At 42.8% G+C, this 123442-nt stretch overlaps 1 protein-coding gene, 3 long non-coding RNA genes and 1 other non-coding gene across 7 annotated transcripts, besides 3 other annotated features; 2 read left to right on the top strand and 3 right to left on the bottom strand.

Annotated features, from left to right (window-relative positions):
- Positions 1–7831: 7831 nt before the first annotated feature.
- BAALC (BAALC binder of MAP3K1 and KLF4) lies at positions 7832–97412 on the bottom strand. 3 transcript variants are annotated; one of them, NM_001364874.1, is made up of 4 exons: positions 97080–97412; positions 37375–37479; positions 25052–25218; positions 7832–10148 (listed from the first exon to the last, which is right to left on the bottom strand). In NM_001364874.1, exons 1-4 carry the CDS (start codon positions 97237–97239, stop codon positions 10038–10040), a joined length of 543 nt encoding a protein of 180 aa, NP_001351803.1. In that variant the 5' UTR covers positions 97240–97412; the 3' UTR covers positions 7832–10037. The 3 variants fall into 3 exon arrangements, with proteins under 3 accessions (NP_001351803.1, NP_079088.1, NP_001019543.1); NM_024812.3 differs by lacking the exon at positions 37375–37479; NM_001024372.2 differs by lacking the exons at positions 25052–25218; positions 37375–37479.
- Positions 28497–29302: an enhancer, noted in NCBI's record as "H3K27ac-H3K4me1 hESC enhancer chr8:104221063-104221868 (GRCh37/hg19 assembly coordinates)". NCBI's record gives its function as "activates a minimal SCP1, AML or CMV promoter by ChIP-STARR-seq in naive H9 embryonic stem cells {active_cell/tissue: H9 hESC(naive)}" and the evidence as "EXISTENCE:reporter gene assay evidence [ECO:0000049][PMID:30033119]".
- BAALC-AS1 (BAALC antisense RNA 1) lies at positions 65997–81147 on the top strand. Its single transcript, NR_109954.1, has 3 exons — positions 65997–66201; positions 71841–72312; positions 81099–81147. It is a non-coding gene; the product is annotated as a BAALC antisense RNA 1 (long non-coding RNA).
- Positions 83448–83523, bottom strand: MIR3151 (microRNA 3151). Its single transcript, NR_036106.1, has one exon. It is a non-coding gene; the product is annotated as a microRNA 3151 (primary transcript).
- Positions 96795–105174, top strand: BAALC-AS2 (BAALC antisense RNA 2). The gene is made up of 2 exons (NR_027071.1): positions 96795–96883; positions 104768–105174. It is a non-coding gene; the product is annotated as a BAALC antisense RNA 2 (long non-coding RNA).
- Positions 97187–97376: a silencer, noted in NCBI's record as "silent region_19454". NCBI's record gives its function as "represses an Ori minimal core promoter by ATAC-STARR-seq in GM12878 lymphoblastoid cells {active_cell/tissue: GM12878}" and the evidence as "EXISTENCE:reporter gene assay evidence [ECO:0000049][PMID:35858748]".
- LINC01181 (long intergenic non-protein coding RNA 1181) lies at positions 97782–117105 on the bottom strand. Its single transcript, NR_145429.1, has 6 exons — positions 116924–117105; positions 104780–105544; positions 102846–103740; positions 101599–101784; positions 98769–98931; positions 97782–98264 (listed from the first exon to the last, which is right to left on the bottom strand). It is a non-coding gene; the product is annotated as a long intergenic non-protein coding RNA 1181 (long non-coding RNA).
- Positions 115567–116068: an enhancer, noted in NCBI's record as "H3K4me1 hESC enhancer chr8:104134297-104134798 (GRCh37/hg19 assembly coordinates)". NCBI's record gives its function as "activates a minimal SCP1, AML or CMV promoter by ChIP-STARR-seq in primed H9 embryonic stem cells {active_cell/tissue: H9 hESC(primed)}" and the evidence as "EXISTENCE:reporter gene assay evidence [ECO:0000049][PMID:30033119]".
- Positions 117106–123442: the final 6337 nt, after the last annotated feature.

The raw sequence follows: 123442 nt of genomic DNA, 5'->3' as shown, positions 1-123442 counted from the left end.
GTGAAGTTACTTGCACAGTGACAAAAAGGAAATGAATATTTATGGAGCACTTACTCATGGTTTAACAGACAGAACATGGGTTTTCATAGACAGGCAGACATGGGTTCAAATCCCAACTCTGCAATTTACTAGCTGTGTTTGTTTTGGTTTTGTTTGTTTTTATTTTTTAAGACAGAGTCTCACTCTGTTGCCCAGGCTGATGAGCAGTTGCGCCATCTCAGCTCACCACAACTTCCGACTCCCGGGTTCAAGCGATTCTTGTGCCTCAGCCTCCCGAGTAGCTGAGATTACAGGCATGTGCCACCACGCCTGGCTAATTTTTGTATTTTTAGTAAAGACAGGGGTTTCACCATGTTGTCCAGGCTGGTCTTGAACTCCTGACATCAGGTGATCTGCCCTCCTGGGCCTCCCAAAGTGCTGGGATTACAGGCGTGAGCCACCATGCCTGGTCGGCCTTGGGCCTTTAAGTCTCCATTTCCTCATCTGTAAAGTGGGAGCTGAGAAGCCTTACCTGGCAGGACTGTATGATTGATGAGATAGTGTGCGAAGCATCTAGTATAGTATCGACGCATGGCGATAATTATGATCAGGTGGCAGACACCATGTTATCCACATTTGTTATCTCCCTTTATCTTCACAATACACCCTCAAAAATATGGTATTATTTTCATTGATGGAGGTAAGCCCTGAGAGACTCCACAATTTGCCCCAAGGCACAGAGCCATGAAACATCCAGTTAGGATTGGTCTTCTGTACCTGAAGCCTGTGAAGGCTGGCTGCCATACCTTGCTTCACAGGCCATCCCATAGCTGATGTATTTATTAGAACAGAGGGAGGGAGTCTCTGGATAATGGAATCAAATTTAAAAGGCAAACAAATTTTCAGCTATCTTCCAAGCACATGACAATGTTATGAAAAAGTCTATTTGGCTCAGAAAGGGCACTATCATTTACCCCTTTTCCTTTTAAGGTGGAGCTCTACCTGGAGAACACCCATCTAAGAAACTGAAATTGCAAAGCTCCCTCTGGCTTAAGTACTCCTAGCCTTAGCTCTATGCTGAGCTAAAAAAACAAAACAAAACAAAACAAAACAAAAACCTGGGTGAGCCATTGTCTAATCACATCACATGCACATTCCCAAGAGAATTAAGCATAAATTTTTTCTGCTGCTGGTTTTTATGGTCTCCCATGAGAGACCATAACAATTCAAATTGTGAGACATTTTGAAGTAATTTAAGAAGAATCAAATATTGCTGAAATAATTTGGGAGCTCACTGCAAGGGAACTTGGGAAATATAGCCAAGCTGGGTTCCTAGGAAGGAAGAGAATGGGCTTTAGGGAATAGGTACAAAATCCCTGCCACACAGGCCATCCAAGGGGAGGTGTGCAATGGTCATTTGGAAATATGGCATAGGAGCTTGGGATAGAGTGGAAATAGCATCTAAATTGTTGAGGCCATGGGATCAGATGAACTTGTTAAGGAAAACTGGGTAGAGTCTGAAGAGGAAAGGTTGAAAAGGGAACCTTGAGGAATACCAGAAATTAAGGGACAGGCAGAGGAAGAGGAATCAGCAAAGGAGACTGACAAAGAGTAGAATCAGAAAGACGGGGGTGACCAAAAGCAGGGTAGCATTTCCAAATGCAAAAGTTGACAAAACTTTGAGGAAACCCATCCTAGGGCTGCCCTAAGAAAATACCACAGAACAGTGGGCTTTAAAAATGAAAATTTATTTTAACAGATGCAGAGAGGTCCAGCAGGATGAGGACTTAGATGGTGTCATTGACTTTGGCAATTAGAGTATTCGTGACCCTAGAGTGTAGTTTCAGTTGGAGTAGTGGAATCAGAAGTGAGATGGTAGAGGCCTGAGAAGGAAATGCAAAGTGATGAAGTGGAGCTATGGAGCAGAGGGCTCACTGACAGTGGAAGACGTTTCTGGCATCCCAAGCAACTACTGATTATGAAATCTCAATTAGTCAGTAAATCTGTACTGGGCACCACATTTCCTGAAGTGCCATCTTAACAATTTTTAGTTGAGTCAGCTATTGCAAATATCTTTCTTCATCAGGGAGAGTGACAGGCTCACTGTGTGGTGCTCTTAAGTGTGTATGCATTTTCCTTCTCATCCCAGCTCCTACTACTCACAATGCCCTACAGCATCCCTTTATATCACCTGCCTGTCCCCTGAAAGCATGTAGTTTGTGACTTCTGTTAAGATATCTCTTGGGGCTCCTTTCCAAGTAACTTCTTATATCTGGGATAAATCAGAGATTCCCTCTGTAGCAAAACAGAACACTTATTTACTTATTTATTGGTCTTAACATCTTTTATTGTGGTACAATATACATAAACAGAACATTTATAGACCAGTGGCAGTGGGATGTATATCTCATGCTAGGGAGGAAGTGGAGGACTATCTACTGGTGGAAACCAAGTTGTGGAAAAGATGATGTTTGACTATGATAATAAAAAAGAAAGACAAGAGAGATGATGCTGTTTATATAGAAGCCTGCAACTACAACAATGACTCTACCCTGGAGATTGATCAAGGAAGCATCCAGTAAAGGAATGCATTATTAAACCAGCTACCTGCTGGGTAACTGGAACTTAATACACCTGGGAAAACTCTAGGAGCTTGCGTAAAATACGTATCTCAGCATTACCCCACCCAAGGTTGAAGGAGCTCTCATCAGTCATTGACTGATTGACAGGTGCTGGGATGAGGATAGGAATGAATAAGCATCAATAGCGCCAATGCCCTGGCAACTCCTGCCATGGGAGTGGTGAGATAAAGACTTCAGGCCACAGACAGCGGGTGCCTCAGTTAGAAGTCAGCATGGGTGCAGTAAAGGGGTTGAAGGGAAGGTAGAGCCAGTGGTGTCTGCTGTAGTCCTGTGCTCTTTTGTCCTCTGCCATTCTGATTCCTTTGAATCAAGTTCTACAAGTCTGAGTCCTGTCCCACAAATATCTGCCTCATAAAAACGTGCAGATATTTTTCTAGGGTATTGTATTAGATTGCTAGGATTGCCATAACAAAATATTGCAGGCCGGTGGGCTTGAAAAACAAAAATTTATTTTCTCATAGTCCTAGAGGCTAGAAGTCTGAGGCAAGGTTGGTTTCTTCTGAGGCCTCTCTCCTCGGTTTGTAGGTGATCATTTTCTCTTTTGTCTTCATATGGTCTTCCCTCTGTGTGTGCCTGTCCTAATCTTCTAATCTTATAAGAACACTGGTCATATTGAATTATGACCCATCCAAATGACCTTATTTTACCTTACTTACCTCTTGAAAGACACTATTTACAAATACAGTCAGTCACATTCTCAGGTATTGGGGGTTAGGACTTCAACATATGAATTTGAATTTGGCGGGGACACAGTTCAGTCCTTGACAGGTATATATTTAAAAATGGAATTGTTTGGCCAAAGAATATACACATTTTAAATTTGAATAAGTTGGCTAAGTTGACATTGAAGAGTGGCAGAATATGCTTTTCCAGAATATGCCATTTTGGCATAAGGGTTATTTTGAGCTAAAAGCACTTTTAAAAAGTGGGTGCGAACAGAACTTTTTTTTTTTTTGAGACAAAGTCTCACTCTGTCACCCAGGCTGGAGGGCAGTGGCACGACCTTGGCTCACTGCAGCCTTGATCTCCTGGGCTCAAGTGATACACCTGCCTCAGCCTCTCAAGTAGCTGGGACTACAGGTGCATACCACCATGCCTGGCTAATTTTCTTTCTTTCTTTCTTTCTTTTTTTTTTTTTTGTAGAGATGGTGTCTTGCTATGTTGCCCAAGCTGGTCTTAAATTCCTGGCATCAAGTGATCCTCCTGCCTCAGCCTCCCAAAGTACTGGGATTACAGGTATGAGCCAACGTGCTCAGTTCTTCAAGCAGAACTTTCTGACTTCCCTTTTTTTCCTGAAAGCATATAAAACTCCCATGTAAAAGATGCCCTCTCTGTACCAGGAGGAAAGAAATATCTTTATCACCAGAGACAGAGACAATTCTCTGTAAACAACCGAATTTTGTTAAAACAACTCTTATCTTTCTTTAGCTTTCCTGTATATTTTAATTACTTTTTCACAATTGCCTCACTTTGTCCAACATAGTAGGAAAGCATTGAGATTTTGCAACTTCTTTGGGCCGTCGTTTCTTTATAAAGTCTCTCAACTCACATAAAACTTAAAATTAAGTAAATCTGTATGTTCCTCTCCTGCTAGTCTGTTTTGTGTCAATCTAATTCTCAGGCCCTGCTGGGGTTCCTATGAAGGTAGAGGTAAAGCTTTGTCTGCCCTACACCATCCAACATAGTATCACTAATTCTATTTCAACCAGCAGTGTCTGACATTACTTCTTTCCCACACCCTTCCCAACACTGATATTATCACATTTTAAAAACTTTGCTAATCAGATAGGTTAAAAAGTGGCATCTCTTTTTTTAACCCAAATTTGCCTAATTACTGATGACACTGAGGATTTTTTGTATTTTTCTTGGCCATTCAACTTTCCTCCTGCCTGTTCATGTTATTTTCTCTTGGTCATTTGTCTTTTGCTTATGAAATTCTCATTTTTCTTAATGTATATCACTATACTAACTCTTTGATACATGGGCTGTAGATATCTTCTAATAGACTATTATTCATCTTTATGTGAATGTTTATCATACAGAGGTTTTAAATTTCAATGTGGTTACCTGCGCCCTGGATCTGTTCTCTTCTCACTTCCTCAAGGACTTTTTTACTCCGTGGATAATGCCCCTACCCTTCCAGCTTCAACCTCACCCTAAGGAATCCTTGCAATTGTTGAGAAACATACTCTAGTATGTCCCACGTTTTACAACTTCTTCTTGACCCGTCTCTTTCTCCAATTGCTGGCCTCTTTTTGCTTTGTTTCATAGCAACATTTCTCAAAAGACAGTTTTTTTCATTCCCTCCACTTCCTCACCACCCCTCCCGTCATCATCCTCTGTAGTCTGGCTCTATGACCACCTCTCTGCTGGAATTGTTCTTGTTAAGATCACCAGTCACCTTCATGGTGCTAGTTGGAGTCACATCTCTGTTCTCACGTGATTTAACCTTTTGGCAGCATTCACCGTGACTGACCATTTCTCCCTTCATGAAACATTTTTTTTTAGTGTTGGCTTCAGTAAGTGAGCTCCCTGTTTTCTTCCTAACTGCCTCAGCACTTCTCAGTACCCTCTGCTGACTCTTCCTCCACCACCAACTCCCTGAATGTTGGGGTGTCTCCCGGCACAGCCCTAGACTTTCCTCAGTAGCTTCTCATCAGGTGAACTAACTCCTGTGCCATTAAATATCTTCCATGTGTTGATGACCCCCAAATGCACAGCTCTACCCTTGACCAATTCCTTGAACTTTAGACTCGTACATCCAATTCCCTACTGGACACCTCCCCTTGGTTATTTCATACTTAATGGGTCCAAAATGGTTCTTTTTGATTTTCACTGCCTCCCCAAAAAAAACTTTTCCCACCCTGTTTTCCCCTATCTTGCCAAAAACCCTGTTGCTCAAACCAAAAAACTTAGGAATCACCCTGATTTCTCCCTTGACTTCACTTTCTACACCCAGTCCATCAGCAAGTCCCAATGTTTCCATTTCCAAAATGTTCTCAGCATCCACCTATTTTCATCCGTCTTTGCAACCATTACCCTATTCCTTGCACTGACATCTCTTCCCAGGACTATAGCTGTAGCCTCCTAAATGGTCTCCTGCTCCCTTCCTGCTTCCGTCCAGCTCATTCTCCTATTAACATTCTTTTCAGCATTTATCCCCATCTTAAGTTACTGTAATGACTTATTTCTTTATGTCGTTATTTTCTGTTTCCTCTACTATTTTGCCATCTCCGTGAGGGTAGGGACCAGATATGTTGTATCTCTCACCACATCCCAACTTCTGGCACATTGAAGAGTCTCAGTAAATACATTTGGATTAAATAAATGAGCAAGTGAATGCATGATTTTAAATATTAGGTAATATTCATAATTTGCTCAGAAAATTCTCCTGAGATTGGCCACTTCCCAGACTGGTGAAACAGGAGAAAAGGACCTTGTATATCTCAATGACTCCTGAAAAGAGTGTAAAAACAACATGTTTGGGAACATACAGTGGAGCAGGAGTTACAAGCTCAAATGTCTCTGGGTTCTGGCAGGTAACAGAAATGGGGAGGTTACCATGTGTAAGCCACAATGAGTGGTAGCGACCATCACAATCTGGAGACCCTCCCAGCTCCAGCTAATGCAGACTCATCAGCTCCAGCCAGATGTGGCCAAGCAGCCAAGGCCCCAAGGGTGAGCGATCTTCCAATTTTTTGAAAGATGGAAGTATATGCATACAAATTAGAATTAGTTTTGTTCAATTTCTCAGACTTGAAAAGAAAAAGAATCAGTTTTGGCTGTGAGTAATCATTTGAAACAGCAACTTAAATGAAGTAAAGTATATTTCTTTCCCACAAAAAGAGGTTTGTGGTATATAGTCCAAGACTCATGAAACTCTATGGAATTAGGGACCCATGCTTCTTCTAACTTGTTGCTCATCTTGGCATGGCTTTCATTCTCGAAGTTGCTTTATGGCCCAATGGACTGAGGTAACTCCAGCCATTACCTCCTCATTCTGCACACCAGGAAGCAAAAGGGGAAAGAAAGAGCCTGACTTCCTGGAAGCTTCTATGCCTCACTTTTATTTCATTTCATTATCTAGAACTTAATCATGCTGCAACTTCTAGCTGCAAGGGAGGCTGGAAAGTGTAATGTTTGTTCTAAGTGGACATGTGCTCAACTAAGAAAGAAGAGAAGGATGGATACTGGAGTTCTAAAGTAGGAGTCTATGCCAGAGCTGGCTATTTATGTGAAATTCCTAAGTAAGTTTTGACACCATGACGGCTAAACACAGCAGCTCTGTCACCTGATTTCAGCAGAGGAGCTTCCAGTGTTGTGAACCGTGCTTAGAGCAGTAAATGTGAATGGGATGCACTTCAGTGTCACATGGGGCAGCCCGCAAGTCTGGCTGGTGAGGATCAAAAACAGATGCAGGTTAGCAGGACTCAGACAGGCAGTGCAAACGGGGGTGTGTTCAGGTACCCTGGGAGGTGGGGGTGGGTTGTGGAAAGCACTGTGAAAGTGGGCCATGAATAAAGGGTGAGGGGCTACTGTCTCTTACCTGTACATCCAAGCTGTGCTCAGGACATTGGCAGCAACGTGGGAGGTCCCTGGCTTCCCTTACCTTTAGGTCTAAGCAGATATCCCAAGGGGTGCAATTTCTATTTTCTCTGAATTATAAAGTCCCTCTCAGTGTTCTGACCTCTCACACCAGGTCAAGGTCACTCTCTCTGGAGGGATAAGTGAGCCTGAACCAGAACCAAATTCCCTGAGAACTCACTGGCCCTTTCCAATCACTGTCTTCACTACCAGCCCTCTTCAATCCTCTCTCTCTAGCCCCCTCCAATCACCCAAATTATCCTTTTAGACTTGGACTCAGCCCAGCCTGAGGCTCCATGACAATTCCCCTCTAAATGGCCTCATCTCTCAGTTACACCAGACCTTCTTGCCATGGTGGCACCATGTGGTGGCAGGAAAAGAACTAAATTTGCAGACAGGCTTCCCCCACTTGAATTTCTGCACCAAAAGTTACTAGTTGACTGGACTATAAATATTTCCATAAGTGTAAATTGGTGCTAATAGCATTCTTCTTACCTACTTCACAAGGCTTTTTGGAGGATTCACAGGGTTCACTTATGTAAAAGGTCTTCATTTTTAAAAACTAGTCTAAATAGTTCTGCATACAAATTTAAGGTTTCAGTAAAGATTCTCTGTAACTGCCCATATATGTTTAAAATTAATGACTTTATTGACACAAACTTTGCAATGAAAAGTGGTATCCTAATAGGATAGTAAGGATTAGTTTCTGTCTCATACATACATGAAAAAGTAGCCAGATGCATTTTTAGTCACATGGTTTAACTTCTGGTTGCTGTCTCCGTGAAATCCAGATTGTTCTGGGGAGGGCCAGATCATGTGCCCTGCATTTCCTTCTCCCCTGTAAGTGAGAAAGTGTTTCTATATAAAACAGAGACACTTTCTTAAGGTGATAAATTCCAAACAACATGCAGCAGTGAACTGATGCAGAAACAAAGCTGTAAAGAGAAGCCACAAAGCACATCCCCAGGGAGAAAGAGCCCTTGAACTTGCAGGATCACTGCCAACCTTTGGCAGCTGGGGGCTCCTGCTGAGTAATGCCAGTGGGGACATATGAATCACAGGTTTTTCTTTTATCTTATTATTGTTAAAAACATTTTTTAGAACATAAAGTTCCTAAAAGCCCTTTCTCAAAGAATCACAAAATGATGAAGGTTTAGAAAAACTATAGTTGCGTGTATGGTAAAGTCTTGTACATTGATTAGAACACCTAGTTTAAGACACAAACCTACCCTGAATATAAAAGTTTCCATTGCAGAGTGATTTGCAACACACACTATACCTTAAGGGTCTAATTCAGTCTCCTAGTTATGAAGTCACTGTTAGATTCAGGATAGATAGTCACGACTAACCAGACCCCAAATCCCTCAACATCTGCATAGTACCTGGCACAGGATGGACATTTAATGTTTTGTGAATAAATATACAATCTGCCAATGGAAGGAAGGAAGGAAAAATGACACTACCCACTTGTGTTTGAAGAATAACAGAGTTAGCAGATAAGGAGGTTGCGTATCTGACTTTTGACCTGCATGTCAGTTCTCTGGACTATGTTACATAAACATAACACCAATAGGCTGCCTATTTCTGCTAAACATGGAATTTATTGATATAGTTTGGCACAACTTTAGTCCTATCTTTCCCAATCCCAGGCATGTTAACAATCCTTGAAAAATCATGCTACATTACTTTGGAGGAAAATACTTCCAGATGAACATGTTTCAAGACATACTAGAAAATTATTCCTATCAAAACATCCTTTTTCTGTGTCAGCTACCTCATTTCTAATGCAGTGCACATCAATCTAATGTCAGTATGAATACACATCAACCAGGTGCTGGCTTTCTAAAGTGATTCCTTTGCAGATGCCAAAATGACAGTCCTGGGGCAGTGTACAGAGAGGCCAAGGGGAAGCCATGCCTGCTGCCACATGTCTCTGGATCATCTCCCTCTCCTACGCAGTGTTCAATCTTTGATTAACAATTGCAAGTGACCCCGATAGAGAGGGAAGACAGTCAAGAAGACAAGCAAAGGGAACTGGAAAGCTATGCAAAATTGCAATGTCTAGCTGAGCCCTGAGGGGTATCCTTATTTGGATGCATTGGCCACAAGCATGGTGACATTAAGGACTGGAGGCCAACATGGACACTGGAATAGGAGGACTTTCCAGGCAGATGAGGAGCAGGTATGACTGCTTCACAGACACCTCCCAAAGACATGCCATGGGCAGTGGGTTGGTGCATGGGAAACTGGATCCGATCTGTCTCATACCAAGCTAAGGAAACAAGGATAACAAGGAGTTTTCCTGTACCTTGATTTTTTCAATATGTGGGTTTAGAGTTGGATGAAAGCCAGCTTTTAAGTGAACCTGGTAAGATTTGTAATGACAATATTTAAAATGAAAGAAGGAAAGAATAAGCTTGCCTGAAACAGAATACACTATCATGGGCAGGAGAGTTATAGCACTAAGGTGTGACTCTTTCACCCAGAAAATGCATTCCTACTTTTCTGTTTCATAAACTGACCTGTAGCTTTAACTCACTACTTTTACACCAGACCGTATTACAGGAGTTGCAAAGAGACAAACTGAACTGCACATTTGCAGTTTATTAACATATGTAAGCACTGTGCCAATACATTTACATGATAAGTAGAAGGCTCAGAAGGTCCCAACAAATCAGGCAGCAGTTTGCTGCCAGGTAAGACAGTCTTGCCAGGGACTCAGTAGAATTCAGGTCCAGCAAGGGGCAGCCACTTCTTCAAGGTTCTTTGATGGGATCCAGTGCCGTGAAGGACACTGAAGAAGTCCATCTGCCCTTCTGCTTGGACTCTCTGCTAGTTGACACAGTTCTTTGTGATTCTTCGACTTCTGTCCATCTGTTGGATGCTATCTGTTACATTAATGGTGACTTCTTTTGCAGGCATTCTCTTAGCATCTCTTTTAGCCTGTTAAGTTGAAAACAGTGAATTGAGTTACTAGGAAATGTAAACCAAAGAAAATGACCGAGGCAAGTCTCAATCAATTTAGAGGTTTATTGTGCCATAGTTGAGAATGTGCCTGGGAAAAAGGAACATAAATCACAGGAACATTTGTGATCTGTGCAAAAATTCCCAAAGAGGGTTTGAGGACTTCACTATTTAAGGGGGAAAGAGTGGGCAGTAAGGGAAAGAGGAAAGGAAAAGGGAGGGTAGAGAATAGGGGCAAACAGTTACATTCTTTTGAGGCTTTGATGAGCATTCACTGAATCCACATTTTATGTGTGAAAGGAGGGGATAGAGGAACAGTCAAATATGCATTTGTCTCATGCTCAATGAACTTGCATTTTTTACATAAGATAAAAGAAACATAGAATAGTTAATGAGTAAAATATGCATTTGTCTCAAGTGAGCAGAGGGATGACTCCTAGTCCTGTCTTTGTCCCATACCTGTGAAGATAAGCTGTTAATTTACATGGGGTGAAATCCAACAGAACTCTGTTTTAGGGTAAAGATCTTAGGGCCCACAAGGAATTTCTTTGTAAGAAATTGTGAGGGAGTCCCCCTGGAAGGTATGTGGCCTTCTATCTTTGCAGTTATCTGTTTAGGAACAAAATGGAAGGCAGTTTTGGGTGGCTTAGCTCCTAAGCTTAACTTTCCCTTTCCATAGTGAGTTTGGGGTCCTGAGATTTTTATTTTCCTTTCACAGAAATATACGAAGGTCCTCACAATTTGCATTAATCTCTTGAGATTATCACAAATACACACACACACATACACGCACACACACAGTCAGGAAGAATGACCCACAAGAACGCATGCACATATGCTTCCTATCAGAGGTTTCTTTGTTGAATCTTTAATACCAACACAGCACAGAGCCTGGAATAGGGCATGTTTATTAAAACACTGTTGAGTGAATGAGCTATGGTCCATCAAAGGGTAATGTGAAAGTTTTCATAGTTGGCTTTAGTAGAGTGGTTAAGTGTTTGAGCTTTGGAGTCAGAGAGACTTTGGTTCAAATACTGGCTATATGATTTCACTATGGGCAAGTTTTTCCAACTCTCTAACCCTTATCTGTAAAATGGGGAATAATAATATTATCTCTCTCATAAGGTTTTTATATGGATTAAATAAGGTAATGCATGTAAGGTACTTAGTACAATGACTGTCACTAAATGAAAATGGGAAAAAAATAAGCTTAAAAAGTAGGATAGACTATCTACTTCTAACTAAGGATAAACCAATGACAAAAGTTCTGAATTAATATTAAACATTAAAGCATTAATTAAATTGTAGGTTCTTTAAGTATATGTGTCCAGTCCCTGACTCTCCATCCCCTAAAAGAGAAAACAGCATTGGTGAGGGGCAGTGTTGTGCCTATTCTTGTGATTGTGTGCTGGGGGTGAACACGAGTGGGCTTGTGAGTCACCTCCACTAGTGGATGGACACAGTTATTTGCTGCCCAGCCCCATTCCAGAAATGACCTGCTGCCTCGCTGCAGGGAGAACAGTCAGCAAGTAGCCTCCAGCTGGGGACAGCATCAGCTGCAGAGAGCCACCTCACTCAAGTTTGTGCCCTTCCCAAGATGGGCCAATGTGCAGGTAAATGGAAGGGCATAAAGGTCTGACCATTTGGGCCCTAAACAGGTCAGCTCCCACAAGCCATTTAGCTGCATGGAGCAGGGGTCGCTGAAGCTGTTGTCAGCTTGCATTGTGGCTGGACTTCTCCCTTAACCCACTCCTGCTTCCATCATCCCTTTCCACAGGCGTTGGCCTCAAGGGCACTTCCTAACATCCTGTATAATGACATCTTGGTCTGCCTCCTGGGAACATAGTCTGCCTCAGATCCTGTGGGAACACCCCTCCAGGCATGAGCACCTCCTTGTGCTGGGTGTTGAGAGATGCACATTTTTCAAACAACATGGCCCCTGAACACAAACTACTTCCTCTGTAGTGCATCCAAATAAATGGTGAACTATTGCACTGATGGAGAAAAATCCATTGTTCTGTTGTATTTATTAGCAAACGATATGTATGTTTCTAATATGTCACATAAATCCTGTGTCCTTGTGTAGCTGATGGCGACACCCCTCTCTAGATCCCCTTTACTCTGCCAGAGCATCCCTCCCAGCTGCTGTGACTGTTGGCTGCTAACTGCTCACAGCACACCCTTCTTTTGAGAATTGCCCTCATCTGATTGGAGCCACCTCCTCCAGGAATGCCAAAGAGGCCCATATCCTGGATAGGCCCATATCCCATGCCTGATTGTTAGGATAAAAAAGGCTGCCCCTTAGCCTCTTGGGGGTACAAATCCATGGTGCTTTGCTTGCCCCAGGTCTCCTTGTGGGATCTGGCTGAGGCTAGACTACAGCTGTTCCGCTGACTGAACTCACACATTTGCTGAATCTGATCCCCTGCCCTGCCCTGCTTCCTCCATTACCATGCAGGTTTCACCTGAGTGTACTTTTTCAATTACTTGCATGAGAATTACTTGCATCCTTTCAATTACTTACATCCTTATCTCAGGTTCTGCGTTTAGGGAACCTAACCAAAGATCATACTTTATGGGTGATTTGAGGAACATTTAAGGATAATTTTGACTCTACATAATTTTAGTCTTATCTATTTATTTCATGAGATAGGATGTCATTGCTTTCCTCTGTGTGTTCCCAGTGCCTAGCACAGTTCTGAGACATCATAAGCTCTCAGTTTAACTTTGTTTGAATAAGTGAATGAATGAATGAATGAATGCACCACACTTGTCAGTGTACCCTTGCTTTAACAACCAGTAGGCAATACTATTTAGGGCTCAGTCTTACACTCAGGTTTTCTGAGCCTGAACTGGCACTAGGGCTAGCAAAGACTTTTATGGGCTTATTTTTCCCCAAAAGCAGAGAACTGATAAAATCACACGACCTTGAAACTAAGCATCTCTTGTTATTTGTCTTTAACTCCTCCTGTCCTTTAAAGCATTCTTTCTAAGAGTAGTGAGGACTAAGCTCTGATTTTTTTTAATCTTGCCCAACTCCTATCTAAGGGGTCTGGGGAGTCATGCCCTACAAACCATAAATTCTCATCAGATGGGTTTTATTTAACCCTGTATATCGTGACTTACTTTGCAATCTGACTCTGGCATAACAAGGAAGAAAATAAAAATATTTTACCCCAAAACATTTTTCTGCCATATTTTGAAATGGCCCTGCAAAGCCACCCCTTGTGGGAAAAATCCACATTCTATAGAGAATCCCCTTTCCCCTTCCTTTTTTTTCCTTCCTTCCTTTCCAGATCCAGGTGATAGTCAACTAAGAGCTAGGTGCCCTTTTAGGTCAGATAAGAAACATTTTACAACCTGCTCTCCCTGAAGTCGGCTGAGAGCTTCCTCTGCACAACAAAACTTGGTCTCCACAATCCTTTACCTTAACCTGAACATTTATTTTCTATTGATCCTAGGTCTTCAGATAAACGCAACCAATTGTCTACCAGAAAATATTTAAATTTACCTATAGCCTGGAAGCCCCTGCCCCCCCACCCGCCCACTCTGCTTTGAGTTGTCCTGCCTTTCTGAGCCAAACCAATGTATTTCTTAAATGTATTTGATTGATGTCTCATGCCTCCCTAAAATATATAAAACCAAGCGCTGTGCCCCGCTCACCTTGGGCACATGTTCTCGGGACCTCCTGAGGGTGTGTCACGGGCCATGGTCACTCATATTTGGCTCAGAATAAATCTCTTCAAATATTTTACAGAGTTTGACTCTTTTCATCAACAGTAGTTACTTCATTTTCTGAGTTCACATTGGACTGCCCCATGCCTGCTAAACACACACACACACACACACACAGACGCACGCAGAAGCACATGCACATATGCACACACGCACAAAGCGTTGTGAAGGAAAAGAAGGCAGTGATTCTGTTTCCTAAAGAAAACCGTGGTAATTATGAGACCAATTCCATCTGACTTCCATTCCGGGTGTCACTAAATAGCTTTGAGGACTGGGGCATGGAATAGAATGCAGAGGCCTTCTTTAAAGTGAGCTAAATTGACTGTAGCATTCCCCTCAAATTGGTGGGAGGTAAGAGGGCTTTCCAGAATGGAAATGGAAATGTTCCAAACTGCAGAAGTGCTTTTCTTTAGAAAAGACTGTTGGTAAGATTTCACAAAAGTTTATTAAAGATGATACACAGATGATACAAAGCTCTTTATTTCAGTCTGTACTTCTAAGCTTAAAAATCTAAGCAAAAAATCCAGTAGTTGGATTTCCAAGCCTATTTAAGAGGCTACAAAGTAGTCATTCCTATAACAGCCACAGATATATATATATAATTGTAATCCCAATTACAATAGGGTCATTTCTTAAATCTGTATATCATAAGCCTGCACAATAGAAATATTCAGAGCACAAACTTTGGGGCCAGATAGATCTGGACATGGAGCAAGCCTTTGCTACCAGTTAGCTGCAGCAAGACATGTTGCTTTGACATTTGACTCAGTTCTATTATCTGAAAAATGAAGGAAATAATGCCTGCTCTTTACTTTTCTTTGAGAGAATTAAGTATGTCACATAACATTGAGAGGGTTACCAACTTCTCCTAGTTTATCCTGGTTTATCCAGGGCCGATAAGTTTTGTTTGTTTGTTTTGTTTTGTTTTGAGACAGTCTCTCTCTGTCACAAGGCTGGAGTGCAGTGGCTCAATCTTTGCTCACTGCAACCTCTGCCTCCCAGGTTCAAGAGATTCTCCTGCCTCAGCCTCCCGAGTAGCTGGGACTACAGGCGTGCACCACACCTAGCTAATTTTTGTATTTTTAGTAGAGACGGGATTTCATCATGTTGGCCAGGCTGGTCTCGAACTCCTGACCTTGTGGTCCACCCGCATCAGCCTCCCAAAGTGCTGGAATTACAGGCGTGAGCCAGCCACCACGCCCGGCCCGCCAAAAAGTTTTAAAACTAAAAGTCCCACATCCCAGAAACCTACTCAGGCCCCAGCAAACCAGGACGGTTAGTCACCTCAATTATAGCTATTAACATTAATTTTATTTGTAAAAAGATGATGTCAGTCAAACAGCAAATTAAAATATAAAGCCTCATTATACTGAAACGATGACTACTGCTACTACTACTTCTAAATGGCAACAACAATAACTCTAAAAGTTGTGCTTCCAGATAAAGGACAAACTAAAGTTCTGTAACTCCCATGATATGGGCTCAAAAAGTTCCAAGCCGTAAACAAATCCACTTTCAAATAATGACACTGTATTTAAGTTAGCAAATTAAATAATTAGAACAACAATGCATTTTCTCAGAAATGTTTTATGAAAGAGAAGCTTTTGAATTTGAGACATTGCCGGAAAAGTACCCAACCAAAAGCAGTCGTGAGGATGTTTAAGAGGTTGGTAGTCGTTGCAATTGAGGACTAAACTCTGATTTTTTTATCTTGCCCAAATTCCTATCTAAGGGGCCTGGGGAGTCATAACCTACAAACCATAAATTCTCATCAGATAGGTTTTGTTTGACCCTGTATATTGTGTTTTACTTTCCAGTCTGACTCTGGCATAACAAGGAAGAAAATCAAAATGTTTTACCCCAAAATATATTTTCTTGACATATCTTGAAATTGCCCCACAGAGTCTCTTGTGGGAAAAATCCACATTCTATAGAGAATCCTTTTTCCTCTGTTTTCCTTCCTTCCTTCCCAGATCCAGGAGATAATCAACTAAGAGCCAGCCACCCCTATAAGTCTGTAAAAAATTTACAACCTGCTCTCTCTATAGTCTGCCATCTAAGAGCTTCCTCTACACAATAAAACTTGGTCTCCACAATCCTTTTTCTTAACCTGAACATTCCTTTCTGCAGATCCCAGGTCTTTAGACAAACTCAACCAGAAAATGTTTAAATTTACCTATAGCCTGGAAGCCCCCCACCCGCCACCTGCCCACTTTGCTTTGAGTTGTCCTGCCTTTTTAAACCAAACCAATGTGTTTCTTAAATGTATTTGACTGATGTCTCATGCCTCCCTAAAATATATAAAACCAAGCTGTGCCCCAACCACCTTGGGCACATACTCTCAGGATCTCCTGAGGGCTGTGTCATGGGCCATGGTCACTCATATTTGGTTCAGAATAAATCTCTTCAAATATTGTAGAGTTTGACTCTTTTCATCAACACAATCTAGTTACATCTCAAAAACCTTAGATTTCAAGCCCAAGCAAGAGAGAGAAAGAAGATGAGAAAAAGAATCACAATGCCAGATATTTTATCTAGAAGTTTGGAGAAGTGAGTTGTTTTGCCCTCCGCTGAGAAGAGCAATATAAACACAAGAAACAATCACACCATTTTGTCCCTCAGTGCCTGTGATGCTTTATACAACGTATTTTCCCCTCTGATGTAGTTTCCAGCCAGCCAAACCTTTTTTAACATCACCCCCCATACCTTTTTAATGACAGGAAAAGAAAATGTGTTTCTATTGCAATTACTGGCTTAAAAAAAAAAAAGTATGGCCCCCAATTCCATAATGAGAGGAGCCTAATTAGCACCTTTTTCTCATGCAGCTGTGCCAATCCTTCCTCTACTTCTAACATTCTTGTTTTGTGAGTTTTATCACCATTGACTCTTGTTAATGGGCCACCTCTGGCTTCTCACCTAGTTTTACAGCTTTTCAACTCTTTCCTTACCTCATTTTAATTTCTGCAGCTTTAGTACCCCATGAATCATAGATTTTAGTCTTCTTGATACTGCCTCTTTAATTAAAAGTAGCCTGCCATTTCTCAAGGGTAACCAGATTGACCGTGATAACCTCTTGGCAGTCTCTGACCCAGATGGACTTGTTTATCTTGGGGTTCAGATGTCAATAATCAGCCCATTTCCTGTGGAGGTTGGGACAGCTTGGCTGCTCCTGGAGACCTGGATTCAAGACTGCAGATACCTTTGTTCAGCCTTTTCTCACTTTCCCCCCAAATGGAAATAGAGATGTTCTCAGCTTTGCTTGAACTCCACAAATATATCTGTACCTAACATGGGATTATACAAACCTTTTCATAGTTCTTTGCAGACAACAAAGAAAAACATGGCTTCTGAGATTATGATGTGTGAGACACCAATTTTTCTGTATAAGTAGTATTTTTAATTATAAAAGGAAGACATAATTATGGCAAAAAGAAATTCAAAGAGTAGAGAAGGGCTTCTAGTGCCTTCCCCAGAGATAATTATGGCTAATATTTTCTTATGGAATGTTGCAGGGATTTTCTAGGCATATAGAAGCATAGGGCTCTGTTATTCTCTCTCCCTATGTTCTTTACTTCCTTCCTGGCCTTTAACCACAGTTTAAATTATGCATTTATTTTTTAACTTCTTTTTTGCTTCCTCCTCATATTGTAAACTTCAAGACAGTAGGAACCTAGTCTATTTCATTCATTTATAGTATTGCCCAGACTCTAATTTAGTGCCTGTCGCATAATAGACACTCAGTAAATAATTTGACCATGAACACATGTGTGAAGACAAATCTTCAGAAAGAAAAGAAAAGAAAAATCCCTGGGAACAGAAACTGTGTGCATTGCCCTGCCTCAGTGTCCCAGAACTTTCCTACAAGATTTCAGTTACATCCATGATTAATCATTCCTTGCCCCATCCCTGAGAGACAGGTGGGAATGTTATTGTATTCGCTTTCCCAATGAGGCAGCTGAAACCACTCAGGCAAATGCAATTAACTCAAGGCCAATGTCAATATGGGTGATGAGTCAAACTAAAGATGGTGGCCCCAGGTTTCATATCCCACCTCTCACAACTCTGCCAAAGCTCACTCTAAATTCTCCGCCATTAAGTTTCAGATAATGGGAAGGAAGAACTTGGGGCTTAGATGGAGACAGACCTGGGTTTGAATTTGAACACAGCCAAATCATGACTCCTTGGGCCATGTTGACCAGATATCTAGTTTCTGAGCCTCTGTTTTCCCAGGTAGGAAATGATGTTGCTTACCTTTTAGAGTTGTAAGGGTTAAAAATGATGTCATAGTGTGTCTGGCACGTTGTAGGCACGTCAAAATATTAGTTTTATCCTCTCTTCCTTCCCAAAAGATTAAAGACGAGAGCTTTGGCAGCTGCAACTCCAGATGTTTGACTTCTTTTCAGACAGGTCTCATGAAAGGAAGATACACAATAACACACCCTAATTGTTCTCAAATTCTGTGAATGTATTTGCTGCTGCTTTGTGAATTTGTACGGCATTAATGCAAGGTCAGTCAGGGGATATTTGATCTTAGCAACTCCACCAAGGGCCAGCTGCTAGCCTCAGAACGCAGGGGTCAGACTATGCTGCAGGTAAAACTCTTAAGATTCCTCCAAGCCTGGAGCACATTCTGTGCAGACCGCAGCCCCCTTCCCCATCTACACTTAGACTTACTCACCCTGGGAGTTTGTATCGAGTGCCAAAAGGAGTTGTTGCTTTTCAACTTGAACTTCAGATAGAAGATCAGACATTAGGAAGGCAGCAGAACCTGCTTTAGAAAAGCAACTGGGCAACCACAGAACAGTCATCACAGGATAGTGGTGCAGAGCTGGGATGGGTGGGGTTGAAGCTATGGGAACCTTTTCTAATCTGAGTGATGACTAGGCTGTCTCAGTTAATCAACACGTAGGTAGTGAGTACCTGTTAGGTTCATAACCCTAAAGTAGGCTCAGGAGTCAAGGGAAGAATATAAAGAAAAATAAGGCAGTGTCTGCCCTGAGAGCCTTCCAGTTGAACTGGTTTGACTGCAGACCCTTACATGAATACCGAGTCTTACAAATCTCTACAAGAGGTAGCAGCCAGTAGGTAGGTGCACATCTCTGTATTGCTAAATTCCTTCCTTTTTCCCCAGGCTTGCACTAGAAAGGACACCAAAGTGCCCTTCTAATAGCTTCCCCTCTCTGGTTTTCCCAGAGGTTTCTGTTGTTCGCTCCCTCCTTTTAATGTCCTGTTTTTGTTTTTCTGGGAGAGACTCATATTTACTTTCCAAACTCTCCCTTGATATGTCTCATATTAGTGTTATCCAGGAGAAATCCTGGGCTGGTCCTAACCTCCTGTCTTGATCAGGTCTCCTATCTCTGTGGACCTTCACCTGTCTTTCCCAGACTGGGCCAGGCCTTGCCAATGATGTTGACCAGACACTGGGGGAGGGGACAGGAGGAGGAGCGGGAGAAAACTCCTTAGCTGAGAATCAGTCCCCATGCTAGTTCCTTTAGCACGGTCCAGTCACTTTGTCAAGAATAATAAAGCAACTTGAAAATATGCAGCTTCTGAAGACAGGAGGGTTCCCTGGAAGGCCAGCCACATGTCAGAGCCTTTTCTACTTGAGCTATGGCCACATATACATTTTTACTGTAGCTGAATACTTGAGGAGGTATTTTAAGGGGTGGGGGGGAATAAGAGTCCTAAGCCTAAGGAAATGGCACATTCAGGTTAGAGAGTAAATGTTTGGAGGCAGCCCAAAGTTCCTGAACAACTAATTAGTGGGAGAAGACAAGCAACTACAGCGCTGCCTCTCGTGTTGTTTGTTGAGCTCAGGTAGGGAGTAGGATGAAGGAGACCAAGCCAATGATTTATCAGACACTCTGGAGTCAGTAAGGCCCCAAATGACTGGGGAAATCAAGGTGCAATAGAGAAAGAGAAAGAGCTCCCCACTGAGACAGTCAGTTCCAATTTATGAAAGATCATTTTTGCCACAATCTTCTTGCCAGTTAACACCTATTAACACCAGGCATAAGGCGGGGGGATTGGAGGGAATTGACAAAAAGGAAGATATGGTTTGTTTGATGGGACATGAAGTGGAGAAGGGCTCCAAACACAAGGTGCTGTTGCTCACAGCCATAAGCAACATTAGTTGCCCCATCACCCTTTGGAAAGCAGTTTAAACGTGAGGTGGCATCTGCATTAAATAGAGTAGCTGCTACCCCTGACTAGTGACCTTCTACTTCCTTCATAGCACCATTCAGAGTCTATAAATGCTTTATTTATTCTATATTATTTGGCTCCCAACCCACCTCCATTAAAACTAGCAGCTGCTTCAGAGCAAAAGCCATGTCTGTCTTTTCTACCCCTGGATCCTTGGCACTGGAACAGTGCCTGGCACCTAGACAGCACTCAATGAACATTTGATGAATGAATCTTAAGAGTAGTTATAGGAACTGATTAAAAAATTTTCCAGGCCTCGCAAGGATTGCCTTTCACATACAAATTTGTTTTGTAAATCTGAATGGCAGCACTGCAGTAGGCCTGTGGATGAGGACACATGCTTCATGAAAGGGATCTTCTAGAGAAGGAAAGCTTTAAAAAAAAATGCCGAAGAACCACCAACCAGGTGGCCTGATGGTGCCTAAGGGGAGCGTGGTGAAATGCTAGTAGCTCATATAGGGGTGCAATGGAAGACTGGAAGAGGCAAGTGGATACTGACTGAGCCAGATACTGAAAATGCACAAAGCTTAGGCCCAGAGTCTAAGAGACACACTAGGAAAAAAACAGTATATCAAAGGCCCAGGAGGGAATAGGAAGAAAAGTATTTTCTTTGGGCAAATAGTAGGCAGTTGAGAGCCTGCCTGAGTGTTGGTATGAGGTAGCTCTGCTGACAGAAGCATCAATCACAGGTAAACTTAGCTTCTAAACATCTTAGACAGAAAACCTTTGCGTTGGCCTTTGAGGGACTCAGAATGGCCAGTGACTGGTGAGGTCGCAGGATGTAAAGACCACTGATTATCTTTTAAATATAAACCGTTAAAACTAAAGTTATCAGCTCCCTGATCTTATTTTGAAAACAGTTACAACACAGCCATGTTCATTTAATTATGAAAACAAAAGCTGCACAGGCTGCTCATTGATATGCATCATCTGCCCAGGGGTGCTGCGTTGGGCAGGTGTGTGTGGTCATCACTCCTCTGTGACAGTTTCCACTGCTGCTGAAGCCCTACGGGGGCTGACTCTGCCCGCCCCATTTTAAAGCCCCATGAGCTCCCAAAGTGTGTGGGGTGTGTGTGTATGTGCGGCATGGGGGCATGCTTTCCCTAGCTATATCTGAGTCTCAATTCCCATCTGTAAATTGGAGACAACAATGTCAACATTATAGAGTTAGTGTGAGGATTAAGAGATAACATAACAAAGTGCTTTGCACCCTATGTCATACCTAGACCACATATGAATAAATACTTGGTAGTGGCCGGGTGCAATGGCTCACGCCTATAATCCTAGCACTTTGGTAGGGTGAGGCAGAAGGATTGCTTGAGCTCAGGAGTTTGAGACCAGCCTGGGCAACATAGTGAGATCTCCTCTCTGCAAATAATTAACAAATTGGCTGGGCATGGTGGTGCATGCCTATGGTCCCAGTTAGTTGGGAGGCTGTGCTTGAGCCCAGGCATTAGAGGCTGCAGAGGGCAGTGACCGAACCACTGCACTCCAGCCTGGGTGATAGAGTGAGACCCCATCTATAAATAAATAGATAAATACATAAATTAATTAATTAATTAATAAGTAGTTGCTACCACAAGGAAGACAGACTAAGCACAACTTACTGATTTTTAATTCTTTTGTTCCATAACTGGAACTCAACCACTGCTAGTTAGAGTATAAAGCAGCATAACCACTTTGGAAAACTATTTGTCAATGTCTATGAAAGTCAAATATACCCCTGTCCTGTGACCCAACAATTCCACTCCTAGGTATATTCCCAAAAGAAGTGCTGTCCACCAAACCATGCACACAAACATTAAAAGCTGTATTGTTCACAATAGCCCCAAACTGGAAACAACCCAAATGTTTATCAAGTAAAATGGGTAAATTGCAGTGTATTCATATAAGGAAATATACATAACGATGAAAATGAGAAAATTATTGCAACTCAGAACAATATGGGTGATTTTCACAAGGATAATGTTGAGCAAAAGAAGCCAGACATGAAAAAGCTCACACTTGTATGATTCTATTTATAAGTCTCAAACCAAACTGATCTATAATACTAGGAGTGAGAAGAATGGTGACATTGTGGATTTCTGGGCTGGTGATAATGTTCTATGTCTTCATCTGCATGATGGTTACATGGATGTGCCACCTTATAAGAATTCATTGAAGTTATGAGTTGCATTTCTTTGTGTATGTATGTGGTATGTGGTAGCCTGCATTATTGCTCCTAATTCTTTGCTCTCTCTCCACTTTGGACGGAGTATGTTTCCCTGCTTAAAGTTGGGCTTGTCCATTTGACTTGCTTTGGCCAATGGGATATTAGTCAGTATGATGTGAGCAGAGACACGAAATGCGTTCAAGTAGTTTGGTTTTGCCCCCTTGGGTTTCTGCCATAGTCATAAGAATATACCCCAGAAAGCTGCTGCTTTCTTGGCCTGGTTTCCAGAATAATATATATGGAACAGACTGAGCCAGCCCTGGAAAAGTCAGACTGAGCCTTTTTAAGTTACAGCTGACCATGGTGGCAGTGGTGGGGGTGGCGGGAGGGTGTTGTCTCAAGCAACTGAATGTTGCTGTGTTTTGTTATGCAGCATTATTGAGGCAACAACTGACTAATACACTATTCATTTTTAAAATGTACTTGAAGCTATGTTCTATCTTCTTAATAGAAACCTTTTCTGATTTAAAGCTACCAATATCCTTCTACAACACTTATATGGCCTTATTCATGTAACTCAATCAAATGAACCTCAGTTTCCTTGTCTATAAAATGGGGATAATGCTTACTTCACAATGCTCTTAGGGGAACTTAAGGAGCCAGTAGACTTAAAAGCACTTTGTAAACTGCAAAACATAATTTTAAAGTGATGGATGGGGGGGCAGGAAATGAGGTGGGGAAACAAGTGTATGGATCATGCCATCCACCAGGCAAAGCTGCTTCCTCTTGACCACGGCTTATCCTGGCTCAGAGGGTAAGGGCACAAGTGTGGGAAGGAGACTAGAAGACAAATATCTGGGCCTGTGGTAGAGCAGTCATCAAGCTTTTGAACGTAGTTCTGTGGGTCCAGACTGTCTTGAGAGATGGCAATGATGATTAGGTCTCTAGAAGGCCACCTAATGCACAGGCAAAGTAGACAATACAGAACTCTATTAAGGACACCACAACCCTGAAGTCTACACCCCTCATTACCTTCTCCAGTGTCTGCAGGGCCACCATTAGTGTTTCATTTAAGTGGATTATGGTGCTGTGTGCCTAACTATCCCCTGTTAATCCTTACTGCCATTCTTATCTATATCCTAGTTTATAAGAGGAGGCTCATCTGTTCACTCATTTTGTATTATTTCCATTGTGTGGATAATGAACGTGAGATTCTGAGAGATTAAGTCATTTCTGAAAGGCCTTTAGTTAGTGAGCTTTAGAGATGAATTTGCAACAGGTTTTCTGACCAAAACTTAGAGAGGCAACTCACTGATATGAGCAAGAATTCCATCATTAGATAATGAGTTGTACTCTCAGAAAACAGGTGGCATTGGCCCGAGGGGACAGGACCAGTAAGTTTTTGGAACTGGGGACTAACCTGATTAAGCCTATCAAACTTAACCTGCATTGCTTGCTTTTAATCACTCACTTCTAGTTAATCTTAAAACCCATATAGCTGAAAGTCCCATAGCTAACCAATCCACTAGCTTTGTTACAGACTACATATCTGACATATAGATCACCACTGTAACAGTTGCTTAAAGTTGTTTTTCAGGAACTTGGGCTTAGCTCTTGTCCAGTTAAAGCCAGTTGAGATCACTGACCCTTCAACTGGGTTTGTAGAAATGCCCAAGAGGTGACCTTTTGAAGTCAGAAGGCCAAAACTCTTCCTGAAGATCATGCAAACACAGCCATTTTCTGAACATGAATCCTGTGAAGAGCCATGAACCATGACTATGCAAGCACAGACCACTGATTATCTCACTTTCCCCCACTGCCAATCATCTTTCCTCATGCCTTAGATTACCCGGCTTCTTTATCTCATAGATAGCCCTAAACCCTATCTTTGTGGAGGCAGATTTGGGATCTGTTCTTCTGCCTCCTCACTTGGCTGCCTCATGAATAAACTTTCTCTTTTGCAAAACCCATTGTCACAGTGATTGGTTTGCTGTGCACAGACAGAATGAACCTGGTTCAGTATAATTTTGACAGAAGAGATAGGAGAAAATGGGTATGGAGCCTAGGGTAAGCAGTGGATTTTGAAGGGGGTGGGGCATAGGGAAGATAAGGAAGTCAGAAGGAGGAACTGGGTGGAAGAGGAAGAGACTGCAGATGCCTGAGCCCTGCCTACTAAGAGCGCTCATTCTGGGCTGCCCCTCCTGTACCCATAAGAGGATCTTCCCAACAATAGCTCTGGGAGAAAAGAAAGGATACCCGCCACGTCCTGGGACATCACTGACCTGCCTCTTCCAACAGTCTGGGGATGATGCTGTCACCACATTCTGCTATGAGAGCCACCCTTGGGGGCCCTTCCAATGTCCACCTGGTTGGAGGGCCTGAGTAAAATGCGAGGCTTGTTTCCAACCACTCTGGTCTTCTCTTTCCTTCCTCTGCCCACTCCCCACCCTGCCAACCCCTGAGACTGGCCAGCTGCCTGGCCTAAGACTGGTTCCTCTAACCAGCACAGTCCTCACCATCAACATGGTGACAGTGGCCACAGAAAACAAGATCCTTGAATAAAGCTGTACTTAAGCAAACATACACATGGAAACAAAAAGCAGCAACCCTCAAGGCAGGGTTTTGGGGTGGGGTTTGCAGCAATTTTTACATGGGTGGGGCAGAGACTTTTTTTTTCCAAGATGAGCCATCCCTGGTCCCTCCCTGGACATAGCGGCTGGGTGGCTCTGCCCTGAAGCAAGCCCTACCCCCATTCTCCAGTCCCCAGTTGATTCTGTGGCTGCAACCCTACCTCTGTGGTCTGAAGGCCATTCTGTTTCTGGGTCAGAGGGCCTGAGCTGAGGCTCTGGGGATTTGGGCACTGGGTCTCACAGTTCGTCTTCTTCTCTGGGTTGGGTATTCCACCTGGGGCTGTAGATCGGGGCACACCATTGGAGGGCAGTCCATCTTCCAGCATGCCTGGGGGAGGTAAGCAGAGGATGGAACCAGAAGCTTGCACATGGCAGATGTTGCAAACAATCCCAAAATGGTGGAGAAACAGATAGTCAAAATGAAAAAACAAAAGTTGCCAGAAATCCCACCATGCAGAGCTACCCTTTTCTATAAGAACATATATGCTTTTTACAAAAAGGAGATTTTAAAACAATTCTGTAACCTGAAATTTTTACTTAATGATACCTTGATGACTTTTTTCTATACCATTAAATATTCTGCCATGTTATTTTTCACATGTCTATGTCATCATTTATTTACCTAATCCCCTTTGCTTGGATATTTGTTTCCACATTTTCATAATAAATCCTACTGTGATGAAACACCTTGTGGTTAAAGTTTTATTTTAAATTACTTCCTTGGGATAAATTCCTAGAAGTGGGATTACTGGCTTGAAGGTTATATAAATGTTGGGTTTTTATTTTGTTTTGTTTTTTAGAGAGATGGTCTCACTCTGTTGCCTAGGCTGGAGTGTAGTGGCATGATCATAGTTTGCTGCAGTCTCAAACTCTTGGGCTCAAGCGATCCTCTCACCTCAGCTTTCCAAGTAGCTGGGACTAAAGGCACGTGTCACCATGCCCAGCTAATTTTTGTATATTTTTTTGTAGAGACAGGGTCTCACTATGTTGCCCAGGCTGGTCTTGAACTCCTGGCCTTGAGCAATCCTCCCACCTAAGTCTTCTAAAGTGCTGAGATTACAGGCATGAGATAACATGCTTGGCCAATACAGAGATTTTTTTTAATAGCTCCAGCTCAAAGTGTTGGACTGAGTATGTGTGCCTTTTACAACAAATGCCAAGAAATGATAGAAGTTTAAATAAATAGCCTCACTGAAAAGGGAGAGGACTACACTGAGGAGTTAATAAAGGATGAACAGAATCTTATTGGAAAGAGAAAAGGTGGCCCAGGAAGCATGACAGGGAATGCCAAGTATGATGTCAGAAGCTGACAGAGTTTCTGCCATAGTTACAGGGAGGCAAGAAGCAGCAAGGTAGCCCGGACTTTCTACTCTTCCACCTGCTGAGGCCAGTCAGCAACAATAGAGGAGTCTGTATGGGGCAGGGACTAGAGAGAAGGGCAGTGCTCTCAGGAGCTGGAGACACCTGCGAGAAAGAAAAACCCAGGTTAAGAAGACTGGTATTTTGAAAATAGTGCCAAGAGTTAGGCCAATAGTAGTTCCCATCCCTGCTCTCCAAGTGGCTCTCTCAAATAGATGCAGATGACATTCTAGCAGGAAACTTCAGTTACAAAAATCAGTACAAAAACAAGAATGAGCAAACATTTGAGGAAGGCCAACACCACAAAAAAGAGACAACTAACTCTGCAATGGAGATCCCCAAAAGAAATGGAGTTAATATGGTATTCAGAAAAGAATTTTCAATAAGTATAGTCAATCTGCTCAGAAAAATGGAGATAATATAACCACAAAATGAGGACGAGTTACCCAAAAATGTTCAATCAGAGATATTTGAAATAATAATCTTAAATGTTGAAAGAAAAAACCCTCAATAGAGAAGCTGAATAACACGATAGACAGAAAGAGCAGTTTCGTGAGCTGAAAGGGCAGGCCAAGGAATTCTCCATGGTAGCACAGAGGGCTGAACATTATTAGGAAATGCAGGATAGAAATCCAGTAAATTAAGCCTTGATCTAATAAGAGTTGTAGATGAGAGGCTAGAGAAGATTGAGGGGAAGCAATATTCACAGAAATAATAAAGATTTCTTAGAACCAAAGAAAGATGTGAAACCTCAATTTGAAGTAGGCTACCAAATACTTGGCAAGAGAAGCCCAACCTAAGACAGACCTTAGTGAAGTTTCAGAACATCAGTGATATCAAGAACAGCTTAAGAAGAGGAAAAAAAAATCAAGAGTGAGACAGACATCAACTTTTCATTCATCTTATGAAAACATTGTTTCATAAGAAGACTATGAAACAATGTTTTCAAGATTTCAAAGGATATACACATTTTTAAGTCTTCTGCAATATATTTTCAAATTTACCTCTACAAGTCTGTCTTCTGTTGACCATCTGCCAACAGTATATAAGACAGCAATATTCCCTAAATCCTGACAAATACTGAATATTTTCTTTTCTGGTTTTCATCTTTGTCAATTTAAGAGGAAAAATAAAGTATCTCATTGCTTGGATTAATGCTTCTTGATTTACTAAAGATGTTATATTATTTATATGCCTAATGACTAATTGTGTAGGTTTATATTTTAATTGTAAAGTCATTTGTTTCTCTTTCCTTTGGGGTATTTGCCTGGGCTTGCTTTTAATCAAACGTAAAGAAAAACAAACAAAATCCTTTCCCTGGGTGTTGAGAAATTATTTGCCATGGGGCAGGCATCAGAAGCGCAGTGTATTTTTGTATATCAAGGGCGGGAGGGTGTTGACTGGCAGAGTTGCTAAGACTGCAGTTCCCACACAGTGAGATGGCAGTGTCCACAGGACACCTATCTGTGTGTCACCCACTTGCTGTGCCAAATGCTAATGAGCTTTCAACTGTGACCATGGGATAGAAATCAGAATTCAAAACATTGAAAGTCACAGTGGAAAGTATCTGGTCCAGAGCTCCCTGACTGGCAGGCCTCAGCACATTGGGGTGCTGTGATGGATTCAAGGTGAACAGAGAAATGGATTCCTGCAGCTAGGCTTGTCCCAAATCCTTGTGGCTTCCTTCCTCCACCAATTACAGCCTGCCCCTGCTCTTCCCATTCCCACCTTTTCTCCATCCTGTACCTAAAGGGGCCTGAGATGCATGTGTATGAACACCACAGTACACATGTCTCATCTCTGCCCACTCCTCCCTGCAAACAGCCTGGGGCTAGGGCAGTGTACACCTGCAGAAGAGATCAGGAAAACAGGCCCATAAAGACTCTGGAAGCAGGCTTGGTGTGGATTTGGATTTGGTGTCATTCAGACTGGATTCCAGGGTCCCAGCACCCACAGAAGAGCCTAGAATAGTGCTACTCAGTGTCCTCCAGGGACCAAACTGTTGTTACTGTCTGCTGTGGGATACATATAAGAACTGATTGCAAGCATTTACAAATTTCTATAGCAATTTGACATTGCCAGAACATCCAAAGGCAGACTTGTCTAGTTGAACTTACTGATTGAGCAGGGTGCAAACTAAGTTGAGTGCTTTTAAACTCATGGGGTGAGTCACAAGTGGGGTGAGTTGTGTATTAATCACACAAAGTAAGACCATATATTTGTCTGTAATGGACTGGGGGAATAAAAGCAATGAATTCTGAAGGAGGGCTGAGGCTTTGGTAGATACGTCCCCTTGGCCTCTGGATAACTCAGCCTGTGGGAAGGGTGGGGCTCATGGGGTGAAAGGGGCAAGGGGTGTCTGAAGCACAAGACCAAGGTAGAGACTCCATTTCCTAAGCCTAGGGTAGAACTGCCTTCAGCCCTTGGGGCTGCTGAATGGGAGTCAAGGCTGGCCAGGGCTCCCTTTGCTTGCTGTCTCCCCCAGTGTGCCATACAGATGTTGCCTTGTTTTTTTTCAGATGGAGTCTCGCTCTGTTGCCCAGGGTGGAGTGCAGTGGCATGATCTCAACTCACTGCAGCCTCTGCCTCCTGGGTTCAAGCAACTGAACTGCCACAGCCTCCTGAGTAGCTGGGACTACAGGCATGCGCTACCACACCCAGCTAATTTTTGTATTTTAAATGGAGATGGAGTCTCACTGTGTTGGTTAGGCTGGTCTCAAACTCCTGGCCTCAAGTGATCCACCCGCCTTGGCCTCCCAAAGTGCTGGGATTACAGGTGTGAGCCCCCACACCCAGCCTCCAGATGTTGCCATTTTCTATGTGCGTCATGACTTGGTACCCGGGTCAAAGGTCTGTGAGAGGCCCCTACTGAGCCATCCACTGAATGCACCATGATGCTGCCAGCCTGGATGGGGATGGCCACTCCCTTGTCATACCTGAGACACTTCAAGGGGCACACCTGACCCCAATCCTCCCTATGCCTATGGCCAGGTCCTCCTGGGGGTTGAAGGACATGAAACACAGCTCCCTTCTCCCTTCTCCCAATGCAATCCAGTTGCTGATCCATGAGGAGGGCAGCAGGGAAGCAAGGAGAGGCCTTACGCACCAGGATCAAGAGCAGGCAGCAGGGAATATATCCCAGGGAGGCAGAAAGGCAACAGCAAGTGGGGCCAAGTATGATTTACAGCTCCAAGCCCGGGGACACGCTCCATTGTCCATTGGATTTACTTATAAAACACACATTAAAAGACAAAATTATGAAGGATTTCACGATGGTGCCTGCAGAGCATTAGGTCCTAAGCGCAGGGCCCCTTGTGAGCCCAGCAGGCCCCGTGAGGCTGCACTGGCTGCACATTCGTGAAGCTATCCCTGCCAACCCATAAAACAGACCAAGGCAGAGCTGCCATAACTGAGGTGCCGATGGCCAGTCCTTCCCTCTCAGCAGCTCCTCCTATCCCCGGCATCTTTGCTAAGCCTAAGCGCTGCTAGAAACACAGTTTAAAAATCCATCATTTGGTCTAGAGTTTTCATTTTTCACTGGTGGCCAAACAAAAATTACAACTTTGGTTTCTTAACCCCCCAGTCTAGACTTCCTCATCTATTAAATGGAGATAATACTGCCACCTTCATGGGGCGATTGTAAAGATTAAGTGAGACCATATCTAAAGGTTCTAACGATGCCTGCACACATATTGCACTGATTATTGGTGGCACAGCCTATCCCCGCCTCTTGCCCCTCTCCATTAGCCACACTGGTTGCATTCCTGATTTATGAGTCACACAACCAGCTAAGTGCTAAGCCACTGGCTTACTGAGTATGATGAAACAGAGAAGCTCTGTGACAACCAGGGCCAGCTTGGGGGATTGGCATTTGCCAAACAATGAGCAGGGGTCATCTGTCCAGTGTGGTCAAGAGGACACCCCAAGGGGTTAGGAATATAAGGTAATTTTCTGTTACTTCTATCTGTAACAAACCAGGTGATTTTGCTGCATGGATTTTATTTAACTCATATTTTCTAGTTATGAAAAATAGATTCAATGTTAGAAAACTTTTAGAATTCAGAAAAACACAAAGGAAAAATAATTTTTTTACCTCCTCACCCAGCGATATGTCCTGTGTAGGAGACCAGAATATGCCACCCCAAAATGTGCCACTTTGGCATAAGGATTATTTTAAGCTGAAGGCAATGGAGAAGTAGTTCTCTGTCACCGCCTCCCACCTGCCCCCTCCCCCTGCCATTTGCCTAAAAGTAGGGCATAAATTTACTTTTCACTGGTCACTAAACAAGAGGAAAGGCTTCTTCCCCTCTCTACCAGGAAAGACAAAGGTTGATCACTGAAGACAACTTCAGACCCTTATCAGCCTGGAGAGGGCACCAGAGGAATCTACATTAACAAGCTTTACTAACTAGCCTTTATCTACTGTCTATCTGCCTTCCCATAATTTTTTACCCCTAGAGACTCAAAGTCCTTTTCCTTTGTCTTGTCACTTCTCTAAAAATTTACTGGTTTTTGTTGAAGATGCTACATACGCTGGAATTCCAAGCCACTTCTTTGAGATTTAGTAATTGCCTAGATATCTCCCATGTATATGTAAAATATACGTGTTAATGAGCTTCTGTTTGCTTTTATCTTATTAATCTGTCTTTCATTACAGAATTAATCACAGCTAAGAACTAAGAGTGGAAAGAAAGTTATTTTTTCCTCCCCTGGACCTGTCAACAGAGCTGTATGTCCTTCCAACAGATGCTATTAGTGCCTGCCCAGATCCACACACCTGACCCTGCACCCATCCCCAGGTGTGGTGGATGTTGGTAGCTAACAGCTCACCCCTGGCTTCTTCTCCTAAGGCTTGCCCTTGACTGAAGGGAGCCCCCTTACCAGGAGAAGCCTTGCCGATTATATTAATATCAGTGGCAGTCCATGCTAATGACCAACTAAAAATACCTGTTGGTGGGGAGAGTGGGTACAATAGCCCAGCTCCTTTGCTTCTAAGCAATTTCTGTCCTTTCACTCCAAAGTGACCCATAGGATCAGGCTGAGGCTAGACTAATCCTGAAACCACATCTTTGCTCAGCTCCTTGTCCTGCCCCATCCTGCTTCTCTCCCTCCCTCCTTCACACTCTTCTCCCAGGAATGCCCCTAGGAGTCACTTGCACAAAATCTCCATCTCAGGCTCTGTTACTACCAGAGCCAAGACAATATACATACCCTGCTTGTTGGATGTATTTCTTCTGCCCCTCCAGTCTCACTCTCCCCTTCTCTCTACCCTGGTCTGTGTCCCAGGAGACGACTGACCTGAATGCACATGTCAACAGGCTCTCTTGTCCACCGGCTTCTAGTGGGGTTTGACCAATGGGAGGAATTAGCTTTAGAGGGGAAGGGTCTGCGGCGGCACATTGAGGTCAGGTTTTTATTTCCCTAGCTCCTTCCTCCTTGCAGGTTGTCTTGGGTGGACCATGACCTCTACATACTTCTCCAAGAAAATCTCTCAGCAAGAAAAGCCTGAGAGATTGTTCAATTAAGTCTCCCTGATGACTTCAGGGAGAGCTCAGGGAACTGAGGAGAATGGAAGACAGATGGTCAGTTGTTGAGTAGAGAGTTACAGATGCTGTATCAGTCAGGGTTCTCAGCTGTAAGCAACAGAAATTGATTAGAGAATTAAAGCTTTAAAAAAGGATTTATTAAAATAATCTGGGAGCTCACAGTGTTTCTGGGAAGGCTGGAGGTTGAGGCATGGAGGCTATCAAGGGACAACTTCCTAAATCTTTCCACCAACCCTAGACTCTGGAAACTGCCCTCAGCACTGCTGCCACACTTATATTCAAAACTTATTATTTTTCTGAGATAAAAGTTTAACTGGGTGTCTTCAATTTTATCTGGCAACCCTATTGGGGTTATGCAAAATGCTCATCAAGTGCCCCAGAGTGGGGACATTGTTGTGAAAGTTGCACTGTACTAAACCCTGGGCTCTATTTGCATGTCTACTCCACACCACTCCTCTCGTGCTGGGGAGACAGGAGAATTACCCTTATTTTACAGAAGAAGAAATTGAAGTTTAACCCAGGTTCCGTATGTTTCCAAAGCTTGTGGTATTAGCAAAAACTCCCAAGTAGGCAGTTCTCAAATTTTAATGCATGAAACTACATGAAACTCACCTGGGGTGTCTGTTAAAATGCAGATCTCTACATTCATTCCTCCAGAACTTCTGATTCAGTAGGGGCCCAGGAATATGCATCTTAACAAGTTCCCTGTATCCCACCCCCAGGGATTCTAAGGCAGGGGATTCTAAAGACTGCAGAGGCTCATCTATATTATAGATATATATAGATCTATCTATCTATCTATCATCTATCTATCTGACATAGAGATCAACACTCGTGTTAGTTTTGAGGGTCACAAAGTACTCATGTATATTTTTTCCATAGTGAAGTCTGTACCAGTAAATTAGGAGACATTTATGTGCCCCTAGAGTATTTCTTGTTTGACACCCTTCACAAAATTTTCATTCCATGCAGGAAACAAGTCAAATCACTGAACCTTGCCAAAAGATAGGAAATAGCTGTGTCCACAGCTTGCTGATAAATTGCAACCCCAGGGATTCCTTGCCAAGCCAAAGCTTCTTGCTATTTTGGAAATGGAGCTGGGCAGGAGGGAAGAGTACAGAAATTAAAAATGGTAGCTAGAAGCCATGTGGAGAGCAGGTCAAGGGGTAATTTCTCCTTAGCTTGAGCACCTGGCTTTCCTTGGTGAAGGTGGTCACAGAGAGTTGGTCCAAAATCATCAGAAACAACCTGCAAGTCATTCTCCTCAATGACAGAAAACCAAAGTATAAGACATTGGCAATCAATATGGAAAGAATCTCCTAAAATCACAGCCAGTGAAACTCTGGTTCATCAAACACTGTCTGGGCTCTCAGGTCCTGAACACATGGCAGATAATAATTTTGTCTAAACTGAGGTATAAGTAAAACAAGCTGTGATTGCTCAGCCACTTACTAAGAATTTGTTTCATCTTTAAAATGAACTAGAATGGGACAGTGTCATTTCTTCAATCTGATGAGAAATTGTTGGCCACATACTATGTATAATACTATAATATGTGACCTTTTGCATGGCTATTACAAACACATTCTTAGAAAATATTGAGCAACCCTTAAATTTATGGTCATTTTTTTCTGGACAATGGTGCCAAGACACTTCAATGGGTAAAGAATAGTTTTTCAACACATGTGCTATGACAACTGAATATCTACATGCAAAATAATGAAGTGCACCCCTACTTCACACCATATACAAAAACTAAGTCAAAAGGATCAAAGATCTAAATGTAAGGGCTAAAATCATAAAACACTGAAAGGAAAATATAGGTGTAAGTCTTCATGACCTTGGATTATCCAATTGTTTCTTAGAAATGACCCCAAAAGCACAAGCAACAACAATGAAAAATAGATATAATGAGCATTATCAAAACTGAAAACTTTTGTGATTCAAAGGACACCATGAAGAAAGTGAAAAGGCAATCCACAGAATAGGAGAAAAAGTTTACAAATTATATATTTGGTAAGGAACTAACTTTCAAAGAACTCCTACAACTCAATAATAAAAAAGATAAATAATCCAGATAAAACATCAGCAAAGGACCTGAGTAGACATTTCTTTATAGAAGATATGCAAATGGCCAATAAACACATGAAAAGATACTCAGCATCATTAGCTATCAAAGAAATGCATATCAAAAACCACAAGGATATACCACTTCACACCCACTAGGATGGGGCTATAATAAAAAAAAGATACAGAATAAGTGTTCTCAGAAATGTAGAGAATTTGGAAATCTCATACACTGCTGGTGGGAAGACTAAATGGTACAGCTGCTTTCAGTCTGCAATTCTGTAAAAGGTTGAACATAGTGGTACCATAACCCAGAAATTCCTGTAGGGTATACACCCAAGAGAAACGAAAGCCTGTATCCACACAAAAACTTGTTCATGAGTGTTCTTAGCAATCTTATTTATAAAAGCCAAAAAGTAGAAACAACCCGAATATCCATCAATTGATGAATAGATAAATAAAGTATTTTATGTATATACAATGGAATATTATTTGGCAGTTTGACAAGAAATGAAGTACTGATATATACTACGACATTGATGAACCTTGAAACCATTACGCTACGTGAAAGAAGCCAGTTACAGAAGGCCACATATTATATAATTCCATTTATATGAAATGTTCAGAAATAGGCAATTCTATAGATAGAAAAGTAGTGGTTATGTAGGGCTGGGGGTTTGGGAGGAAATGACAGTGACTGTTAATAAGTTCAGGGTTTCTTTTTGATGCAATGAAAATGTTCTAAAATTGATTGTGGGGGTGGTTGCACAACCCCAGGAATTTAAAAAATCATTTAATTGTATGCTTTAAATGGGTCAATTGTATGGTATGTGAATTATACCTCAACAAAGCTGTCATTTTTCAAATGGTGAGCAGTACATTTTGGAATGTTTATTGACTAAAGAAAATATAGAAGCACATTTGGATTTGAACAGCAATGATCAAGGAGAGAAACTGACTAGTGGACTCATATACTAGACAATGTAGCACTAGCAACAGCCCCCAAAGGACATGGGTCCTGACTAGGAAGATATTGAAAGACCACTGTTCCCTGTGATGAACCACCAGCCTGTAACATCTGCCGTTGGCCATAGGGTTTGGTAGGGGAAATGGCTTCCCCATGGTACCCAGCAGCATGTGAGGCAGGAGCCTGCTGACACCGACAACTGGAACTGACAGGACAGGAGGCAGAAGCAAGGAGAGTCCTATTTGTCTTTGGCGAAATGGGCCTGAATTCTTCTCTTCCCAAAAAGATGCCCAGGAGACAACAGACAAGCTAATGAACTGGAAGGCAGCCAAAAGGAAAAGTAAAAATCTCACTTGCCTTCTCTCTAGTGCTACCCTTTGGACCTGCCAGTCTTCTCTGAGGGCGTACTTACTTTCCTCTCTCCCTTTGCTCCTCTCAGAGGTGCCTCCCTTCCTTGAAACTTCTTCACCTTTGCTTCAAGAGCACCACAGAGCAGATTCTTCAAGGCAGGTACTGCCATATCTTTATGTTAATTACTGTGGGGTGTCCCAACTCGGTCATGAAATTCAGCTCTCTATCCCACCAAAGGTGTTTATATCTTACTATTCTAAGGTATGCAATATTGCTAGGATTGTAACAATACTCTATATTTTACCAGAGCCTTCCTCCCAAATTGCTCAAAACACTTCTCTTATGCTCTTCTCTTTCCTCTTTGTGTCTCCTTGAATCATTCTCTGACACTTTTAAAATGTGTACCTTCTGTATTAGTCTGCTCAGGCTGCCATAACAAAGTACCACAGACTGATGGCTTAACCAAGAGATATTTATTTTCTCATAGTCCTGTAGGCTGGAAGTCCAAGATCAAGGTGTCAACAGGTTGGTTTCTCCTGAGACCTCTCTCTTTGGCTTGTAGATAGATGTCTTCTCCCTCTGTCTTCACATGGTCTTCCCTCTGAGTGTGTCTGTGTCCTAATCTCTTCTTATGACACCAGTCATACTGGATTTGTGCCTACCCAAATAACCTCATCTTACCTTAATTACCTCTTTAAAGGCCCTATCTTCAATTATAATCACATTCTGAGGCGCTGGGGAAAGGCCTTCAAGCCATGAATTTTAGGGGTACACAGCTCAGGCCATATTACCTTGCATTTCTTTTTATAAAATAACATTTATGATCTCACATAAGAAATAGGTGTTTCATGTAGAAAACTGTACTATATTGGTAAGAAAAAAGTAAACAAAATTACTCATAATCTTATCTACCAGGAATAACTACTATTGACATTTTGCCTACTGTGTCCCAAAACTTCAGTGCATAGACATGTATAGATTCTAAAAATTGAGACTATACAATACGATTCCATTTTCCACCTTTATCTGCCAACATTTCTCCTGTTTCATTCTTCCTTCATCTGCTTCCTCCTCATCACAGATGATTTATTCTTTCCTTTGTCACTTGTCTTTCAATCAGCTAATTATTTGAAAACTATTTATTTGGTACCTACTATGTGCCAGGCTCTATGCTGGGTGCTGGGTTTACATCTGAGGCTTCTAGTTTAGCAGTAGGTTGCAGTCTCTCAGCTAAATCCTTTTTCCAACCACCTTCCTTTCCTTGCTGCTTCTCCCTGTCTCTGCCTAGTTCCTCAATTCTACACCAGAGAGGATACAGGGCATAGATGACAAAGACTGAATTCTCATTGGAGGGAGAAGAAAGAGAAGAATTTGAATGGGCATTAACCTAATTCTCCTTAAGAGAGGGAGAACAAGGCAAAGTGGAGAACATTTAGAAGGCAATATGTCTTATCCATCCACATGTCTAACTCCTCCTTCCTCTTCCGTGTGACACAGTGTAGATCTCACCTTCTTACTCAGGCTCAAATGGTCTCTTCAGGGAATTGTTTACCTGTACAATCCCAACAAGCAGCAACCTTACCATGGAATGCTCCCCTAGGGTGACCAACAGGTGCCTGGGAACAAAGTCCCAGGGGTTGCACATGAGGGGTGGTCCTCAGAATCATAATGCCCCTCTGGTGGCTGATTTACTCAGGAAGAGTTGCTGACTTTCCTTGGCCAAGGCCCTGCCCATCATGGCCTCCTTTCTGCTTGAATACGGAGACCTACTTTGATCTTTGATTCTTACTTCATTTCCTTACATATCCAGACAATTTTCCCTGCTTGTAGCCTGATCTCTTTCCACAAAGTCAGCAGATTTAATCAGTCAGAGATTTTAAAACGCCCTGGAGATGACTCCCTTAAACTGCTCCAAAGGTACCTAGTACGATAGGATGCTTGATGGCCTTCACTTTAGACTCTTTTTCTTAGTCACTGGAATTTTTCTTTAGGGAAAAAGTATTCTAATGCAATTTTCCTCCCTGCTATGGTCTGAATGTTGGTGTCCCCCCAAAATTCATATGTATAAATCTAACCCCCAATGCAATAGTATTAAGAGGCAGGACCTTTAGGAAGCAATTGCCATGACGGTTCTGTCTTCATGAACGATATTGGTGCCCTTATAAAAGAGGTTGAAGGGAGCTCATTGACCCACCATGTGAGAACACAGCAAGAGGTGCCATCTTTGAAGCAGAGAACAAGCCTTCATCAGACACTGAATCTGTTGGTGCCTTGATCTTGGACTTCTCAGCCTCCAGAACTGTGAGAAATAATTTTCTGTTACTTATAAATTATCCAGTATAGGTATTTCAGTCTAAGCCAGAACAGAGGAAGACAGTCCCTGTTGTCTTTTACTCTTTGGTTGAATTATTTTTGGGGGTGGTTAGCCTTTTAAAGAAGTGGCAGCTGTTTTCCTGGTTGTTTTTGTTTGTTTTTTACTCCTTGACATTTTCTGACCTTAGTACAACTAGCCTTTTCATTAGGCTATTTCCACATCAACTGTAGTTGGCACTAAATTTTTCTCTGAGGTGGATATTAGAAATTAGATGATATTCCTTTGGGTATATACCTAGTAATGGGATTGCTGGGTTGAAAGGTATTTTCATCTTTCAGTCTTTGAGGTTTTGCCACACTGTCTTCCAGAATGGCTGAACAAATTTACATTCCCACCAACAGTATATAAGTGTCCTTTTTCTCCACAACCTCACCAGCATCTGTTATTTTTTGACCCTTTAATAATAACCATTCTGACTGGTGTTAGATGGTATCTCATTGTATTATAAAAACACATACCCTTGCATGTTCATTGCAGCACTATTCACAATAGTAAAGACATGGAATCCACTTAAATGCCCCTTGGTGATAGACTAGATAAAGAAAATGTTGTATATATACACCATAGAATACTATGCAGCCATAAAAAAGAACAAGATCATGTCCTTTGCAGTAACATGGATGGAGATGGAGGCCATTATTCTTAGCAGACTAACACAGGAACAGAAAAACAAATGCCACATGTTCTCACTGATAAGTGGAGCTTAATGATGAGAACACATGGACACATAGGGGGAAACAACACACACTGAGGCCTATTGGAGGGTGGAGGGTGGGAGGGAGGAAAAATCAGGAAAAATAACTAATGGGTACTAGACTTAATACCTGGGTAATGAAATAATCTGTACAACAAACCCCCATGACACAAGTTTACCTGTGTAACAAACTTAATACTTGTACCCCTGAACTTAAAAGTTAAAAAAAAAAAGAAAGAAATTAGATGATACATCTTTATTAGATGTAAGAAATATATTTTGGCCAATCAAAATTTGAATTCAATCAACTGAATTGTTTTAATTCTTAAAATTTTAAAATCGCTCAAAGCAATCAATCAATTATCTAGTATCCCTTGGGTGCTTACCCTGTGCCTAGCACTGTGCTGTTAGAGGGGAATATAAAACACTTGCCTATCTGAACCCTTTATGTATCTGTAATTTAATTGGGAACTTATGGCTTATTGAAGAATTACTGAAAAATAGAGCTATGCAAAATTTAAATAATATATCATTTCTTACCCATCAGAATGGCAAAAGTTAAAAAGTCTGATAATATTACATGTTGAAAGGATGTGTGTTAACACATTCTCTCATATACTGCTGGTGGAAGTGCAGGTAAAACTGTCCATTTTGGAGGGCAATTGGCAGAGCCTATTCATGTTTAAAATGTGCACATCAAAATAACTCAGCAATTTCAGTCTTCAATATCTGCTTTAGAAAACCTCTTAACCATTGCACAAACGGGGTTGTTGAAGATGTTCTTTACACCACTGTAATAATGAAAAATATAATCAATGTAGCCATTCTTCAGGTGGATAATTACTAAATAAATTGTGGTTTATCTAGACTATGGAATTCTATATAGCAATTTAAAGCTAATAAAGTAGACTTATATAGATAGAAATACATAGTGATGAATGGAAAAGCAAGTAGAGCATAAATATGTGCAAATGACAGCTTTCAGAGTCTCACTCTGTTGCCTAGGCTGGAGTGCAGTGGCACAATTTCGGCTCACTGCAAGCTCCGTCTCCTGGGTTCAAGCAATTCTCCTGCCTCAGCCTCCTGAGTTGCTGGAACTACAGATGTGCACCACCACACCTGGCAATTTTTTTTTTTTTGTATTTTTAATACAGACAGGGTTTCACCATGTTGCCCCGGCTGGTCTGAAACTCCTGACCTCAGGTAATCTGCCTGTCTCAACCTCCCAAAGTGCTGGGATTACAGGTGTGAGCCATGGAGCCTGGCCAGCTTTTATGTTTAAAAAACTATATTATATCTATGTTATGCTATTTTTGTACAGGGATACATACACACACATATACACACAGAAAACAAACTAGAGAGATGCCCAACAAACTGATAACAATGTTTGTCTTTGGGGAAAAGGCAGGGGACCAGGATCACGGGATGATCAAAAGGGCATTATCTATAACATTTCTACCACCTTTTTTGATATATTACTCGTGAAATAAGAATGATTTTTAAGAAATAGAGCCATGTCACATTTTGTCTTTTCTAATTAGTAATAGCTTTAGACTCACCCAGAATATTAGGCTATTTATTTTTTAGTTATTATATCACATTTAATCATCAAATATGCTATCAAAAATAGTAGTCAAATATAATGATACATAAGAACAGAAACACCACATAGGAATCAATACATTGCAATGCCTATTTTACAAAAAAAAGTCCTACCTTTTTAAATCAATGGTTGGGATGCCCAACTTTCTGTAGGGCAGTCAGATGGTAATGTTCCTCAAGGCACCCTAACAGTACATGTAGATGGAAAAAAATTATAGTTGTTCGTAAGAAACTGTGGGATATTTAATGGCTCAAATCAGGCATGGTTAGTCCTCACAGAGCAGAGGATTCTTGAGCAATGTTTAAAAGGAAAGACTGGGCATCGTTGGGATGAAGGCTGATATAGTTTTGATACTTGTCTCCTCCAAATCTCGTCTTGAAATGTAATCCCGTGTTGGAGGTGGGGCTGGGTGGGAGGTATTTGGATCATGGGGCATATCCTTCATGAATGGCTTAGCACCATCCCTTTGATGATGAATGAGTTCATGCGACATCTGGCTGTTTAAAAGTGTGTGGCACCTCCCCCACCACTCTTTCTCCCGCTCTTGCCCTGTGACACGCTGGCTGCCCGTCACCTTCCACCATGATTGTAAACTTCTAAGGCCTCACCAGAAGCAGATGACAGTACCATGCTTTCTGTAAAGCCTGCAGAACCATGAGCCAATTAAGCCTCTTTTCTTTATAAATTACCCAGCCTCAAGTACTTCTTTATAGCAACACAAGAATGGCCTAATACAAAAGTTGAAAGTAGAAATGAAATGAAATATACATTTGTGGGTTTGTGCCAGCCTTATGTTCAGACCTAAGCATACAAAGATAGAAAGACTCGAAAAACAATTCATATCTAAGATCATGGAGTTGGAATTTGATTCCCAGCTCTACTTCATTGTCACAACAATGTTGTAGGTAGATGTTATGATCCCCACTCCCTGCCACCTCTTTTTTTTTTAAGAAGAGGAAACTCAGGGTCAGGCAATTTAAAGTGCCTGAGGTCCTGCTGCTGGTGCCAGAGCCAGGCTTCCGCCCAGATCTGCCAGACTCTAAAACCTTTCCTTTCACGTGCATTTGTGTTAACTTACATTATTAAAACAAAAAAATCTACAATGAATCATATTTTCCCTTTTCAGAGCTAGGCAATAATTAGTGGGTGTATGGTGTCATCAAAATAAATGAAAGCCTTTTGTTTGTTGCTTTAAAGGTAATCCATAGTTCAAATGTCTTACTCCTCTAGGGTGAAGCATATCTAAAATCCAAGTAACTTGCCTTCAGAATTAAGTAGGTCACACTGAAGTGCAGCCAGTGAGAAAATGAGTGTATTTAATTAAACTACCTTGGTGCATTTTCTTCTCCCCAGACCCATGAAATGTTCTCCTGCCAGGAGCTCAACCCTCTGGGTCACCCACTAAAGATTAGACACTGATTCCCTAATACTCAGAAGCCACCACGAGGCTCATTTTCTGCACTCAGCAGCTCCCATGTCAGGGATACAGCCAGCTGGTGTTGGTCAATCTCTGCTCCAGGGAGGATTGCTCTGAGGTGGGAAATAATACCAGGGAGGTTCACCAAGCCAGGGTGCTGCAGACCTTTGGTGATCCAATTAAGGGGGCTGAGAGAGGCTGCCAAACTAAGATGAGAAGGGATGGCGGCCTGTGGACTTCATTCTACAATGGGTAGCCAGTGCATTCTTTTAGAGCTAAAAATCTGGCCAGGTGTGGTGTCTCACACCTGTAATCCTAACACTTTGGGAGGTCAAGACAGGAAGATTGCTTGAGTCCAGGAGTTCAAGACCAGTGTGGGCAACATGGCAAAAACCCTTTTCTACAAAAAATAAAAAAATTAGCCAGGCATGGTGGTGCATGCCCGTAGTCCCAGCTATTTGGGAGGCTGAGGTGGGAGGATCACTTGAACCTGGGAGGTGGAGGTTGCAGTGAGCTGAGATTGCACCACTGCACTCCAGCCTGGGCAACAGAATGAGACCCTGTCTCAAAAAACGATAACAATAACAACAAAAACAAAAACTACAAATGTGATCATGGCCTACCTCTTCATAGACTTCTTAATGACCTAAGGGATAGACATACCGATCCCTATGTGCCCTGCAAGGCTCTTTGTGAGCTCTCCTGCTTCTTCTGGCCTGATGGGCTTATGCACTTCTCTCTGTCCTCTATGCTCCAGCCTTATAGGACATTGAAGGCACCTCACAGTCTTTATAACACTGTTCCTTCTACTCTGAAGGCTCTCCCAATTGGCCTAATTCTCCATCTTGACTTAAACATGAATTTTTGGGAAAGGGGCACCTTCCCAGACTCCTCCTCAAGACCGGGTTGGACTCCCCTGCACTCCTGCAGTAGTGCACTTCTCTTTGGTGCATTCATCACTGTTGGTATCATTTGTTCCATGTCTGCTTGCCCCATTGGTCTGGGAGCTCCATGCCTGGGTTGCTCAAACAATATTTGTTGAAAGAGTCTTGAACTGTTTAGCTGGTTGCCAGAGTAGGTATCATCACTGCAGGAAGAAGCTGCCATATGGATCTCTATGTGTTAAAGTATTTTTTCCCTTGATGTACCAAACATCTGAAATTCCAGAGAAAGCAAGTGCAAACATGAACCATGCTTGCTCTTCTAATTCCTATGGAAATATCAGGGAGTGAAAGGAACAGCTCGCATAAACAGTGAAGTCAGCCCTGACAGAGACTTGTCATAGGGTGCCAGCCACTCATCCCTCCCTCCTCGTAAGGGGTTGCTGTGGTTCCCAGGGACTCCCAATGAAAGCTGGTGTCTTTCCAGGGTTCAGGGCTGAGTGAAAACTTGAGGACAGTATGTTGAGCCTTCTCCAGATTCCTCATGAAGTTATGAGCGATTGCATTTGCCATTTAGGGGTTTGTGCTGCAGGAAGGAGAAATACCTTCTCCTCATGGACATCAAAGCCCTGTAGCAAAAGCAGTTCTCCAACCTCAGCTTGGTAAAGATCACGCTGAACTCAGCTTACAGGAAGAGCTTGGTGATGGGGCTGGGGATGCTGCACAGGGGCTGGTGAGGGTTCATGTAGACCAGAGTCATATAGGGCTTTCCTTCCCTCTTGCCACAGATGGCTACTTCGCTGCTGGGAAGGGGAGATTTGATGATGGGACTCCAGTAAGGTGCTGAGGGCCTGACTCCCAAACTTTTTGATTCTGGGACTAGAAGGTCTACAGGGCCAACTTTGTGCAGAACAGGAAGGGTCTCCAGCCTCAAAAATGCACCTCCTTTTCAATGATGCTTAAAATTCCTTGCCCAGGTGGTATGATTTGAATGTTTGTCTCCCCTCCAAAATTCATGTTGAAACTTACTCCCCAGCTGTGGTGGTATTAAAAGGTAGGGCATTTGGGAAAGCGATTAAGTCATAAGGGCAGAGTCTTATGAATCACTACTGTATAAATGGGCCGAAGGAAACTAGCGTAGGCCATTTTTTGCTCTTCCACCATGTGAGGACACAGCATTTGTGCCCTTTTTGCCCTTTGTCTCTTCTGCCATGTGAGGGCACTAGATGGCACCGTCTATGAGGAATGGGTCTTCCCCAAACACTGAACCTGCTGGCCCCTTGGTCTTGGACTTTCCAGCCTCTAGAACTGTGTGAAACAAATTTGTGTTTAATTTATAAATGACCCACCCTCAGATATTTTGTTATAACAACATGAATGAACTGACAGCTGAGAATCTGACCTTTTATTATACTATGATTCTCACTAAGCTTTAAATTTTAGTTACCTCCAGGGGAGGGAATATGGTAACTTTTACTCAGCTCTCCCAATCTTTTCAAGGCACAGGATTCTTATTTGTTACAATGACCTCACGGTTTGCTTCTAGGTTGAAGAAGGAGAGAGAAAATGATAAATTCACATCATTTTGTGACAGGAATTAAATTAAAGAAAAGACTACATTATATTGTGTGTATTTGCAATGTCTCTCTACTTTCCCTAATCCTTAAAGGCAAAAGATTCTTGTTTGCTAGAATGATCTGATGGCTTGCTTCAGGGTTAAGGAATCCCGGTAATTAGCCAGTGGAAAGCAAGTCAAAGAAAAGAGAAACATTAAGTTGATTTATTTAATAGGCTTTAGGTGGAAAAGGGATGGAGAAGCAGAAGAGTGGTATCAGGGAAAGAAGATTTGGGGAAAATCTCTCCCTGCTTCATAAGAAAGTCTGAGAGTAAGAGGATTTCAAAGAGGTTTTCTTTGCATCAAAAGAAAACGACTTGCTTTTTGATATTTTTTCTTGCGAGACAAAGCAGGATTTGAGCTGCTTTTTCTTTCTTCATTGGCATATCTCTGAATTTGACTCCATTTTGAAAGTGAACCTCTTGGGGCCTTAAGCATCTCTGCATTGATGACTTAAATTCATGTTCACCCAACAAGCGTCTTTGGTGGCTGGTTCACTGTGTACCAGGGAAGAATGTGCTATCATGGTGTGGGCACTGCTTTTGGAGTCAGGCAGGCCTGGGTTCAAATTCCAGCTCTGTCCCTTGTATGACCTTTCAGAAGAGGCTAAATAATAATATTGACCATGTGCCATATTTACTCCTGTAAGTGGGCATTGTTATTCTCATTTTACAGACTAGGAAACAGTGGCTCAGAGAGGCCAAATAACTTGCTAAAAGACAACCAACCAGTGATGGATCCAGGACTCAAAACCCAGATCTGTGTGACTCTAAAGATGTCTTGCTCCCATCTATTTGCTCCCATCAAAGAAGAAAGAGTAGGTGAGCTGACACACGGTCAGGGCTAATTTCACAGTTCCCCACTCCCAGGCACAACAATGTGCAAAAGGCTGATTTCAGGTCCTTTCTTGAGAGCAAGAGAGGGCACTGAATGGGTGAAAGAAAATGGAGAAAAGAGGCAGGGACAAGGGAATGTCACCAAAGATCAACTCTGCCAAGTTGGCCAGGATGTAGTGACTCCTAAAGGAACTAAAATCCAGATACTAAGGGGCCCCAGGAGGCCAACCAGGAGATCAGAGGTTGAGCTGAAGCAGGAGACCCAGATTTACAGAGCAGATTGCTGCTCTATCAGGGTCTGTTTACTGCATGCATATCAGAGGCCTGATAAGTGACGCCTGTGACAGGGGTAAGCCATAAAGCATAATGTTCACAAGCTCTTTCTATGCCTCACCTTCTTTAGAAGGACAGATAATTGGGGGCTTGGCTAGCTACTGAAACTTGGTTATGCTGAATAGAAGTGGACAGAGCCCTAGAAAAACAGACCAGGGGGTTGCAGATCGTGGAGTTCTACACCAAATACTCACTGCACCTCTCTGATGTGCTAGACTCTGCTCTAGGGCTGGGGGTGCAGAGGGGAGGGAGAGAAGCTCATTCCTTGTCCCTGGTGGTGATATCTGGGATGCTGGTAAGAGAGAAGTCTAAGAGGTGTTGCTGGTGGCAAAGCACAGAATGGGCCACAGAGAAGCACAGGCCAAGTCCTGCATGGCCATATGTATCTCGCTAAGGAGTGGATGCTGTCCCATGGCAATGGCAGCTCAGGAACTGTGTGGAGGATCCATTAGAAGGGCTCAAGCCTGGCGGTAGGGAGTCCAGCCAAGGGAGACTTGCCTTGGGGGTGCTGCCTCCTTTTAGAGTTTCCCTTGGCCATCTAAATGTATTATCTTCCCAGCTGGACTCACCGAATTGGAAATCTCTCTCAGAAGGCTGTAACTGGGAATTGTGCCACTTCAGAATGATGGCTTTTGCCAAAAAACTCACCTGATAAATGCAACTGACTATTTAGAAAGAAAGGGGGAAAAGCAAAACAATGGTGAATTAATAAGGATAATCCCGTATCTATAGCCACAATCTAAATGAGAAGGATTTCAGTAACAATTTAGAAAGGACACAGTCAGGATGAACAGGATTATGTTTGACAACCTACTCACTACATAGCTCACTATCAATAATTAAGTAGTTGGCCGGGTGCGGTGGCTCACGCCTGTAATCCCAGCACTTTGGGAGGCTGAGGCGGGTGGGTCACCTGAGGTCGAGAGTTCGAGACCAGCTTGACCAATATGATGAAACCCTGTCTCTACTAAAAGTACCAAAATTAGCCAGGGGTGGTGGCACATGCCTGTAATCCCAGCTACTCGGGAGGCTGAGACAGGAGAATCGCTTGAACCCGGGAGGCAGAGGTTGTGGTGAGCTGAGATCGCACCATTGCACTCCAGCCTGGGCAACAAGAGTGAAACTCCATCTCAAATAATAATAACAATAATAATAATAATTAAGTAGTTGTTGACACCCAGACTCTCTGTTGTGGCAGTCATATAAGACACTGATGCTGTGGGTTTTCTACTGAAAGTATAAAACAAAAACTCCAAGTGGGCTGATTTGATTTTGTATTTCTGAAATGCGGCAATTGACTCTTAAGCCCCCATTCCTGTCTCTGCAGCTTTCCCTGGGTAGCTTGGGAAACAAGTTTAAGCTTACTTTTTTCTTGTGAGAAATCTAATTTGAGCTCCCCCTTTTGACAAGTGCCTGCAAAGTTCTGGGTGTAGATGCAGTTGGCTTTGCCTTAAATCATATTCCTGTTCTTGATATTTATGGAGGGGGCTGGTTTTTCTGATGGAACAGTTTGAACATCATCATCCGTAAAGTCCGTAACCTGCTTGTGTGATCTGACCCCACTCTAAATGCATGGATTCCATTTTGAACCAGAAGTTCTGCTTGGTTTGGCACGCTAGAACCGGGGCATTTGAAGACAGAAAAATTGAAATCCTGTACGGTAGTTTTTCTTCAGTGTAAAACAACAGCAAAACTGATATTTCTTTGTTTCCATTTCTTTGTTTCCCATTCAAAATATCTGGATCACCCTGCAGAGATATACAAGAATCCCTGTGGAAAACCTCATGAACTCAAGGTCATGCAGAGACTTAGGGAAGAACTGGGACTGGCTTATCAAGACTCTACACTACTGACCCAGGGCTTGGCAGTTTCTGTCCTAGAAATCAGAACACGCAGCTCATGCATCACCGAGAAGGTGGTCAGCCTAAGAAGTGGTTCCCCACTCTTTGTTCTAAGATATTCCTCTCTCAGAAACCACGTCTGTTTTCAACTTTTTTTTTTTTTAGACAGTCTCACTCTTGTCACCCAGGCTGGAGTACAGTGGTGCAATCTTGGCTCACTGCAACCTCTGCCTCCCGGGTTCAAGCGATTCTTCTGCCTCAGCCTCCCAGGTAGCTGAGACTACAGGCGTGTGCCACCATGCCCAGCTAGTTTCTTGTATTTTATTAGTAGAGATGGGGTTTCACCATGTTGTCCAGTATGGTCTCAAACTGCTGAGCTCAGGCAGTCCCCCCGCCTCAGCCTTCCAAAGTGCTAGGATTACAGGTGTGAGCCACTGCGCCCAGCCTGTTTCCAACTAATTTAACTCACATCTGATACCCAACTCTCTGCTCCCATTCGTTCATCTCAACTGGGATTTGCCGACTCTCTATACACGCCAGCAATTTTACCAGGCTCTGGGGACTCACAGAGGCATAAACTGCCATCTTCACCCTGCAGACACTCAGATCTAGGGCAGGAGTTGAAAATGGAAATCAATGAAGTCCTTATAAATCATGTCATCCTTGTGGTCTAGTCCCGGAGTGCCATTAGACTAAAGGAAATAATGTTCAACACTCATAAGTTATTGGAAAGTAATCTAAATCCTTTACTTGCTTTTTTCAAAGAAAAGCAAAGAAAGTCCCATTCATATTCCATTGCAACACTTTATAATACCCCTAGATAATTGCTAAATAGTCAAGAAAACAGAAATATAGGCTTAATGAAAACATGAGAGAAAAGTTCAAAGACATGGAGGAGAATGGATGAAAGCGGGTGAGACTGGAGGAAGGAAAATTGGCTAGACCTATTACCATGGTAGTAATTGGAGGCAAGAGGTGATGAGAGCCTCAACTCAAACAATGGGATGGGGGCGGAGTGGAACAGGATGAATTCAAGAGATATTTAAGAGAGATGTGAGGGAGAGATTCAGGAAGTGATGTTGACAGCCCTGCAGAACAAGCTGAAAGTCTAACTTTCTCACATGGAGGTTTCTTGAGTCACTTTATACTCAATACATCCAAACTGCATTTACCATGTTACCTTCAAGCCAGTTCCCCTTCCTGACTCTGCCATTTCTGTCAGACATGCCACCAATTTTCTAATCTCTGGACTTAAAAACTGGTGGCCTATCATTTCCCTTCCCTTCTCCTTCATTCCCTATAATCACGTCTGACACGAATCCCTGCGTATCTCCTCAAATCACCCTTTGTTCTCTATTTATGCTTCCACTGGAAAGGTACAGTTCACCTCATCTAACCTCTAGATTACTGCAGTAACCTCCAGCTGGCCTCCTTGACTCCAGTCTCTTCCCCACTGTCTAGCACATCCTAATCACGACAGGAAGACGGATCTTCCCTCAGCATGTCTTTCTCCCTCACACCGTATTGCACCACTGCATCTGGTCCAAACACCTCTGTCTGGCTTGCAAGAGCTCCATCCTGTGGGCTCATGGTAATCACCAAGCTTGGTTCTGGTCAGGTGAGTATCCCTAGGCTCCTCAGAAAGGTCAGGCTCATGCCCACCTAGGTGTTATTTCTCCACATGATCCCCCACCTGGAATGCTCTTCCTCCCTCCTTCACCTTTCCAGTCTGGTGAGGGGGCAACCTCTGATCAGTGCCTTGCTTGCTGATGCCTGCCATCTGCAGTCAGTGTCACACAGCTTAACTCTAAATGATCCCTTGCTTATTCCAAGTGTCCAAGTTTTCTCCCCCCAGCTGGGCTGTCTATTCCCTTGGGAACAAAAATCTCTCACTTTGCTCAGCTGTCTCTGCTAATCCTGAAAGAAGAAAGATCTCAAGGGAGTTTTAGTATTTCAGTTTTTGATCGTATTTATGCTATGTTTTTATCCATATAAAGCATGAAAAATACAATAATGTTTGAAAATTCTCGCACAGTTTGATCTCTAATTCATGTTACACTGTTAAATTATAATTATTAAATTACATATTTTAAAACCAAAGATTTAAGGTGAAGCTATATCTTAGGTCATAACCTCTTAACAAACGTGAACATCTCCATGTCTACAAGTTGTAGTGGATGTATTCTGTTTCTTTTTTCTTCATGAGAATTTGTAAATGTTCCTAGACATAAACAGAAAGGAGTTTCTATTCATTGGGAACACACTACCTTCCAGGCACTGAATTAGTTGCTTTATTTTATTTAAGCCTCACTACTATCCTTGTTTCCTTAAAAATGAATTTTTATTTAACAGTTATATTTAAAAATAGTATTGCATATGTCAAAAAATGCACTTTGAAGTCTAATGGAACTAAAAGGTACTCCAATCTCCACTTTTAACGTTTCAAAGAAAATAATGAGACATTGTTTTAGAAAGTCATTGATTAAAATAAAGATGTGAGATTTTACAAGCAATTAGAGAAAATCTATAACATGAATAAAGATTTAAAAATATATGTACTCCTTTCTCACTGTTGAATACATCTTGGCATGTTATCGAGCAAAGATCAGTTTATAACTTCAAGATACTGAAAGGTTGAGGAAGGGGAGCATGTGCCTGATTACTGGGCTATGAAAACTGTAAGTAGAGGAACATGCAGGTGTATTTTATCTCGCAGAATTCCTTTAGAAATCTCTACATTTCTGAGCCCCTCTGCTCCACACACCCTGCATTCTGACTTCCTAAAACACAAAATTATCAACCCTTTCTTATTATTTTAAAAGGATACATTCTTCATTAGTGATTCCTTTCCTGACCTAATACCACAGCCTGTTATACAGAGCCTGAACTTCTAAGCCATGTGCAGCCGCCTGTCCCTCAACGTCCCTTATCCTTTTCCCAGTAACCCCATCCCCACTTTCAGACTGTGCGGGGTCAGAGTCCGTGACCAAGGGCAAAGCCAGTCACACTCAGCATTCTTGTAGACTATGTGGTTCAGGGGCATCGCATGGCCCGAGTTAGTAAATCTTAGGGCTTCTACAGGAGCTACTAGAAAAATGGCTCTATCCATTGGACTTGAATCTGGGAGCTGTGAGGTGGGGCTGTGGCAGTGGTCTGGCCATGGCAAAGGGAGGGCCTTTTTGAGAATGAAGCCAACAGAAGAAGGGGTTTGAGAGAGGGAGATGCTGGGTCCATGACATCAGGTGACTTGAACCCAGCCTTACTCCAAGCCAGCCCTATCCTAGGCCTTCCTGTTACCTGAGCCAATATAGACCTGTTTCTTTGCTAATTTATTAACAAATTAACAAATTCTTTGTTAATTTATTACTTGCCACTGAAAGAGTCCTAACTGACACACAGTGTAAACTTCAAGCTCTAATCTTTATTAGCACTCACCTAAGTTCAGCACTCCTTGGACACTAAGTCACAAAAGATTCTCTATCTTGTTTGCATGGAAGCTGGGATCTACACTGGGGTTCAGATGTGTCAGGACCAACTGGTGGGTGCCAGAAGCATATCTGCATTAGGGATTAAGGGGTCTCACGAAAATAACTCCCTCTAAGGGAAGAAGGACCCAGGCCCAGCAAGCCTTACCCAGTGTGAAGATAAGCCAAGCCCCAGAGGTCAGAGGGGAGGAGCATGTGTCCTGTCCACAACCTGACCCCAAAGAGATGAGGGACCATAAGCAAAAAGCAGAAAGCTGTTTGCCAAAATATTAACTAAGACATAGAGTACAGGCAACACTACCTGGGGGCCACTCTAAGCTTACGGCTTAACACAAAAAGGGATGAGAGTCTCCTCTCCTGCTTTACAATGCAACTCTGTTTGTTCTGCACACTCTGGCTCTGGAGCAGGGTTTCTCAGTCTCAGCAGTATTGACATTTGGGATGGGTAATTTCTTATTGTAGGGAACTGTCCTGAGTATTACAGGATGTTTAGCAGCACCCCTGGTCTCTACCCGACTGGATGCCAATAGCATCCCCACTCCCACCTTGTATTATAACAACCCAAAATGTCTCTAGACATTGAGAAGCCACCAGTTGAGAACCACTGCTCTCAAGCATTGGTGGCTGTGGCAATAATAAAGAGGGGACTTCGGTGCCCACTAGAAGTGGCAATCATGCCCAGCCACAAAAATAAATGTGCCTGGAAGATATGATAGTGCCCAGTGTGTGTGTATGGGATGGGAGGAAGAACATCGAGGGAGGGGGCACTTTCTAAAGCAGAAAATGAAAGAAGAAAAAGCAAAAATAGGACCCCCAATGGTAGCAGAACAGCACGTGGCCGATATTACCTGTAAGAGCCAGCTGAAATACTTTGGGAGACTTTGCAAAAGGGCTAAGGTCCTGAGAGAACAAGTAGTGGCATGAAACAGTGAAATAGCTCTCTGAGCTCACTGCTTTCCATGTCAGCTCATTTATATCCAAAGACCAGTGGGACCTGAGGACATTTGGATTAAACTTGGAAAATTGCATAACCTTGAACCATATGAAATAGCTCAGCTCAAGATTATCCATTATCATCTGCTTAGTCACAAGTTCATTTACTTATAGCCACAGGATAAGAAACTCCAGAAAGCACTGTTTAAACTCAGTGCTTTCTCTATTTCTGGGGCATGGACATTGCAGTGTGTGGTTTGGGAGGCTCATACTGAGAGAAAGCAGGAAGGGGTTTCCTGGGCAAATTTAATCAAGAGTCCCTGGGGTAGCAGGAAGATTAGCTTGAATGAAGAGGCCTTGAGACAGACAAAAAATCGTCTCTATTGGGGCAGGCATTGAGCTTGGTGGAAGAAGCAAGGCCCTTTGGAATTTTCAAAAGTAACCAGATCCATTTATTCACTGCATTTTATTGGCGCTTTTATGTCTAACGCTGAGGGGCTATAATGTCATGAGAATTGGCTTTGCCGTCAAACAGCACTGGGGTTCAGTCCCTTCATCACCACCTACTTGTTATGTGATCTTAGGCAAGTTCCTTCTGCAAGTCTCAATTTCCTTATCTAATAAAGCAGAGACCATAGTTGCCTCCTCGCAGGATGATTGTGAAGGCAGCATAAAGAAAGTGGCTAGAGCAGACCTGACACTTAGCAGGTGCCTTACTACATGCTGGGGAGCCCCCCATAAAGGGAAGCAACTCCTGGACATCCAGTAAGGGGATGAGTGTTCCTTGGATGCTGTTACCAGATGGGCCCTGAGGGAGACTCACAGATGAATGAGGCTGGGTCCCTTGCCCTGAAGAGGCTGGGCATCCCATTCTCCAGATCTACTCAACACTCACATTGTGCTCAGGTGTGGAAATGGGCAATGTGGGCCACAGTGAGAACTAACCCAAGACACCAGAACAAGCAGAGAAGACAAATAATGTTTCATATGAACAAGAGATGAAGACTGGGCTTGTGCTCCCTAGGCAATGTACTAAGCAGTTAAGGAGATGAACAAGTAACCCAAGGTCCCTACAAGGCCCATGGCCACAGTGACTTATATTTCAAGTTCAAAGTCCTTTGTACACTTGTGACTATTTCATTAATGATTTGGTTATGTTCATCCCCAGTGCTAGATGATAATCCTTTCTCAAATGAAAAATGGTACCATTTTGGGGAGGAAAGAAACACAGTATCACAGAGAATCCAGTTTACAATCCCAATCCCTCCAGTCTCCCCAGATCGCTCAGTGAGGTGTCATTGGTCTCAGTCTCTGGGGAGTCATTTAATTTTGAGGCCTGGGGCAGAGCCCCATATGTTACTCTGAAGCACTGATGTCTTTGTTATAGCAAGAAATTAAATTGACATAGAAATAGGGAATGATGTTGATATCTTTATACTTTGATAAATTATGTGTGTATAAACTTTAGGATAACCATTAGAATAGAAAGAGAATGCAAAGACTTCAAACTATTATAGGGATAAACATAAGATATGAGGAACAATCCAAAAGAAGATGAAAACACAGAGGAAAAAAATAGAAAAGTAGGAGGAGACAATTTGAAGAATTTTATGGGCCCATTTCTTTGCATGAGTAGAAAGTGTGGTGCTCCCTGGAGAGGGTGGGGCCGTGATGGGAGTCGGGAGAGTTCGGAATGGTTATAAGACAGGAATGAGCAGAGACCATCTAGATTGAGTCAAGTAATCATCTTGCAGCAACCAGGGCCTGGCTGAGGCTTCAAATTACGCTTTTGCAATAGAGGCAATCAGCTATAAAGATACCAAATCAAGCAGAAAGCTGCCTGGTACGTACAGAATCAGTGCACAGAGAATTAGGTGTTGAGGCTATTCTTCGGAGACTAGGGAGTGGTGAAGCCGGGGACAAGAACACCGCTCCACTGCCCATCATGTCACCGTGCCCAAGGACAGATCTCTCCTTTACAGAGGGCTGGAGAAACACTGAGACATTCTTATTACCCAGTTCCCACACTGATCAGACTCAGGCAAGTCATAAATCAACAGAATAAACGACAGCTCTCTGCGGTTTAGTCCACATGGTTCTCTTGAGCCTGCATCCTGGTCGTTAGCAGCTGAACAGTCACCAGTTCTGCCCTGGGTGAGTCACCACATCTGGTTGCCACGCTCATCTATTTTAAGTTGAACTTCTTTAGCTTCAAGTTCAGAAGATGACTTTTTACTATGTTTTTGTCCTCCCTCCCATATACACTCACATGTGCTCATGCACATTCTGAAGTCTCTGGAACTATCTGGGAGAGAGCAAAGGGTAACACAAGGCAGCATGGACTGGAGGACAGATGGACTGAGTTCTGTCGTCACCAGCTATGTGACTTTGGGCAAGTCACTAAGCCTCTCAGAGCCAGCATTGTCTCACTTGTAAATTAGGGATTGAATTTTGGGAGATGCAGTGAAATCATTTATAAAGTACCTAACACTGTCTGCCACACAGAAGGTGCTCAATGAATGGCAGATCTCATCCCCTGAAGCTCTCTGTGTATTAGCACAACTCTGGTGACATGGTAGGAAGGCAGAATAACCCTCGGTCCCAAAGATGTCCACTCCTAAGCACCAGAACCTGTGAATATATGAGGTTCCACAGCAAAAGGGAATTCAGGTTGTAAGTGGAATTAAGGTTGATAATCAGCTGGTCTTAAAATAGATTATCCTGAAATATCCTGGTGGGCCCAATGTAATCACCAAAGTCCTTAAAGGTAAAAGAGGGAACCAGAAGAGAGAGACTCAAAGGAGATATGACTGTTTTTAAAGGCACAGAGAGATGCAATGTTGCTAGTTTTGAAAATGAAGGAAGGGCCATGAACAAAGGCATGCAGGCTGCCTCTAGAAGCTGGAAAAGGAAAGGAAATGGATTCTCCCAAGGAGCCTCCAGTAGGGCATGCAGCTCTGATGACAACATATCAGGCTTCTAACCTATGGAGCTGGGAGATAATACATTTATATTGTTCAAGCCACTAAAGTTGTGGTAGCTTGTTGCAGTAGCAATGGAAACGAACACACTTCACATCATGGGAGTTTCCCATTCTGTTTTCAGGGACCATGCCCAGGAATTCAGTTAATACCTAATGGTACTCTGTAAACTTAGGTATTCCAGTGACACAACCATAACTTCTATGCCTGCAACCAGCTTCAATAATTATATGCCTAGGTTCATGAGCAGGTATGGAGCAGAGGTGGTGGGGCTGGATAGCTACTCACTGCAACTTTGTTGGAAAAGAACTGACCACTGCTAGCAATTCCACGGCAGTCATACTGAAGCCTGAGTGTCCACCCACTGCCGGAAAATATGCTTCATGACACCTGGGCCTGAGAGGCTCTCCCAAGCTATAGATTACCTGGTTTTGCAGAGTTGTCCCATACCCACCTCCCCAGATCTGGTCCCCCCATACCCTCTCTTACCTGTACATGGTGTGTGGCCATGCTACCTGCACAGTCCTTCTTGAACCAGCAGAGCCCCTAAACTGTTGTCTCTCCAGGCAAGTGCAAAGGCAAGAGGGTAATGGGCTAATGGGCAAAACCAGGAAAATAAGAACAGTGGAAGTGGTTAGGACTCAAAAGGGAAATAAGACATTCCATGTTTTTCTCCACTTCCCATCATCTTTGGGATTCTGACAAAGGACTCTTGGCCATCTTGCTGGTGTCCACCCAACAGCCATTTTCACTCTCCTTGGCAGACCTCATTTCCTATGACAAAGGCTGAAATGGCAATCCTGGCTCTCCCAGCTCCCCAGCAGCACTTCCCCCAGCCCCAGGAAATAAAACATGACTGGTTTGAGATAATAATGGTTAAATCCTCTCATTTTCCAGTGATGTGTTCTATGGTGAGAATGTGATTGAATTCTGTCCCATGATATGTCAAGGTCATCTTCTGTGGGGCTTCTGGGAAAAAGATAATGGAGGAAACTTCCTTTCCTGCCTCTGAATGGTGTTGCCTGAGAGTGAATGAAGACCTGTCCCCATGGGGAAGAAGTCCTGGAAGCCTGGCCTCCCTGTGCTATGGAGTTAGCTCACCCTGGAGCCTCCCTGCCTCTGAGTTTCTTGCTATGGAGATAACAAATTCCTTGCTACTTAGCAGCCTGGTAGGTCATTCTGTCACTTGCAGCTGGAAAAGCTTATCCGTGAAAGTTCTCTCACGGATAAGTATCTTGGGATTCATGCAGACCCCAGGAATTCCTGGTCAGTTAGCGCCTTCTTGATGGAGATGTATGGACCAAGTGGACAACACAATAATAATCAATAACATAGGGTCTCTACTATCAGGACTTCACAGTCAAACACTGTGAGGATGGAAACCTCTTCCTATCTGCTCCTACCTGTGGATTCCAGAAGTCATGAAGACAGTGTGAGTCTTGTTACTTACTTCATGTTAAATCTACATTTAAGTCTTACTAGAGATCATTGATTGTCAGATGGAAAATTTGTTCTCTTAAAAGCCCAGGTGTTCCGTATATAACCACATGTTACGTCTTTCTGTCCCTCTTCTCAACACTACAGAATGAGGCAGAAAGCAATAAAAGCCATTTGGGCAAAAGAGCAGCTGAATCAAGCACTTTGCAGAGTTCACATCAAAGGGGAGTAAATGTTCAAAAGCCCAAAGCCCTAGCCTTGTGCAGATCTAAACAGTAGGATACTGGGAAGGGAGCTGGCTGGAGCCTCAGAAAATGTAGAGTTGAGATGTTGCACACCTGCAGATGAAGAAATGGGGGTTCCTTGGAGGCTAATTAATTCTGTGGCAAACCAGGGTGGGATATGAAACAGCAAAGGAGGCAGAATGAGGAAGATAAAAGAAGAAAAGGCTCTGGATGAAGCAGAAAGGAAATTTCATGTCTCATGCCCGGCTAGGTGCTTCACCCAAAATCCTCATGGAGAGGGATCCGGAGTCAGCCCCAGAACGACACTGCAAAATCTATCCAGTATATAAAGTATGGTTATATATATGAATACATTTCTTATGTTCAGTGAACAGCATAAGGTATGTTCTATAACATGGATTTGGAGTTCTTAACTTTGGTTGCAAAATCCCAGGTTAAAAGAAGCCAACTTTTCACCTGCTACCTAAGTGGGTGCCACCACCAGTATGCAGCATGTTTGGCCCATAGAAACTGCTAATAAATATTAGTTTTAATATCAGCTACTATTAACCAAATTCTCATTTATTTTGTTATGGCTATTAGGTCCAAATCCCCTGTAGCTGTGGCCCTAGGTCCCGAGGAAATCAATGTACACTAAGACAGAAACTATTTAGCTACAGCACATGGAGAATTTTATTAGCGGCATGGGGTTACCTAAAGATATTCCTGGCCGGGCGAGGTGGCTCACACCTGTAATCCCAGCACTTTGGGAGGCCAAGGCGGGCAGATCACGAGGTCAGGAGATCGAGACCATCCTGGCTAACATGGTGAAACCCCCATCTCTACTAAAAATACAAAAAATTAGCCAGGCGTGGTGGTGGGAGACTGTAGTCCCAGCTACTCAGGAGGCGAGGCAGGAGAATGGTGTGAACCTGGGAGGTGGAGCTTGCAGTGAGCTGAGATTGCGCCACTGCACTCCAGCCTGGGCGACAGAGCGAGACTCTGTCTCAAAAACAACAACAAAAAAGATATTCCTACAACACCCTGCTCACAGCCTGACTCACCTAGGGAGCTTTTGCAAAGATGAACACTCCAAAATTGCTAATTCCCTCCCCTTCCACCTCCAGAGCACAACCACTCACCTCTGGGGAGTGGCAGGAAGGAACCGTTGTGGGATAGTCGGTTCCTACAGCACCTCCACCCTTTCCTGAGAATTCTCTCTCTTCCTTTTAATATTCTGAAAGGCCTCAAAACCTCATCACGAAACCTAAACTCTACATCTTATATCCCAGAGAAAGGAAAGCCAGCTCTCTTCAACTTTTCCCCTTTTGAGCTGTGTTTTCAGGGATGCTATAACTGAGGTTTACTAGAGTTTTCTAATCCAATTATCCAGAAAGGAAGGAACAAAAGAAAAGCCATTACATAGATATTTGGTCATCCAGAGTCACCTGAATTCAAGAAGTTGGGCAGATACAATTTTGTCTTGGTTCATTTTCAATCCTATCTATTTTCACACAATCATTGCTTTACATCTCAACTTGTTCTCCTCCTTGCCTGAAAGGGTTTCCCCAAGGAAGGCTTGCCTGCTGAATCCCAAAGAACTGGCGGGCAGCATCTCCACTTTGCATCTTGCTCTGGCCCTTATTTTGTCTAATCCTCTCCCTACATCCTTCTGGTCCCTGTTTTCCAGTTTCTCTCTCCCTGGTGAGTCACGAGGAACGAGGCAAGGGCTTGAAGGATGCTAAAGTTGGAAGCCTCCTTCCTGTAACTGCCACAACATGTGAGGTTGGTGCTTTGGATGTAAAATATCTTGGAAGCAGCTCCTGTGCCAGCCAGACCTGGATTCATGCTCTGCCAAATTTTTGTTCTGAGTCCTAGTTCCAGTCCCTTTCCTCTCTGAGGCCAAGCACGTGAGCCTTGCAGGGTGCAGCCAGCCAGGAAGTCCCAGATTCAGTTCCTGGGTGCCATTCATGCAGTTAGATTTCTGGAAACCATAGTGACCACTAACAGTAAACCACGGGCACCACCATGCTCTCAACACTGCTGTGATTTTACCCAGTTGTTCTCTTCTTCCTGGAACTCTAGTTGTCTTAATTTCTCCATCTCAGAATTGCATTCCTCCCACTCGCCCACCCTGTCCTATCTTTGGCCTGATCTCTTGGCTATAAATCTGCTCCTTTCTTCCACTTGTTCTTCACAGCTCCCCATTTCTGCACTCCCCCTGCTTATCATTGTCTTCTGGGCCTCCCAGTAATCCCAGAACCTGGCCCAGGCCTGCACTGTGGGCAGATTCACTTTTGGGCCTCACATTCCCTCTGCGCCAGGAACAACAACTTCCCTCTGCAATGAGTACAACCACCTCTCTTTGATCATGGAGCTGGGAACTCTGGTCCTCATCAGACTCCCTTAGGGCTTATCCCTGAGACTCTAAGGCCATCACAGCCTTCATCCTCAGCCTGCACTACTGAATATCCCTCCCACAGTAATTATTTGCCTACATCCTTATCTCCCCAGGAAGACCATCAGTGCCTCAAGAGCAGGACCTCGTGTTAGCCATCACCTGGCTGTGAGCCCAGCGCAGGGCCTGGCACATAATTGGTACCCACAAAGTTTTAAAGACTTCATAGTGACTGCTTCACATCCATTTGGAAGAAGACAGGATTGAATTGGACACACCCACATGAACTAGCTATGTGACTTTAGCCGAGCCATCTCCACTGGTATTCCTCAGCTGGGAAACAAGGAGGGTGAAGCAGGCCTAGAAAATCTCTAAGGATCCTGTTCTGCTAAAAGTCTGTGACTCCGCATAGAGCACATTGTGCTTCTATTCAGCACAGTGACCCTCCAAATGGTAGTTTTATTTGTGAAGAACAATTATCCAGAGATTGGGATAATGCAGAAAAGATGATTAACGTTATGCTAGGAGCACTTCCCAACAAGCTCACCTAAAGGTGTTCTGGGGCTCCTACCCAGCATGACTTTACCCCCAGTGGACATGTGGAGATGTTTCAGCTGTAGAGGCCACACATGCTACTAAACATCCTACAGTGCCCACGACAGCACCCCCAACAAAGAATTATTTGGGCCCAAAATTTCCATAGTGCTGGAGGCATTGAGAGATCCTGGCCTAGAGCGTGCAACTTGGTTTGCACATTTGATTAGGGCCAAACAGTTTACAATTCTGAGAACTGATCATGCATGATGAGTTTCTTTTCTGTCTGATAGAGAAGAGAACCCCAAAGACTATGGGTTTGGGTTTTGTGGAATTTTTTTGTTTTTGTTTTGTCCTTTAGGATGTAACTAGTTTTGTATTTAATTTAGCAATCTTATCTCAGCTTTCCTTCTTTCCACCAACTATTTTTAAAAGTTTCTCATATTCCCTTTTGTTCTGAGCCATTTATTTATTTTGTTTTTAAATTAACTTTTTTTTTTTTTTTGAGACAGAGTCTCACTCTGTATCCCAGGCTGGAGTGCAGTGGTGCAATCTTGGCTCACTGCAACCTCTGCCTCCTGGGTCCCAGTTCAAGCAATTCTCTTGCCTCAGCCTCCTGAGTAGCTGGGATTACAGGCACACGCCACCATACCCAGCTAATTTTTGTATTTTTAGTAGAGACAGGGTTTCACCATGTTGGCCAGGCTGGTCTTGAACTTCTGACCTTGTGATCCGCCCACCTCAGCCTCCCAAAGTGCTGGGATTACAGGCGTGAGTCACTGTGCCCAGCCTAAATTAAACTTTTTATTTCAAAATCATCTATAGATTGTTGTAAGAAATCGTACAGAGTGATCTGTGTGCTCTTTTCTAATTTCCCCCAATGGTAACATCTTACAGAATTGTAGTACAAGATCCTATCCAGGGTACTGACATTGGTACAATCCACCCGTCCTATTTAGATTTCCCCAGGTTTAATTTGTACTCATTTGTATATTTGTACTTAATCCTATATGATTTTATTACATGTGCACTTTTACTTATCCACCACTGCAACCAAGATACAGAACAGCTCCATCACCACAAGGATTCTTCATGTCGCCCTTCTGTTAATCACATTCTCATATTCTCTTTTGAGCTGACTTTATCATCCAGCTGTGACCCTCATCAATGAGTTAAAAAGATAGTGATACCTGCTCACTATTTATTTGTATGATAATTAAGTTTTTAACATTTTGAGAAATATACTTTGATATAGTCCTCTGCTTTTTAATGAAACTACCTATTAAGTAGCAACTTGATAGCTGAGCTCCAATGACAAGACCAGATGGTTCCTAATTTCCCCACCAGAGATTATATTAATGAAAACCATCACTCTACATGCTAGGAACACACAGTGATCTTGAGCAAGCAGCCTAACTTCTATGTGATTTAGTTCCTTCTTCTCTAAAATAATAGCTCTGATTTTAAGGAATTTGTGGAGGATTCAACTAGTTAATATACACAAAGCTCTTAGAATAGTGCATGGCACATATAAATTACAATAAATTTTACGGTATATTATTTTATTTAATGTCCACATCAATCCTATGAGGTAAGAACTCTTGTTACCCTAACACAACAGATAAGAAAACTAGGACTGAGAAAGTTCAAGTAATTTTCCCAAGGTCTCAGCCTAGTAAGAGGTAAAGCAACAATTAGAACTCTAGTCTCTGTGATTCCAAGCACCACCTTGCCCTATTTACTGTGAGAAACTGGAATTTTGTGAGAAATGGAAATGCTGTACTCAGAGTAAAAACCAGAAACTGCGGTCCTAGGGGAACACAGACTGCCAAGACGGTGGGGAATTTTGCATGGGATAGGTGGCTATCTAGAGAAGAAGAAGGCCGGGTACAGTGGCTTATGCCTATAAACTCCCAGTGCTTTGGGAGGCCAAGGTGGGAACATCACTCAAGGCCAGGAGTTTGAGACCAGCCTGGGCAACATAGTAAGACCCCGTCTCTACAAAAAATACAAAAATTAGTTGGGAGTGGTGGTGCACACCAGTAGTCTCAGCCACTTGGGAGACTGAAGTGGGAGGATCACTTGGGCCCAGGAGTGAAGCTACAGTGAGCCGAGATCATGTCACTGCACCCCACTGGGCAATAGAATGAGATCTTGTCTCAAAAAAAAAAAAACAAAACAACAACAACAACAACAACAAAAAACCCGCACACAGGAAGAGTGAGAAAAGGAGAAAAGGAAATTTTGAGATCCATATATGCTTTCCATCTTTATGAAGTTTGAGAAATATCCCTTTTAACAACTTCAACAAAAACCCAGAGGAAAACCTTCATAAAATGAGCACAAGCATACTTTGTCTAAATTTTCTTCCCACAACAGGCTAGAAACACATGGGGAGATGAAACAAGTACCCACCAGCTCAAACTAACTCAGCAAGTCCAGCAAAGGGGAGGTAGCACAGCAGGAAGGCATGCGAGGGCCCTGCAGCATTTGCCCTCAGAAAGCAGAAGTTTTCTATTCACAGTTCTTCCTTCGAACTATTGATTCACATTGGGGCAAAATGAAAAATTTCCCGGATCATGTCAGAGGCAAGATAAAACTTCAGCCAACCAAGCCTGAGAGGAAACGAACCAGAAGCAGAGTCTGAACCCTTCATGCAGGTCCCTCCCATTTCAACTTCTGTGGAGCTAGGACAGCACAGGGCAGAGGTTTCCAAAAGGCGGGTCACAGAGACAATTCCCCTGGCGCATGGTACAATGAGAAAAATTAGATAGCGTGGTGGGTTAGTGTGGGCGCTAGGATTGCTCACTCCCTTTCTTAGCAAGATCGGTGTGTTTCTGTCCCTTCTTCAGGAAGGGCTTCCTTATATATCTATCCCTCTCCTCTCTCTTTTTTTTTTCTTATGGCACTTAGTTCTAACATTAATACTATGTCCTTTCCTTCTTCTTTCTTTTAAATCTATTACCCTGCACCTAGGCTTTAAGCATGAGGGCAAGAATTTTTGGGTTTTTTTGTCACTATTATATTCTGCAATGACTAGAACAGTGCCTAGCACATCATAAGTGCCAGTACATACTTGCTGAATTAATTTAACAGTGCTTTCTGCAGCATGTGTGCATGTGTGTGTGTGCATGTATGCGTGAGAGAGCCTTTCTTGTGAAATAGTAGAAGTAATAAATGACAGGTCTTTTTCATGCCCCCCTAAATAAAAAGTTAGCACCTTGATCAGCGTGCACACACACTCACACCTTTTTTTCTTTTAAATCTTACACATATTTTTTTCCTTTTTGCTGGCCAGTGAATTCCAAAAGTCTGGGACTCAGTGGTCTCAAAAAAGGGTTTTAGAGTAAAGCAAAGCTTGGCTTGAGTCTGGCACTTTCAACTGTGTAACTTTGGGCAGCTTCTTTTATATCTCGAACCCTCAATTTCTTCACCTACAAAATGGGAATAGTGATGCTAAACTCATGAGACTGTTCTACAAATTAATTGAGAGGATACTATGTAAAGCAGGGACCTGGTCCAGAGTAGAATTAGTGGTATAAATAGACGATACCCCCAGTGTGGCTCTGCTGTGGGCAAGGCAGGACTTCTCCACCCAGCCCTTGTCTCAAAAGCCACCTTGGGGTTCGAGCTCTTTGCTCCAGTGAGACTGCCCACAACTGAGGTCATGCCCAGACAAATGCCACCCAAAGGCAGTTTCCTGGCATTCAGTGGAGTTATTCTTAATTCAATCCTGCTTCAAATTCAACTCCCTTGCTATAAATTTGAACATTGAAATCAAAGGTTTTAAGGTACCACTTCCAAATTGCTGAAGTAAAGCCTATTTGCTTGGGGGTGGTGACTTCCAAGATTCTCCCAAATTAATGGATTTACACATGAATTCCTTTCCCCATTTAACTAGGAAAGAGAGGAATCATGTCAGGAACCTCACAGAAGGATATCATTCAGAAATGATGATAAAACAGTTCTGAAATTACAACATAAGTAAATAAACACAAATCATTTCTGAGCTATTTGAATTGCACACATTTTCAATCGTTTATATTTTTGCTTTCATGAAAGCACACAATATTGCCTTTTGTTGTAGTTCACACTATTAGAGGATTGTGTTAATAAAGGAAAGTAAGTAAACTTGGGGTTGTGTAGAGAGAAAGAAAGTGAAGCAGAGATGAGGTCTCTGGTGCTTAGCCCTGAGAAAGACAGAGCTGAGTCAAAATGAGGAGGCCTGAGAAAAAGTTCTCTGGGCTTTCAACTGTTTAGGGCAGGGAGGGCAGAGAGGTGAGTAACTGCAGGGAGTGAGGAAGTTCCGCCACAGGCTGACAGGCTCTGTCCTGGAGTTATCCTGGGTGGAGATCAACTGGTATAATTCCATGCAATGAAAATGGAAGGAAAAAGCCCCCTTTAGCAGTGGTTACCATTTTTTCAAAATGATGCCCCAGAATTTGGGGGACTGTTGTCAGATTGCTGGCTGCCTTCCAATATGAGGCCTTTGCTTTTGCTATTGTAACAGAATCTTGGCTTTTAGATGGTCTGTTGCTGCTCAGCTAAAAGATGTTCCCCAGCTTCCCTTGCAGCTAGATGTGGCCATGTGACATAGTTCCAACCATTACTATGGGAATGTACACTGTGGCTCTCTAAGAGGAGTTCAGGGTATGGAGCATTTCCCAAGCTTATCGAACCATGAAGCATGGCCAAGGTGCCTTCTTGGAGTGAGTCTAAAAAAGTGGCTTTCTCTATCCTCAGGTGTCTTCCAGATCCAAACATCTATGAATTACCCTTTGCCTATGATCTATTTCCAAATGCATTCATCCAGGGTTTTCTCTGTTCCTTGCCTGCATCTTTGCAGTTCACAAGTTGAGCCCAGAAAATCGGCTAACTGGCATCCTTGCAGCAGAGTCCCAAGGTCATGGCTGGAAGAGTAGCAGGCCATGCTATGAGTCTGTGAAGGAAGCCCTTCCTGGGGCTTGGCATACAGTTTCCTTTGCCATCAGGCCCCTGGCTGTGCCCGATGTGCAAAGGTCCAGTCTCACCACAGTTGCTTCCCAGAAAACACACAAATGACTGTCCTTTATTCCCAGAACAGACTGGCACTTTTTTTTTTTTTTTTGGTGCTTTGCCAGAGGTTTCCCTGACAACCAAATTGGAATTTGTCCATTTGTCCTTTCCTGAGAGAACTCCATCTTGATGGGGGAGGCCGGCAGAATGGATTCAGGATCCCTTTCACAGTCTGAGCAGCTATCAGCTTCTGGGGTTTGAATCTTCCAAAAGCTGCTCTGTGTCCTGGCCCTGTAATTTTCACACTCTGGATCGTCTATGGGTGAAGGCCTCCAGTTTCTCTACAAGGACAACCTTTCTCATTGTGAGAATGGGTGTCCTTTCCATAGCCTCTTGCTCCTTAATGTGATAGGTTTTACAGTAATTTCTTCACGCCCTTTTGGTTCTTATGTAGACTACAAGTCTGTGGGCAAGGACCGTGACGAATTTTGCACTCTGCAGATAACTTTACTCACTTCTGGCACCAGTGTTGCTAGTTACTTAATATTCCAATTCAACTTTGTCAAGGTTTAAGTTGAGTAATATTTTCCCTAATGCTTTTTAATTTTTTTGAGACATAGAATCATTGAAGTCCAGTTGATGGAACTTTAAGTATAAAGTTTGGAAATCTCTGGCTTTACTGGATGGTTTTGGCATGAATTTCATAAAAAACTTTTCTTTACCAAGTACCTACTACATGCCAGACACTTTCCTACATTTTGGCCAATTTGCCTGAAAATGTGACAGTCAGCAAATTCCTGGGGGGATCTGAGGATATACTATCATTCTTCTGTTTCATGGTAATTGTGAAAAAAATCTATTATTAGCAAATTTAGAATCATCCAAATGATCTCAACTTATTAGGATTCCATGATTTGGTGATGACATATGTATTGTTTTAAAGGCTGAAATGGCATCAATTCCTTCAATAGTCTTGAAGTGTGAAAAAAGGAAGATATAAATGAGATCTCTATACTTCATGATGGCAAAATGGCATCACGGATGAAAGCTTCTGAGTCATTTAAATACAGAAGAGGGTGAGAGAATTGAATCATCACCCGTGCAGGAGCCCTGTGATGGAAACAGTGGCATCCTCATCTGTGTGGCCACACAGTTCCCATCCTTAGATGCACCAACTTGCAGTAAGTGCCGTGGATGGCTAAAGCTGGCGTCACCATTAAAATGAAAAATAACTGTGATAGTGTTAACAGTTCAAATGATGGCCCACCGTGCCTCAAAAATCAAAAGGATCCAGTGGGCAAAAGTGAAATGGAAAATAAGCAAATGTATCTTTCTACCACTAAAAGCAATGTTTGTGATTCAGTTTCCATAAAACAAAACTATTTGTTATATTAGATTAATGCTATTATTCAGAATGTCACTGGCCTGGTTTGCACCTCTCTCCTTTGTAAATCATTATTTTTTGTTTTATAATTGTTTATAAGCTATAAGGAGTAACTTTACCTGATTTAATATACACATTTTTAAGTAAATCATAATTTTTAAAAAAGCATTCAAGTTATCCCCAGGGTCATTTAATCCCTACATCTGTGAAGTTGGCAATATTATCTCCATTTTACAGGGAAACTGGAGCTTGGGGATATAGAGCTCTACCTCAGTGAGTGAAAAACAAGCCAGAGGCTGGGCATGGTGGCTCATGTCTGTAATCCCAGCACTTTGGGAGGCTGAGGCAGGGGGACCACCTGAAGTCAGGAGTTTGAGACCAGCCTGGCCAACATGGTAGAAACCACGTCTCTACCAAAAATTAGCCAGTCATGGTGGTGGGTGCCTGTAATCCCAGCTACTCGGGAGGCTGAGGCAGGAGAATTGGCTGAACCCGGGAGGCCGAGGATGCAGTGAGCTGAGATCATGTCACTGTACTGTACTCCAGCCTGGGCAATAGAGCGAGACTCTGTCTCAAAAAAAAAAAAAAAAAAAAAAAGCAAGCCAGAATAGAATTCAGTCTACCTAATCCTAATGACCTTCTATTGCCTTCCTAAAGCAAAAGATGCTTTCTTGGATAGGATATCTGGCCTCTGGATCATTTTATCAAGTTGTAATTCACCAACAACCATTTCACTGAAAGGCCAAAAATACTAGCCAAGAGCTAGTCAAATGTTCTTTTCATTGAAGAGGGGTAAAAAAAAAAGGACCCAAGGTTCCAATTTCCCAAACACTTCCCCATGGAAACAGAAGTAGATACAGGCAGGGGCAGGAACAGGAGCAGAGCAGAAGCCCAAAGAGACAGTTTAGGGGACATAAAACAGCAAAAATGGATTTAAAGGAAAGCCCAGTCATTCACACTTAGAAGAATTCCTGGACTAACAATTCTAAGCCAAGGCAGCTGCGGCAACGTTGAGGCAGAATCAAAACCTGGGGAAAGACCTTAGGTATTCAGGTAGGTTCACTAACTGGCAAATTTATTTTGGGAGAACTGGCTTTTGAACTGTGTGAAATCTAGTTTTGGGGCTATTTCTTCACCAATAGTGAACTCTACTGGGAAGCAGATTTTGCCTGGGTTTCCTGGATCCAGCTAGGTCCTCACTCTGACACGAGAGGTAAACAGATGCAAAGGAGACAGAAAATCTGCTAGTGAGGTCTTTCCTGGGGCTCTTATCATTGTTTCTCTTTGTTCTCCACAAGTCCTTGTGGTCACCTGCATTTATTAATGTGTCCTTTAGAACTAGTGTTTTCTAGCTCTTTGGGAAAAGCTATAGCCCCAGGGCAACTGCAAAAACAGAAAGTCCCTAGAGGAATCTGTGTGGAGGGACTAGAATCTGGATATTGGGTTCATATTGCTGGAAGATTTTCCAGAGTTCAGGTCAAAATGAATGAAGATATATTTGGACTCCCTCTTTCTTTCTTTTCTTTTCTTTCTTTCTTACTTTCTTTCTCTTTCTTTTTATTTTCATTCTCTCTCTTTTCTTTCTTTCCTTCCTTCCTTCCTCTCTTGCCTTTCTTTCTTTCTCCTTCCTTCCTTGCTCTTTCCTCCTTCCTTCTTTCTCTCTTTCTCTCACTGTTTCCTCCTCCCTCCCCCCTTCCTTCTCTCTTTCTTTCTTTTTCTCTTCTTTCCTTTCTTCCTTCCTTCCTTTCTTTCTTTCTGTCCTTCCTTGCTTCTTTCTCTCTCTCTTTCCTTCCTCCCTCCCTCTCTCCCTTCCTTTCCTTTCTTTCTCCCTTCCCTTCTCTTCCCTTCTCTCCTTCTCTCTCTCTCTCTTTTTTCCTTTCTTTTTCTCCCTTTCTTCTGATTAGATTTCTCAGTGTTCAGCTGGCTCTGTTTGGCTTGATAGCTTTCCAAATAAATCAGATTGGCATTTTAAAAGTTAGCCAGATATAAGAAGACACATCAGATGTGTTCTGTACCATGACAATTTTATAGTGTTGAAGAATAATTAAGACATTTACTCAATGAAACTGCCAGATAACAAATGATATAGAGAATAAATTGCTGCTTCAGGGAAAAATCACCTTCCATTTCTCAAAGCATCTTCCATTTCTAAGAATACTGAAAGTTTCTCAAAGGGCCCCCATTTCTAAGAACACTAAATCACGTAACTTAATACCTATCTGTATTAGTTTCATGGGACTGCTGTAACAAAGAACCAAAAACTGGGTGATTGAAAACAACAGAAATTTACTGTCTCACAGTTCTGGGAGCTAGAAGTCTGAAATTAAAGTGTTGGCAGGGTTGCTTCCTTCTGGAGGAACTGAGAATCAGTTCCACACCCTCTCCTAGCTTGCGGTGGCTGTGGACAGTCCGTAGTGTTCCTTGGTTTGTAGATGCATCACTTCAATCTCTGCCTTCACTGCACATGGCATTCTCCTCTCTGTGTGTCTGTGTCCAAATTTCCTTTTTCTTACAAGAACAACAGCCATTGGATTAAGGTTCACCTTAATATCATATAATCTCATCTTACCTTGATAACATCTGTAAAGACCCTATTTTCAAATAAGGCCACACTCACATGTACTGGGAGTTAGGACTTCAACATGTCTTTCTGGGGGATACAATTCTACTCTGTATACCATCCAATACAAAACCAACAGAACCATGAAGTCCATTTTCTACAATATAACCAAGCGGCTTTAAAAAAAAAAAAAGGCTCATTGAATTCCAGTTTTTAAATGGCAAATTTTGTCATTGCAAATGCAATGAGCTCTGTCCCACTCCCAAATACCACTAAAACAAACATAAGGGAACTTTTAGAGGCATAAACTCATAGGAAAAAGAGGAGAGAGAAAATGTACTACAAAATTTTGGAAGCTGGGAAGGAGATAAGCAAGTGCTTACTATCTTAGCAGTTCAAGAAATCTGAATCCTAAGGGGAAAAAAAGGAAACTTGAGTACAACGTGTTTTTTATCCCTCTGTCCCCAAGGAACTCAGGAATGGAAGCCACTAGATACCTTTGGAAGGGGGAGAGAAAGCATTTGTGGAAAACTGGCTTCAGAAGCAGTTAGAACCCAAGGACCTCTCCCCAAAATACCAAATCTGAATGAGTGCCCCTCCTTCACCCTGAAAGAAGTTGTTGTTTTGTTTTCTAATAAAAAACTTCCTGGTGAAACTTTCTGGACAGAGGATCACTTAGAACAATTGAGGTCGGGGCTATTGTGCTGAAAATATGAAGCACTGGGACTCCAGGCTTCTTCCCCTACTCAGTCAGGCATGTGCCCTCCAGGTAGGAAATTGGGAGAGTCTGCTCAGTGGAATCTGATCACTCCCTTTCCCTCAAAAAGGCCTGAAAATACAGACATCAAAAGTTCCTGAAAGGAATGATCCAGCCAGATACTCTATAGTGAAGATGACAGACCTTAAGCCCCAACGTCATAAATGGAGCTTCCAACCAACATCGGAGTGCCCTCTCCTTAAATACAAGCCAACAGTTCAGGACCAGCAGACATTAGAGGAAAGCCACGAAACAAGAGAAAGACCAACAAAATAGACGGGGTGGGGGACATAAACTTGAATAAACAAACTCTATAAGGGGAGAAAACCTAATTAATGTTATAATCAGAAAGATATTGCGTCTAAAAAACTAAGAATGAGATGCTATGAAAAGGAACATTCAGAGAACCAAAAGAGAGTTCTTAAAAATTAAAACTAAGGTAGAGGGAATGAAAAATTCAAAAGAAAAATTGGAAGACAATATGGAAGAAATCTCCAAAAAAGTAGGATGGAAGATAGGAGAGGAAAGATAAGAAAATTAGAGGACCAGGCTAGGGAGAAATATAATAATAATAATAACTTGAGAAAATGTTTTCATAATTGAAGGCTATGAGATTTTTTTAAAAGACACAGGGAGATGGGGGCAGGAGGAACGGACAAATCTCATACTAAGGATTGAGAATCAGAATGACTTCAGACTTGTCAACAACACCTTGAAAACCTTAAGGAAATGAGATTTTATACCCCGCCAAACTATCGATTAAATGTAGAAGGCATAAAAAATTTTTTGAAAAGTAAAGTTTCAAAAAAATGTCACCTCTTACATAGAAAGCTACTTGAGGATGTTCTTGGCCAAACAAGAGAACAAACCAAGGAAGAGAAAGACACAGAATACAGGAACTATGAGATCAATTCAACACAGGAGAGAGGCTAAGGAAATCCTCAGGTTAATGTCAAAGAAAGAGTCAAGGCCAAGAGGTATGCAGCCAGCCTGGACAGCAACCAGCCCAGACTGGAGCAGTTCAGAAAACTCCAAGGGCAATTAAAAGAAAAAATTGTGATAGAATTCCTAATTTACTTAAACATATTGAAAGGAGATTTACACAACCAGAGGAGGGTTTGATGTGAATTAGTGATGCATTCACATTAAAAAAAAAAAAACAAACACATATTTTTAATGCAGCAAACATAAAATATTGTCTGTGAAAGGAAAAGTAATCCTAATCTGGTTTAGCTGCGAAAAGTGTCAACAAAACACCAACAAAGAACACTGATCTAACCGAGTTATGCTACAATGTATTGGCAGTGGTGGGATGGAGGTGAAAGAGTGAAAACCTCACCTTTCATGAGGGTAATCAATAGATCAGGCCTTAGACCGAAACATCAAGAAAGAGTATGACTTGCCAATTATTTAGAGACAAGGAAATGAAACAAGAGAACGAGCTTAAATAGTTGACAGTAGTTACTCCAAGAGAACTGATAAAGTGGGATGCATAACAGGGTTGATTTTCATAGCAAGCCTTTTAGAACTATTTGTCTAAATTTTATTCATGTGGTATATAGCCCGGTAGAGCTGGTGGTTACCACATTGGACAACACAGGTAGAAGGAGAAATAAATAAAAAACTAGTTTACACAACTAGTTAATTATAAATGTAAGTGCTCTGAAAGAGAAGTCAGGAACTATGAAAAAATAAAACTGGGAAATGTCACCTAATCTAAGGGTCAGCTAAGACTTATCTGAGATATTGGCATCTGTGCTAAAAACAGAAGCTATATTTGATGAATATCTTTAAAAAAACTTTAATGTAATTGGATCAAGGGACTTTCCTGCTCAAAACCCATCCAAGGCTTCTCATTGCTGTTAGGATGAAGTCCAAGCTCCTCATTGTGGCCTACATGCTCCCATGTGATCCAGCCTTTCCTGCTCCCAGCACTGCCTCCCCTCACTCATGGCTTGCATGATGCTCCAATAACATTGCTGTCCTCCAATAGCTGGAAAATGCCAAACTCTTCCTGCCTCAAGGCCTTTGCACATGCTGTTCCTTTTGCTAGAAATGTTCCCCATACCAACTTTTCATCATATCTGACTTCTCTTTTGTAGCACTTGCAACAATAATAATTAATTGTATGAGTTCGTATGCTATCTACCTCTTCTGCCTGTGCTGTCCAATATGGTAGCCGCCAGCTCTACTGGGCTATGCTAATTTAAATTAACATTAAATCATGTGAAAAATTCAGTTCTTCAGCAGCACTAGCTCCATTTCCAGTGATCCATAGTCATAAGGCTGTATTGGACAATGCAAAGAACATTGAGTCTCTGGACAGCGCTGCTCTAGACTGCAAACTCCACAAGGACTCCTCCTAGATCTAGCCTGAGTGCCTAGGACTATGTCTAGCACTTTGAAAGCGCACCCTACATAATTGTTGAATAAATAAATTCATTCATTCATTTAGGGTAAGGCCACTGCCCTGTCTGAAAGGACATTTATATTTGGTCTATCTTAGTATCTGAAGCCTTTCAATAATGTCTATTTCTATATAATCCCAATGGCAAAATCCACATCAAAGAAAATTAAAATTTAGGTAGCAAAATAAATAAATACTCATGGGACCATTTAGGTCATAATAGTGGACTTAAGAGACTCATGAAGGCAAAGCGTTCCATTTCACCCCAGGTATCATTCTTAGAAATAGGTTCCCCATTTGTGTTACAAACCAATCATTAGAATTAACCTGGAAGATGTGTATTTTCAGAGTCCATTTAGATTTAAAGCATCTTAAAGTATCCTTTGACTGTGCCAAGTGAAGTCACTTTGGGCATTGTGGATTATAAATCCAGTTTAGATGCTGTATTTAGCATTATACACAAAGAAAGATATTAAATAGGTACAATTTTCTTTTAAGAGGATTATTACCAGGCTTTCAAAGGAGCACAAGCACCTCATTAATAGTGAATGTGTTCATTGGGTTTGAACAAATTCAACAACCCAGAGATGCATTCAAATATATTTATTTAAGCATTCTGGAGGTTTTCAAAAAAATAAAATCAGATCTTTCAAGACAACAGTAAAATCACTATCTTTCTTTCCCCAGCATGCTGACTGTGGGACAATCTCCTTGCCAGTGTCACTGTCCATTCCAAAAACAAAAAAACAAAACGGTTTCTGCCCTCAGGCCCGTTGTCTCCCATACCCTCCCACACATCTGCTCCACTTCAAGCCTGGATTCAAGGAGGTCCCTGGAAACAAAGAAAATATTCCTGAGGCTTAAAAAAAAGTGTGAGGAAACAGGGCTCTTTGGCTCTTTTTCAATGATGGAAATTTAGCTTCTCCTTCTCTTTATCTGTCTCTCTTCCCTCTTGGTTCTCTCTCTAGAACAAAACAATCAGCAGGCGGGTCTGCGGCATTCTAAGAACAGACACTGGCAGGAACAAAGGTTACAGAAGTGAATGACTCTAAGAATCAAGCAAGACATGGAGTGGCAGAAAATTAAATTCTGAATCCCTAAAAGACATGATGCAAAGATGACCTCCTCTCCCAAGGACATGTCCTCATCCTGCGCTGACCGTGTGTGGTCATTTCAGAAAAAGCGAACAATGGAGAACCTGCTTGAATGATACTTAGACCTGGGACAACTGAAAGGAGTTGCACTTATACAATTCGGTGCAGTGGAGTCCCCTGGGAGGAGCCCCAGTCACACGGGAAGAGACAGTCACAGCTGTAATAAATGATGGCTAGCATGTATCAAGCACTGGCCGAGTCCTCAGCATACATTACATTACAGAATTCAGTGTGCACCTCAACACTCTGGGGGTGTATTTTATAGGAGAACTGTGGCACAAAGAGGGTAAGTGTCTTACTAACAGTGTGGCTCATCTGCCAAGCAGGGGTAATCTGACCCCATGAGGTTGCCACAAGTATTCAATTAGTTTTATTTTACAGTTAGAACAGTGGCTGGCTGAAGAAGTAAAATATACAAGTATTTGTTATGCAAAAACAAATAAGTCATAAATCTCCATCTTATAGGTAAGAAAATGCATTCTGGTTTTTGTTCTGTTGCTGACAAACTATGGGACTTCAGGCAAGGCTGTGAAACTCTTGGGTCTTGATTGCCTCCTAAAAACCTCAGCGTTTGTACTCAATGATTATTTGGATCCTTTTTCAGCTCCAAGCTTCTTCCAATGAATGGAACATAATTTCTTTGTAGCTTTTCCTTCACCTTACTCCCCTTGTGCTCATAATCTAGGGATTTTAACAGAAGGGGAGTTTGTAAAGGAACAGGGGCATTTTGGGTTGTCTTGATGACAAGGGGACCATACTGCATTTGGTAGGAGCGTGAAGGGATGCTTAGTGTTTAGCAACGCTTGCTGCAGTCCCACCCAAGATGCCAATGGCTCTCCTGTAGAAAATACAGTCAGCTTCAGAACGCTGGTAGAAATCATGATGTAACACAGAAATGCAAAGGGAAGGTTTTCTGTCAAAGTTGTGGAGCCACCCAGCCATGAAACCATGCAAACTGTGGCCAGACTGCTATGCTTCCATATTATCATGCAGCTAAACAGTCACACAATTATGCAGCTATGCAACCACACAGCTGGATGTCCATGGAGCCATGCCCCAAATCCCACAGTTTTGAAACCAAGCAATAGCCTATCACATTCTTCAAATGCAAGACAGATACCAAAGTTAGTGTGTTCCTACTTGTCAGTCTCAGACAACAGTAATGGCAAGCCTTTTTAGGGGACAGGTAATGAGCAAGACCCAATTCCTGACTCCAAGAAACACTCATCTGGGGAAGGGCAGACCTGTGCACATGTGCACAAGGCTGACCATACAGCAGTGGAAATAGCAATGAGAAGAAAAGGCGTATGGGGAAAACAGAGATTCGTTCCACTTGGGGAGGGCCTAGGGAGGCTTTGCAGAGGGGTGGCTTTTGGGTTAGATTTGTACAATGAGTAAGGGTGAAGGTAAAATGTTCCATCGGAGGAAGTTGCAAGACTAAATACATAGAGAAGGAAGGAAAGGGCAGGCCTAGTGAGGACTCAATAGTGTGGTATTGGTAGGAATAGAAGACTCAGACCTGATGGCTGAAGGCCTGGAATGCCATGCCAAGAATTTCATCATTTGTCTAGTAGGAAATAGTGGTCATGAAATATTATTGGGCACAAGAGTGACACGATCACATCCATCCTCCAGAAAGACTCTTTGGCAGGAATGTGAGAAATGAACTGAAGAAAAGTCAGAAGTAAACGAGAGGTTTAGAGGTTCCAGTGCAGACACACAATCCTATCCCTGCTTCCGTTGACACTGGAATAAAGCCCAAACTCCTGCTCATCACTCACAAGGTCCTAAATAGTCTACCTCCTTACAGACATCCTCTCCTACCCCACATCCCTCTCCCAGTTTCCCCCAGTTACTTTCACCTCACTCTGTGCCTCAATCACATTAAGCCCATTCCTGTCTCAGGGCCTTTGCACTACTGGGGGCCCCTCCTGGAGCACTCTATCCCCTAATGCTCACAAAGCAGCTCCTGCTCTTCACTCACAAGTTAGCTCCTTCCTCAAAGACCCCTCGCCTTACCACCCAATCTGCTAGGCTTCCCCATCTCCAGTCACTCTCTATTTTATTATCTTGGTTTTCTTCACGGTGCTTACCAATGTCTGAAATTGCCTTGGTTATTTCTTTCTCTACCCATCACCATTAGCTCAAACCCAAATGTAAGCTCTGAGAGAAGAATCTTGGTCTTGTCCACTGCTCCAGCCCCAGCATCTAAAACAGCACTCACTCTAGGGTGGGTGCTGAAGAATATTTGTGGGAAGGAAGGAAGGAAGGATTTTCTGTGTGATAAATACACAAAATTCAACTGAGCTTGTGATTTTGTAAGAGACACACATGGAGCAATAGGGGAGGAAGGGAATGACTGCCTAGCCACCAAGATGCCCCCACATTCAGGAAGGGCAGTGGTAGGTGATTTGAAGGGGAGCATTAATGAGGGCCTGAACTAGGGCAGCAGTTGGGCCTGGAAAGAAAGGAACAATTCACTGCAACCATTCATTTCAGAGACAGACTGTAGAAGTTGGTGCCTGATTAGATGTGCAGAGAAAGATAGGAATAAGACAAAAATAACCCCAAAGTCTTACACCTGAACAACCAGAGATGATTCTGATGAACAGAGAGGGATGGCACCATAGGGTGGGCAGGTGTGAGGGACAAGAGGTTAATTTGGTTTGGGGCAAGTTGAATTTGAGGAACTTGGCTGACAGTATTTGGATGCCTTGTGATGGTTGGAAATGTGGTCTGGAATCAAGAGCAGATATGGCGGGGAGCAGCCACTGGGAGGATAACGTCAGCAGCAGGTGAGTCTTCTGGGAGAGCCTGCTGGATAAGAGAAGAGAACTGGGCAAGGGCGTGAAGAGACGTGGGTAGAGCATGGGACAAATCATGAAAGAGGAACTAAAAAAGAGGACGAGGCAGAGAAGACATAATCAGAGGTGGAAGGGAAATGGTGGTGTAGGGAAACTGAGGGAGAAGGTCCATTTCCAAAATGTGGAGTAAGGGTAGGCAGAGGAGATTGGCCAGGTCAGTGGTGCTGAAAGCTGCAGAAAGGGACATGGGCGCTGACTCTCCATTTACAAGGTAATTGGTACTCTTTGTGATAAGAGTTTCAGTAGATTAATAGGAATGGAAATTCCCTGTAACATGTGCAGGAATCTATCTGGACCCATTTGCTTCTCCCCAGTGAGACTTGGGGGAACAGGGACTGATGCAAATATGCTAATGCTCAAAAGGTTTGCTATGCTACAGTTGTAACGTCCTTTGTTTCTGACCCTGGAGTCTCGTGTCTTACCAGTATTCAAGAAACTGTGACGGGCTAACTTGTAGGGTAAAATCTCAGGTCCTTTATAGTTATTATTAAAACTACCATGCTTTTCTAGAAACTTGCCATTCCTCCATTAAGAAGTGGAGTCTGATTCCCCTCCTTTTAAATCTGGGCAGGCTTGTGACTCATTTATAACCAATAGAATACAGGAGAAATAAACTGTATAATTTCCGAGACTAGGACATAAAAGGCAATGCAGCTTCTACCTTGCTAACTGGGGCTTGCACTGGAGTTCTGAGCAGTTATGCAAACATGCTGACTGCCCTGGGCCACCATGCTGTGAGGAAGCCCAAACTAGCCCTTGCAGAAAGAGCATATGGAGAAGTGCTGGGACTGTACCGAGAGAGATGCCCAACCAGTCCCAGCTGTTCCATCTGACAGCAAAACCCCAGCAATTTTATTCAACAAATAACTTCAGGTTTTTGCTTTTCAACTTTTTGCTTTTAGACTTTTTGCTTTTCAAAATATCTCAGTCACCTTCAAAGGATGAAGATTTACAACTAGTGAATATGGTCAAAAGAACAGGCCCAAGCTGGGCATGGTGGCTCATTCCTGTAATCCCAACACTTCCGGAGGCCAAGGTGGGAGAATTGCTTCAGCCCAGGAGTTGGAGACCAGCATGGGCAACATGGCAAAACCCCATCTCTATGAAAAAAATGTTTTTAATTAGCTGGGCATGGTGGCTCACCTGTGGTCCCAGCTACTTGGGAGGCTGAGGTAGAAAAACTGCTTGAGACTAGGAGATCAAGGCTGCAGTGAACCTTGATCGTATCACTGTGCTTCAGCCTGGGTGACAGAGCAAAACCCTGTTTCAAAAAAACAAAAACAAAAAACAAACAAAGAACAGGCCCAGAGATGTGAACAGATTGTATATAGGGCAGAAATGGCAGTTTTTCCAGAATTGTATAAAAAGATGGCAACTTCATTCTTAGAGGGCACACTAAAACTAAGTGAGCTACAATTCCTTACCTACTAAAGTGATAAAAATCCCTAAGTTTGATAATCTACCCTACTGGCAGGGCTATGGGGAAACAGGCACTTTCATATGCTGCTGATGGGAATGCAAAATGGCACAAGGCCTCTGGGGGAAAATTTGGCAATATCTAGCAAAATTACATTTGCATTCAGCATTTGGCCCAGCTGTACCACTTTTTAGGGATCTACCTAAATCTACACTGGAAAAAAATGAAAAGACACATGGACAAGACTATTTGTTACAGTAAAAGATTGGGAACAGCCCTAATGGCCATCAGTAGGAGACTGGTTTAATAAACCAGGACACATCCACACAATCGAGCGCTATGCAGCTATAAAAAGGAATGAGGAATTTATGTAGTGCTTTGAAGTGATATCTGGGATATAGTCTTCAGTGAAAGTCAAGGGACAGAACAGTAGGTATAGTATGCTGCCTTTTATCTTAAAAATGAAAAGCATCTAAATATATAGATACAGATATGGATATAGAGATTTCTGTGTATGTGTGCATATGTTTGCTTATTTGAAAAAAAAAAGATAAACCAAAAACTAATAAAATGGTTATCTATAGGATGACAAAGGAATCAGAGGAAAGGGGGCAGAGATAATGAAAGCCAAACTTCTTATATGTAGCTTATTTTATAGATTTGTCTTTAGAACCATGTAAATGTTTGACCAATATAAAACAAAATTAAACTGAAATGAAAGAAACAGCAATTTTTCCTGAAATGCAAAAGTAAAATGAAACAAATGAACCTACCTGTCTAGCAAGTTGATGGCTTAACCACTGTGATGGTTAATACTGAGTGTCAACTTGATTGGATTGAAGGATGCAAAGTATTGATCCTGGGTGTGTCTGTGAGGGTGTTGCCAAAGGAGATTAACATTTGAGTCAGTGGGCTGGGGAAGGCAGACCCACCCTTAATCTGGGTGGGCACCATCTAATCAGCTGCCAGTGAATATAAATCAGGCAGAAAAACGTGAAAAGGCAAGACTGGCCTAGCCTCCCAGCCTACATCTTTCTCCCGTGCTGGGTGCTTCCTGCTGTCAAACATCAGACTCCAAATTCTTTGTTTTGGGACTCAAACGGGCTCTCCTTGCTCCTCAGCTTGCAGACAGCCTATTGTGGGACCTTGTGATCATGTAAGTTAATACTTAATAAACTCCCCTTTATATATATATGTATAGACTATTAGTTCTGTTCCTCTGGAGAACCCTCATACAGCCACCCAGCAATAAATTATTTCAATTTACTTTAAAACACAGTAATCTAACTGTATGTCCCTATTGGGATATACCCTAAAGACAAAAAACTCCCAAAAAATCTTTAAAAACATTTTCAGTAATCACACTGAGGCAGGAAAATAGAGTCTGGAGGCAGGGAACATAATGCCTATCCACACTTCAGCTATAACAGGAAACATCCTCTCCATAGGGCATAGGTGGTAAATGACTTTGTAACTTTACTTCATCCTCTCCATTTACATAGGGCATACCCAAAGTAACCAATGGAATCCTCTAAGGGATATTTAAACTCCCCAAAATTCTGTAATGCGGCCTTTGAGCCCCTATGCTTGGGCCTGCTCTTACACTGTGGAGTGTACTTTCATTCTCAATAAATCCCTTCATTCTTTCCTTGCTTTGTTTGTGCATTTTGTCCAATTATGTGTTCAAGATGCCAAGAACCTGGACACCCTCCACTGTTAACAATACTGTTACATATATAAGACAAAGCAACCTTAGTTTCTTACTTATAATGTTGTTAGGAACCAAGATATTTAGCATCTAAAAAAAAAGAATAAAGTTTTAAAAGGATGAAAAATCTGAATTGATAATATCAATACAAACACATAGTCTCTTTAAAAATAGTTTCTAGCTCTGTCCAGTGAAAAGAGATATAAACAACAGCCAACCCAGTAGCAACAAGCAGCCTAGGTGCCCAGGCTGTAGGCTCTAAGTATAGTACTTCAGTTAGAGGAACCAGGGCTCCTTAGAGAAATCGGTAATTCCAAGTCCTAGCCCAGAAAAATAAAAGAATGAGCCTATAAAAACATAATAAGCCTAGAAATAATAATAAGCCTAGAAAAACATACCATACCAGAAAGCCAGGACTATCAAAGACTACTAGAAGTGTGTGAAAAGGAGTCAAGAGTCAAACGGGGGATCCCACTAGCCAAAGATGGGAAACCCTGAGTATACACATACAAGATAATAAGTGCAATGAGTTAAAACCCATCCAATATGCTAATGAGCCATGAATCCATCATGACGCTTTAAGAAACACTCCTTGGGCCACCTTTGGAGGATACTAGGGGAGAAACTGAGAACTGATCATTAAAGGGAAAACATTTGGCATTTACTCAGACTTTTCAGGAAAGCCAAAAAGGATGTGGGGAAAAGTTATTCTTTATAAAAGAATTCCAAGTAATAAATGTTGAAGAAATGTTAGACTATCACCATTTTGTAATTCCTAATGAAATAATTGATGTAGGCAATGATTATCAATAACTGCTAAAAGCATTAGGTAGAAAGCTGATGAGAAACTTTATAAAGGATAGATCAGGTGGCCTAAGCCAATCTTAACATCACAAAAAACAAGATATAACCTGATGTGTGGTTCCTGATGTAGAACCACACGATGGAAAGAATACCTCATCACCTATGAAGTTTCCTACTGAAAAAGCAAACCAGAATTCCGTCAAGCCTATTGTTCTATCAGTTTACAGAGAATACAGAAACTTTTTTCAATTAATTAATTAATTTTTAAATTGACAAAATTTTGTATGTGGTGTACAACATGATATTTTGATATATGTATATATTCTTGAATGGCTAAATCAAGCTAATTAACATATTCATGATCTCAGATATCTTTCTTCGTGGTGAGATCATTTAAAATCTACTTTTTAAACATTCAAATACAATTGTCCCTCCCTCCCTGCAGGTTCCATTTTTGCAGTCTCAGTTACCTGTGGTCAACCAAAGTCCAAAAATATTAAATGGAAAATTCCAGAAATAAACAATTCTTAAGTTTTAAATTGTGTGCCATTCTGAGTAGCATGATGAAATATCTTGCTGTCCTGCTTTGTCTCGCCTGGGATGTGTATGTATGTATGTATGTATGTATGTATTGTATGTATTGTATATATGTATTGTCCTATGTATCCGTGCTGTAGACACCATTGGCCTGTTAGTTACTTTGTAGCCCTCTTGGTGTTCAGATCAATTGTCCAGGTATCATGGTGCTTACATTCAAGTCACCCTTCTTTTACTTAATAATGGCACCAAAGCAAGAGTAGTGATGCTGGCAATTCTGATATGCCAAAGAAAAGCCCTAAAGTGCTTCTTTAAAATAAAGTATGAAAGTTCTCTATTTAATAAAGAAAGGAAGAACAATATATATAGGGTTTTGTACTAATTGTGGCTTCAGGCATCCCCTGGAAGTATTGGAACTTATTCTCCATGGATAAGGAGGAACTACTCTATACAATACATTGTTATTAACGCTAGTCACCATGTTGCGCAATAGCTTTCCTGAAGGTTTTCCTCCTGTCTAACTGAATATAGCAACATTTTAAACAACACCACAGGGAGGCAATCAGCAAAATCCAAAAAATTAGAAACTCTACAAGACAAAACAACCAGTTTCTTCAACAAATAAATTGAAGGGGAAAGGGAGGAAATGGGAAACCTATAAACTGAAAGAAACAAGAAAAATATAAACCAAATACAACATGCAGATGTTGTTTGTATCTCAATTCAAACAAACCAATGAGAGAAAAACATTTATGAGACCATTGGGAAAATTTGGGCACTGGCTGAATTTTTATTACATTAGAGAATTAAGAATTAAGGAATTTTCATTAATTTTAGATGTGATAATGGTATTGTGGTTATATATTAGGTTGAAGCATACGGAATTGCTGATATTATACCATTTCAACCTATAAAAAATGACAATTTAATATAGTCCAATCCAATATCTTTTTACTTTTTAAAAATTTTCTTTTGAAACAGGGTCTTGCTCTGTTGCCCTGGCTGGAGTGCAGTGGTGTAATTTCAACTCACTGTAACCTCTGCCTCCCAGGCTCAAGCAGGCTTAGCCTCCAGAATAGCTGGGACTACAGGCATGCACCACCATGCTTGGCTAATTTTTTAAAAATAATTTTTTTATAGAGATGAGGCCTCACTATATTGCCCAGGACGGTCTCATACTCATAGGCTCAGGTGATCCTCCTGCCTCAGCCTCCCAATGTGCTGGGATTACTGGTGTGAGCCACCATGACAGCCCCAATATCTTTTTAAAAGAGTCCTAATTTCTTAGAGATTCATACTAAAGTATTCATGGATGAAGTTACATGACTTCCGGAATTTGCTTCAAAATTACCCAATTGATGAAGGGGAATGGAGGCAGAGATGAAACAAGATTTGCAATGCGTTGAAGCTGTGATGGATACGTGGGGGTTTATTATATAATATTATCCAAATATATATATATATAGCTTGAAATATGTGCGTATAAAGTTTCAAATTTTCATATATGTTTGAAATGTTATATTAAAAAATGTCTAAGGCTACAATTAAGGGGTTCTAGAATTGTTTTGAGCAATTGCAACCAGATGGTGTTTGATGCTCAATTGAAGATATAATCTCCATTTGTGTGTGGTGTGTGTGTGTGTGTGTGTGTGTGTACCTACACACATATTCAGATCACCTTTTCATATAACTTTTTTGTATATCATATACATTCCACACTAATTTTTTGCTTACTGCTACAGGGTTTTGCAATCCCAAGAAGAGTCAGCGTTTGAATTTTGAATTTATGTGCAAAAGAGACAAATATGGCTAAAGGGCATGGGCACACTCTCTCTGGGTCCCCGTGTTAACGATTTTAGTAGCTTCTATTTAAATGGTGCTCTTTCTCTAAGAAGATCATTGGGTATTTTCTGAAAGCTTACATAATGGCTGGAAGCCCCCTGCCTCTGCAAAGGAACACCTGATTCAGAAAAGTAAACACCATAACAGCAACCCATTCATCAGCTGCCCAGACTCACAACCAAGCAGACATGCAGCGACTTTCCAAAAACCCTCATTTCTGGCATTACAGCCTGTGGCAATAACAGAGTTAAGGAAAGGTAAGTGAAACTCAGAGAGACACAGTGAGATAATTATTCCTCACGCCTGTTAGAAGAACATTCCACCGTCTCAGAAGAAGCCCTGTCTGAATCTGATTCAGCTGAGAAAACAACTCAGGCCATGGTAGCTGCACCCAACTCTCTAAATCAACAGTGACCTGTGCTGAAGGGATTAAGGCATCCCAACATTCCTCAGAGCCCAAGGCAAGGAGAATCCCTTATGAAGATGAAATTGATCTTCAAGCACCCTCTACCTTACTCTGCGTGATGCCATATTCTTCCTGAATCCCACCCAACTCAAGAGCATGATTTGCATAATAAAATCTCTAATACTTTGATGAACAAATGTTATCCAAGATACTTTAAAAACTGCCTTCACGGTGAGAAATGAACTTAATTCCATTAATTCATTGTCTGTTCGTTATTCTAGAAACATTATTTGAGTGTTCAGCATGTGCTGAGCTATTTAGAGATGTTTCTGAGGGCTAGGACTAGTAACTGCAAATCCTATGCTTTTTTTTCTCTCTTCCACACTGCCTTGGGGATTAAAGACAGTGGCTCTTAAATCTGGCTGTGCTTCAAAATCATCTAGGACAGGAGTGGGCATTGGAACACAGACACGCTCATTCATTTATATATTGTCTATAGCTGCTTTGGCATTAAAAACAGAGAAGTTGAGTAGTTGCAAAAGAAATCACGTGGCCCACAAAGCCTGAAATATTTACCCTCTGTCCCTTTACAGAAAAAGTTTGCTAACCTCTGATCTAGGACCTCTGGACCAGCAGCATCAGCATCACTTGGAAGCCTGTCAAACATGCAGAATCTCAGGTCCACCCCAGACCCACGAAATTTCACTCTCCACTGACCTAGAGAACATGGAGACACTGCAGGTTTTCTAGCTGCACTCCCACTACCAAATCAGAAGTGCCTGGGGTGGGACGTTTGTTTGAGATTCCCCAGGTGAATCTGATATGCAGCCACTAGGGAAGCAGAAAGATGAGTAAGGTGATTACTGCCAGGTCTTCCTATGGGACGGCAGCACCAGATTCTCCAGCTGCTAGGAGAGTTAGCCGCTAAAGGATCACAGCTGAGTGCCTCTCCAGGCACTGCTCCTGTGGAAGGAAATGACCTTACCCAAGGTCACACCTACTTGCTAGGGGAAGACTGCATCCAGCGCCTGGCCGATACAGGGTAAAAAGGCCCAGTCTTCTCAATTGCTGAATGGCCATCCCAGCTCCAGAGCTCCCCAGGGCATCAGCTGAAGCCCCTATTACAACAGCCATTCCACTCCTCCCTCTGCCCTGGACTGTGCCCCTCACCCTATTAGAGAAACTGGGATGCTGACTGAATTATTATTACATTAGAGAATTAAGAAGTTTTCATTAATTTTTAGGTGTGATGATGGTATCATGGTTATATATTAGTTTGAAGTATATGAAATTGCTAATATTACACTATTTCAACCTACAAAAATAACAAAATGGTCCAATCTAATATCTTTTTGGTCCAATCTAATAGATATGGTCCAATCTAATATCTTTTTTAAAGAGTCCCAGTTTATTAGAGATTCATACTGAAGTATTCATGGATGAAGTTACATGACTTGTGGAATTTGCTTCAAAAATGTTTAATTGGCGAAGTGGAATGGAGGCAGAGATGAAACAAGCTTTGCAATATGTTGATAATTGTTGAAGCTGATGATGGGTACATGGAGGTTTATTATACTATTCTCCATATATATTATATATATATATATATATAGCTTGAGATAGGTAAGAGGCCCACATCACAGGTGGTGTTACTAGAGCTCTCTCCAGTAAGGGTTTACCTCAGAGTCTGTTTCTTGGCTCTGTCTTTAAGAGTATACAGTATAATAGCAGAGATAAGTCACAATCATAAATAAGAAAACTCAAAAGGGAGTAAGTGTCCTAAATGGTGTGTGCTATCAGGGAACACATAACTGAAGCAGAAGGGCAGGAGCAGCAGGCTTTTGGGGTGACAGGTGGGCTGTGGGATCAGGTGGGATGCCCTTTGAGGCACCTGATCCCATTGCCCCACCCATCACCCCAAAGGTTGTATGGAGAGGCTGGAGAGAAAGCCTTGAATTCCATACTAAGACATTTGTATTCAGTAGATAGTGGGAAATCATGAAAGGCTTTGAGTGGAAGAATAACACAATAATGATCCCAGCTGTACTTGGGAGTATTTACCTGGCAATAATGTGAAGGGGATTGGAGTGGGAGTGACTGGGGGTGTGAAGACTAGTCCAAAAGTTGTTGCAAATGTCTAGGTGAAAGGCGGTGAGGACAGAAGCTAGCAATCCATGAAGGGGCTGGTGTACAGGAAAGACCACAGGGCTCAGAATGAGACAGACCTGAGTTCCAAACCCCACCCCACTGCTCACAGCCCGTGTACATTTAGACAAGCCATCCCACCGCTCTGACTACCCCCTTCTGTAAAATGGAAATAACAGAGTTAGCTAATAAATCTGCAAAGCCCGGCACATGCTGAGCACCCAATTAATGGAAGCCACACCATGAGGTCGTAGCTGTGTTCGTTTGTGCTTGTACATCATCACTTATCACCCCAGCAAGAAAGTGTGAGCCTGACTGCTATGAAGACTGCCCTTGAAAAGTGATTCTTGGAGGTAATCGTTTAATGAGGCCTCGGTTTCAAACATGCCAGTTGTTTATTGAGGTGCTTAAGCCTGAATCATTCCTCTTAGGAAGGGTGCACAGGCGGTCTCTGCTTCCATTGTAACCGCTGCCATGCCCTGTTGTCATGGTGACCAGTTTCCCAAACTGCCCTGCTATTTTCTGCAAGCCTTTCCAGTTTCTTAACGCCCTAAAGTCCACAAGCCCTAGAGACAGCAGCAGGTTGGGTTTTTTGAACTTCCACAGAAAACACTGTCAACTCTTTAAATTTGCCAGTTGGCTGCGAGCTGCTTCTCCAACAGAAGCTCCCAGCCTGAGCAGCAGTGTGACCCTGCACAGCAGACACCCACAAATGTTCCCACTAACTGGAAATTGGTGCCATGGAATATTAGCTGGCACATCAGTCTCTGGCTGGCATTAATCTTGCAGGAAAATAAGGCAGAAGACAAGGGAATGTCCACCATGCATTTCACGTACACAGCACAGTCTGAAGTTAAAAGACCATTCTAAAAGATTAAAGTTTAAGGTATTGCATTATTTTTAAAAATTATTTCAATATTAGCATATGTGGTTTTTCCAGAGAATGTTCACCTTATGAACTTACTTGAAACATGAAAATATTAAAAACAATATTATTATTGTTGTTACGGCAAAATTGTAACACTAGCAATCATGTCACCTTGGTTTCTGGCAGAACTTCTCTCCCTCCTCACTTACCTAATTCCTTTCCCCCTTCTTGTTCCTGGAAATCTTCTCTCCTCTCTGACCACAGCTATAGGATGAAAGAAGTGACCACTCTGCTGGCAGCCTGCCCAGTATCTGTTCTCCCCATTTTTCCTTTGCCAAGAGGACCCTGATACTTTTAGGGTAGCTTGAAAGTTCCCTGTGTGGAAGGAAATGACCTCACACAACATCACATCCCCTTGCTGGGGAAGCCCACATCCAATGCCTGGTCAATATAGGGTAAAAAGCTAAAAGTTTTGAGTTCCTAGACACCCTTGTAGCCCAGAACACCTACATCATACACTTCTGACCAATAAGACCCAAGCAAAGTTTACTGGGTTTGAGGAAAACTGTCATTTTACAGATAAGGAACAGATCAGGCAGAATGCCCCTTTCTGCCCGTCTCCTTCTTCCCATTTGAAATAAGATGGTGCAGCATCTCGCAGCCATGAGGATGAAATCCACACACTAAGGATGGCAGAGCAATAAAGCCAAAGGAGCCCAGCTCCTCCACAGTGTCCGTGACTGGGTGTGGCCGCCGACCTCCAGACCTCTGTGCAGACCTTCCATGGGCTAAATCCCATTCCTGGAGTTGGTTTCTGTTCAGGCAGCCAGATGCAATCCCTAACTGGTACAAAAGGTGTGGAGGGTTCCCTTCATTCAACAAACATCCACCGAGTGCCTACTCTGTGCTGGGCACTGTTCTAAGCACTTGGACTGTAACAGTGGGTGAGTCCATCAGATCCTTGACCTCTTGAAGCGAGAGAGTCAAGAAATAAACAGTAAACGAACAAGACAATGACAGGCAGTGGTGTTAGGAAGGAAATGACCAGATGGCCACTGGGGAAGGCTGGTCTCTCTGAGGAGGTGACATCTGAACTGAGAGCCAAAGGGTGAAGAGGAGTTAACCACACAGAGGGGGCGGGTGTGGGGAGGAAGCACATTGCAGCAAGTGTGAAGGCCTGTGACAGGAAGGGGCTCCATGTATTCAGAGAACAGAGGGGAATCAAGCGTGGCCGGAACACGCTGAGCAAAAAACAGAGCAGAGTAAACAATGAAATCATGCTGGAAAATCAGCAGGGACCTCGTCATGCAGGCCCCTGGAGGCCAAGGAAGGGACTGGGATTTTATTCTACACATAGTAGAACAGGAAGCTATCAGAAGGCATTAAACAAGAGAGTGACAGGACCTGACATATGTTTTTAAAAGATCGTTCTGCCTATGACATGAAGAATGAATTGTCAAGGGTATGAATGGAAGCAGGCTATGGCAGATGTTCAAGTGGAAGACGGATGTGGCTTGGGCTTGGGGAGGGCCCATGGAGATGCAGAGTAGACCTTCATCCAAATGGAGCTGCCTGTGAGGTTCCCGTATATGGTTACAACAAGGGGCAACCTTGTCAGTGCACTTAGAATTCAAATGGACAGACTAGGAGGAAAGGATCGCTAAAGATGTTTAGAAATGCTCAGATGGCAAGAAGGATGTATGCTGGGTCACTGGAAGGAAAAATGGGAGAATTCACGGCAAGTCTGTGATTTTTTTTTTTATATTCAGAGGGAAAGTATAGGATAGCATCAGGGGCTATTATATGGGGTCTGTCACCGCATATTAATGAGGAATGAATAGAATTGCTGAGAGGTGGTGAGATCATTGTTCTAGAGCATGAATTGCTTATAGGGGCAATCATAACATGCATGACTTTTTCCAGAAATGCTGGGCAGCTCCAAAACAAGAGTGTAAGGAACAGAGGGGAAGGGTGACCCAAGGTTTGAGATTGGCATGACAAGCCTGGTGCAAGCGTGAGGATGTGAGGGGATCCTGGCTGCTAGAATGCACAACACTGAAACACTAAGCCCTTTGTACTTGTGAATGCATTAATTCTTCGATAAGTCCCATCCTACAATGTGGAAACTGAAACCCAGAGAGGCTAAGAAACTTGCTGAGGGTCACACAGCTGATAAATGCCTGTTGTTAAAATCAAATTCCTAGGCCGGGTGAGGTGGCTCACACCTGTAATTGCAGCACTTTGGGAGGCCAAAGCAGGCAGATCACGAAGTCAGGAGATTAAGACCACCCTGGCTAACACTGTGAAACCTCATCTCTACTAAAAATACAAAAAATTAGCCGGGCGTGGTGGCAGGTGCCTGAAGTCCCAGCTACTCGGGAGGCTGAGGGAGGAGAATCGCTTGAACCCAGGAGGCAGAGGTTGCAGTGAGCTAAGATTGAGCCACTGCACTCCAGCCTGGGCAACAGAGCGAGACTCCATCTCAAAAAAAAAAAAAAAATCAAATTCTTTAACATTGCAACTATTATATTATCTCCAAACAAAGTAGCAGGGAGGGTGATGGATGAAGAGAGCAGGTTGAGGCCCAGGGACCCGAGGTCATGATCCTTGTTAAAAGCTGGCTCACTAGTTGGGGAGGAAGTGTATGAAATTGTAAACAGAGACCGGATCTGGCCGGGTGATCCTGTGGGTGTGGCTGTATCAGAATTCAGGATAATGGCTTAGAGAAGAAGGTCAAGAATCCCTGGGTTGGATATCCAGGCCAAAGGGCATCAGCTTTGCCTAACTGCCCACTAAAATGCCTGTGAAGACATAGAAAAAGACCAAGACTCACAACATCACCACAAGTGAAGACTGGTAGGCAACCTAATCCCAGAATCTAGGAGAAGCTGGCATCATTTGTAAAGCAGATTGTGTTAGATTAAGAAAAACCTACCCAGACTTTTGGTTTTGCTTCATTACACAGAAGCCACATGGTGAGATGTAGGCAGACATTAGGTACCTATCCCATCTGACACAAAGACCTAGAGCTGGAAGCCTATGGAGTGGTACCAGCCATAGCTCTGGGCAGCCAACCTGTCTGACCTCAAGGGCATTTGAGACTCAGAAAGCTGGTCCCTGCACACACACACACACAGACACACCCAGCCATACACACAGACACACAGACACACACACACACACACAGCCATGTTTCTATATCCATGATATGGTTTGGCTGTGTCCCCACCCAAATCTTATCTTGAATTGTATCTCCCACAATTCCCACGTGTTGTGGGAGGGGCCAGGTGGGAGGTAATTGAATCATGGGGGTGAGTCTTTCCCATGCTGTTCTCATAATAGTGAATAAGTCTCATGAGATCCGATGGTTTTATAAAGGGGAGTTTCCCTGCACAAGCTCTCTTCTCTTGTCTGCTGCCATGTGAGATGTGCCTTTCACCTTCCATCATAATTGTGAGGCCTCCCCAGCCACATGGAACTGTGAGTCCATTAAACCTCTTCTTCCTTATAAATTACCCAGTCTCAGGTGTGTCTTCGTCGGCAGCATGAAAACAGACTAATACAACCCATAAAGAGACTAAATCCCAGAAAACAGCTAGGAAAAATATAGAACAGCATACTCAGCCTGAGCCTGTTGTGGGGGCTTGAGGGGGAGGTAAGAGGGAAACATGGAGGAATCACCTACAGTAATTACCTGGTATGTAATTTGCCTGAATTCAAGTATATTTGCCCAGTATTGAAAGAAAAAAAGAAAAATCCCTTTACTTCTCCATGACCTTTCCCCCTTTCTCTTCCTCCATTCAAACTAGACTTGGGCTCCCACTACCTCCATATAGTTTCCTAAATACAAAAATGAACAAATATAATTTTTCTTGGTTTTTGAGCTTCCAAGCAGTTTGAGGAATTTTTCCCATCCCCCCATCCGGAACTTTAAACATCACCTTCACGTATAAGATGCAAATACAGCATCGTCTTCATGGGACCTGAAAGATGAAACCTAAATGCTGAGAGAGGCATTATTTTCCTCTGTGTGCTTTTTCTATGCTTTTTAAATGTTTAATTAGGAGCATGCACTGCATTTGAAACCAGAAAAAAATATATGATTCTGCCTAAAGACTGTTCCTGTTTAATGGGCCTGTCAGGTGACTGGGATGCAGGTGACACCTGGGGCACCTCCTGCAACCCTTTCTATGGAGATGGAGATTGGAGCAGCACGGGCACTCAGCACAGGGAGAGGGCAGTGTAAGCACCGCAGAGCTGCAGGACTCAGCCTTGTAAATGCTAGCAGGAGGCTCCCACGCTAAATGGTTAATATTTTCAGAAAAGCCCAAGGCAGATGGGGTGGGGGGAGGGTACTACATTCGTGCTTAGCAGCACAGCACAATGGACCCTGCCCTGAATTCAGAAACAAGAGACCTGAATTCTGATCCTAGCTCTCCCACTTCCAAGCTGGTGGCCTGGCTCAGTCTCTTCATCTCACTGAATCCCAGCTCCTCATCTGGCAAGTGATGAGAACAATGGTTTATGAGGTTATTTCGGAGGGTGATATAAACTAGTGTCAAAAAGAAAAATTCTCACATATAGTAAATGCAAATAGTAGATACAAATAAATGCTATTTGAATCTAAACAGCCAGGAAATAGATCCAATCTCAGAAAAAAGTGTGAGGAAGTAACAGTGGAAATCCGTCTCTCTTATTATTTCCAAATGTTCACAGTGTTAGTGCTCATAAACACACTTGCATTAGTTTGCTAGGGCTGCCATAACAAAGTGCCACAAACCGCATGGCTTAAACAACGGAAACCTGCTGTTTCCCAGTTCTGGAGGCCAGAAGTCCAGGACCAAGATATCAGCAGGCCGGTTACAAAAAACAAACAAACAAAAAAAGGCAGAAAGAATGAATGAGACCTACTATTTGACAGCACAATAAGGTGACTATAGTCAATAATAACTTAATCATACATTTTGAAATAACAAAGTATAACTAGATTGTTTGCAACTCAAAAGATAAATGCTTGAGGTGATGGATACCCCATTCTCCATGATGTGCTTATTTCACATTGCATGCCTGTATCAAAACATCTCATGTGCTCCATGCATACATACACCTACTATGTACCCACAGAAATCAAAAATGAAAAAAGATATCAGCAGGGTTGGTTCCTTCTGGAGGCCCTGAGGGAGAATCTGTCCCCTGCCTCTCTCTGAGCTTCCAGTGGTTTTCAGTGGACTTTCCTTGATGCTCCTTGGCTGGTGGCAGCATCACCGGTCTCTGCCTTCATCTCCACATGGAGTTCTCCCTGTGTGTCTCTCTATCTCCAAATTTCCCCTTTTCATAAGGACACCAGTCATTCTGGATTAGGGCCCACCCTAATGAACTCATTTCAACTTGATTACCTCTTTAAAGATTCTCTTTCCAAATAAGGTCACATTCTGAGGTACCGGGGTAGAGAGGGGGTTAGGGCTTCAACATGTGAATTGGGGGAGACACAAATCAGCACATAACAACATTCTAAAAGAACAACATTCTCAAGAGAGATGGCTGTGGTTGGGCATGAGACAGAGTGGGAGTCAGGCATGTGAGGAAGCAAGCGTTCCTGGTAGCCAAGCTAGCAGGAGCTATATCATGATTGGGCTCAGGGTAAACCCCTCGAGTCTGCTCTGCAGAGGAGAGTAAATGTGGCATATAGACTGGCCAGAGAGGCTCTGAAGGAGTCTTTATAGGGATAGGATTTTGCAGCGGAGGCCAAAGGTCTGCTGAGAGTGTCTCGAGGCTGTAGGCCTGACATGGGAGGGCTCCTGGGATGAATGGCACAGCACCATTGTCCGAGAACAGGTTTAGACACCCAACTTCACAAGGGCAGAATGGCCTTATCAGCAGGAAGATGCTATGGATCACAGGTGCACAGATCCCAGGGTGAAGGTTGGACCTCCAGGAGTCCAAACCTGAGGGATTGCTGAGTGCAGAATGAGCCAGGAAAAGACCCCTTTCTGACTCAGAGAAGACTAGGTTCTTCCCACCAGGGCCTATTAACCGAAGAAAAAAAAATCTGCAATGTTTTTTGCAGAAAAAAAAATCTGCATTTATCCTTTGAGTTACATACAATCCAATTACACTCTTTAAATTATTTAAAAATATACAGTTGAGTTATTATTGACTATCGTCATCCCATTGTGCTATCAAATAGTAGGTCTTATTCATTCTTTCTACATATTCTGGAGGAAATTCTGGAATGCACTTAGGATACTACTACACCCTGCAGTGGAGTCACCTTAAATTCATCTTTGGCTAGGGTTGGAATTGTTTTATCTAATGTCCAATGAAGACAAGGTTCAATGGACTGATATCTAAGACAAAAGCATCTAAGATGAGACTCAGGAAAGAGGTTATAAGAATGACAGACTAAGCTTCATTTGCACAGCTAGATCATTCATTCATTTATTCATTTTCACAGTCATTCAACAAATGTGTGGAAGATGCCAGGCATGCAAATATCAATCATGTGATCCCCAACCTGGAAGAGCTCACAGACTAACTAGAGAGACAGAGGAATGACCAAGCCCTGGCAATGCAGTGTGACAGGTACCATCACTAGACTCTCAAAGTGTCTGGAGAGCCAATGGCACAACATGATACTCTGCCCAGGAGACAAGGGCCATGGGAACATGAGGCTGCCTAAACCTTTACAAACTGCCTAGGTTTGTTACCACTTGTCTCTTGCAGTGATTTTAAGAAACAGCTTATAACAAAAAGGCTTGTGTTTGGCAAAAGGGGTGTAAGGAAGGTGGGGATGTTTTCTTACTGTGCAGCCCATCAGACAGACAACAAAAAGTTGAGCAGAGAGAACTGATGAGGAAAGAGAACATCATCTCTGGGGTCTACAAGAAGAAATTGACAAACAGAAGTTTTAGATTTATTCATTTATGAGAAGTTACTCAGGGTCCTGATGTAGCCAGAACAGCGTTAGGTACAGGGATAGGACTGTGTGTGAAATGAAACCTTATCTAACCCAACAGAACCCTTGCCTTACCAAACCTAACAGTCATCCTTGACGGAAGCAGACATTAATCACTAGTTATTCAAAGATAGAACCACAAGCGGTAACAGGTAAGTCAAGGCAGCTGGGGTGTGGGTGGAGGGGGTTTATCCACCAGGAAGCCCTGGCTGTCCTCTCCACAGGTGCTCTCACTCTCGGGGATGGAGTCAGGCCAGCTGGGCTGCACTCCTGTTCCTCTCCAGGGTGGGAGGGTTGGCTCGGACAGTCCCCCTTCCTCTGCTGGGCTCCTGCAGGGGTCTGTATACACACTGACCCCTCCCCAGGCAGAAAAAAACTGCTTAGTTCCTGAATGCCTCTAATGCTTTTCTACATGCCCTTCTAGTATGGACCATGGACAATGCTGACCTGAACGGTGTCCACTTTTATGTTTTTCTTCCCTATAATAGTAACTTCTTCAGGTCATCTTTGTGCCAAATGTCTATTCAGTGAACAAAAGAGCAAAAAAAGATGTCTTTTATCTTATTCTGTCAACACAGAGAAACAAAGACCTAGAATATTGTTTTCATAGCTCTATCAAAATGAATCAAGGTCAGCAAATTTAAACGTTAAACTGAAACCAATAAGATGAAATTTAACAGAAATAAATGCAAAAATTCCTTATTTGGGTTACTGAAGTCAATTATACCAATTCAGGATTCATAAGGAAAGAAATTCATTCATTCAACAAACGTTTATTGAGCGCCACCTACGTTCTAGTCACTGTACCAGGTGCTGGGTACATAGCAGAGAAAATACAATGTCCTTGATGTCATAAAACTTAAATTTGATTATAAAGAAAGATCTAAGGATTTTAACTAATCATAAGCTTAATGTGAGTCTTCAAGGTAATATGGCAACAACAACAGCAGGAAAACAAACAAATCCTAACCTGATTTTACATGCACCAAGAGAGGTTTGTTCAATGACCATATCATAGCACACCTTGTATTGCCCTATGCCGTTCAGCTGACATCAGTAGCTTGGAGTTAGCCATAGGTCCCTTGTATCAAGAGGGACTTTGACAAACCGAGTAGTGTATTTAGAGAATGTGGTCAGGCCTACCTGAGGTGTGAGAAGTGATTGAAGGAACTGCATGTATTTGACCTGGAAGACCAATGGTAAGAGATGTGACAGCCATCTTCAAATATTGAAAGAGTTGTCTGTGCAAGACTTGATCACATGGGTCTGGAGTTCACCGGGTAGAAATTACAAGGAAGCAGGAAGAGTCTCACAGGAGAACTGCTTCATAAAGTTATGGGAAAGCCTCCTTCCTTAGGGAAAAGATATTCCATCCTTAGAGATGATGCAGAAGACAATTGTGCTGTCTGAGATCAGAGTAGAATCAAGAGATCAGACTTGACTTTGAGTTTAGTGAACTGTAAAATCAAGAATTTCATAGCATATCCCCTATTAATCAGGAAGGCAGTATTTAGGAGTAGAGGCTTTGGAAATGGATAGAACTAGATTCCAGGCTGGAACTGGGAAAAGTTACTTGCAGACTTCCAGCCTCATTTCCTCACTTGTAAAAGGAGGGTGGCTATAGTTCCTGCCTCGTTCCTGAAGTGAGGATTCAATGAGAAAATTCAAAGTGCCCAATAAAGCACCAGGCCCCAGTAAGTCATTAATAAATGATGGGTAATGGTGATATTAAATGCTGTCCATTTTATTTGACTATCTTTCAGTTTATTTAGGTAAATCATTTTGCTGTCTGTAATTCTGCAAACCTCTATTATACTAAGACAATGATTTAGCAATTTAAAAATGTAAAGTACAAGTCCTTTAGAAAGTTTTGAAATGTTTTCTCTGGAGAAATTAGAAAAAAAGTGTGCTTAAGGATGCAATTTTTGGGGCTTGTGATTACACTGAGATGAAGCTAGGAAGTTATTAATGAATGGAATGACTGAGCTAGGTTGGGTCATGGCAACCTCAGAGACTTCCTTTCTCCTTGGAGACCCCCACCAGGCAACAGAATTAAAAATCAATCCAGCAGACTGATTTTATGAGGATTAAATTATGTCAGACCAATTTAATTTCCTTCTGTAACAGAGGGACAGACTTTGGTGACACAGGAAAGCAATGGATATCACATACCTTGGCTTCAGCTAGCTTTTAAATTCTAGCCTACGTAACAGTCAAATCTAAAAAATTAATTCAATTCCATTGAGTAGTGGAGATGATCTCCAAAAACAGGAACCACAGGCTCAGGATCATTTTTTGAGTAAGAAGATGCAAGAAACCTTCTTCTTTGTGGAACTGGGAGAAAAACATGCCCCCTCCCTGCAGTGAAATTCAGAATTCATTCAACAAATATTTGCTGAACACCTGTCATGTGACACACCCTCAATCTGGATTGGGCTAAGAGAAACACAAGTGAGATTTAAAAGCAGATATGATTAAATGGGACTTTTCTTGGGCAGACATGTTTGTGGAGTTGAGGTTGTGGGTTCAGGGAGGCTACAGAAGAAATGGAATCGTTGGGTTGGGCCAGGTGTTTGAATGGAGTAGGGTAAAGTTGGGGAGAACTTTTTAAAGAGAAGTTGTGCGATCAGAAAGGCCGTTGGAAGAATTCAGGCTAAATTGATTCAAGTGGGAAAACCTCAGTAGCAAGTACTGCAAAGAAGAGGCAGAAGGGGCTCTAGGAAGAGCTGACAGGACGGAGGACAGGTTCAGACAGAGCATCCATTCATTCTGAAAACTTTTACAAGTCCCAGATGTGTTCAGCACAGAAGATGCAAAGATGAATTAGCTTCTCCCCTAGCCCTCAAAAGTCCTGAAGTAGCCAGGAGAAAAGGTGGCTTCAGTTTGACACCAAAGGAGAATCACTAAGGTCCCAGAAAGAAGGGATTCTTGGGAGCTGAGGGTAAAGTCTGTGAGTGGTTGAAGGAGTGTTCAGATGGGGATGATTCCCCTGAGAGTCTCATTTGACTCACGTGGCTGACTTCCAGAGACCTTCTCCAGCTCTAGAATTCTAGTAGTGAAGCCATTTTTGTTGATTTCACAGTCTGGACTCTCCTGAATCTACTGGCTCTTTCATTTACTCCTACCCACCTCTCCCATCAGAAAACAACTTCTGTAAACAGGAAAAAGTGGCATTCTGGCCTCCTATCACAACGCAGCCACTGGGGGCTGTTAGGTGTCCCCCAGCAGCTTGGGAGTAAAATCATGAGTAAAGCACTGGCAGGGGGTGGGTGAGGTGGAAGTGAGGGGGCAGAGAAGATGAAAGGAATACAGAATCCTGGCCAGTCTCCCAGGGTGGCTGAAACCCAGGAGATCTGTAGCTTTCACGGATGACCCATTCTGACTAAAGATGACCAGCTCCCAGTCTGAAAAACCCACAGAAGTCAAGCCATTCCCAAAGGCCCTAGGGAATGCCAGTACACCCCCAAAGAAGGCCTTGATTTAATCTTGGTCTTCAGAAATATCCCTCTCCCCTGAGGCTAACAGAAATTCCCAGGGAATTAAAATGACCCTGCCCATACAAGCGTCTTGCCAATTTCAGGGTGCTGTCCTGGGGCTGAAGTGGAGCTTCTCCTCTGGAGGATGCAGGCCTTCAGGACCACCTCTCTGGCAGGGCTGGCCCATGTTTGGCAGGGTACCATGAATGAGTGTGTCTGTCCCAGGCCCCACCTGTTGCAGTGACCAGATCTCATGATGGATGGGATATGAATTAGTATGGCAGAGTAATAAATCAAGGAGTGTCAGGAAAGTTGTGAGGAACATGTATGTACATATAGAGCCATCCCATAATAACTCTTTCATACCCATACATATGCATATACGCACATACACACACACACCATATACTCCCAGTCACCACGGCAACCATTTCTTAAAGCTGTACTTACGGGGTTTTGGTTGTTTTTTATTATTATTTTTTTCATGCTAGATCTTTTCACCCTTATTTCTTCGGAGTACATCTCTGGCCTTTGACTCTCTGCTGAGAAGTACCATACCTCCTTGGGAAACCCTGTCACATCTAACATTTACCAGGTCCCTCTAAAAGGCTCATATCTATCCTCATGCTGACACTGAATTCAGCCAACACACCATTTGGTGACTTGCTAAAAGCATTGGCAATACAAAATAACCATTCTGATTGCCACTGTGAGTCAGAAAAACTGGAGACAAATATAGTGTAATGTATTGTACAGCTTTCACAGACAGTCCTCAATTTTAAAATAAAACCAAGTCACAAAGTTAATGTGGAAAAGGAGCCAGCTTTGGTCCTTAAAAATGGAGAAACCTATTCTTGATTAAAGTGACAGCTCTATTTAGTAGGCATGGATTTAAGATTCTTAACCTTGTAAAAGTAATTCGCATTTCCTTCCTCTTCCATATGTTATACATTATGCTTCAAATTAACCCTATTTTCCATTTTAGATTTCATTATTCAAAAATGCCAATAATATCAGTGGGTGAAGAAACACTTAAAACATTTTTATCCAAATATTGACCTTGCTTTGGACAACATCCATGTAATAAGTAGTGAGATTTTTTCCTTTTAATGTCACCAATATGTTTATGATTAAAGGTCAGTCTGTGGCAACAGTTTGCATCTCTGCGCTATAATTACTTGTTCTGCTAAAAAATAAAAAAATAAAATAAAATAAAATCCTGACTTATGACCTGACCAGACAATTCTTTGCATCTCCTTTTATCAGATTTCTGCTGGATGAGGAATGACCTAGGCAAGAGTATTTAATTTATAGTCAAAATCCACATGTGTGCCCTGCCTCCTGCAAAGCATTGGGACACCATAGGGTAGGGAGAGAAGTCCTTTGCTATGGAACAACTGCTCCAAAAGTAACCTAAAGTGCAGAACTAGCGATGGGGCGGGGTGCATTTATTTTGACCTAAACTGGGATTCTGGTCTTTGAAGCCCGCGAGTGGGCTCATTTCCTAGAGGGAGAAAAGGGGAAGCGACAAGAAAGACTCCACCCAGGCGATCCCAGGCAGGCGCCTTGTGTATAAATCCAGGGAGAGAGGGGCACCAGGTGGCCAATGGATGAGAAGTCACCCGGCTGGGTACGCAGGTGGCCAGGGGATGGCAGATGGGCCAAAGCGGGGCGGAGGCGGCCCTGGGCGGATCAGGGGGTGGGTGGCTGAGGGATATGTGTGCGGAGGAGGTGGGCTGTCCTCCCACCCACCGGTCTCCCGACCAGCGAGCAAGCTTTGGACAAGGCCAAAGAGCATTGGGCTGCTGGAAGCTGGGGCATCGGCGCAGCCTTCGGTAAGGGGCTCTGGTCGACCCCACTCCCTGGGCTTGCATCTGTCCACTGATCAGTGGGCAGGTCCTGCCTCTGCTTCCTCCCAGCCACCCCCGCCGCGCCATCAATTCCTCAGGGAACCGGCTCCTCTCTCAGTGCCCGGGCCAAGGCGCCCGGGGTAGCGGGCGGGCGAGGGTCTGCAGGGGCCCGGCCACTTACCCGAGTGCAGGCCGCCCGCTTCGGGGCCGCTGTCCGGGGCGGCGGCGCTGGGCGGCGCGTCCGAGTCGGTGTAGGTGAGCCAGGTGGATTCTGTCTCCCGGGTCCAGCTCTCGTAGTAGCGGGGCTCGATGGCATCCGCCCGGCTCCCGCCGCAGCCCATCCTCCTGCGCCGCGGGAGCGCCCAGCGGCTGCTCGGCTGTCGGCTCTGGCGGCGGCTCAGCCCCGGAGGCGCAGCCCCGGCCCGCAAGGAGGCGGCGGCGGCGACATCGCGTCCCCGCTCCCGCCCGCGCTGCAGCCGCGCGGAGCTCCTGCGGTGCCCGCCGCCCCTAGTCCGGGCCCTCTCCCAGCCCGTCCCTCCTCTCCGCCTCCAAGGCCCTCCCTCCCCTCCGGTCCCCACCGCCCAGTCCTCCCTCCCAGCGCCCTGGCCGCCCCAAGGCCCCCGCTCGCCCGCCCCCTCCCTCAGGGCTCCGTGACGGCCCGGGAGCAGGAGCAGCGGCCCCGCAGCCGGAGGAGGGCTGGGGCTCCCGAGGCGCTCGGACCCGTCTGGCCGGCATTACCGTTCCCAGTCTCTGGCCCATCTATCCATCCATCCATCCATCCATCCATCCATCCGCTCACCCGCTCATTCATTCATCCATCCATCCATCCTTCCTTCCTTCTTTCCATCCATCCTGGAAAGAACTGAAACTCTTATCACGGGACCCCAGGCTTTCTGGCCACCTGTTACAAAAGCAATGGAACTGGGAGCAACCCCGCAAAACTGGTCAGGGAGTATTGCCACTAAGACTTAAGGAACAGTCAGAGCCTATGCCTGTCGTATCTGATTTGGGGAGGCAGGAGTAGGGCTATGATTTTTAAGAGAGTTAGGCTAGGCAGTGTCACTTACACCCCTTCCAGCTGTGGTACTTCATGATCCTCTGAACTTTAAACTCGAGAAAGCAATAGATCACCTGGAACCACGCAGCATCCTGAACCCCCTCTCTGGGCAAGGCTTGGAGGCATGGCCGGTCCCTTCAAGCCCAGGGTGGCCTTGACATTCCCGGGATCCAGTTGTCAGCCTTTCTTTTCTCGGTGCACCCTCAGGTCCATGCGGGTTCAGACCTAGAGCTCAGACTTGCGTAGGCCAATGAATTTACCTGTTCCAAGAATCCAGAACAGGTGGTGAAAGATGAAAATCTTCTTAGCCTTCAAGAGGGGGGTAGGAAAGGGAAGGGTTTGGAAGAATAACTCTTCAATGACCAAGCTCTGCTAGAATATGGTATTAAGTATCATATTCATTCATTCATTCATTCAATGTATATTTACTAAATTCCTATTGTGGCAAAAGACTGTTCTAGTAGACATAATACATATATAATATATTTTGTATATTATCCATTGTATGTAGACTATAGGGTGTGATGTTTAATATAGCATGTAAAGCATAGAGAATATAGTACTCATTATATCCTATATAATTTATAGAATGTACGAGAGTACATTGTCTATAACATTTAGCACGTAGCATCCAATAGGTAGGGCAAGTTCAGAGCATTGCCTGGCACAGAGTAGGCCCTCAGTAAATGTCCAGTGAATTAATAATGAAGTATCTTTTTATAGTAATTTGATTCACTTAAATTATTGTAATTTGGGCTAAAGATGATCCAGTTGAGGGTAGAGCTGTCAGACATTCCTCTGGCAGGCACTCACCAGAATCCATAATGTGGAAGGGAGCAAAGATTCATGGAACTGTGGCCAGGGTCTCCTCCTCCTCATGCTGAGCGCAGCACCCGTTCGCACCCCAGGACTCAGGCTGGCCTCCTCTGCAGGCTTTGCTTCTCCTTTTGAGATGGCCTTGACAGGACTCTTCAACCTTGTTTTAGGTGTAAGGTGGAGGGAGTGCAGTTATCCGGGAAGTGGTGGCTTCCCTAGTCCTTTGGAATTCAGATGCCCTGTGCCTCTTTTCCTTCCCCCCTGAATATTTTGATTTCAGAAGAACCAGCTTTCAGGGAGAGAGAATACTTAACATCTCTAGCAGAGCCTGTGCTTTCCTCAGTTCTACGGCACAGTGCTCCTTTCATAACCAGCCACTTCGTGATGTCACCACCCAAAGAGCAGACAGACCAGAAAGAGTGTCTGAGTTAGACCGTCCTGGGGGAGTTCTAGAAAACGAAAGAAACTGAAAGAGCTAGAGCTTGGTGAGCACAGGAAACAGAGTAAACGTGAGGTGAAGTGGAGGGGTATCCTGGGGCCAAATAGAAACCCACATGCCCATATGTCTAAATTGTAAAAGCTATAAACCAAGTGAGCAAGTTTAATTGAAACATGGGCTGTCCTCATACCTTGACAAGTTATCTTCATAAAAACTTAAAAGGCCAGGTTCTAATGTAGAGTTCTCTCAGTCTTTGGAGTTCTGCACTGAACATGGCAGTGGGATTGTGGGTGGAATTGACCCACCCACTCCTCTTTCTATCCTCAGTTCAGTCCTGCTACACACGGGTCCTTGTGGGCCCATGGGTCTAAGGTCTGTCCATACTCCCCTCCCACAAATAGCTGCCCTTGGCCATCCCTCTGGCTGAGGAGCATGTGCCTGGGGGATGTGGTCTGCCCTCATGGGGTTTGCTTCCAGTACAAGCCCTGGAAGTAGGCTCAGTGGGTTTGGAGAAGAGAGTTGCAAGGTCTCAACTACCCAACAGGGAGGTTAGAAGGGGCTGAGACTCAGGCTCCAGGTACGTGCATTCTGTGATCCCTGGATTCCTTGGCCATAGAGAGGACCAGGGCTGGAGAACCAGAGTGGGACCTCTGGGGCAGGAGCCCAGAGCAGGGACCCCTCTTGCCAGGCCCTGTCTACTTACTTGAATGGAATTATGAACATTTCCAGAATACAGGAGATGGTTATCAAGTACTGCCTGGCTAAGGTTGAGTGTGGTCACTCATTTCACACACATTTCTGATCATCTATTGTGTATAGTTTAAGCTTCTTAAAGACAAAGATATGGTGACATGCTTGGAATCTTCAAAAGGGATTAACTTAATGCCTTCATAGAGTCAGTGCTCATCAAATGTTTGCCTAATGAATGAATAGCAAAAGACAAGGTGGGGATACAGTTAACAGTGCAATTTCAAGAGCCTGACTCTCTGAGTTTAAAGTTTGGCTCTGCTACTTAAGTGGATGGTCTTGGGCAAGCTACTTAACCTCTTTATGCCTCAACTGCATCGTCTGTAAATTGGAATAATAAATTGTGTCAGTATGTGTAAAGGGCCTCAAAGAGTGCCTGGCACATAGAAACACTCCATGAATGTTGCTATCACAACACTTTTGGGGCAACAAGCAACAATGTCATCTCTCTTCCTTAAGAGGGAAATCCCTGAAATTATTATGTCTTTTCACATGAGATAATGTTTGTGAATTTGCTTAGCACACTGCAGAAGTTTGGTAAATAGGTAGGTTTTTTTCTTTTCTTTCCTTTCTTTTTCCTTCCGTTATGATGTTACTGCTAACAACCTTCCTGCAAATAAATTTTTTTACCCCCATTTCTAAGTAATCATCATCGACAGAGCAGTTAGATTTTTTCATGGAATCTCTTTCTTGGCATTACGTAACACCATTGATTCAGAGAAATTCAGAAGCCAGAAAAAGTTAAAGAGCAGCCAATCCAGTCCTTTTATTTTACCAACTAGGAAATCGTAGCTCAGAAAGCTGTAAAATTGCCCAAGGTCACACAGGAAATGTTATCTCTGGCAGAGCTGAAGTTTCAGCCAGAGCTGGGGGCCTGTGGCTGCTGGCTCCGTGCTCTTTTAATTACAGCTCTTTAGTTGGGATTGAATTTTCTCCTAAACCTTCAGGAATAAATGTCATAAATTAAATGTAAATATGTAAAATGTAATACATTATCTTAAACCCTCTGTTCAGAATCTGTAGCTTGACTGGCATGAATTGGTTATCTTTTTCCATCAAGTTTGAAAGCAACAAAAAAAGAATTCTCCTAAGGAGAAATGCTGCAACAGGGCATTGGAAAGCCTGAGCCAAAGCCATCCAGAGCAATGAAATAAATTACACCTGTAAAAACTACTGCAGAGTGGTATTTGCTATATGATGGGATTCTCAAAATAAATTCTCTCTGGCTTTAAGAACCCCTGTGACTGGTACCACCTCTGGCTCATTTCTATGGAAACTGAAGCAAAGGCCTGTAGTGCTTCTCCCTCCAAGGTCTCATTTCTGTGGCTTGGCATCACTGGACTCTACCCGACTATTGTGAGCTGTAGAAAACAGACCTTCAGTAAGGCGGACAATCAGGACAGAACAGAAGGGTTAGCAGGAACCTAAACCTGCCTTTAGAATCAGCCATCTGAAAAGGAGTAAAGATAGATTCACTGCCTTACAAGTTTCCATCTCTTTCCAAGTGAAAAAGTAGCATAATTGAAGAACAACAGTAGCAATAATTCTGGCCAACAGGGTACAGATCCTAGGTAAATCTCTTTGGTCTTGAATGCCAAATCTCAGCAAGTTTCCCCACTGCTACAGATTCAGTGAACATACCAGAACCAGAGCTCCGTGCCCACCCTCTGAAGGATTTTAAAGCAGTTTCCACAGAGCACCCCTCCAGGTCCTCGATCTTGGCTAGTTGACACATCCTCATTGATCCACAAATTGTCATTTAGATGTAAAGGAAGAGGGCTCAAAGTTAGCACCCAAAAGCACAAGATCCAATTTCGTTCCCCACATCTGGAGAAAAAAATCAGAAAATATCATTTGACATGAGCTCATTCTTGCATCTGTTGCCTTGAAGAATGACTGCTTTCCCCAGGGCATGAATGGTACACCTGGAATCCAGGTGATGTGGACAGATCGGGTAAACATCATTACAGAGTATAAACAAGAAAGGAAAGCAAATATTACAACAGCAAGAAGATAAGTGAGTTTTTTATTTGGTTTAAGAGGTTAGAAAAGGTGAAAAAGGGAATGTTGCAGAAAAACAACAAAAGGAAGTAATTGAATATGTTACAACAAAACATTTATATAGAAAATGAAGTTTATATGTGGAATTAAACACTGTAGAATTAATTCACCACTAACCCTAAAATAAATTGTTCTCATGAGAAAAGAGGCTGGCTCCTTTAGGTTAATTCTAGAGAGATTCAGCAAGTTCTTTCACTGATTGCCAAACTTAAGAGTCTATCTCAGTCCCTGGATTAATGTCCTGTGGCACTTTATCATACCCCAAATTAAAACACAGGACAAAGCAAATTTTTTCGGGTGTTTCCCAGTTTCTGGTTTTACTACACTTCCTTATGGTGTAGTACTAGCTCATTGATCAGATGTAATGAATAACTGATTTGTTCTCTCACATGAGAATATGACCAACATTCTACTGGAAATGGCCTGGAGAGGAAAACCCGGTGATGATGAGGTCATGGACCTAATTTTTAAATGACAGAATAACTTCAAATTGTAGATTGTAATGCAAGAAAAGGGGGACTGAATAAGAGGTGAGAATAGATCCCAAAAGGCATATTCCCACAGGACTAATTCCAAAGAGAATTCTGAAAACCCAGGGAAGGTTTCAATAAAAACATCCACATAGCATTACACCTTCTTAAAGGCCTTTGGAACCATCGTTATCAACCTCTAATGTTGCTCAGGCCTCTTAGTAATACTGTCCTGTGCACTTTATTTTCACCAGAACAAAGAAAGCTTGAGTAATTTGCCAAAGATTACTATACATGTCAGAAAGAGAAAGACTGGGGTGTAGACCTCTTAGTCCAGAAACATAGAATTTTACTTCCCTTCAGAAAAAAAGGAAAAGCAGATTGTAGCTTCTTTCTGAACTTGAAGAGAGAGCATTTTCTGTAGATTTGAATAGTGCATTTTTACAGTGTTTACTAAGACCTATGGTTCCAATTCCATGCACCAGTTCTGATTGTACCTTCACCTTTAACTCATGAAGATTTTGACAATGTGTGTCTTAGTCCATTCCTGCTACTGTAACAGCATACCTTAGACTAGGTAATTTATAAACAACAGAAATTCATTTCTCACAGTCCTGGAGGCTGGGAAGTCCAAGATCAAGGTGCCAGCAGACTTGGTGTCTGGTGAGGGCTGCTCTTTGCTTCCAAGATGGCACCTTCTTTCTGCATCTTCAAATGGTGGGAAGACAAAAGGGATGAACACTGTGTCCTCACAAGGCAGAAGAGATGGAAGGGCTAGGTAGCTCCCTTCAATCTCTTTTATAAGAGCTCTAATCCCACTCACGAGGGCTCCACCTTCACTTTCCAAAAGGCCGCAGCTGTTGATACTATCACATTGAGGATTAAGTTTTAAACTTGAATTTTGAGAAAACACACACATTCAGACCACAGCTGTACATGAATCTGAAGAGCAGTGTGAGAATCAGCAATCACCTGTAAAAATACAATCCGATGAAAAGAGAGGAACTGAAATAGATAGAATAGATTTTGGCTGATGCTTTTGGCAGAAAATTGCTGGTGCTGGTGTACGATGCCAGGAGCCTTGGAGTGCAGGGCTTGGGTTTCTAAGGCAGAGCTGGAGGAGTGGAACAAAATGTTCTCTTTAACCACTGACCATGGCATACAGCATGGAGGAGAACTGTTTTTGGGCTCTTGAAGGTTCTCAGAGATTTTCATATAGCACAAAGCAGTCCAGATGACTGAGATTCTTTCTCTGAGAGAAAAGAAAACACATTCAGAACATTTGTTTGCTCTTTGCTTAATTCTACCACAGTTAACCTGGATCTTCAATCATTAAAGAGACATGATATGTCTTATTCCTTTCCCTTGGCAAAGAGTTGCTTGTCTACCCAGGCAGAGCAGAAAAAAAAGTCTTTTTCATATTATTCTACTGCTTCTTAGGATGGGGCAGGTCATTCGTTGTACTTGCGTGTAAAGTTAGGTCGCACCACAGCAAGGCTCAGGGGAGCAGATGGTGACTTTTATTCATCATTTCCCAAGATGAGGGAAAGGGACTACAATAGTTTACTCTCTCAATGCTATCTTGGTTGTTGCTATTACGACAGATGCTTCCATCAGAGGAGATACAGATATAGAAGAGAGAGGCTGAGACACCAGGAAATCAGGCTGCCTCTCCATCCTGCCCCCATTGCATTAATGTGGAAATGAGATTCAGTTTGCTTTTTGCTGGACTTCAGTCAACAGAAGAGTAATTGCCTTATCCTAAATGAAAAACATGACTTCCTGATTATAGTAAATAGGGAGACGGGGGTAACATGAGCAGGACAATCCGGTCTTTCACTGTAACTACCCAGCAAAACACTGCCTCTTGAGACAGCTGGGAGCCCAGGGGCTGGTGGAAAAGAAGCTGAGGCAGCCCGCAGGGCATTTTGAAGGTGAAAGTTGTCCCTACACACGAAGCTCCTGGTACACTGCCCATTAGGGTGGGCTGATCTGCTTCTGCCTGAATTTGAGGTAATTAAATCAAGGATTAGAATGATATTTACATTTGTTTTCTTAAATGAACCTATGTTCAATTAAGCACAATACCTACTTCACAGTATTGTGAGGAAGCAGAGAGACTGTGTGAACATGTTTCACACAAGTCCTAACACATAGCAACTGCTCAACAGATGGCAGCTATTATTTTAATCTTTAAAAATGTTTTATTCTTGTGATTGTTTTTCCTTGACTAACTGGGACCTTTGGGTCTTCTTTCTGTCCTGCCTTTGACCTTGCAGGGGTGAACTTACGTGCTCGCTGACAATGTCCTTAAAGTCCTGGCATCCTCAGAGCAAGACAAAAAGAGTGGGGGCAAGCGAAGGTAACCCCCAGTGGGGCTCTGGAAGTATGGAGGCCCCTCTCCTTTCCTCCTTCCTTCCACCTCTGGCCAGCGAGGCAGAACTCACAGGCAACACCTGGTTTCTGCACAGATGCAGCTGCATTTTGAACCTAGAGGAAAGCATGGACAGCGACTGGGGGGCTTGGTGGGGGGTGTCGCTCCCTAGAAGGGCACCTTTTCTGATATATGGGTCAGATGGGCCTTGGTGCACACAGGCAGGCTTCCCAGGATGGGGACATTGACAAGGAGGCAACAGTCCTCTCTCCTCCACTCCAGTGACTAATAAAAGCTAACATTTATGTAGCACTTACATGTCCCCGTCTCTGTATAATAAGCACTTTGAACATAGATGATCTCAACCCTCACAACCACACTAGGGGGTAGGTACTATTAAGAGCTCCATTTCCGTAATGAGAACTCTGAGACTTAAGGAGGTTAAATGACTTGTCCAACGTCATCCATAAACACTGAAGCCAGGATTTAAATCCAGGTCTATATGACAGCGAAGTCCACACTTCATCACAATGCCAGTCTCCTATTTTAAAGCTGTTCTCATGGGGCTGGCTATCCAGAAACATCCAAGGCTGCTGCAGCTGCTTACGTCACAGTCCGGGTGGAGAGCCTGTGAGGTCCTCTTGAAGGACGATCCCATTGCAGGAAAGCCACATGTGCTGTCCTACAGTTCACGGGAGGAAAATCAGAAATGATTAAAGCCTTGAGAAAAAAATTCCAATTCCAAGAAGCATCTATGCTATGAGTAATCCTATTCAGAATCGAGAAAAATAGAACAGTTACTGAAAACAGGGTAAAAAAATACTCCCTCCACAGTTGAGAACTCCCTCATAAACAGTCATATGACCAAATTCAGGAACAGGCCATGAATAGAAAAATGATGATTTGAATTTGTTTATTATCTATGTTGCACAGAGTTTTAGCCTGGCAGCTCTGAGGAGAAATAAGTTAGGAAAAATGATGTGTGGGCTGGTAGAATGTTTGAATTATCTGCATTGTTGATTTTGTCTCCTGATACATTCTTTCACAAGGTTGAATTAACTGATGTGCATTTCAAGTTCTCAGCTACCAGCAAGCAACTTAATGAATCTCAGAGAACTGCTGCTATCACAGAGGCCAGAAAGCAGGTAGTTTTACTCTTATCAAAGCATCTCAAAAAAGAACAGAATTTTAGGATTTTTAAAAATATATTTAAAAAGCACCCTACTGAATAAGCCCTACATTAGAAAGGACAATGTACCTCAAGAATGCATGCAGATATTCTAGGGGGGAATAGTGGTGATTAGAGAATTAAAGAAAAGTAGGTGGTAGTGGTGGTGGGGAATAGGTTAAAGCTAAATTATTCAAATATTTCTAAACATATCTTGACAAAGGTTTGGGTGGCCTCTATTTTCTTAACAGACTGAGAATCCTTCCGGGAGGAAGGTTTTAGGACAGCAAGCTTGCTCACAAAGCAAGGCCTTAGCCATCAAACAGAGGGAAGGTTCTTAGTGCAGCCTGGTGCAGGACGTTCGTATGTGCTTCCTGCCCCGCTCATTCCTCGGCTCCCCAAATTCCCTTCCTCCGTGAACCTGTGGCCAAATCCTATAGAAAGGAGGAGGCTATAAGTGAAACTTGGAAAATAATTTCACTCAAAGCTCTTTGATGTTCAGGGATAGATTCCACTCATTTGGCACTCTTCTGACCAGAAGCAACATGTACAAAAGTGGGAGAGAGATGTGCTTTGGCACCTCTAGAGCTCCATGTCCTAGCAGGAGACTAGTACCCAGAAGTGGTAGCATCCAGGGAATTAACAAGGGGCCCTAGTGGGAAAAGCAAGTCTGGTGCAGAAAACATGGTAACAAGTTTGGATTTTGTTTTAGGGGCAATGAAAAGTATTTTCATTAAAAGAGAGAATAATTTGATTTTCTGTTTTTGAAATATCACTTGTGGCTGGGAGCGATGACTCATGCCTATAATCCCAGCACTTTGGGAGACTGAGGTGGGTGGATCACTTGAGGTCAGGAGTTCAAGACCAATCTAGCTAACATGGTGAAACCCTGTCTGTACTAAAAATACAAAAACAAAAACAAAAAATTGCTGGGCATGGTGACATGCACCTGTAATCCCAGTTGCCCGGGAGGCTGAGGCAGGAGAATCACTTGAACCCAGGAGGTGGAAGCTGCAGTGAGCTGAGATCACAACACTGCACTGCAGCCTGGGTGACAAAGTGAGACTGTCTCAAAAAAAAAAAAAAAAGAGATAGAGAAGAAAAGAAATAAAAGATCACTCGTATGGAGAACTGATTTGGGGAGCCCAGAGAAAAAGCAGGGAAATCAGTTTGGAGATTGTTACAATAGTCAAGGCAAGAGATAATAGTGATTCATACACTAAGGCAGTGGCAGTGATGATGGAGAAAATGGATAGATTCAAGACACATTCTGGAGGTAGAGTAAGAAGCCTTGCTGATATTTTAAATGTCAGAAGTAAGGAAGAGGGAGAAAACAAGAATGACTTTCCAGTTTCTGCTTGTATATCTAGGTAGGTGAGGAAGACTTAATGAGGAATAAATTTGGAGAAAAAAAAATCAGGATGTCTGTTTTGGATATTTTGAGTTAAACATGCCTGGGAGACAAGTAGGCAATTAGATAGAGAAGATGAAGAATCAAAAGAAGATCAGTGTTGGAGCCATGAACAAAGTGTGCAATTTCCTAAGGAGAAAGTGGTAGACATAGAGAGAGAGAAAGAGGATGGCCTGAGATCACGCTTTGAGGAAACCCCTCTTTAGAGGACTGGCAGAGGAAAATGAACTTGAGAAGTAAGCTGGGGAGGAGAAATCAAAGAAGCAGAAAACAAACCCAAAAAGGTATAGTGTCACAAAAGCCCAGAGAAGAGCACCTGTCAGGAAGAAAGCATTCAATTTTGACTAAGGCTCCTGAGTGTTTGTGTGAGTCAAGGATGAAAAACAGCCCATTGTTGGGAACATGAACATCACTGGTGAATTTGGTAAAAGTGGCAGTGGAGGGGTAGCTTCACAGCCAGAGCAAGTGGGTTAATGAGTAGATGGGAACACATGCATGTAATTTTACTTGTTTCTCAAGCCAAACACGCACACACACAAACACTAAAGTGATTATCTTTAACATAAACCCATGAGGATGGTAAGACGGGGAGAGGACAAAAATGCCACAGTATTTTGAAAGCTGGAAACCATTTGGAGAAGTTTTAGCTAATTTAGTGGGCTGAAGAAGGTGGAATCCTATGTCAGTAGTGAGGAAACTTAAAACCAACACCATTTGCACCTCAAATTTTTCAAAGTCTCAGGAGTTAGTGGCACCGGAAACTTTAAAAATAGAGGTAGGGCAAGTGGGTGGGAATTGGCATTAAAATAAGGAGAATTAGTTGAAAGCAATTTAAAAAGGAATTATATTTGCAGACCCCTACCATACTCTTAATAGATGCCCTTCCCCATCCTGGCAGAAGACTGGATTCATTCTCTGGAAAAGATCAAACAATGAGTCTCTTGACTGGAATATCAAATAGGACAATTAAGAGACTGTATGCTTACCTGTGCTGAGACTTTCAGGCTTCTTTCCCTCCTCACCTGCCAGAGCACACGTAGGAAAGATTCTCTTGGAAAACCAACCAATCCAGAGAAAACACCTAACGATACATCAGGGCTGCCCAAGGAAATAGTCAAGCCAGATTGCCCTACTGTGAAGCTCATAGTGGGTAAGTTCCACTCAGGTGAACAAAGCTTCAAATCAGCTTTTTTGGTTTCCACAGTCAAGGATAAGCAGACAGCAGGTATTAAAAGATATCTGAAGAAAGACTCTAATGCAAAAGAGCTACTTGGAAAAAAATGGGAACTATATAAGAGGAAGAAAACGTCAAGAAAACTGTATTTAATGTCCTCAGAGAGATCAGAGGAGATGTTACAACCCTAAAAAAAGAAAAGAATACAAATAAAATAGAACCTTTAGAGAACAATCAACAACCACAAAAAGCCCTTGGTAATTAAATATATGATGGAAGAAGTGAAAAACTTAGTAGAGAGCTAGAAAAACGAAACTGAGGCATGAAAAGGCCAAAAAAAAAAAAAAAAACAGAATATAGAAAAGAAAATTAGAGGATCAGTCTAGGAGATCCAGCACCCAAATAATAGGGATTCCAGAAAGAGATAAGAGAGCACAGAAGGGAAGAAATCACCAATGAAATAATTCAAGAAATTTTTCTAGAATTAAACTGTCAAAACGGATTAAACGTACCCCAAAGAATGCCATCATAAATTTTCAGAAACCTGGGGACAAAGAGAAGATCCTACAAGCTTCCAAGAGAAAAATGTGTCACATACATAAGATTAAGAATCAGAATGCCAGATAGGAATGGTGACAAGTGTCTATCATCCCAGCTACTTGGAAAGCTACGGTGGGAGGATCCCTTGAGCCTAGGAGTTCAAATCCAACCTGGGTAGCATAGCAAGACCCTGTATCTAAAAATAAAAAACAGAAGTTTTAAAAGAATCAGAATGTCTTTGGAATTCTCAATCACAAGACTAGAGGCTAGAATACAGTGGACTGTAGCCTTCAAAATTCTGAATAAATTATTTTAAGCCTAGATTTTTTATTCCTAGCCATCAATTAAGTGAAAAGTCAAAATAAAGGCATTTATATTTGCAAGGTCTCAAAAATTTTACCTCACATGCACTTCTGAAGAAGTAACTAGAAGACGCATTCCACCAAAACAGGAAAGAAAAGTTTGGAGCCAGGACCCAGGCAAAAGATGAAGGGAATCCCTAGACTGATGAAAAGACCTCCAAAGAAACTGTTCTATTCATAATAACAAAGACATAGGATCAACCTAAATGCCCATCAACGGCAGCTCGAATACAGAAAATGTGGTACATACACACCATTAAATGCAGCCATTTTAAAGAGTGAGATCATGTCCTTTGCAGTAACATGGATGGGGCTGGAGGCCACTATCCTTTGCAAACTAACACAGGAACAGAAAACCAAATATCATATGTTCTCACTTATAAGTATGAGCTAAATGATAAGAATTCATGGACACAAAGAGGGTAGCAACAGACACGGGGGTCTACCTGAGGGTGGAGAGTGGGAGGAGGGAGAGGAGCAGAAAAAATAACTATCAGGTACTAGGCTTAGTATTTGGGTGACTAAATAATCTGTACACCAGACTTCCATGACACAAGTTTACCCATATAACAAATCTGCACATGTACCCCTGAACCTAAAATAAAAGTTAAAAGAAAAAGAAAACACAACAAAACAAAACAGTGCTACACCAGGTCTTGAGGGTGGTTTGGAGACAATCCAAATTGGAGAAAGTCAGAGGTTTTGGAAGGGATTCTTCAAGAGGACAAAACTAATAGCATAAATCTAGACGTTTTGAGCAGAAAGATAAATTATGGCAGTTTGAAGTTGGACTGGTAATAAGTAGAAAACTAAGCAAATAAAAAATTATTCCCAAGGAAAATTAAAAGTTGTGTAAGGAAGAAAAAGTAGTCTAAGCTTACTAGATGACTCTGCTCTCGATATCACTATATAATCAAAATAAAGTAAACATGGATTACTGAACCAAGGAAAGTTAAGATGTAACCATGCAGGAATGGTAGGAGGTGGAAAGAATGTATGTGCATGCTGTGGGAAGGGGAAAGAATGAGAGCTAAATCCTCCTCCTCTGTAGGGGCAGTCAATAGCTACTGCTCACAATTGAGGGATCATTAAGTAGCCCAATACTAGCATTTTATTCAGAAACACAGAGCTAAATGCCAAAAAGAAAAAGCAGCTACAAGAGTTGTAAGTAGTTGTCTCTGATGGGGAAAGCAGAGGACTGTTGGTTTTCATAACAAGTCTTATAGAACTCTTGAGTCTTTAAAATATGTGCAAATAACCTTGCTAAAAATAGAAACCAAGTAAAAGCAAAGGCAAATGGAGAGTGAAAAAGGGAAAGTGGCAGCTATAGACATATATTTTGAGAGATCTGGTTCCTAAGAGGAATAGAAAAGTGAATTAGGGTAGGTGGGGTCAAGGGTGGGTTTTGTTTTGTTTTGTTTTGTTTTGTTTTGTTTTGTTTTAAGACAGGGTCTTGCTCTGTCAGCCAGGCTGGAGTGCAGTAGTATGATCATGGCTCACTATAGCTTTGACCACCTGGGCTGAAGTGATCCTCCCACCTCAGCCTCCCAAGCACCTGGAAGCAGTAAGCAAGCAGAGAGGAGCAGAACTACCCTAAGAGTAAATTATGGTAGATGTGCCACGATCGAGATCCTCACTCTTGGGCCAGCAGCGAGGGGGAGAGGCCGAAACTAAGACCTTCATTAAACCAGAACTCATTAGGAGCTCTAAATGGTTCCAAGCTGGCAGTGACCCCTGGCTCTCTGGGTGCCACCATGCCCAGCTAATTTTTTATTTTTTGTAAAGATGGGGTTTCACCATGTTGCCCAGGTTGGTCTTGAACTCCTGGGCTCAAGTGATCCTCCTGTCTCAGCCTCCCAAAGTCTTGGGATTACAGGTGTGAACCACCAAACCTGGCCAAGGGTGGGTTTTTTAAAGATGGGAAAATGTGGGATGGGAACTGTCTCCCTGCGAGGGAGTTGATGGTGCAGCAGAGGGAGGATTCCAATGGAGCAGGGTCCTTGAGAAGATGAAGGGGACGGGATCTAGAACCCACTGTGTGGGGTGGGCTTTGATGCAACAGAGACACCTCCTTTACTGGACAAAAGGGAAGAAAAAGGTAGGTGGAGACACGAGTGGAATTATAGAATTTCTCATGGCCATGCTTGTCTTATCAGGCCTCAAGACACCCAGAATAGAACATAATATAATACACCAGTAATTCTGTGAGAAGTAACACACAAACTACACCCAGACACGTGTTCCTTCAACCTTCCTACAGTGCAGAATGATAAAACTGCATATGTTTGATGAATAATTCCCTCACAATAGATGTATTACCATTTTGTCTCATAGAAATAAGAACATCTGCATTAAAAAAAAAAAGACTTCCACTGATAACATCTCAGACCAAATATTCTCATAGGCCCTTGATATGGTTTGGCTGTGTCCCCACCTAAATCTCATCTTGAATTGTAATCCCATAATCCCCACATATGAGACCCGGTGGGAGGTAATTGAATCATGGAGGCGGTTACCCTCATGCTGTTCTCCTGACAGTGAGTGAGTTCTCACAAGATCTGATGGTTTTATAAGGAACTTTTCCCCCTTTTGCTCGGCACTTCTCCTTGCTGCCGCCATGTGAAGAAGGATGTGCTTGTTTCCCCTTCCACCAGGATTATAAGTTTCCTGAGGCTTCCTCAGCCCTGTGGAGCTATGAGTCAATTACACTTCTCTCCTTTATACATTACCCAGTCTCAGGTATGTCCTTATTAGTAGCATGAGAACGGACTAATACAGCTCTCCTTCTGCAAAACAATTACATCCTAGATAAAACATAGATGAGATGGGCTTGTAGGAGATAGAGGATGTTGCCAAGGGACTCCTCCACATGAAATGGAGCAAACTATAAGTAGAAATTAGAGCTGGAAGCAGTGAGCAAGCAGGGAGGAGCAGAACTACCCTAAGAGCAAATGATCCAGATCCTCACTCTTGGGCCAGCAATGAGGAGGGGAGGCCAAACCTAAGACCTTCATTAAACCAGAACTCACGAGGAGCTCTAAATGGTTCCAAGCTGGCAGTGACCCATGGCTCTCAGAAGAAGCAGATGCAAATCTTCCCTAAAGAGAGCACCCCCAACCTAAGCCGAGAAGACTCCCACAGATGAAGATCTAATAAATACACAGTCAGAGATCAGCAGGCCCAGGAGGGGCAATACCACCATGAGTGAGAGTCGGCAGACACATTTTAAAGAAAAGATGGGAAAAGCAAATCACGAATGAAATAAAAGACCCATCTGTGGCTTTGAATATCACCTGAATAGTTACTAGAATGCACATATCTCGGTCCCATTCCAGACCTACTGAGCCTGGGAATGTCTTAATGCTCATTCCCCACAGAGAGGAAGCCAGACAGCTCGTTGCACAGACCCTATTTTCCTTTCCACAATCATCTTCCTATAGCTTTTGCTATCCTTGCAGGGAGATGTAAGTGCAGCAGGCACATCTATTCAAAGGCAAAAATAAAACTAAGAAAATAGCTAAACAAGACAGCACCCCCTAGTGCCGGGAAGGTAGGAACCAACTTGGCTTGGGTGCTCCCTGTCTCCTGCAGAGCAGAGCACGACCCTAGACTGTCCAGTCCACGAGCCCTGGAGGCATCACTATGCGGGAATGAAATGTTGGTCACACTTCAGTGACTACAATGCACAAAATACTGTGATTGAAGATAATGGGAAATGGGCACCGTAATAATAACGAATGTTTTAATTAATAGCTTAAGGTAAACTGTGTTCACCGGGAATCTAGAAGTGCTTATGTAATCCATAGAAAACTTTGCAGTGGGGACCAAGAAGGGGCTAGGAAAAGAACTCTTTTTAAAGAAAGAGAGCGTCAGGCATGGGCTGGGTCCAAAGACAATGAGCCCATTCCAAATAGAAGAGATAATTTTGAGTACAGTAGAGGCTGGTTTTAATTTACCTGGCCCAACCTCAATGGCCCTTATCTTATGGAGAGCACCCAACAGAAAAAGGAAAACTGCAAACAAAGGATAGCACTGCTTTGCAGTTTTGTAGCTTAAGGAGCATGCTATTAGGCTAAGAGGAAAATGGGAAATGGAAAATGCCTTGTGTGAAAACCAGTAACAACAGCCAAGTGTGGTGGCACACAGCTGTAATCTGAGCACTTTGGGAGGCTGAGGCAGGCGGATTACTTGAGGTCTGGAGTTCAAGACCAGCCTGGCCAACACGGTGAAACCCCGTCTCTACTAAAAAATACAAAAATCAGCTGGGCGCGGTGGCACACGCCTGTAGTCCCAGCTACTCTGGAGGCTGAGGCAACAGAATCGCTTGAACCCGAGAGGCGGAGTCTGCAGTGAGCCAAGATTGTGCCACTGCACTCCAGCCTGGGCAACAGAGTGAGACTCCGTCTCAAAAAAAAAAAAAAAATGAAAAAAAGAAAGAAAGAAAACAAAACAACAACAATAACCAATCAGCCCTATCAGGCAGGTATTATTCCTGTGATTATGTTACAGATGAGCAAAATGACTTCAGAGAGGTTGAGTAACTTGCTCAACTTTACCCAGCAATAAATTGTGGAGGCAAGCCTGTGATTATGTTACAGATGAGCAAAATGAGTTCAGAGAGGTTGAGTAACTTGCTCAACTTTACCCAGCAATAAATTGTGGGGGCAAGCCCAAGCATAGGACTTGCTCAACTTTATAGGTCATGTTCTTAATAGATGTTTTTCTGATTTGATTGTTTAAAGAGGTGACTGAATTTCATGATTCAAGATTTAGGAAAATTATTACACAATGCTTAGTGAAAATTTCTTCTCCTATCACTGCCCCCAGGCCCCCAGCTTCCCTCCTCATAGGCAACCAGCGTCATTAGATGAGGTGTAATATTCTAGAGATATTTTCTGAGTTTCATTTTGCTACACCATTCTGAAGCTCACATTTTTCACCTAGGAAAATATCTTGCAGATCACTCCTTATCAGTACACAAAGAGCTTCCTTGTTCTGTTTTCCAGCTGCAGGATTTCATCGTGTGCGGAGGTGCCATGATCTTGCTCACCAGTCCCCAGTCAATAGACATTAGCCCCATTTCCATTCTTCACTGTAGCTGATGCTCTTTATTCTGAGAAAACTCCACTCCCTCCTGAGAGATCGTGAGAGTCTCCCGTGACAATTAGCCTCCTCTAAGCCACAAGACATGGCCACGTTCTCAAGTTACTTTAACAAATGGAGTGCATTGTGAGACACACAAGAACACAGACCAAAAAAAAGAAACTGGGAAGCAGCCTGACAAAGGCAGGTGGAGAGTAGCCCCACCCTGGGCACCAGGCACCTCTGCCCATTTCCTGCCACCACCCATGGCTGTGAGGGGCTCCATGAGCCACCCAGACACTGTCACCATGTCTCCCATCCTGCCAGTTGCTGGGCTTTGGCAACTAATCAGCCTGCATCTAAAAGCAAGGTCATTTTAAGAGGGTCTCTGTGACTCTGGCCTCGCTTGCTGAGTCCAAATGTCCATACAGGAGAGGGGCAGGATCTCTATCACATGGCCCCCTTGCTACCAGTGGAGGGTGTCCAGGTTCTTGGGGTCTTGAACAAAGAACTGGACAAAGTTACAAACAAAGGAAGGAAAGAATGAAGCAACAAAAGCAGAGATTTATTGAAAATGAGGTGGGAGTGGCCCCGAGCATAGGGGCTCAAGAGCCCTGTTACAGAATTTTCTGGGGTTTAAATACCCTCTAGAGGTTTCCATTGGTTACTTGGTGTACGCCCTGTGTAAATGAAGAGGATCAAGTAAAGTTACAAAGACATTTACTGGGTTTACGCCTTGTGTCAATGGTGAGGATATTTCCTGTAATAGCTGAAGTATTTCCATTTGATTTAGTTCTAGGAAGTCAGCATGAATCAGTCTTATGTTCCCTGCCTCCAGACCGTATTCTCCTGTCTCACCCCGGGCAGACGTGGGGAGCTGCTGGCTGGTCGGCTGGTCAGCTGGTCAGCTCCCCTGGGAACAGGGCCCATCCCAATTCCCACCAGGTGTAGCCAGGGTGGTGAAGTCAAGTGGGACAACGTGAGGGCCTGTGCTTAAGGCCCCGTTTCCTCGGAAGGGGTTTGGGGCACTCAGGCATCAGGTACTGTACCTCCTGCCCAGGGATCCCAGAGCTGCCTAGAGGAATTTGAGCAGGCTGGAATTCCTGCTGAGCAAGCAAGGCCAGAGTCACAGAGACCCTCTTAAAGTGACCTTGCTTTTAGATGTAAGCCGATTCAGTCTAGGGGGAAAAAATGACCACATGGAACCACTTATAAGGCTCTCTAGCTTAAAAAAAAAAATTATACACCTTAGCTCACCAAAGTCTCCAGGAAGTAGACATTATCAGCAGCATTCCCATTTGACGAATGAGAAGACAAGCTTACAGAGGTTACCTGAATTGCGAGGATCACACAGCTAGTCAGCAAGGGAGCTGAGACTCAAACCTGCGTCTTCAGATTCTGGTTTGCGCCTCCTTCTGACTGCACAGCCCTGCAGGCTCCAGAACATCTCCCTTGCCGGCTCTGCTTCCTTTCCTCAGCTGTTGAATGGTGATGCTCCCAAGGCCGTCCGTTAGGGCCTGCATTTCTCTCCCTCTCCACACTCTCTCTGGTTGTTCTCATTTACCTCCTTGCCTTGGCCTAATATCAAAAAGTCAGTGGCCCCTAGAACTCTCTCCAGCCCAGATCTTTCTCCTGAGTTCCATACCTATATATCTAATGCCTTACTGGACACCTCCACATGGCTGTCCAAGCCACCTCAAGTGCAGTGTTTCTGAAATGAAACTCATCTTTCTCTGTAAACTGCTTCTCCTTCTGTGTTCTCTGAGTAGCAGTGACTTCACTTCTGAAGCACAGACTATGTGTTAGTTATTTCACACATGCAAGAGCGGGGTATCATCGTCCCATTTTACAAAAGATAAAAGTAAGGCTTGGAGACGTTAACTTGCTTGCACAAGGCCATAGTACCAAGTCGTTGACAGAGCCAGAGTTCAAATCAAACTCTATTCTGCATTTCTCTCACTGGCACAGGCTGCCTGGAAACCATGGGGCCTCAGCTCTTCACTCTGTTGCACGAACCAGAAGTCATGGTTCATTCTTGACTCCTCCAACCCTCCCCACCCTCTTCCCACCCTCACCCACCCCAGCTTCTCACCCCCACAGCTGCCTCAGAGCTGAGTCAATCAGTTCTACCACCTAAATGCTTCGCAAGCTGTGCCTTCTCTCCATTCCTATTGTCACTTCCTTGGTTTAGCCCCTAAATTATGTCTCCCTCATTACCTGAAATAACTTCCTAACTAGTTTCTTTGTCTCTAGTAACAACCCCGCTTCAAGTCCTCTCTCCCTGTGAATGAGCTTTCTAAAATATACCCAATCATTGCATTCACCTGGTTAAGACCTCCAAAAGCTTCCACTACCTCCAGGATAAATCCCAAATTCCTGTTTCTGCTGATGCCTGTATATGCAGGTGATCCCTTGCTGGGTCTCTGAAATGGGTTCATCTCTTCAAGGTTTTTACTGAGACGATATAGTCCTCTTGTTGCACATTGCACTGATCCAGGCCATCTGTACTGTATTCCAATGAGCTACAGAAAAATGCTTGCGTGAGAGCCTTTCATATGCAAAAATAAAGACTGAATTATGCCATAACTATTGATAAGTCTACAGTAATCCATCATGCAATTGTTTACCCAATAGATTGTGTTTATATTGTCTTTGGTACCATGTAATTTGTAAATTTTCATGACAGTGTAACCAGTTAGGCCTAGGGTGGCAGGACTTAAGTGTTGCTGAATCATTTATTACTCCACACCTCATTGAAAAGTGCTTCATAAACTTTCTGAAACTGTTCAACAGACAGAGGGTAATTTGTGCTCTGCCAACAAAGGATTCTGTTGTTGAGTGCCTATCAGCATATTAAAGGTTCAGAGAAAACCAGCAATGCAGAAACTAGAGCAATTTTGTTCTCAGAAGATAGTTTTCTTCTGCACATCCATTCGTTAACATATTCTAAAAGAGTCTGCCCTCAACAGGAGTTTGGGGAAGCACTGGGATAGAGTGCAGAGGCCCTGAGGCTTCTGGAGTTTATCTGACTCTGACATCAGGATGCAAGCACAGACCTGCCACTCTCTCAGGAACATCTTTCGTTAACTCCCGTTTGTCTTTCAAGATTCAGTTCAGATGGCATTTCCTCCTAGTGCTCTTCCTCCCTCTCTGTCTGTCACACACTCACAGGTGCATATGCACCCACACATTTGTGACATGTATAATAATTGCATGGGATTTCCTAACACCCTCTTTCATAATACCTGTCTGTATTTTCTATTGGTTGATAGAAAATTCAGCCCAGACGGATGAGAGCCAACAGGAAATTTATAGGCATTGGAGGCACGCTGCTGCAGCAGCTCCAGCCTCACCCATCCCCACCCTGTCCCAGGTCCAAGTTCAGCAGGAAAGCAGGATTGTCTCATAGGTTTTGTGCCCTGCCTGAGGAAATTCCCCAGATTGTGAATCCCCAAAGGTAGACCAGGGTCTCTTATCCCATATCCAGCCCTTAGCACCTTCCTTGGCATGCCTTGTTTTCAACAAATAACAAATGGGGACACAAAATGTTCAAAGCAAGACTTCTACCTCGAAGGAGTTTATAGTCTAGTTCAAGAGTCACTATGTATAAACAGAATAGAAATACAATAGACCATACAAGGTAACATAAATGCCAAATGAGTGACTTGGGTATTAAGTATCAAAGGAATTCAAAGAAGGGACAGTTTTGGGAGTTGATAAATAAGACATAGATCCTGAACTAGAGAAACTGTTTCTAGTAGGAAAGAAAGGTATGTTACACAGAAAATGCCAATACAGACTGATAAGTATGGGGGCAGAGTGTTCATTACCATGTTCTGTTGGTTCTAGAAAGCTTTTCTTTTTCACTAAATGATTCAAATAATAGCAGCCTTATTTTTCTTGGTCTTATTTACTTTATTTTACTAATAAATTTTTCAAGATGAGAATAGGGGATTTCCTGTTTTGGTGTGTGACTCAGGACACAGGGCCCCACATCGCAGCCTGACACATAGCAGCCTGATTTCATTTCACTGCAGCATCACAGTTTTCCATAACTTCTCTTTTTTTTTTTTTTGACAGAATCCTGCACTGTCACCCGGGCTGGAGTGCAATGGCATGATCTCGGCTCACTACAATCTCCGCCTCCTGGGTTCAAGCGATTCTCCTGCCTCAGCCTCCCGAGTAGCTGGAATTACAGGTGCCCGCCACCATGCCTAGCTAATTTTTTGTATTTTTAGTAAAGATGGGGTTTCACTATGTTGGCCAGGCTGGTCTCGAACTCCTGACCTCATTACCCGCCCACCTCGGCCTCCCAAAGTGCTGGGATTACAGGCGTGAGCCACTGCACCCAGCCCATAACTTCTCTTTTTAGCTGAGCATTTAGCTGCTGTTAAATTCAATTAAGTCCTGCCCCTAGAAGCATGCTGTGGATGACTGCAATAACACTTCTGCCAGAAGACCATGCAGCTGGGCATGTTGACCTCACGGATTAAGGGCTGCAGACATGGTGGGAAATATTTCCTCTCTCTGATAGAACATTTTCCTCTCTGATTTTGCCACTGGAATTTGAACAAATTTCATTTTAAGGGTTGGTCTTCAATGTGCAGGATTTAGACACCAAATCCTCCTGGGCAGAGTTTGGCAGAAGAAAGAGGAAGACCTGGTGATGTATGGTCTCTCACAGTCCCCTGAAGACCCTTCAGTGGCTCCGCATCACTCACAAGACAAAACTCCAACTCTGACAATGACCACCAAGGCCCTCGCTGCCACCTCTAAGCCAGGCTCATCTCTCAGTGCTTCCTAACTTGCATTTTACCTCCAACAGCTCAAAAGTGCTCCTGCTCCCATGCGCCGTATCCCATGCCCTTGCTCGTGCTGTTTCCTGGCCTGACACTCACCACCTGTGGCCTGGTTAACTGTGTTATCCTTTAAGCCTCAGCTCAGCTGTCGCCTCTTCTAGGAATCCTTTTCTGATCCATCTGCCTGTTGAGGAATAAGTGCTCCCATGATACATTGTGTGCACCTCTATTTGTACGAATGAACTAGGGTAGGACTTACCTTTTGCTAGAGGGTAGATCCATCATTAGCATTCCACGCAGGGCACAGCATACAGTGGACATTCAACACAATGTTTGAATGACGATGAATGAATGAATGAATGAATGAATGAATCTTACACAAATGAATGCTTGCCTCTGGCACCTCGACCTCCTCCAAACCCTTTCCCTTCTGGGTGTCTGTTCCATGTTTTCACTATTTTCCTTCCTTCCTTCCTTCCTTCCTTCCTTCCTTCCTTCCTCCCTCCTTCCCTCCCTCCCTCCTTCCCTCCCTCTCTTTTTTCTTCTTTCTTTCTTTTTCTTTCCCTCTCCTGTCCCCAGATGTCATTAAAACCTTCCAATAGGAAGACATCCTACAAACTCATCAAGTGCAAACGGGCAATATGACATAGCATGTCTCCATCCACCACTGTCACCACCAGTTAAAAAACACAACACATAGTCTTAAAGCCAAAGGAATAAAATGATAATATTGCGGTTCAGCATTGGCTGGATCCATATGGCCTTGCTGGCACCTGTCTGCTCACCCACCATGCTTCTGTGCTGCTGGAGGACAGAGCAATGGGTGTGCCAGGGTCAGAGGGGATGCTGTTACCCAGCAGAAAAGCAGTGAATATGGGGAGCGCTACATGTGGTAGGGCTTAGTATTTGCATGCTCGGAGCTCTAGAGTCTGACTGTCTGGATTGAAATATCAGATTGACTGTTGTGTGACATTGGACAGATCACTTAACTTCTCTCAGGGTGGATAAAAATGCTTATCTCTGGGATAATCAGAATTAAATGAGGTAATCCCTGCAAAGCATTTAGCATAGTAAGTGACTCATCATCAATACCTGCCAAACATTAAATATTGTATCCATTAGCCAGTGCTGCATAACAAATCAGCCCAAAACTTCATGGCTTCAAACAATAACAATAATTTATTATTACCTCATGAGTCTAGGGGTTCTGTCTCTCATGCAGGTACGGTCAGATGGTGACTGGGGCTAGAATTCTCTGAAGGGTCACTGGTGTGTCTGCACCTAGGATGAGAAGCCTCAAATAGCTGATGGCTGGAACCACCGGTTCCTCCAGCAACCCTCTCTATCTCTATGTCATTTTGCAATGAAGACTGTCCAGCGCGAAGGCAGGCACAATATCACCTTCGATGCCCTAGCATCAGAAGTCTCAGATATCACTTTCTTCCTGCTCTACCAGGGAAGACAGTCACAAAAGCCCATCCAGTTTCAAGGGGAGGGGACATAGATTCCCCTTCTTGATGGAGATGTGGCAAGGTTTCAAAAGAATATGTGGGGAGGAAAAGATTGTTAAGACCATTTTTGGAAAATACAATAGGACACAGTGTTATTATAGTTACCATTTACTGAGCCATATGCCTTGTGACTTGCTTGTATTATCTCGAAGTATCTTAAAGCATTGGATTTGTTGGTTAAATTGCAGGGTTAGGAGGATATTTCTGAGCATGGAAATATACATAAGGCATGTGATCTGAAAGTCACAGAAAATAAAATCCTTTCTTTTCTACAGAAAGAAGTGGGGATAGTTGTTGATTATCAAACATACAAGAGTTACACACAACCCCTAATTCAAATTACATTCAATTACTCAAAGCAAAGTTTAGAACATTTTATTTCAACTGACTACTTGAGAAAATTAAACTAATTTATCTGTAACCAGCTAAAAATAATTTGCTGTATTTCTAACAAATAGTGTCTGTGAAACTCTAGGGTTTGTTTTTGTTGTTGTTGTTTTGTTTTGTTTTGTTTCTTTTTTCATGGCTGAGCTCCTTTAACTTTCCCAGTGGCCCAGATAAAAAGGTGTCAAAAGAAGAAGGAATATCCAAGCACTCATGTTTCTACACGTGAACAGAGGAGATGGCTATTTCTATGTCTACTGCATGAAAACCATGGGTTAGCTACTACATCTGAGATTTCCTCCATTTTTGACATTCCATTAAGGCCTTTCTAAGAAGTATGTTTATCTAAGCCAAGGAAGTAGGTTATATGGGAGGGAAACACTTTAGCTTGCATATTAGGGAACTAGTTTATCTCACCAAAATCCATGATCACTTATTGCTACCTATCAGAATGCAGTCCCTAGGGGTATGAGTGATGGAATGGAAGGGGTCTAGGGCTGGCAGGAGCCTGGGACATTGCATAATTGTGGTGGATATCTGGGCATCAGAGCTCTGAAAGGAGGTATCTTGGATCCAAGAACAAACTTCGTTCTTCACAATTTTTTCCACTGCCAGCCCTACATATGGTAATCAGAGATCTACATCAGTCAATAAAAAGGGATATAGATCAGTTGGGGGTAAGTCAGGAAAATAGAAACCCCAGGAGTTGTTTTAACAGAAAATTTAAAATAAGAATTAGAGGACTGAAAATTTCAAAAGAAAAACTGAGATTACACAGAGATCGTAAATGCAGGAAGCAGCTATCATTTCTAAGGTTGCGGGAACAAAGAAAAGAGTTTGAAGTTGTCAGAAATTAAATGCTTAAAAAACGGACCCATACAAATGGCACAACAGACCTCTAAGAAGAAGACACTGCACTGCCCAGCAGGTGCTGGTACCTCTGGAGGGAGCGTGTTGGAACAAACCGGAGACCAGACCACTTACAGCTGTAGGGAAGGGGGCTACAGGGGAAATGCAAACAGAGTGACAAACAAATAGAAAGGAGGTCCCTTCTCTGTCCTTCAGTCTTCCAGTTTCCCTCTATTGCCCAAGTGCCAGAACCTAACAAAGAATTAGCTGGCAAAAAAGAAATGCAGTTTGCAGAATATCCACCCCAGCATCACAGAGCAGAGAATAGGAGGGTGTTGGAGTGGAGGGAAAAGAGATTAGTAATTGGCCCAAGGTGTGTCTCAGGATATGCGAGTGCTGGCTGTTAGAGCCCCTTAAACATAATGTCACAACTCTTCAGGTGAGCAACTCAGTTGACAACCCACCTGGTTTCCCTCTGTGCTTTGGTGGACAGTAAACTTAGGGCTACACTTTGCTAAGTGAAAGTACCTACCTTCAGATAGGATAACTTTTACTAGACTATCTTTAAATTCAGACTTTTCCCTCTTTTCATCTCCATTTTGCTATGAAGCCCATTAATGACTTAATTTATTTCAAGTATATATTTGTTTCAGTTCTATAATTTTCATTTGGTTCTTTTTATTGTTCTATTTCTCTGCTGAGATTTCCTCTTTTGTAAGTCATCACAACATATTTTCTTTTGTATCATTTAGCGCAATTATAATACCTGCTTTGAAAATTATTTTAAGCTTTTATGAGTCTGCTCATTCCAACATCTGGGTCACATCCAAATCAATCTCCACTAATTATCTTTTTTTCTTGAGAATGTGGCACATTTTCCTATTTCTTAGTGTGTTGACTTATTTGGGATGGTATCATGGACATTGTGAATGCTGGGCTGTGCAGAGTCTGGATTCTGCCATACTCCTCCAGTGAAGGTTGATTTTCTTTTAGCAGGGAATTAACTTGGTTGGATTCCAACTGCAAACTCTGCCTCTCAGGGTGCGGCTCAAATCTCAGTTCACTGGGTTGCTTGAAATTTGCACTATGTATGCATGATTTAATGGTCAGTCAGAGAGTCGGCCAAAATATAAGGAATTTGGGGCTCTCTGGCTCTTTCCATGTCTGGATTTCCCCTCTTTCACTTTCCAGTTGTGGTTGCCCTGAATGTTATCATCTGATTCTTCAGGCCAGAAGGATTGTAGCTTTTGGATTGGCATTTTAGCTATCTGCCATGTGGTACAATGAGGCCTGCCTTTAG

This window comes from Homo sapiens, chromosome 8 (genome assembly GCF_000001405.40).
Source record: "Homo sapiens chromosome 8, GRCh38.p14 Primary Assembly".
Classification (NCBI taxonomy): Eukaryota; Metazoa; Chordata; class Mammalia; order Primates; family Hominidae; genus Homo; species Homo sapiens.
Note: the sequence above shows the minus strand (reverse complement) of the source record. Positions and strands in the feature narration are given on the sequence as shown.

Excerpts from the sequence above, each read along its gene's own strand:
- BAALC (NM_001364874.1), bottom strand. The coding sequence starts at position 97,239 with ATGGGCTGCGGCGGGAGCCGGGCGGATGCCATCGAGCCCCGCTACTAC. Across the intron at positions 37,480-97,079 it reads AGCGGGCGGCCTGCACTCGG|TTCTGGAGGCTGAGAAGTCC; the intron begins GTAAGTGGCCGG and ends TATTTCTCACAG. Across the intron at positions 25,219-37,374 it reads TCTTGCTGTGTTCTCACATG|GCATGCTGGAAGATGGACTG; the intron begins GTGGGTCAATGA and ends TACCTCCCCCAG.